At 33.6% G+C, this 144,179-nt stretch overlaps 9 protein-coding genes and 2 long non-coding RNA genes across 12 annotated transcripts; 5 read left to right on the plus strand and 6 right to left on the minus strand.

Annotated features, from left to right (window-relative positions):
- Positions 1-1,339: 1,339 nt before the first annotated feature.
- LOC144853841 (phosphomevalonate kinase-like) lies at positions 1,340-6,509 on the minus strand. The gene is made up of 5 exons (XM_078711695.1): positions 6,462-6,509; positions 4,679-4,851; positions 3,814-3,874; positions 3,220-3,505; positions 1,340-1,983 (listed from the first exon to the last, which is right to left on the minus strand). The coding sequence occupies exons 2-5, from the start codon at positions 4,768-4,770 to the stop codon at positions 1,820-1,822; spliced, it is 603 nt and encodes a 200-aa protein (XP_078567821.1). The 5' UTR covers positions 4,771-4,851; positions 6,462-6,509; the 3' UTR covers positions 1,340-1,819.
- On the plus strand, positions 6,316-40,457 carry LOC144853789 (3'-5' RNA helicase YTHDC2-like). The gene is made up of 32 exons (XM_078711620.1): positions 6,316-6,421; positions 8,965-9,094; positions 10,912-11,002; positions 11,559-11,752; positions 13,626-13,831; positions 14,583-14,749; positions 15,404-15,506; positions 16,029-16,185; positions 21,871-21,925; positions 22,650-22,702; positions 23,125-23,243; positions 23,736-23,871; positions 25,056-25,182; positions 25,666-25,731; positions 26,094-26,269; positions 26,632-26,810; positions 27,190-27,270; positions 27,805-27,887; positions 28,444-28,669; positions 29,183-29,348; positions 29,571-29,677; positions 30,325-30,419; positions 31,251-31,427; positions 31,723-31,857; positions 32,437-32,683; positions 32,984-33,079; positions 33,440-33,536; positions 33,722-33,832; positions 34,121-34,413; positions 34,762-34,892; positions 35,273-35,357; positions 36,577-40,457. The coding sequence occupies exons 2-32, from the start codon at positions 8,977-8,979 to the stop codon at positions 36,901-36,903; spliced, it is 4,404 nt and encodes a 1,467-aa protein (XP_078567746.1). The 5' UTR covers positions 6,316-6,421; positions 8,965-8,976; the 3' UTR covers positions 36,904-40,457.
- LOC144854489 (uncharacterized) lies at positions 18,440-20,368 on the minus strand. Its single transcript, XM_078712446.1, has one exon. It carries the CDS (start codon positions 20,291-20,293, stop codon positions 18,440-18,442), a length of 1,854 nt encoding a protein of 617 aa, XP_078568572.1. The 5' UTR covers positions 20,294-20,368.
- A 653-nt stretch (positions 40,458-41,110) lies between the features above and the next one.
- On the plus strand, positions 41,111-91,991 carry LOC144853802 (uncharacterized). 2 transcript variants are annotated; one of them, XM_078711638.1, is made up of 11 exons: positions 41,111-41,257; positions 41,648-42,590; positions 43,329-43,441; positions 44,416-44,560; positions 44,940-45,557; positions 45,843-45,954; positions 46,196-46,328; positions 46,627-46,738; positions 47,741-47,850; positions 48,281-48,408; positions 91,982-91,991. In XM_078711638.1, exons 2-10 carry the CDS (start codon positions 41,712-41,714, stop codon positions 48,378-48,380), a joined length of 2,322 nt encoding a protein of 773 aa, XP_078567764.1. In that variant the 5' UTR covers positions 41,111-41,257; positions 41,648-41,711; the 3' UTR covers positions 48,381-48,408; positions 91,982-91,991. The 2 variants fall into 2 exon arrangements, with proteins under 2 accessions (XP_078567764.1, XP_078567763.1); XM_078711637.1 differs by lacking the exon at positions 91,982-91,991 and having other exon boundaries at positions 48,281-49,324.
- On the plus strand, positions 60,492-64,698 carry LOC144854178 (uncharacterized). Its single transcript, XR_013614525.1, has 2 exons — positions 60,492-60,731; positions 64,458-64,698. It is a non-coding gene; the product is annotated as an uncharacterized LOC144854178 (long non-coding RNA).
- LOC144854176 (uncharacterized) lies at positions 60,754-62,765 on the plus strand. Its single transcript, XM_078712075.1, has 4 exons — positions 60,754-61,349; positions 61,687-61,785; positions 61,924-62,010; positions 62,241-62,765. The coding sequence occupies exons 1-4, from the start codon at positions 61,076-61,078 to the stop codon at positions 62,570-62,572; spliced, it is 792 nt and encodes a 263-aa protein (XP_078568201.1). The 5' UTR covers positions 60,754-61,075; the 3' UTR covers positions 62,573-62,765.
- On the plus strand, positions 69,433-71,372 carry LOC144853436 (uncharacterized). The gene is made up of 3 exons (XM_078711133.1): positions 69,433-69,638; positions 70,029-70,299; positions 70,662-71,372. The coding sequence occupies exons 1-3, from the start codon at positions 69,433-69,435 to the stop codon at positions 71,370-71,372; spliced, it is 1,188 nt and encodes a 395-aa protein (XP_078567259.1).
- A 1,146-nt stretch (positions 91,992-93,137) lies between the features above and the next one.
- On the minus strand, positions 93,138-94,265 carry LOC144853846 (G2/M phase-specific E3 ubiquitin-protein ligase-like). The gene is made up of 2 exons (XM_078711700.1): positions 93,790-94,265; positions 93,138-93,520 (listed from the first exon to the last, which is right to left on the minus strand). The coding sequence occupies exons 1-2, from the start codon at positions 93,824-93,826 to the stop codon at positions 93,327-93,329; spliced, it is 231 nt and encodes a 76-aa protein (XP_078567826.1). The 5' UTR covers positions 93,827-94,265; the 3' UTR covers positions 93,138-93,326.
- Positions 94,266-106,249: 11,984 nt separating this feature from the next.
- On the minus strand, positions 106,250-106,888 carry LOC144854693 (uncharacterized). The gene is made up of 3 exons (XM_078712636.1): positions 106,738-106,888; positions 106,404-106,583; positions 106,250-106,305 (listed from the first exon to the last, which is right to left on the minus strand). Exons 1-3 carry the CDS (start codon positions 106,780-106,782, stop codon positions 106,276-106,278), a joined length of 255 nt encoding a protein of 84 aa, XP_078568762.1. The 5' UTR covers positions 106,783-106,888; the 3' UTR covers positions 106,250-106,275.
- Positions 106,889-115,271: 8,383 nt separating this feature from the next.
- Positions 115,272-118,900, minus strand: LOC144854152 (uncharacterized). Its single transcript, XM_078712048.1, has 5 exons — positions 118,734-118,900; positions 118,119-118,457; positions 117,406-117,707; positions 116,945-117,116; positions 115,272-116,730 (listed from the first exon to the last, which is right to left on the minus strand). The coding sequence occupies exons 1-5, from the start codon at positions 118,739-118,741 to the stop codon at positions 115,764-115,766; spliced, it is 1,788 nt and encodes a 595-aa protein (XP_078568174.1). The 5' UTR covers positions 118,742-118,900; the 3' UTR covers positions 115,272-115,763.
- Positions 118,901-135,700: 16,800 nt separating this feature from the next.
- Positions 135,701-136,063, minus strand: LOC144854453 (uncharacterized). Its single transcript, XR_013614605.1, has 2 exons — positions 135,929-136,063; positions 135,701-135,832 (listed from the first exon to the last, which is right to left on the minus strand). It is a non-coding gene; the product is annotated as an uncharacterized LOC144854453 (long non-coding RNA).
- Between the last annotated feature and the right edge of the window lie 8,116 nt (positions 136,064-144,179).

Consider the following 144,179-nt stretch of genomic DNA (forward strand, 5'->3'; position numbering starts at 1 on the left):
TCGTAAAGTGGTTTCCCGATTAATCGTACGATCAAAACGGTACTGGGTATGATCAACTAGCGTTCGTGTTCCCACCTAATCATCCATTCATAGAAGTATGGATGAAGATATCAATCTGTGGCGACAATAGAATGAACCCGAGACCTGGCCCTTCGACTTTTAAATAAAAGAAAGTTTTGAAAATGTTGTTAGGCTAGAAATGTACGTTGTATGATGTGTATGTATATTGAAAAATGGTTGTAGTTTTCAAAATTACATTGTACAAGTTGTGATGAGAAAAACTGTTATTTGATCATTATTTGACGTGTACATAAAGCAAAAATAAAAAAATAAATAAAAAATAGAATTAAATTCGTTAGTAAAACTTTTAATAAGAGTAAAGATATAAAGAAGAAAAGCATAGAGATCATGGAGCGGCTGTACCAGAATATACAACATTAAGTATTGTAAAGTTAAAAACTTAAAATTTAGGCGATCTTGTCAAAGGTCAAGCGCCTTCAGCCTGCCAAGTTTCGATATTCAATATTGAACTTGACCTGACGTGGTTCCACAATATCTTATTATGAAAATGATAGAGTGTAGATAAATAATATTGATAATTATTAATTAAAAATATTTTGTTATTAAATATTATAATATGCAAAAAGTCTTGGTCTATATTAAAAAGTCTCACCTTCTTAAATATAAATTTTGCTTGAAGATAAAAATGGTATTCGTTTCAGTTTTGGATTCAGTATTGATACGTTTCTGCGTTTATGGAAAAATTTTTATATAGGTCTATGTTGAGAATATTATATATAATAATTTTATAAATTTGTTTAATTTTATATGTCATATATGTAATAATTAATTTTATAAATTCGTTTTATTCTATATGCTAAATAAATAATAATGTTTTTAATTAATATAATGTAATGTCTATATAGATTAATTAGTCTCACCTTGTTTAAAAGTTGCTAGATAATTATACCGTCTTTTCTTGTCTACATGACTGTGATAAATGTTATGTTTGAAAGTTGCAAGTTCGAAAGTTTGGTGTGTGCGCGTGTTAGAATGCAGTATCTGAAGACGCGTTTATCTAAAAACCGCAGTTTTTTGGGGACGTGTTGAAAGCTGTTTAAATATTATTTTTATTTCCAATTATTTTGAGGTTAGGTTTAACAATAGTTTTGTTTATATTATTATTATTCTTATATAAATTAATGTATATTGATTAAAAAAAAACCAATTGATGTCATTTAATAGTGTGTGTTTATAACATATTTATTTTGGTATAAAAAACATTTTATAAGTCATAAAACTCAAAAAGAGTAAATAAATATAGAGGTAAACATTATGGTACAGTATGAATAACGATTTATTTGACAATATTAAAGTATATATATGAATATATATAAAATACAACTATTTAATATTAAAGTATTAGCTTATATAAAAAAATATTAAATTATACTAAACTTTTAATTTAATATGTTTGAAATGTTGCAAGTTTGTTATGTAATTGTTTACTTGTGCAGCATATTTGTTTAATCTTTTTGTCGTTAAAAAAACGTATTGTATTTTATATTTGTTGTTGAGTAGGTGTTCGTGGTTGTTTATAATACCTTGCATAATATTTGTTTTATCTGTGGTTTTATCAAATTTTGTTTTAATAAAAATTGTTTGTTTATTAATATTTTTTGTGATCCTTTTCTTTGGGTTCTGTTTAAATTGTATCAAATGTTTTTTGATGAATTTATGACTGTAACCTATTTTCTTTAATCGTAATGAGAAAAGGGTGGTGATGTGTAGATATTCTTTTATATCCATATCCATAAATTCATATTTTTAAACATCTGATCAAGAAACCTTGTTTGTGTATATCTTCAAAGATTAATGCAAGTTGAGTCTCTAGTTTATCTTCTTCTCTGTTGTTATTTGTTATTTTAAAATTCCAATCTTCAATATCATCAAGTCCACACTCAGATTCTGCATCATCTATACCTATAGGGAATAATTAACAATACAATCTTAAAATACAAAAGTAATACATTTCAAGCCCATTGCCAGGATTTTTACACACAAAATGGGGAAGAAATTGTAAAAGGCTTTAGAGGCCTATTTACCATCACTTCCGTTAGTGGTTTTAGTTTGAAATGGGCACTTCAGGAATAAAGGAGGTTGTTCAAACCTCCACTCTGGATACAAGTTTGTTAAAATGACATCTATAAAAAAAGTCAAAAAATGTTTCAAAAGTTTCTAAGATGTCTGTCCCTAAAGCTAGTCAATTGTGTGTATGTTCCATAGATTTAGAAGAACTGAGATAGTCAGCATCTCCTACATAGTCGGGTACCACTAAGGTCGGTGTTGCAAGATGTTAAGAGTCATCATCAACAAGAACTTATTATTATACAATCTTTATGCAAAAACTTATCAAGAAATTTTTCATTTTATTGTCATACACTAATGTTAATTTATAAAAAATGTACTGTTTGATTTAATTATAGTTCTTCATAATATATTAGGTTATTATTTTTTAGACTAAATAATAATTTATCTTTAAATAGATACAGTATATGGCAGCCATTTTTGTCATTGCCGGTTCATTTTTAATAGTAGTTAATCTGTATGGATGTTGACAAACATAGACACATGATGCATTAAAAAGAAAGCCTTTTGGAAGATAATAATGGCATCAGCCAGGATTTGAACTTATAACTTTGGAATTACTAGCTTTTAATTCAAATTTTCCAGCAATAAATAGAAGATTTTTGTAAATTTCATTCAAAAATATTTATTAAAAAAAGCTATATTGCCTCCCTGAAAAAATAATTTTTTTAAATGTTTTTGTTGAATATGCCATTTTAATATCACATAATTATTCACTTTGACCAGAAATTGGATTGAAAAAACAATGCCTAAAAATAACTGTAATTTAAAGCAAAAAATAGCTGTGTATTTTGTTTTTTTATAAGTAAAAACATTATTTTTTTTATTTGTAATCAACTTTATTAAAACTTTGAAATGGCATATTCAAAGTCTTTTTTATTAATCTTCATTTTTAATGTTTTGGTGGAAACTATCTTTAAAAGTTCACTAAACTAAAAGCGGTATCAGTTCCTTTATTTTTCTTTCTATTTTGTTAGAAATGCTTTGTGTCAATTTCTCTTGTATGCTTTGAAATAAAAAATCCATAGAACTAAAATAGGAACTACCACCTAAATGTTAAATTTTACAAACCTGGCACAAAATTGAAGCCTCTGCTTTGTCTTACAGACATGTCAGCTGTGATCCTCACAGTCTTTACAATATCTAAGTATTTGGTTTGAAAGTATAGAATGTCTGTTTTTCTACGTGCGTCACTAATTATCCAAATTGGAATATCATATTTGTCTTTAGTTGCTAGTTCACAAAATACAGAAAGGTTCTGTTTTCTTTTTTCTTCTCCCCAAGTAATCATTTTGGCTCTACACATTTCTTTGTATTCTGAAGATGAAAGCAGTTCTGTGAAATTCATCTCATTTTCCTTTTTAAAAAAAGATAAACAATTGTTACTTTCTTTTTAATAAAGGCATATTGTAATGAATCAATTATTTTGATGATTATTTTTCATCAATTGAATTCAGATTGTTAAAAATCAAATACAATGAGTTATGGTTTATGATGACACAAAAGTATGTACTGTATATAGAACAACATTGTTAATGTATCGTTCCTCAGTTTGTATTTTATGTAGTTTTATTTGTAGGCCTACTTTGCTGTGATTTTGAAGTTTTACATTAAATTTTACAAACACACCTATTTATATTCAATTCACAATTTATTATTGCTTACCTTGGCAAACTGTTCTTTCAGTGGTGCGGATAATCGAATTATACAGCTGTTTGGTCGATACCTAACAAAAAAATGGTTGAAAAACAACAAACATTTTTAGGGTATGTCCGTCATATACATGTATTAGGCTGCTTTTTCGATTTAAAACCTCACAAATCGCTTACAGTGAAAGAAAATTAAACAATGGCTGAGTGAAAAATAGAATTGAGCTCTGAAATTGACAAAGTCTCCACCACCTGAGAACTGACATTAAAAAAGAGTAGGTTTTAATCCCCCGACCACACCAAACCCCATTGTACCAGTACACCAAACCAATGGCCTTACTCACCATCATATTTTTCCATCATTTTCCTAGAGGAAGGGACGGGAGGCTCGAGACAGAGGGCCGGACCTCCTCAATACAGGGTCTTTCACACCACCTGTTTTTCCGACACGGTTCCGGTCCGGCGAATCGAACATTAAAGTTTCGTTTTCACAACGCCGCGTGAAAGCGAAACATTGATGTTCGATTTGGACATTCACTGCCGGAACAGGTTTGAAAGACTCTTACGTCGTCATATGATGTGGTTCATTGGGGTATTTTGTCGGACCTGGTTCAATGGGGGTTCGGTGTGGTTCAGCATGCGTTCAGTGTGGTTCAATGGGGTTCGGTGTGCTAAATCATCAGACCCAGGGCCAAAGAGACAGCCATTACAGTGTCTGCAAACTAAAATAGTGAGAGGGGCTAGTTTAAAGGTTGTGAAATTAAAATGAATACATCGCAGTTCTGCGCATTTTATGCCAGACATTAATAACATAAATGAACAACCTATGAAATTGGAAAAAACTATTTTACATTTAAATTAAATAATTATTTGTGTTTCACCTTTCGTGTATGAGTTGGGCAATAAAATCTTTACCAGATTTTCGCTTGCCACTCAGAATCAAAATAAGGGACAACTTTTGCTTCACTTCCATGTTTTTTTGTTTACTTCTTTTTGCTTGAGTGATTTTAGAAATGTCATCACCATGACATTATTTCTTTGCTTGTTACTCCCTCTGGAAAATAATTAAAATGTATCTCTTTAATTTAATTTAATAATAATCATTTCTATAAACCTAGTTTCTAAACAATATCTTAAAAGTAAATCTTTTCTGTAAACTATTACAGTTCGCTGTTCGTGTTTTTGAAGTACAAAGTAATGTTTATTCACAATAAGTAGGGGAGCAGAATTAATAACTGTAACACCATACTATTTCAGCTTATCTACCCAATGTGGCTATCGGAAAGGGTCCTCCTAAATACCAAGACCTACCAAGAACTACCAAGACCTACCAAGAACTACCAAGACCTGTCAATTTAAAGTGTTAATTTAACGAAATATGATATATATAGACTTCTAATAGCATTTCCAACAATAAAACCTTAATTTTAGCGCGATATAGACACCAAAAATGTTAAATAATCGACAAGCTTCGTGTTCGCGAAACGAACTGAGTTGATGCATACATTGCGTCACAAATGTCCGTATTGCGTCAACTAGTATGACCTACCAAGAACTACCAAGACCTGTCAATTTAAAGTGTTATTTTAACGAAATATGATATATATAGACTTCTAATAGCATTTCCAACAATTAAACCTCAATTTCAGCGCGATATAGACACCAAAAATGTTACGAAAATGTTAAATAATCGACAAGCTTCGTGAAATGAACTGAGTTGTTGATGCATACATTGCGTCACAAATGTCCGTATTGCGTCAACTAGTATGGCTCACTGACACTCGACGCAGTTCTCCTGTCATAGGCCTACTGGGTCGTAGGCCTACATTTACCATTTTTGGTGTCTATATCGCGCTACAATTGAGGTTTTATTGTTTGAAAAGCTATTAGAAGTCTATATATATTATATTTCGTTAAAATAACACTTTAAATTGACAGGTCTTGGTAGTTCTTGGTAGGTCATACTAGTTGACGCAATACGAACATTTGTGACGCAATGTATGCATCAACTCAGTTCGTTTCGCGAACGCGAAGCTTGTCGATTATTTAACATTTTTTGTGTCTATATAGCGCTAAAATTGAGGTTTTATTGTTGGAAATGCTATTAGAAGTCTATATATATATCATATTTCGTTAAATTAACACTTTAAATTGACAGGTCTTGGTAGGTCTTGGTAGTTCTTGGTAGGTCTTGGTAGGTCTTGGTAGGTCTTGGTATTTAGTAGGAGGACCCATCGGAAAGGCAACTGTTTGTACATTTAATGTTACTTATAGGAACGGTTAACGTGCTACAAAAACATGTTCAGTCCATTGAGATACAAGTTTAAAGTGGTTTTCAAAATTTTAACTTCAAACTCATTTGAAATCATTGAAATGAAAGTATAGATGTTAATTTATTATTGCCTATGACTCTGGAGTTCTTGATACCTCCATGGTTAGTCGTACCAATAGAAAATAAAAATTAGATCAACGGCTGTATACACCATATCCGTACTATCGCGCGCCGTAACAAACGCCGCCGATATCTATCTACCAAACGGTCTCCCATGTGTAGAAGGCTAGGCTAGGCCTAAAAAGTATTGTAATTAATGAGGCCTAGCTTTTTACAATAGACTATTTGTGACGTAAGTTTTTAAATATACATATTAGTAATGCACGACTTACGATTGACAGACGATGATCGGGCCCATGATGGACGATCGGGTTTATTCCATAAGGGGGACGATGCAATCCAATGCCATGGGGTACCAACAAAACGCGTGTGGACGTTCGGGCCTAGCTAGGCCTAGGCTAGGCCTAACTGTCTGTGCATGGAGTTATAAATGGTTATCAGACGATCGGGCCCATCGGTAACGGGACGATTCGGCCCTGAGACGATTCGGCCCGGGACGATTCGGCCCTGGGACGATTCGGCCCGGGACTATTCGGCCCAGGACGAATCGGCCCTGAGACGATTCGGCACAGTTAAATTTATCGGCTTTGATATGTATTTATAAGCATAAAATAAGCTTTTTTCTTCAAACTTTATTTTCAGAGAGACTATGAGTATGGGGTAGTACTACTAGGGATAAAGATGCAATAAAGCAAACATTTTGAAAACATTGTCGAAAATGATCATTTTTTAGTCACGCGAACGATGTAAACAAGTTACGCCCTCTGTTGGTCGCTTGGCGAATGCACGAAATAAACAAGGTTTTTGAAGTAATAAATTGAATATAAAATTACGTTTTTTTAGTAATTTATTATATATATTATATCAAGATTGTCAATATCAATAAATACAGATTGTTAAACACCTTTAAAAACTGGATAAATACCAAAAAAATGAATATGAATTTGGTCTAAAGTGAGACGTTTCGGTACACAAAGTGGGACGATTCGGCCCAAAAGTAGACCGAATCGTCTCACCAAAAGTGGGCCGAATAGTCCCGGGCCGAATAGTCCCGGGCCGAATCGTCTCAGGGCCGAATTGCCCATCAAGGGTAAGAGACGATCGGGCCCAATGAATAAGACGATCGGGCCCAAAACATTCTCGGAAAATTGAAAAAAAAAAAAATATTTATTCGATTTAAAGTCAGAAAAATATGAAAATATGTATTACCGAATCATACATACAACACAATAATAACATTAACAATCAAAATCAATCACATTTATTCATATCGAGAGTATTTGGTAAGAAATTCTTAAAACCAGTAGTGTTAATTAGTTAGGGGAAAATTATGATAAAATCAGAAAAATCTTTTTAATTAAAATCTTAATTTACGCAAGAAAAGCATGTTGACACTAAGCACTAAGAATGAAATGTGGCACATTATTTTATATTTCACAAAAGACTAGCGGGCCCAACGCTAAGACGATTGGGACCAACTGGTAAGACGATCGGGCTCAACGTGGTTCTGAAAATACTGGACGATCGTCTGTTCCCCTTATAAATAACTCCATGGTCTGTGTGAACGTTCGGGTTAACGAAAATGAATGAATGATTTATAATTTTTCACCATAAAATAAATTAAGGGTGTTCCATGAGTGAGTTTGTAATACATTAATAAGAACAACATTCGGAACTATTTACGGCCATTATTTGATTTTGTTATGCCCTAGGCCTACACACGGATTACAAATATACAGATCATTTCGGTCGCGCTTCGAATCAGTGCATTATTCGCGACATGATTCAAGGAAAAAGGGGTAGGTTAAAAAACAATTTTTTTTTTTTGCAAACCATAGACTTCCATTGGTGCAACAAAGAGACGAAAATGCGATATATAGATTATTTACCCAATATATATTACTATTATTATTATTAATATTCTGGAAAAATTTGCTTATAATAATATGTATTTAATTCAACAACAAAAAATAAATTCACCGATTTCCGTTTTCGGCAGTATATGCTGTATGCCCAACACATATTCATAAAATAAAATATCGAATATAAAGTGGATGTACAATATGCACCTCGTGAAAAGTAGGTTATCAGTGTTTATTTATTGACCATACTAACGACATCAATGTCATTGTAATGATATCATTTTTAAAGTATGTGTGTATACAGACGTGGATTTGATTGAATATAGTAACAATTTCTGATGGAATAATTAAAAACATGTCTTGTTCTCAATATTTATTCTCTCAGATTATTAATCGTAACAAATAATCAAAATCAAATTCTATAGACTGTGTTTGATTACTGTAATTTCATATTTCTTAGTTCTGTAATGAGAGAAAGTCCATTAAGTTTAAGAGTGCGTATCAGAAAGTGACAACGTGCATGAGATGAGAGAGAAGGACATGCACTCTGTCAATCAGTCAGCAATTTAAAACATTTCAATGTGAATTGGTAATTTATAGAATTATGATGGAAAGTATTGGAATAATTAATAAACTATAGCTGCTTACGGACTTGAAATCAACACAAAAAAGTGCTCATGGTGGTGGTACAGTAGTTGAAATTAGATGATGCACGCGGACACTAACGAAAATATAAAATACCAAACTATATTTTGGGTGTATTTTTCTTTGTGTATTATTTGATATTTTGTTAATTATGCTCCGAATTGGTGGTTTACCTATAAATCAAATGAAAAACACGACCAAAATCAAACAAATTAACTGAAAACACATATTGTATTAATTTTTTTTATTATTTTATACATTACTGTAGGTTTCAAGAAAAATGTATAAAACTAAAAAGAAAGAAAGCTGGAGACAGAAACCAATTTGTGTTGAAGAATCTCTTAGGATTGGAGTTGGTGCTTCAGTTGAAGAATTCAGATATGACGAATCTCAAACTGGTAAACAAAATAAACATTTTACAGTAAATTCAAATGAAGCTGTACATCATTTGAAATGATAGGCATAGTGCAATGTGGAAAATTGTACCCCACTAGTTAACAATAACTGAAAATCTATTATGTTTATCTGTTTTTTTGTAGTAAGAATAATTGAGTACATAGTGGCCAATTTTGACCCCTAGGCATAATTTTTGAAAATCTTTCGGGAAAACCGATTCTGAAGGATCCCTTGATTAAAGATGTATTGTCCCTTGAAACACAAAAAAATGAAGGTCAAAATTTTCTAAATCTAAATTGGCCATATCAAAGTAATATTAAAGTTATTTACTTTAAGTCGAAAATTCGAGCCAAAAGCAACAAGTTTACGTAATTAACAGGTAAATTAGTTTGATTACATTTCGTCTGGAAAATCGTCGCGAGCAAAAGTAAACAAAGATTTCAAACCATGAGTACGCATTATGCATATGCTAATTAGGATTGTTTACAACTCGTCACGGTTGAGAAGGTATTTTCACACAGATCGTGATGAAGTTTTATGATTATGCATACAGAGTAGCCAAACAAGCGCGTTTCATTATGGGGTATGTTTTGATCGAAAACTTTGACTGGAAGTCAGAGTTATTTTTTTTAAAAACGTCTGTATTTCAGTTAAATGATTTTTTTTTTCGACAAATTTTTGGTGATAGTTAATAACTATTATGATACTTCAAAATGACCCACCTTTTTTCGAAATCTGTTATTTTTAATTTTTTTGGAATTTGTCAAAGGGACAATACATCTTTAAGCATTTCTTATAGCCTTTTTTATAAAAAGAAATAGCTCAGTAACCCGCACAGTCTTTTTCTGCCTTGGGCAAGTATAATAAAAGCGCACTGATAAAAGTACAGTACTTTGACAAATTATTACAATAATAAAATTTGGAACTACTGTATTTACGGCCATTGATTTTGTTATACACTATCCCTTCACTTTGAAATATATGTAGACTAAAAGAAAGTATGAAATGCCAAATTTTAACATAAATCGATTGAAAAATACATTGCTGCGGCAACACGAATTGTTAAATTGTTTTCATGTTCAACAATATATAATTGTTCGATAGAGGGCCAAAATCACTTATTATGGCTATGCATGATATTGCATTCATTCATTCGCAACAAGCCTCTAAATTCCCCAGATAATTGTATTTTATTGTTTATGATCAGGTGGTTTAGTATTATTTATGATTTTCAAATTTTAGATGCTTTTATCATATGAAAATGGTCGGTCAAAATCTGTGCAGTTTTCTCAAAAACACTTGGAATGTTTGTAAAACCGCTTTGAAATAAAGCTAATATATAAAGCACAATGAAAACAAAGAAAATTGTATTTTTGTTGTCAAAAGTCAATACGAATTTTTCGAGTGGCCGCTTACGGAAGATAATTTACCATACAAAAAATCTAATTTTTAGTTTAAAAAAGTTGCTGCGGCCACTTACGGGAGGTACCAAATGCACTAATTAGATAGGAAGAACAAACAGACTTTTGAAAGTGCGGCCGTTTAAGGGAAGTGGCCGCTTGCGGGTGGTGGTCGCTCACAGTGGTTCAACTGTATTTCGTTCAACTTGCCCATCATGTTCTACAACAGACAGTATAGTTATAGTATTTTTTACTACATTGACATCAACATTTAAGATGCTGCTAAAGCTGATGCAATTTAATCACCAAATAACAGGAAATATTTCTTGCGTGAGAATATGTGTATTATTACACTCATTGCAGCAGTATATTTGTAAAATATCAATATAAAAGTCATTTTGTTTTGTAACTTACTTTAGTGTTGGAATTCCCCTCTTCATTGACATCTACTGAAAGAGCATATATACACCGATTAGCTCAAGAACTTGGATTGAAATCCAAGAGTAAAGGGTAAGTTGGTAGCAAGTGAAAATTTATAATTAAAATTGTGAATTGAGACTTTACAACTTCCTAATAAGATTTAAGTTGCTGTTGTTGGTCATTAAAAAAAGCTGAACAAGAGTGGTTCGGAAGAAACTATTTCAGTTCAGTATTGGTGTGCGCCTATACTAGACCACATCAAGAAAACAGGTTGCTGGTTATTCTATCTCATTCAAGGGCTTGATTCCAATTCTCCCATCATACAATAGACTGACTGAAAGTTGCAGTTTAAAACTGATGATATGCCGAAAAATAATCGTACTTCTCTGTTCTCTGACAATGGTATGTGCTCGTAGTAATAATATTGCAATATCTGGTGGAAAAGAAATGGTGCGGCTCATGGATGATACAGTACCACTATGTTGGTAGGGCATTCAAGGCTGTTTCTGTTCTTCCCTCAAAGGCTGAAAGGCCCTGTTATGTGAGCAGCACTCATAGACTATTAACACCACTTTTGAGGCTTCATCAATGTTTGATGACTTTCACTAAACTTAAAATAACTCACAATAATTTCTTACCACTGCAGCAAAGGCACCAATCGTTTCCTATCTTTGTTCAAGAAAGATTTAACATCTACCTCTGGTAGTATATCAGTTTTCCAATTCAGCCGTGAATCACATCAAGAGTGTCACAATCTACTCCAGAGATTCCCAGTTACTGTTCGAGAAAAGCAAGACCTGTTTCCCAGAGTTGAAAGAGGCAAGCTAACTGGAGAAAATGGTAAGTGATTCAAAATAGTCTGCGTTTTCTAAAATACAAGTTTAAAATAAGTTTATTAACAGTGTAAAATTATTGGTTAAAGACCCATTCCTACAATTTGGGACGTTTTGTAAAAATAATGCATATATATTACTTTGAAACATTAAACCAGGTCATTCCAATTTAAAAACGTATTATGGTATTAATTATGATAAAAAGAGAGAAACAATGCACTACCTAAGTAGCTCGCGATGAATGTCCTCTCGTGGACGGTTATTAGGCCTAGCCTAGCTAGCTAACGTACGAACATCATACGCTAGCTGGGTGAATTACAAAAAAAATACGAAAATATCAATACGCACGCAATGCATGTTGGGATTTATAGTGGCCCGCTAAAATTATTAGAATCAACTTATTTTCACGTTTTAACCGTTTAAAGATGAAAAATGGGACTTTAATTTAGAGGTCCCAAGTTGAGAAAATTACATTTTGGCTAACTTTAGTGCAACTAATTAAACATTTTTGAACAGCCATAGTTTTGAAAAAAGGTTGATTAATTTTCAAAATATGCACACAGGTTGGATTTTGAGCCTGTAGTGTAAGCCTAAATCATCATATTGTGTTTTTTGTTCCCTGAAATTTGTGGGGTTTATTTTCCGATTCTCCCCAATTTTGATCCCGCCTCCCCGAAAATTGGTTATTTCCCCACCGAAAAGATTTAGGCCTACGCTATAGCTAGGCCTAGCCTTTTTTCATCTAAAATAACTGAAATTAAACAACATTTTCCCAAAACAAACATTTTATTTCACACTTTGCAATTTCACAATTAGCACTCCTGGCACTGTTTATAATGATGCCCAGTATTTAAACAAAAGCTTTTTTAGGCCTTTGTTTCACAAATTTCAGCCATCTATCAACTGCCAAGCCAAGCACACATGTGACATAATTGTATTGTTATATTTGGTCACATGCAACAATAGGGACTTTTAGATTGAGTGTTTTTGTTTTTTGTTTTTTTTGTGTTTTTTGTTTTTTGTTTTTTGTTTTTATTAACCATATTTTTCAATTGCTGATCATTAGGGACCCTCAGAGGTTCACAAGACAAACATACACAAGATGCTCTACATAAACAAAGTCTTATTACAAGTCTTTGGGAGTAGAGTTGTAATTTTGTCCTTAGAAAAAATCCTGACATGTGATGGGACTTGAACCCAGGACCCTTGGAGTGGTAGCCAAGCATCATAACCACCAAGCCAACTCCACTCGATGTCCACATCACAACTGCACACGATGTCCACAGCCATATGGGTCGTAGTCGACTGATATATGAACATTTAGATTAAGTGGATGTTCCAGCAGTGAACATATATAAAGACCTTGGGATCTGACCTTTTAATCTCTATAGTTAGCACTCGTCAGTGCTGCTCGACCGGAATAAAAGTCCCTATTATGTGTCAATAGAGTCGGGCAATGTCCACCCACCAGGTAAAAAAAGGACTTTACTTTAAACAGATTTTTTTACATCCAAATGTCAGTGAAACACTTCCTTGTTTAGTGGAGAAGAAGTCTAGTTTATTAACAAAATTATCGTAGGCCTAGGTGGTTAGGCTATAACACGCTGGAAAGGTGTCTGACATTACCTATTGTTTATTACTGAACATAGGCAGGTGGTAGGTAGGCCTAGGAGGCCTAGTAAATTTGGTATTGGATATCCCAGATGATGTGTGCTCGAGATTTTTTGTATAACTTAATATTAGCTTATATAGCGCCCTCAATATAATTTTAAATTATTGTAGTAGGTCCTCTATTGTTTACCCGAAATTTTGTTTTTTCAACTTGCGACCTCTGGTAATTAACAATTTACTAAATTATGCTTTGTTTTTTAATTAAACAGGACAACATTTCAGAGAGGTAAACAAAACAACTGGAAGATTAAACAACGGTATTCCACAAGTTCCAGCAAAGCGTTCTGCCTCAGATCTTGATGCGTTTAGACAAACATTGCCAGTGTTTGCAAAGAAGACTGAAATATTGGCAACAATTGAGAGTAGTCAAGTGATGCTGATTGCTGGTGATACTGGCTCAGGCAAGACAACTCAGGTTTGTTTATTTGTGTTTCAATTTCTTCATTTTTTGACAAAACTCAGAATATGGTCAACCGATCCAAAAAGTTATTACAAGTTTTTGCCCTCTATTTTATTTATATTTTGGCCTAGAGTTTGAAAAAATAAAAATATTTATGTCCTTTTTATTGGCATAATACAACAACATGTATTATTTATTCGTCATCTTAAAAATTATAAACAATTGGTAGACGTTATGAAAAGAAGATAATGATTTAAGCAAAAAGATGTAAGATTTGGAAGAAAATTTAACATGTAGAAGCGCAGTGCACGCTGTTTTTAATTACTCGAAATAAAATTATGAAAATGATGATAATTTATTCAAATAAAATAATACTTTAAGTGAACAAGGGCTTGGAAGGGTGAGAATCTTAAAGAGAAAGGTCTTTTTAAAAATTAATCTACTTAACTTTAATTTAAGCATTGTAGTAGAGCTTGGTGGTTAACATGCTTGCCTTCCAATCCCAATGTCCATGTTTCAATACTGACCTACAGTAGTGCTAGAGTTTTAACTCAAAACTCGTTCAACTCTGCTCCCCCTTAGCCTTAGTTTATATGCACGATAAATTATGAAAAACTTTGTCCATCCTGTAAATGGTGAGTTACTCGCTTTTGGATGCGTATGAAATATAAAAAAAATACAAGTAACTTGTTCCAAATATCAAATTCCTTGCTTTTAAAGTTAATGGTTATTCACATATTTATTTAACATATTATTATATTCAAAGATACCTCAGTACATTCTGGACAGTCATCACAGCACTGGTCGCAACTGTAGAATCATCTGCACACAACCAAGACGATTATCAGCTTTATCTGTTGCAGAGAGAGTTGCCATTGAGAGAGGGGAGAAGATTGGTCAGACGGTTGGCTATCAGATCCGATTAGAGAGCAGGTATTATTTTAACATGCTTCAGATCCAGCCTATGACAATATTTCAACTTGCAATAACATACAACCGTATGCATATTGTGCTGGTGGTTGTCTAGAATCCGCCAAAACTGTGTCAAGGAGTTGACCAAAGAATCGTGTCTCAATTAACTGACATAGTTAATTGACCTAACTATTTGTAGATCCTAGATTGTGAGTTGTAACTAAACTCTATCTTTGTAAACAAATTAGTACTGAAAAGGAAAGATTTAAACCCACATTCATAGGATTGGTTAACAAGCCTATTTGCTACCAAACACAGTGTGAATACTTTTGTCAGTATGACATAACAAATGAATATTGTTGCATAGGTAAAGTAGTAACAATGTTTTTGCAAAAACAACAAATAATCTAAAGCCTTTTTTTTTCAGTCATTGAGTTGAAAATCATAAATAATGATAACAATGATCGAGTCGGACCTCTAATATTTACACATTTTTTTACATCATTCATGGTTTTTTTGGTTCTAATAGAGTCTATAGTGTTTTAGATTTGCAGTGCATTGAACTGTAATGTTCCCAATTTCAAGCTTAGTATCAGTAGCTTAGTATATTATTTAATCTACCAGTAAAAAGTAGATGACCACATTTTATCCTGATAATTATTATTTTTGTTTCAGGACATCACCTCGAACACTGTTGACTTTCTGTACCAATGGGGTATTGTTACGTACACTTATGGGTGGAAATCATTCCCTCAAGTCAGTTACTCATGTCATTGTGGTAATTATTAAACATTTTCATGCATTGTTTGTTATTTTCATCTTAATGATCCAAAAATATGAAAAAAAAGAGGATTTCATGAAGTTTTAATCATGTTAATCAATTCCGCAGAAAAAAAATGCGGAAAAAACAATGTTTTCACTTATTATATGAAAAAGCAAAACAAATGGTTAAATTCAACACATAAAAAACCATTGGCTGGCAGCCAATTCAACTATTTTTTGCTTTAAATTACAGTTTTTTTAGATAAATATTTTTTTTTTTCGATCCATTTTTAGGTCAAAGTGAATAAATATTATGGAACATAAAAAATTGAAAACAATGTTTTTACAGGAGGACAATATTTTTAATTATAAATCTACATAATTAATTATAATTAGGTTAAAATATAAATATAAACCAACAGAAGATTTGTGCTTACCTTAACGTTTCTATCTAATACAGGCGTTTTTGTTTTTGCTTACTTAAAAACAACATTTTGACCTCCACTATTAAACCTGATTATTATTATTGTATTTTTAGGATGAAATTCATGAAAGAGACCGATTTAGTGATTTCTTGTTAATTAGTTTAAGAGATCTTCTTGCCAGGTATCGCAACCTAAAGCTGATACTAATGAGCGCTGCATTGGACATCAATTTATTTGTTAAGTACTTCAATGCCTGTCCTGTTATCCAAGGTAATTTATATTTACTTTATTGATTTTTAGAGTATAGAATAGTTGTGTGTCATGAAGTTTAAAATTCTAATCTAACCCTAGCATGCAGTGGTGGTCTAGAAGCATATAACTTAATGTAAAGCTAGTGATCTGGAGGTCATGGGTTTGAATACCACCCAATACAGTAGAACCTTCATTTTACGTACCCTGATTTTACGTTTCCTTGATTTTACGTACGCTTAAAATGACCGATGACGTCATCATTTTCTTACATTGAGGGCGCAATTTAACAACAACAAAGCACAAAGCCATGGCTGTGTGAGGAACTCATGTGCATTCCCTACAGCAGCGACTGTTTTTATTGATAGAAAATACAAGAACATTGATATTTTATTTATAACACTTTATTTAAACTAAATCGCACAGCCTGCATATACTGTACTTTTCTAGGCCTCACATCTTGCTAGGCCTGCTAGCCTGGCCTAGATTAGTCTAGGCCTAGGAATGGCCTAGCTAAGCTAGTGACCACCTGCATGCTGTAGGCAAACACGGCAGCCTTTTTAGCTACGATCTATGTATTTGGGGGTCAATTTAAGGTCAACCTCGATTTTACGAATCCCTTGTTTTACGTACGCCTTTCGGTCCCGTACCGTACGTAAAATGGAGGTTCTACTGTAATTACATTGAAAAAACAATTGCAATTACTTTATTGTTTCCACTATTTTCAGCATGGTAAAATTACAAAATTAAAACCCGTGAAAGACAATACCTTACAGTATGGATATTGGCCAAACTTGATTAGATAATATTAAACAATAAAATAAAAATATTTTATCTTGCGGTTACACTACAACTTATAAACAAGTTACACAGTACAGTGTGGACTATGGTTACAATTTGGTTATTTTACTATAATTCTTTATCTACTCGGTAACGAAATATGTTTTTCATGTTTTATAGGCCTATAAATAATATACCACTTGATACAGTAACACATTTGCGATTTAATACTTTGTTGAAACTTCCACTGTCATAGTTGATTGAAATAGCATAGTACATGTAACGATACACCACTATATTTCTTTTGTAATTATTAATTAATACAAACGTTGAGAATCAACTGTCAGTAATAAAGTTTATTTGTATATTGTGCGTTTATATAACAGTATGGCCTACTCGCACTCACAGTAATACGTTTATTTGTACATGTGTTTATATACCTAAACTGTACCCACACTCACAGTATATTCAAATGGCGACCAAAAATGGTTAATACGTATTTACAGTAATATCCAAGTATTGCAATACTATATCTATATAGGTTTTAGGTTAATTCCCCAAGGGCCAATACATTTACCTACAGCTGGTGGTACTTGTGTTAAACCAAAGAGTTATATTGGAATGTTCCATTCATCGGAAATCAATTCATTTGTATAAACGTATATTAAATCTATCAAAATAGTATTTTTTTTTAAAAATCGGTCTGTCTTCAACATTATGATGCTGTACTTGAGCTGTTCAACCGGTTTTCAGCTATTAAAAACAATTATCGTAGGAGGAGATAGGAAAATGCGCAACATCCTCGTATTATTGTGTGCGGGTATTTTTCAAGATAGACATCCATTAGACAGTGTATACCATGATCGGAAAACACCCCTATTTGGGGCAAATCGTTGAACCTAAATTCAATAACTAATTATCTAACTCAATTTAATTAGTAAACAGGGTTACATCAGGTGATTAAAATCAGTGCCGAAAGTACGAACCAACTTTATATACCATCGAGTAAATATTCTAGAAGTAACGCGCGATTTACCAAATTTTGCCCTTGCGTAAATTTATATATAGATTCACCAAAGCTCTACGTATCTTTGTGTGTCTGTCCGGCTTTATTCAAAGAATAGGAGTCGCACAGTCTTCAAACTTGTTGGGTGCACGGTTTAAGAAAGAACGAGTTTGCATTCAATAGGTCATCAAGGTCAAAGGTTAGGCTAAAATCTAAATAATTTCTCCGATTGAGCTTAAACTTGGGGAAAACAAGTATGAGGACAGAGTATGATCTTACATCTGATGTAAAAGGTCATGGTAAAAAAAAAAAATTGGGTAAAGTCTTCAAACTTGGTGGGCGGGTAAAGCTTGGTATAAAAAAATTAACGTTTGTTAAGTCAAAAGTCATGGGCTAGTAAAACTCACAATAAACTTATATTATTCGGTAGGCTAGTAAAACTCACAATAAACTAACTCAGTGGAATAGTGACATTGAAGAATCATGTCTTTAGTAATTGAATGTTTTAATTGTGCTGTCACCATAACTAACTACAGCAACCTTACATGGGTTATGTGAAATAATACATAACTGACGTGGATCATTAATTCCATCATCTTGTTGATCAATTCTTCTGATAAATTTTCCATCACTACGGAATAGTTGTAGTTTGTTGCAACTTGCTACGATGATGTTGTCATCGTCATCAACTACAACTCCTCTTGGCTTATTCACCAAACCATTTAGGTCTCCTTTATTGATGAGTATCTTAAATGACTTGTCCTTATTGTCATACAATAATACTTGACTTTGCTTTTGATCTGCTACAAGTATTCTCCCAGTTTTTGAAAGAGTGATATCATAGTAGCTCAGAGAGCGAACTTGTTGACCGTTAATATACTGTATACTCTTTTGCATTTGTATTTTGTTCAACTGCTTACCACTATTAATGTCAAATATAAGAACACACCCAATCATATCTGCTACGTACATAACATTAAGCGACTCATCTTTGTGAATACCACATGAAAATACACCTTTACCAATGGATCTGATCACATGACCATTGTTATCACATACTTGTATGCACCTATTACCTTCATCACTAAATACTATGTTGCCATTCTTCATTTTGTACAGTCCATCCACTTTCACACCTTCTGGTAATGTAATATTACTTATATATTTTCCTGATAGCTTGTATTTGTAAATTGTATTTGTGTAAAATGAAACTAGCAAGCAATCATCATCACACTTTGCTACTCCAAAAGGATGTCCCTTTAATTTGATAGTAAGTGGTCTTAATGTAACATTTCCAATGTTATTTCTCTGTATATAATCAATTAGATTGTTTTGAATAAAGGCAATTTGTCTACTGTCGTGATGGATTTCTTCATAATTATTAATCTCATCCTTCAGTTTATTTAATACAATCTCACTTGATTCCATAGTAGGTGCTGCCTTGCTTGTTAATAACCGATTTAAGAAACTTAAATTGATTGTTCTTAATGTTGTCATTAGTACATCATTAGCTTTCTTTTCATTTTCATAAAATGTTTCAATATTTTTTTTCAGTTCATCTCCCTTTTTCTTGATTATTTTTAGTATATCTTGAACTTGGTTATCAATATCTCTAAGACTTGTTTCTTTACTGTCTTCTAGTTCTTTAGCATTCTTTGTAACTACTTTAAGCGCATTTTCTATTTTTTCAAAGGATTCATTGGCATCTTTCTTTAATTCTACTGAAGTTTGAGTTTCGAACATTTTGAATGCTGTTGCAATGTTAATTAGTTCATGTTTACCGTCCCCTGCTGCATGTTTCATTTCAGTGCATTCTATGCATATTGGTACTTTACATTTTATGCAGTACATTTCTAATGGTTTTGTGTGAAAGAAGCACATTGGTGTGTCTAAAGTTGCAGATTTATTTTGTGTCATCAATTGCACTTCTTGTACAGCAAACAGCATGTGATTGGCTGTTATTGGCAACTTTTTATGATGATTACTGCATTCATAACACAAATAATGCCTGCACTGCTTACAGTAGTGTGTTGTTTGTTCTGCTGATTCACATATGCATTTCATCTCATCTTTCTTTTCATGTTGTTGTATAGTTTCCAAAAGGTAGTTGAGAAATAAATTTTCTGCAAGTTTTTCAAGCCCTCCTTCTGGAATGGAGTCAAGTTTGCGGCAAATAGGACATGTTAATTTCCCATTGGTTTGAACCCATTTCTCCAAACACTTCAGACAAAAGCTGTGCGAGCAGCTAAGTGATTTTGGGTCTTCTAATCTTCCATTACATACAGAACATTTTAGAACTTTTTCATCAATATCTCCAAGTAGACTTAAATCATTGCTAGCCATCCTGCAATAGTAATTTGTATTGACTTATTTTCTTTGCCTGGCAAAATATCATAAAATTATAGAAATAATATAATCCATGCTTCAGTTCTAAATTAGGCTAGATTTCAGATAACTGTCTTTTATTAGAAATGGCCCTCATCTCAAGACTTTCCTTTTCCAACAAGCTTTTCATTAATTTAACATTTCCTGCTTTTATTTTTGATGTAAAGCGCATTGAGAGCCTGCTTATATGCGCTATATAAGAACAGACTATTATTATTATTATTATTATTAAACAGGTACACCTCACAAATATATTAAGTTATATTATTTACACTTCCGCAGTGCCAAGCTAAAAAAGCCTGTGTAATGTTTGGTCAATAAACCTGTGAATGACATTGGTTGCATTCATGTACACTGCCAGAAAACAACAAGAATGCATCTTCTTGATTTTTAGGTTAAAGTACTTCCCTCTCACATAAAGAGCTTAAACCCCACTGTCAAAAACAGTCTGTTCATTATACATACCCCAATTTGTCCAGTAGGGTATTACGGCTATGATCGCTCACTGGCTAAACCCAAGGGCCCCAGAGCTCTTATGGGGACTAAAAACAGCCGAGGCCTCCAGGGTGGGGGCAGTTAACGTCCTTAAACTCTATGTTACGCCACTGAATTTGTCTTAATGCTCATGAAGATGTTTTTTAAATACATCCTTGGAAAAAAATCATTCCAATGGGAAATAGTGGATATTCCTATGTTTTTATTTGTAAAAACCTTACACAAAATAGCAGTAAGTTAAAACTGCTTTTTACAGTCCCATGTAGTAGGTAAATCGAGTACATTTTAATTCAATTTATATAACTGCAAACTTAAATCTGTTTTTCCTACCCATAAGCAAGGAGATATTGCCTGTTTATCTAATGTGGCCATGCTATAAACTATGTCTTTTAATATTTTCAGCCGAAATCAGTTTAATTAAAATAAACTAAGTAAAAGCAATCAATATACAATTAATTATGATAAATACCTTATTATTAGCAACTCAATCTTTAGTTATTAAAATCTTTTCCAGCAATTAAAGTCAGTTTACAAATGTCTGCTAGTAGTTGTGAAGATTTCAGAATTACTAATGAAACACTGACCTAAAGAAATTGTTTTTTTATCTTAACGTGCATTCAGCAGCAAGCGTACTAATGAATCATCAATTATAGGATGGGAAACAAACACATTTCTAAACTTTATAAAAACAGTGTCATGAGAAAATTCTTGGTATTGAGCCAGGATGCAAGGATTAGTAATGAAGCATGCAAACCACCAACTTACAAGTGTCTAAACCAAATAGAACACACTAGCAATCATCAAATTACCCTTTTCCTGATTTTATATTTATCAAATGTTTGTTTTTACCCTTCTTAGGTGACAATATGTTATATGAAATACATACAGTAATAAATATAACAATTCCTTTTTCCTTTTAAATATTAAGATAATTTTTTTATTCTATTTTTTAATTTACAGCATTTGTGCATAAATGTTTAATACACGCCCTGCCTTAACTGCTCGGCCACTAAATTTATTATTTCTTTATTACATTTCAGTGCCTGGTAACCTATATCCTGTAGAACAATTATTTTTAGAAGATGCATTAAAATGGTAAGAATGAATTATGTTCAGATAAAACAGTCAACTCTTCCAAAACCTTTGAGAATGAGGCCTATCGCATTCTACAACAACTTCAATTTTTTTTACAAAAACATGGCATCTGATGCGAAATTAACCAATCAACTTAAAGGACAACTTGACTGAGAACCATATTTTAACAACGTATTACTATAGGGATGTACATATGATTTCAGAACCATCGCGAGATTAAATTGCTGTGACGTCACAGGTGCATCGCAAAATATACGTCGTGAGTTTTCTGGCAAAGTCTGGCAAATCGCGAACATTTCTAGTAAACACACTTTGTAAATAAATCGTAAAAAATATAAATGTTGATTTTGTTATTGTTTCTTTTGCTTATCTGGACTCATTAAGTAGATTTTGCGATGCATTTGTGACGTCACAGCAATTTACGGCGACAGCTGTACGGCGAGCGCGTGCGGCGATATCCTTAATCCCGTGATTGTTCTGAAATCATATGTACATCCCTAATACGTTGTAAAAATATGGTCCTCGGTCAAGTTATCCTTTAAGTTGTCCTTTAAGTTATTAAAATTATCAAATTATTATGATATATTATTATGCTATAATCTATAGGTGTTGCTCCATGGTTTCTATGAACAGCAGGGTATATTGACATATTCTTTTTTTCCTGAGAAGAGCCATGTGTATAAAATTACATTTTCAATTGACTCCTTTAATTTGACTACTTTAGCTCTGGATATGTCAATGAAAGAATGAAAAAATACCAAAAAGAAGCTGCAAGATGTAAGTTTTATCACTAAATGCATTAACTCAATAAATGTAACCAATTTTGTTCACATTTCTCTGCATTGAATACATACTGTAGGATAGTTTTCACATTACTCACTATGGCCTATTTGATTACATTCATTCTTCATTGATAACTTATGCACATACTCAAATACTATCTGGAAAATATACAGTGCAAAATATCTTCTACTATGAATATGTCATAAACTGTGTATTATTTCCTAAAATTTCCTGCACAGATTGTTCACTAATTTGTAATTTTCAACTGTTGGTAATTTTTGCATGCATTGTTTCACAAATTTACATAAGTTGCAACATATCTACATTGAATATGGCCTGAAATGCGTCCAAATTAAGAGTTTATTTATAGCAATAAGGATTTTAATCCCATTATTTTTGTGAATTTTACCCCATAGTAAAGAAGCAACAAAACAAATTAGATGAATGGATGAGAAAAGAGACGGATGAACCTGATTGCACCAAAGAAAGCATCATTGGTAATTTTGATATTGTTGAAGGTGCTAGAAATGTGCTTGTAAGTTTATTAGTATTTTCCGTAATAAAAGGAATCTGGCTCTAGACAAAACTAATGGATTGTTCCTTGGGCCATGGAGCTATTTATAGCTCCATGCTTGGGCCAAGGTGTAGTAATAAAAACAATCTTGATACTGTCAAATACTGAAACAAGGCTTTTTTTATTAAAACAATATACTTGATCTTTACTTATTTATCATAAATTAAACATTATTCAATTTAATATATATAATTTTTATTTGGTCAGTTTTTTTTTATTCATCATTACAGGTTTCTATTCAGCTATTTAGTTCTTGAATTTGTTATTTTTTGTTGAACCACAACAACGAAATTTAAATGTGTAGCATGTTATATTTAGTAAAGCTGTCAAAATTATATATACCTTGTTTACTACCTATCGATCTTAGCTTTTTTTTAATTATGTGGCCTTTTTGTTTATTCTGTGTAATAAAATTAAATCGTTCTGTATTGTAAATGTTTGTACTTGATAAAGGAGTCTGTAAATCTAGATGGTTTGTCTGATTGGTTAAGACAAGATATGGATCAAGCAATCAGTGATTGTTGGTTAGTGGGCGACGAGAATGCTTTTAACCATTTGTTTCATCTACTACTTAGTGAAAACATTTCAGGTAAATTTATGTTAAAGTTATATCTGGTATACCACATAGATATAAGAGCACTTAGGCCATGTTTCTGAGGCCAAAAATTAACTGATAATTAACCGATAAACCGGCTTTGAAAATGGGGTTTAACCGTTTCCACACGAGAAAAAGCCTTGCGAATTAGCCTACCCAGATATCTTTCACTAGTCTTAATATACTCATTGAAAGAATGAGGACAATCTACTGTGCCTACTACACATAGTTACTGTAAAACCAGAAACTTCCGAGACATGAAACTTTCACAGATCGGTTATATGGGCCATTTTCGCGACATAAAACTTTCGCAAATTTGAAAGATAAATTACAAGTAAAAACAGTATACTGTACTGTAAAAAAGATCGCGTCAATTGGTTGGTCAATTTGTTTTACCACAACCTCTTATATGTTTCTCAGTACGACCGTCCATGAGAGGGTGGCTGCTTTGCTTAGGACGATAAAACAGTAATTATGATCGTCTACCTGGATCACATGGCACGAAATGTAATAATCTCTCTAAATCACGACTCACATGTTTTTACACTCCAAATTCTGGTCGAGCCTTTTTCTTTACACATGTCGTAATAATAATTTAAAAGGCCTAAGTTATATTGTTGTGGTTTCCTAGCCTAGGTGTCGTTTTTATAATTTGCTAACCCAAGGTAGGACTATTATAGTGTAGACCGCCGAAACTAGGCTAGTCTCAACTCTGCATGAACTGAGACCCACGGGCCCAATGTCGTCGCATCGGCGGATGTCCGGCCAACTTAGGATAACTAATGCGTATGGCGGCTACAAAAATTGACATCTTCTAGCTTTTTAGATAGGATTTTAATTAGCGAACAATATATTGTTTGTCAATGCTTCTAAAGGCGATGACATTGGTGTTTACTAACTCTACGAACCACCCTACGATCGTCGCGTAGATGATTATCATAACCATACATCGTAGGTACGAACAGTACTACTATCACTATCAGTATAGGCGCGCATGTACCGGAAAGTGCTTGTAGTAGGCCTATTGTATTTTGCGTACTCAATACTTCCTGAAAATTATTCGCGGCATGAAACTTTCGCGAAATTTCGAAAAAGTTTCTGGTTTTTCAGTACCCTAATGTAAGGTTGTCTATCGTACACATCTAGTTGATAATTCTATACTATTCCTGTTATTATAGTTGACTACTCCCATTCTGGAACCAGTGCTACTCCTTTGATGGTAGCAGCTGGGCGTGGTTATTGTGATGCTGTTGAACGTTTGCTCAATCTTGGAGCTAATGTTAATATCAGAGCATCAAATGACATGTAAGTTTGTGTATTTTTTCAATGTAGAAATTGTATTGACTTTAAAGTTATTTATGATTATAACACACCTGATTGTATTCATACAATTTAATTTGTCAATTAAGCATCATTTGGAATTAGTCCTATCTAACAAAAAAGTGATATTTAATGGTGAAAATTAACACACTCTAATGTATATTCAGCTTTCTGTAAATGTTTTTAGAATTTTTGCCACGCGACATTGTTGACTGATCGCATTGGGAAGTCAACATGTCCATAACTCTGTCTAAACTTGGAGCACTGCCTTTTTTAATGGCTAGCTTCTCGGCCTAGCATTCGTCAGTGATTTACGATGAATGACTTAAATAATAAGTAGATATGTTATAAAACAAAAACCGGTAATTAAAGTTTCGTATTCGTTGAGATAATATTTCATTCAGTGAAAATTGAGTGCTATTATTATTGTATACTATTTAATTGAATTTTCTTACTGATTATTTTCAGGACTGCTATGGACTGGGCAAAGAAAATGAATCAACCTGAAGCAGTTGATATTATTGAAGCACATATGTGAGTAAAATATAACAATAATAATTATATACTGTTGTTTGATAAATAAAACAAGGTATTGGAATTGTGAATTGCGTGGTAGCAATTTTTTGTAGCCAGGCATGATTTTGATTTAATTTCTCCACTCTGTAAATGAGTACCAGGTTGAAAATACTAGGGAGGATAAGGCAGCATGGAAAGGAACTGCCCACCCTACCACATATTGCCGAGGCTTAGTACAGCTAATTTAATTTAATTCCCCAATGTTCATTCTAAACATTGGACTCAACTTTACCTTTTATAAAGCTTCACTGTTTTATTTCATCTTTGTATAGTGATATAATACAAACTACCCAATATACTTTTGATTTTCTTTGTAACAGTGCTGCAATACAGAGTTCATGTAACACAGGTGTTGATCTGGTGAAGCAAAGTAACGACATAAGCCTAGAGGATAAAGAACTATTAGAGGCATATCACCATAGCTTTGATGATGATAAAGTCGATGTTGATCTCATAATCAGTCTACTACAATATATTGTTAGGAATTCCCAGGAAGGTAGGTTCCAATCATCCGGTGAAAAGTAATTGTTTTTAAAGGAAAGATTAAATTATAATGTTTAAAACCAGGCAGGACATTGTCTTTAACATAATTAGTTTTCTTTTCCCATGATAAGTTGTTGTGGACACTTAAATGTTTAGACAGAAGGATTTCAAAACTTGGTACCATGAGAATCCTACATAATTGCTTTAAGCTCTGTCTATATCAAGCTTTATGTGACAAAAAATGTGATGTTCCCATATATGGACATGATGATGTCATATCACTACTATATTTGGGCACATCACACAGTTTGAGGTGTACAGAGCTTAACATGTTAATAAATTATTAATTGTATTTTCAATATTGTTCATCTGTAGGTTCAATTCTGGTATTCTTACCGGGATACACCGACATTGTCAGTCTAAGAGACCGGCTTTTGTCTGATTCAACATTTGGTAATACAGACAGGTTCTACATTTACACTCTGCACTCTAACATGCAGAGTAATGATCAGAAGAAAGTGTTTAGAATAGCACCACATGGAATCAGGAAAATAGTAAGTTCAATATTAAACACTCCATTTGCAATCTTAACATTTGTGGGCTATGATGAAAGTCCCAAATGTATCAACTTGGAAATCATTGAACTCTTTCCAACAAGTAATTCCATAAGACATTCACATGTTTAAGCCATCCCAAATCAATTTGGACCACCTTGTAACATACCATCTGGTAAGATCAGACACAGCTTTGTGCTGAATTCTAACTGAATGAATTTGTGAATAATAAAGTGTGTCCAATATTTTAAAGTCAACTGTAGTGTAATTTCCTAGTATTAACATAAACAAATTTTAAGCAACACCAGATACAAGAGATAATAAAATATTATATGAAAAGCATAATGTAAACTAAAATATAATGGAAATTTGTATTCAGATTCTGTCCACAAACATTGCTGAAACAAGTGTGACCATCAGTGATGTTGTGTTCGTTATTGATTCAGGAAAAGTCAAAGAGGTAAAAAAAAAAAAGATAATGTTTAAATAACTCTTCTTCAGGTATCATATCACTTAGGGCCTGTTTCTGCTGCATAACGCTGGAGAATGTGCAAAACGTTCCCAGACTGGAAACCCTGGCCACCCCACTGGAACCACTCTTGTTTCTCAACATAATGTCAATAGTGATACGATTCTGATACTTTATTTCATCCCAGTACTACCAGTACAATGAATTGATGATTATTTCTGTAAATTTAGTTATACAGTACAATACAATATGATTCAATCTCCCACAACAAAAATAATACTAAATGGAATTTATATAATTTATATAACATTTGTATCCTCAACCCAACATGATTAAATAAGACGTGACAAGTGAAAACATAACATAAAGAAAAGAAGCATATAAAGTTTACACAGCCTATACTTTTTACTTTCTCTACAATATATATTATTGTGAGCTACTGTACATTGCCAACACAATATCAAAATGATCGAGTGTTTCCTCATGGAACTGTAATGTTAAGTTCTTAATATTTTCTCTGTATAGAAATGTTTTGATTCACTTACATCTGTGTCAGCTTTAAAAAGCAATTGGATTTCAAGATCAAGCGCCATTCAACGAAAGGGAAGGTAAGACTTGCACTAATAACCCTCATACATATAAAAATTGTACTGTATAAGGGTGATTTAATTATTGTGATCTGTTATCTTGGAAATATTAAAGACAAAGAAATCATGAAATGATATATTATGCTAATGATGGGTCAATAAAGATAGAATCAACCTATCAGCATTGATTTAGTATATCCTTATTGACCCAGCCATGCAACAAGATACCTCATTAACATAATTATAGATCATGATATGATTTCAGTGTAAATAGTTTCTCTTGTGCTAATGATAATTAAATTAATTGATATTTTATAAACATTGAATTAATTAAAAATGGAAAGAGTGAAAAATGTGCAAGTGTATAAAAAGTCAATAGAATGTTTAGTGTCGTGTGAACTTGAGTATTTAGTTAGCTTAAAATAAAAAGATGTAAACTTAATTAGTGTTTTAACTGTCAACTTAAGACATTACTACACATTAATAAATGTAGAAAAACTGTACAGATTTGTTGAAATGAATCCTGCCTTACAGTAACATTGCCGAATCATTACTCAATTTGATACTTTACTTACAGAGCTGGTCGTTGCAGGCCTGGTATGTGTTTTCACCTCATAAGTCGAGTACGTTTTAAGAGCTTACAAGAGTTCCAGACTCCTGAACTGCTACGTGTACCACTACACGAGCTGTGTCTACACAGTAAGATGCTGGCTCCTGTAAACACACCAATAGCAGACTTCCTTAGTAAAGCACCTGAACCACCTAACTTTCTTACAATCAAGAATTCTATTCAGCTGTTAAAGGTATAGTATATTTCAACAATATATTATTACTGACATTCATTTCTTGTAATGTTATTGCTTCTTTATAAAATATGAAATCCAGTCTATTCCTGCTTTTGTGTATTTGCGTTATCTTTTAATTTCTGTCGGTCACTACATATTTGGTAATATAACTCAATGTGCTGTTGTGGGCGCTGACAATTTCAACTTGTATACGAAAATTTATGGACGAAACAATTTTTTTAAATAATGCAGATGGACATGTTGTATGTGCTCCACTGTGGCTCCTGTGGATCCGTAGAGGACCTAATAAAAGTTTCCTTAATTTGAAAATACAGAATGTATGTCTTTTCTTAAACCAACAATGGTATGCATAATCAGTTACACTTTATGACTGATGAGAGTGAACAAAATATTCTACAAAAAAAAAACAAATAATGTGACGACAAACGATGTGACTGTGGTCTCCCAAAATAAAAATAATTTTTTTAAATAAAATTGTTTAAAGTGTCATTTTCTCTTATAATTTATTAGGATGTTGATGCAATGGACAACTGGGAAGACCTAACAGAGCTTGGACATCACCTTGCTGACCTTCCAATTGAGCCCACACTGGGCAAGATGGTACTTTATTCTATTGTCTTCAAGTGTCTGGATCCTATCCTAACAATTGTCTGTTCTTTGGCCTACAGAGATCCATGTAAGTTTGACATCTTTTTTTATTTTATTTTTATTCTCATCATACATGATTAATTATTGAAAAATAGTGTATGAGAATCTATTGTGCAATATGCTGTTGACATATCTTTTCCAAATTACATGTAATGCGTAATTAACCAATCAAATTGCAAGAATGCAATCAGGTGTGTTATAATAGTTTATAATAATTACCAACCGTTTGTTCTGGTTTTTTTCTTTTCAGTTATCTTACCTATGGATCCGTCCAACAAGCGTGCTGCCCAAAATGTGAGAAAGAAATACGCAGCAAATACATTTAGTGATCACATGAGTTATTTAAGGGTGTTCCAGGTTAGTTAACAGAATCAGTTAGTACAGTTGAACCTTTGTTTTATATGTACCCTGATTTTACGTACGCAAAATATGAGCGATGATGTCGTCATTTTTAGTAATTTAGTACATAAATAGTGTTATTTTCTTACACTGAGGGTGCAATTTAACAACAACAAACCATAAAGCTACATGGCTGTGAGAGACAAGTCACACACATGCATTCCCTCTACTGTTTTTATTGATAGAAAATACATGAACGTTAATTTGTTATTTATAACACGTTATTTAAACTTGTACTTTTCTAGGCCTAGCTAGATATGAGGACTAGCTTGGCCAAATTATAGTGGTCTAGGCCTAGCTAGTGACAGCTGCATGCTGTAAGTAAAGTAGGCAAACACGGCAACCTTTTTAGCTACGACCTACGTATTTGTGGGTCAATTTAAGGTCAACCTGGATTTTACGGATCCCATGTTTTATGTACGTCTTTCGATACCGTACGTAAAATGAAGGTTCTACTGTAATAAGTAAAATCCTAGCGCAACTGAATGGCATATAATGAGACAAGAAAAAGGACAAAAAGACCAACCTGAACCTTTTCTGCAGAATAATAAATTATTCTTAATATTCATCAACTTGTATAATAGTTTATTATTTTATGTAATTAGGCATGGCAGCGAGCCAAAAGTGATGGTTGGGATAAACAGTTTTGTGAAAGAAACTTTTTGTCACAAGCTACAATGGATATGATAGTTGGAATGAGGTAAATATAAACTGGTTGATTGGAATTGCTACAACACATTATTATTACTTTAATGAAATCCACAAGATTATGCATAAACGTTAGTGCATTAACCGTGGTAAACTTTGTGTTTACCGCGTTACACAGAGTAATATAATTTTGACGCCCTTCATTTTGCATTATATTAAATTGAACATTATTATTATGATTATGACAAATTCTTCATGTATACAAATATTTGATTATTAAGTTAAAAGGAACATGAAGGAAAGGCTTAACATGAACAATTCACCAAGGATATTAAATTACTGATACTAATACTGAAATTCTTTATTGTTCATGAAATACCAAAATTGTAATTACTATATACACAATTACTATTTAAAAGAGAATTACAAAATTACTATTAAATGTTATCAACAAAAAAAAAGCATTGCACATCGGTGCCATGTTTTCTCAACAATTTCATATCTTTTTTTATCTTTTATCTTTTTATCAAATTTTATGACGTTGGCTACAAAAGCGTAACAGGAGCCTGTATTCTATCTATCATTATATCTAGGTGAATTGGAATTTCGCCTATAAGTTTACCAGCTCTTTTTACAATTCGCACAGACACTACGCACATGAAATGGATTTTGTTTTGTTTTAGTTCATTAACAAGATTACAATAAAATTACGCCTTTTAATATCTGAATTGTCTAGTTTTACAGGGGTGTAAATAAAACATATAAATGAAAATTTTGTGAAGTGCTCTCTAAACCGTGTTTTTCGTATGATGGTTATGTCAAATGTTGCGCTTAGTGTCTCTTCGTGGTGTCACTGATGAATTATTAATAAAATTCATTTCAGAACACAACTTTTAGGTCAGTTGCGAGCATCTGGGTTCGTAAGAGCAAGAGGTCCGGGAGATATCCGAGATCTGAATTCTAACTCTGAGAACTGGGCTGTGGTGAAGTCATCAATGTGTGCTGGCATGTACCCCAACATCATTAGAATTGATAGAGAAAAGATGGTCATGACAACTCAGTGAGTTCAATTGTTTTACTTTACAAACAACATTTCAGTTTTGACCTTTGAACTGTGATATTACATTAAAATATTTGTACATAATTCAAATATTGATTTGAATCATAGAAATGTACATTCATAATGATGGAACATGTTAAAAATATAAGCATGATATGGAAGTTTTACCAGTATATTTTTTACATACATACGCATGTTACCATATTATATCAGCATTATAGCAACTCCCTGATGACTTATATGATGTTATTTTATCTAGAATGTGCTCTATCCAAATTATTTTTGAAATATTTAGGAGAGAATCAAATGTTCGATTTCATCCATCATGTACTCTTGTGGATCCTACTGGTGCCAAAAATCGTGCTGCCCAAGATAAAGATGTTGTCCGATCTTTGCCAACAGACTGGCTTATGTACGAGGAATTGACTCGGTAAGACCTATTGGGAATCTTTCTGTACAGACTTCTTAAGCTCTGTCTACACTATACTAGTTTGTGTGATATGTCCAAATTATGGTAGTGATATGACATCATTTCCATCATATGGGCAAATCACATTTTTTGTCACATAAAGTTTGATAGATCCTCTTAAATATTTAGTTGACCTGTACCCACATGAGTGTTTTGATTTGCGGCAACCTACAACCTCAAACATATTGTGTTGATGACCATCGCCTGGACCTAGAATCTGCCAAACTGATTTATGTTCACGTAGAACAAAACAAAATGAATAACAATGGTATCATGATTTACTCTCTACATTCCAAAGATGCTTTACATTTTAAGTTGTAACTAAACTAATATGAATACAAAATGTGCCTAGGATTACTATCCAAATGGCAAAAAGATGTTGCTAAATCTTCAACATGCAAAACGTAAATAATTATAGCATTAGGAATTACTAAAAAGAAAAAAAAAATTACCTAAAAGGGATTTATTCTCTAGCCAATTCTACAAAATCCCAATTGAGCTTAATCTACAAAGGTATTAACCAATATTTTTTCATTTTAGTGTTCACCACTTGACAAGTGTACGATGTCTAACACTAATAACACCCATTACAATTGCTTTATTTGCTGGGCCTGCACGTCTCCCACATGATGCATTTGTGCAAGCCGAGATGAACAGTATGCAGCCCTTTGGTAAGCAGGTAAGTGGTGGCAATCTGAGTAGCAGTGAAGGAGAAGAGGAGCCTGAAGACATCACTAAATCACATATCAAGATGGACAACTGGATTTCACTCAATGCTGATCCAGTGGTTAGTCATTTTATACAAATTTGATTTCAAAAAAACATACTTGCTTTAATCTTAACTGACTGGAGTGTAAGTGCACCCTGAGGTATAAGCACATCCATAAATATACAAAATGATTCATGAATGTGTAGACTGATCGACTACATTGCGGTCATCTGATTCCCTACATTTCACACATTGGCATCTTTAAGAGTCAGAATGTTTGTTGGTGTATGTGGTTGTACTTATATATTTTCATTGATTTATATCTATGAAGTTTGTTTTAGTTGTGTGTGAATGAAAAACATTTATTTCTCTCTATAGGCTGCTAGTCTTACATTTCGATTAAGGCAAAAGTGGCATTCTTTATTTATCCGTCGAATGAGAGCACCAGCCAAACCATGGTCACAGGCAGACGAGGTATTATATTATTTTGTTCTTGTTATTTATTGTTTTCTTTTATTTGAAACTAAATAGACTTTTTGCTGAATATAATTTTGGAGGGACTACTGATTTTCTCTATGTGTACTGCATTGTGTCGCACCTGTGTCTAAAGCTCTGTCAAACTTTATGCGACAAAAAAATGTAATGTGCCAATATATGGACACGATGATGTCATTTCATTACCATATTTGGTCACACTTTTTTTTGTCAAATTAGTTTAATAGTGTGGACTGGGTTTACTGTTTACTGTTGCAATTGTATGTTTTCACACAATGAGTAGCTATTTGCAGAATGTTTTTTTTTTGGTAGTTGTTTACTTAAATTATTTTTTCTCAGGCTGTCCTAAGATCTGTTATTCAAGTTTTAAGCAATGAAGAGCAGATGTCTGGCCTACAGCAACCAGTTGGAATAGGACAAAGACCTAAACCAATGGGTGGGTTGTGCATGCCATGATGTTATATTGTCTATTTTATTGTTATTGTTTTTTAGTGTATATTATGTTTGTATGCAAAGACCAAAAAAATCAGTTTGATTAATTGTATTTGGAAAAGTGGACAATTTTAGAAACCTTTAGAGATGTTAAGAAATACTAATTTTTACCTGTGCTATGTTATTTAGCTGCCGATACTATGAACAGTCCACCAGCAAGAAACATGAACAGCCGTTTTGGATCCCAAGACCATGGCCAGAAAAGCATGACACCACCCAGAGATCATCGACGTGACTTCAGTAAGGCATTTTAGTTTTTATATATAATTTTATTTTTTAAAATTTATCTGAAAGAGTGATTTCAAAACCTGCCAGCGAGTGACAATTAATAGATATGTCAATGGTGTTAATTACTTACTTACTTAATGGTATTATTTATATATATTTTTAATGTTGGAGATGTTTTAAAATTGTAATTTATAATTTTTCTGCAGTAAAGATACTGGCAAGTAAAATGCAGCATCAAACAGTAAACTGTAATGTTATTATTTGCATTGAGAAAAAAAAAATTTTTATATTTTTTTAAAGGACCAAAGAATGATGGTGGGCGATGGACCTCCCCTAAGTTTTCACATTCAGATTCCTCCAACTATCACAACGGTCCTCGAGGTGTGAAAGGAATGAGTTCCCCAACAGCGGGTCAAACACCTTTCACAAGACGAGAACAAGTTGCTGATTCACCAAAACAAGCAGACACTGAGGGCCCTGCCAAGTACTTTGTAATGAAAGCACCCCATGATAAATTCTTTGATGCTTCTGTTGATGATGGTGAATGGACTGTGACTGGTGCTAATGAAAGGAAATTAAGTGCAGCTTATTCTGTAAGTATTACAATTTATTTCCTTAAGTAAGTTTATTACTGATTGTGAGGTTTCGCATTGCTTGTATCCTTTGGCAAGATATTTTACTTATGTTTGCCTCTCTCCACCCAGGTGTACAAACGGTTGCACCAGGGTGGAGAGGTCAAGACACAACTTAATTACTGATTACTAGCTGCAAAAAATGACCCATACCTCTCACACGCTAGTCCAATATCATCACCATTACGCCATATTGCGCTCTCTCTCTCTGAAATGGTTTATTACATTCTTTTTTTAATCTGGTTTACTTTTCTTATCTCCCAAATTATCCATGGCTATTAAAATGATACATTACATTCTTTTTTGTAGTCATGCAACTCAGTTTACCTGGTTTTTCTGTCCCACAACTCTGGGAATTTCCAGGGCTATGCGAGGATGATTTCAGGTACGAGTACAAACCCAAGAGGTGGTAGCTCCTTAAAGGTTAAATGGATCAAAAGGTAACTAGCGATCATTCTGTAATTGTAGTGTAAAGTAAAGGGTATCATCATATTTATAGCCACTTAAAAACAAACATGACAAGCATGAAGCTAGAAGCAGGAGATCTGCCTGTGTACTATATACAGATTAAAAGTTGTTTTATCTCATATAGTTATTAGTCTAGGTAGGCTGGAGTTTACCTACTCACTATGAAAAAAACAGTGTACTTTCGAGCATCAAATTTCTCTTGACATTCTAAAACAATATATTAAATGCTTCTAAAAACGCAATACACTAGTAGGTTTAAAATATCATTGTTGTGTTATTTAACAATTGTATGTGTTTGAATTCGTTAGTTATTATTAAAAGATATCTACTAAATTAATTTCGTTTTTGTCAGATCAAATATGCCTTACAAAATAACTCAGCACTTTGTGAATCCATGGAATGAAAATAAGAAAGTACAAGTCAGTAGAGATGGCCAGGTAAGTAGACTTCTGTATCATGTGCAATGGTGTATAGAAATATTCTGCTCAGTATAATGCACTGTCATATAGTATTACTATAGTTTACTAAAAATATGCAGACATTGTGCCATTACGTCGATGTGACTTTCATGACCTACAGTATACCATATACAAATACAAACTAAATTTGAACTTGTGACTTTGACGAGTTAGTTATCCGTACAACAAAGCCACCTGCACATTATATGCACAGAAAAAAGATTATGCCATTATGACCTGAAGAAAATAAAATGTTAGTGTGCTCTCTATTATGTGTTTAAACAGTATATACTGTATACATACTACATACATTTTAGCATAGGTAAAATTACGGGACCCGTCTTTTATTCCAATTTTCAAAATGATGACGTCATCAAAATCAAACACAAAGATTAATATCTGGGAGAAATTAAGTTACGGATAAGAGAGATGCGCTCTATTAAATGTGATGAGCTATCACGAAAGAGGCAAAAATCTTATATTTTATATTCGGGTGGCCATACGATGACCTCATAACATTTGAGAGGTAACATTTTTGCATGAATTTATATCTAAAACTTATCTACTTGCATTATAAGTTAAATAAATTTGGGGTCACGTTTGATCCCGACAAGCTATAATAGATTAAAAATAGGCATGATTTTGACAATATTTTGTAAATTGTCTAATTCAACATGTCATTTCAAGTGGTCAAAATTACTAGAAAAAGCAGGAAAAATATAATTCAAGTGAAAGAACTGTACGCGTAAAAAAGTTCATGTGGGTGGGAATTTTTCACATGTGCAAAATGCCTTGATTCGCGTAGAAAGTTGATTAGAAATTAATTTTGCCCATTTTAAAATGAATGCCTGTGCCTGTGTACTTTGTGTGAAACACGCCATATTTAGTCCACAGAAAGTTGACTCTTGATATGAATTAAATTAGTGTCAATACAAAATTACTTTTGGTTTTTAATCTATGATCAATCATTTAAATTCATAAAATCGCACACAACTTCATGTAAATGTTGACAAAGTTACGAACGAAATGTTTACACGTTTTAGAGAAACGCGACGCACAAAAATAGAGTGGAAAGAAAAGAATAATACAGAAAAAAAAAAGTTGATGATGATCTCAAGGAGTTATCCGCCAAGGTGCGGATAGCTAATATATTATATTGGATTATGTTGATATACAAAATATGTTTTTTTATGTTAAGGAAATTGAGCCAAGTGTTGGAGAGAACTTACTAAAGACATGGGTTAATGTACCAACATGTCAAGGAGCAGAAGAGGAGGCATCCATACTCACTTTAAAAACATCTGTTTTCCCCGGACAAAGCATTACCAGTCCAGATAGAAGAAATTTTAGGCCACATTGGCAGCAGAACAAAGTGAGTCCAGGTAGTAAACGAGGCCAAGGGAGACAACAATATCATCAAGGTCATGGGTCACCGAATAGAGGGCGTTCTTCCCAAGGTAGAGGAGATTATAGCAGCTTGACACCATTTTATCCTTCTAGTTATGGGGCAAGTAATGACTACTAGTTGTAATTGAATGGTACTTAAGAAATATGCTACAATTCTAATATGATGGTACGTGTTTAAAAAGTTGAATACCAATGTTTGTTCATGGTGCTTATAGGCTTTCTGCCTATGTATTTAGCTTGGCTTAAACATTTTAAGTAAATAATGTACAAAGCCAGAATCTCTTGCCAAAATGTGTTTTAGATTGGCATTCTGTATGATATTTTTTTAATGATTTATACTTTGAGTTTAAACAGGATATTTTGGTTTAATCCTTCTTTGATAGAGTGCAATTATATACCCTATGAACTGTTATAAATAAAATATATTGTTCTTAATTTTAATATTATTAGTCAATATTTACGTATTTATTTTTAGAATATATAACTTTCAGGTTTGAAATATAAATTAAATATAATTCTTAATTTTTTTCATATAACATTTTTCAAAAAATGTGGTCAAAATCAAATTCAGTCACCACATTCTGCCATTGTAGGTTTATAATTGATTTGATTTCTGTTTATCATAAATTAAATTTCCTTATATTATCGAATCAAATGGAGCCAGATGCATTTGTGTCTTTAAGATAATGTAATAACATTGCCATTATATTCATCACAAACTAGAATAGTTAGTGCTTGCTTTTTTAGTGGCCACATCAATTTAAATAATGGCCAAATGTCCAAGTATTCTTTGACTTGACTTCCACAACTCCGTTATCAGTACTTTAATGTTAAAAAATGTAAAAAAAAGTATCTGTTTTTGCCAAAGAATAGTATTATAAGTACTTATAAGTTTTTCTGTGATTTTTTAATACAGTAACCCGCCATTGTTGTTAATATTAGAATTTAATAATATTATTCAAAGTGCCTTTTCTGAATGTTCAAATTCTACCTAATAATTGTTTTACTAATGTTAAATATTAATGCCATTTTATAAGCTGATTGTTCAGAGGTTTATACATATAAATGCACCAATGGGTATAATGCACTTGTTGATTGTATGGTCATTTACAAATAGTTAATGGTACGTCAATTAAATTAACAATGGTGCATCAATGTCTGTCACTTTACCACAAAAGGGCAGTCATGGTGCGTCCATGTTCTCTAAAAGGTCCGTCACTAATTTTAAAATTGGTGTCATTTTCATGTAAAGGTAAATGAATTTTGTGACATGGTATGCATAAGGTATGACGCACATCGGACAAATGACGCACCTATCCCGGGGGTCATACAATTGACAAGTTAATTTTATCTAGTGTAACCAACAAACATTGTTTTAGTATGTAAATAAATGTCATTTTAAAGAGTTTCAAAATTACACACATTAAAAAATTTTTAAAAATCAATCAACTAATAACCATTGTTTATCTATATAAATAAAATGCTTTTAGCCATAAGCCAAATACATGTTGATTTGACCCACTACTGTATCTGTTATACTGTACACTCTGTTTAGATTTTATAAGTATATAAAATGAGTAATAAAGTAACAAACTGGTTTGAATAAAACTGTATTCACAAGTTGATTATGAATCAAATTAGAGAGTTAACCTTTAACCCTTAACATTTGTGAAAATAATGCAGAAACACAGTTTGCTCTATGTAATTAGAAAGTGAATGCAAGCTGTTTTAAGGTTCCTTGTGTTCATATATTGTTACATCTTCTCTGTGATTGTTTCAGACAATACAGTAGTTATTATACTGTACATAGCATATAGTTTGTATGTTATCTATGTTACATAATGTACATTTATATGCTATTTGTTGTTTTAATCAGTGTCAGACATTGATAGTTTAATCAGTGTCAGACATTGATAGTTTAATCAGTGTCCGACATTGATAGTAAGAATGGATACAGTATATGCTTTTTATATGCATCTGTTTCATTTTGATGACTTGAATGAAAGTATTAGCATTTCTAGATATAAAGCTATTGTTTGTCAAAATTAGATATTTTATTTTGTGTACTTCTAATTGGTTTATTTCATTTCACATGTTATATATATTATTCAAATGAACATTAATTATATATATTTTTTTGTAAACTTATTTATTTATTTATTTTTTATCAATTTTTAACAGCATTCAGTTGTTTTTTGAGAAATAAAACATTTTTTTGTATTGATTTATGATTACCAGATAAATGATACATTTTTCTATTAATGGAAACACATTTGTTTAATATTATCCAATGCAACCAGTATTTATTATTGTTTATCAATAGTAATTAGTTGCATGATTTTGAAAATTGAAATCATACAGATTTGATTTTGTGAAATTAGCTAGAAAAGATGAAATTGACAAGAAATCGGGATTATGATAAAAAGATAAATATGAGATTACTTAAATTATTATATTATTTTGTGCATATTAAATAAAAAAGTGATTGCAATAATTGTATGTATTAATAAATAACAATCATACGAACAATAAGAATAATTTAATATTAAAATAAATTTATGCAAGATTAGTTTGTTTACACAACACAGAAAGACCCAAATTTATTAGAAATATTAATAAATGAATATGTATGGTGTTGCAATGATTTAAACTGTAAAAGAAAGTTTTTTAAATGTTTAAAATGTATTTATTGATTTACAGACTAATGATACTAACAATTTAATTATGAATCAATTTCATCCGGTATTTATTGAAACTTAAGTTATAAAATATGATCAGGTAATATTCAAAAACTTACATCAAATTGTCAAAAATAAAAATAAAGCAGTAATTTATACGCGTGCGTGGGAACAATTGTTGTGGTCAGATCACATGTGATGATGTCATGAAAATTCTAGGAGGTAAAAATGTCATTTATTTTGGAGAGTTATTTGAACCTCTCTTCCCTGACACCACTAGTTCCCATGCATTATAATTGATTCGAAACAAAATTGATTTTAAGTTGTATTGAAATAAAATTGAATATTCTTTATTATTTTTGTTATATATTTTGGCCCAGATGTCCTGACATTTGAGCAAATAAGTTAAGGACAATTATTTACAGAAACTGTGCTCCAAAGTGGTAATATAACTTTCTCCTAAATCACCAAAAATGGCAGCTTTTTGTCACTGATCAAATCATTTATAAAGTATTTTATCAATTAGATGATACATAAAGATTATTATAAATGGATTACAGAATATCTATACATAACTAAAGGACAATCACTGTGTAATTGATTTTAAAAAGTATGCCCTTAATTTAGAAACTGGGTCAGTTATAACTCAAGGTATAATAATATATATATATATACAGTATAGAGGGAACCCTTACAGTTGGAAAAATTAACTAAACAACAGCATGCAGATGTGATTGTGAAAGATTTGACAGGCATTCAAGTTGTTCATTCTATTAAAGTTTAAAATTGTTAAAATGTTTTTTAAATTTAATCAGTGTTATGAGCAATAAAATAATGTACTTGTTGTTATCAGATGTGAAGTTGTTGATTTTATAATTCATGTAAATTGTAATCAAAATGATGTTTATAATGACTTGTTCAGTATTACTGTGTTTATCTTTGGATACCTTGTTGACAGATATATGGATACAATAAATTAATCTTTGAAATTTTAGTAGTTTTTGTGATTTTTATATTCCACATTCAGCATGTTCATACATGTATAAATTATTGTGACTGATTATCATAAGTACATTCAAATAAGAATCATGTGTTTTTAGCTGAAAACCTGGGTCAATAAGTTGTGAGCAATACTGAAAACAAATGCTGATTGGTTGATTCTAATTTTTAATCAAATTTAAATAAGTTAATAATGTTACTTCTGAAGGCTCCATCTTTTCTGCCTTTCTTATTTCCATTCATCACACATTCATAAACATACATAAATAAGCATAGTACAAAGTTGGGGTAATTAAGCTTAAGCTGATTAATGTTATTTTAGGTTCATATAAAATGATTGATCATGATCAGTGGAAGCATCAACGGAATTTGTTCAACCGATTTCTAGACCAGGGAAAAGTGATAAAATACTCTAGCCTAGGCCTAGTTAATTATTCCTGGACACCATTGGAAATAAGTCAGCCTCTTATAATTATACTTATCTCGGTATTCTTTTTAAAACATTGTTCTACTTACAAAGGCAAGTGATATAATCTCGAGCTGAATGCGATAATTCAAATCTAAAGAATTTCAATTGTCACTTTGGGCGCTTCATATACGTTGGTATAATGTATTGCACCACTTTTGTTATCAAAGTCCATCCAGGGTAGTAGTATTTTATCTGGAGTGGTAGATTGCACAACAACAGGAAACAAAACAAGAGAGTATAAATTACCGTACTTTGTTGGTTGCAGACACACACATCGGGATAGACCATCTGGATCTCTGGTTCTTCAATACAAGTCATGTCTTTTGGTAAGTGCAGAAAGTGTCCTGTGTATATTGTGTGTAGGTAGGTACCGTAAGGTCCAAATTATCTTCTCTTGGTTGGTTGGGGATTTACCCTCTGTGGTGGATTGTGGGCTAGCTAGCGGACACAACAACCCAGGCCGCGTAGATAGGTTAGCAAGTACTAGGCCTAGGCCTAGAAGTTGTATGCCTATCTAGGGCCTAGGCTTTAGCCTTCTTACATTGGCCTATATAGACTTTGTTTTAAAGGCTTAGCATGAGTTTTCCCGAGCTGTGTGCACCCGTGCTGTTGGATGTTTTTTAAAGAAATGATGTTTCATTGTTAAAAATAATAATAATTTTGATTGTCATAAATAATAAAATATATTAATTATTATGTTTATTGATTTTCTTTAGAGTAAACACAATTTTCACTCATCAACCAAGTTTCCTAACTCTTTATCTTAACCATAATAATATTATGCTACCAGGGAACCAACAGAATAATCAAGACCAGAGAAACGAAGCAAGTAATATACCTGCCCAGTCAAAACAGCCTTCATCCACTAGGCCTACTAGCAATATTTCTCTTGAAGTTGATAACAAAATATCAAAGAAACCATGCACATTCTTTAGAAGAACAGGGAAGTGCAAGTTTGGTGAGGATTGTCGATTTGCTCACACTCAAAAGGAAGTTGAGAATGTGCCAATAGACAGCCCAAAGCTGAATATCAACAACATTCCTGAGGAAGAGCAGGATCCAAAAAATAATGAAAAACAAAAACAGAAGAAGGGGAATTGTTATGAATTCAAGAAAACTGGCCGTTGTCGGTTTGGAGTTCACTGCCGGTTTCTGCACGGAAAGTTTCATGAGAAAAAAAAGAAGCAAGGAAAGTCTGGGGCAGATTCAGAAAAGAAGAAAGTTTCTTATGAAGAGGTCAAAGGGTACCATGAACTTGAAGAGCAGAACAAGGCGGAAGAGGACAGCCATGCAGAGCCTTCTGGTAAAAAGATGAAGCAACGCAGGAAACTCTGTCATTTTTACAAAGAAGGCACTTGCAACATGGCTGACAGATGTCGATTTTTTCATCCACAAAATCCAACTGATATTGATGATAAAGACATGAAGGAACATGTTTCATCTGGTGCAGTCAAGACTGAAAAACGAGAAGTCGCCAAAAGGCCACAGTCTTCTCTTAACATCACTGAGGCAACCCCTGAAAGTTTACAGAAACTCAGAAATGTTGAAATTAATCAAATAAAAGTGATATTTCAAGAAGGTGAGAAGTTAACAATAGTTGAAGATGAAGGGAAACCAGTTACTTACAGAATCATAACATCACCTACAGATCCTGAATGGGTGAGAGGACATCTTATTTTTATTAAGTGTGTGTGTGTCGCAGATTTAAATGTTGACTAATTTTGTTATGATTTAATAATTAGACTATGGTAATTTAAATTATTTTCATGATTATTATTATTATACTATTATTATGCAGAGGTCAGTCAAAGTTAAATCTAATACCCTTTTGCATCTGCATAAATTGTTACAACTTGTAACCAGGTTTCATCGTTTTCACATACGCATACACAAACTGTGAGAAATCTATTTGAGAAAACATAGTTCAGCCCTATTTAATTACTATGATTGGTCAATTTAATACCAGGGCAATACATGCATGCGCAGTAACATCTTTATCAGTGAGATTTTCTACAAACTTGCCTAGCATAATGATAGGCATGGGTTCTAGCCTATATATACCATACTGATTGCATCGTTAGGCAAGATGCTTTACTCTCATTGTCCCGTCCTGATGGGATGTAAAGCACATCTAGTACACTATTCGAAAAGAGTAGGGGATTGTCTCCCGGTTTGCTGATATGGTAGGCACTGCATTGCTGGCTGCCGTTGGTCGGTGTAGTGTCTAATCCAAATTTCCTCAGCTAAGCTTGAGGATGAATAATTACATTTAACATTAACATTACAACTTGTTACAAGTTATTACTTTTTGCAGGTGTGGAAACGGTATAATATTTATTTTATTGTATTTAATTCATCTTTTCATAAGATTTGAATTTATTCTTGTGTTATTTTCAGCCATTTGATATCACAGATTTTATTTTTGATGTGGTCTTTCCTGAAGATTATCCAAGAGAACCATTTAGTTTACATGTATCTGAAGAACAAGTTTTGCCAGATGTAATTGTAAGGTAAGTGAAGAAGAGATTGTCTGCAAATTATTCCAGACCTGACAACAACAACCTGCCATGTGACAATAATTCAAAAATAAACCCAAGTTAGTTTATATTATAAACTATCCTGGGTGTATTTTTGAATATTGAAGTGTTCCACACCACTAAAATTCAGTAATCATTCATCTTCTAAATAATCCATTGTAAGCAACGATGTATTGACACAAGTGCCATATTTCATAATCACAAGAGGAAACTGACAATGCAACAGTGCCTTTAAATACAGTGAATACAGGAAATCAGATCGGTTTGATTTCACACAACAAATGCAAGAGCAACATAATACAGCACTGGGGTGAACTGAGTCAAGGTACAGTAAACTCTCCCTATACACGGACTCTCTGAAAGCAGGAAACTCTCTTGATGCTCAAAAGGTCCCAAATTTTCCAGAAAACCAGACATATTCAGCCAGCCCAAAGGTGTCCAGTATTGGAAGAGTTGACATAGCAACATCAAGAACATATTAACTCTCTGAATGAAGTGTCATTACAATCCATTCTAAGGTTTCAGAACATTTTGTATTCCCCCAAAAACATGACAAATTAAGAATAATAAAAAAAGACTCTGAATAGGTCGTTTCACAGTTAACCACTTCAGTAGGAAAAAAAACTATAAATATAATGTTTTCACTCATAAAAAGAAAAAAAAAATGTTTAAAAATGAAAAATACTCGCTAAATTCAACCCATTGACTTCCAGTCAATTTGACATTTTTTTGCATTAATTACAGTTTTTTCAGATAAATAATTTTTTTTTTTATCCAATTTTTAGTCAAAGTGAATAACTATTATGTGACATTAAAATGGCATATTGAACGAAAAGATTTTTATAAAATTATTTTGTTATTATCATTTTTCAGGGGTACAATAATTATATTTTAACATGAAAACAAGTCTGATTTTTTAACTAGAAGCTTTTTTTTCTATGTAATAGGCACATTAATGAAGCAGCACAAAATTGGGTGTTGGCCAAACATCAAACTAATCTAGTTGGAGGGAAGATTGAATTGATCTTCAGGCCTTTTCTAAGGTGGCTAGATAGGAGTCTTGAAAATCTTTTCACAGAGGGTGCTAGGAAGGTAATTATCTCATTATGTCCTCAAAGCTTGGATCCCACTAGGATACAACACAAGGATGTAAGCTCAATGTAATTAATCAGGACATGATAGAGCATTAACTGTCCTTTGTCATTGGACAACTCAATTGCGTTGCTCTTACGTCCTTGTGTTGCGTCTTAGTGGGAACCAAAAACTTTAGTAACTTGCGTTTAACAGACAACTCAATTCTGTCATCAAAGCACATAAAATTACATTTTTCCTTTACAGAGGTTGATGCGCTCTTAACTGCCACATTTTCTACTTTCAACTACAAGTAACAATTAATGTTTTCTAGATTGAAATATAATTTATAAACTCTATCAATCTTTTTTAACTCTGCTCATGAATTGTTTTCTTACAGTACAAACGTTGTTTAGATGCTAAAGCAGCTGGGTTTGAATTTATTCCACATAAAGAAAAAGTAGAAACTACTGAAGAATCTAGTTCAGTATTGAACGAAGTGAAAGAGGAAAAGAAAGAAGAGTCAGTGGATGAGGAAGACAAGAATAATGAAGATGATATTGAAGAAAATGATAGTGAGGAGGGAGACACTGAAGAAGAGGAAAGCGATGAAAGTGAGGAGGAAGAGGAGCGTAACACGGCAAAGTACCGCCAACGAAGTATTGAACAAGCTCAAAATATTGACCCACAACGCAAAGGTACTGAACTACGTTTCAAAGGGCTTGAAATAGGCGATGGATATGGAACACTTTCTGTTAAGACGTTGTCACTTATCATCCAATGCGAGAGATGTAAACACAGAACCGACTTAAGTACTCCAGGAGGCAGAGCTAATCAGATATTCTGTCCTCGATGTCAGCATCAGTTCTTGTTGACCTATCGACCAGCAATCATGCATCAGTTCTCCGCAATCCTTGGTTACCTTGATCTAAATGGATGTCTACCTTTTGATGTATTAATCATGGATTGTGAGTTTGAAGCAAGCTGTTTAAGTTGTAATAATCAAAAACAAATAAAGGTTAGCTTTTTCTACCGATTAAATAATATTATTAAGCAAAGTATTTCATTTCACCTCATAGTCCTTGCCAAAATAAAGACATTTCTCAACATAAGACAGACTTTTATAAACCTCTTGAACAAGTTCATTATTTTTCAAATTTCAACAGAAAAAAATACAGACCGGAATCTCCATGAAGTTCAAAATGGCTTGTTACATACATATAAGATAACATAACATAAGACATACAGAATGTAATGAAAAGAAGTCATCCATAACAAATTTGATTTTTTATTATATATTTAGGGTGTTCAATATGGGCAAACTCTAAGTAATTGGTGTCCGCAGTGTCACAACAAACAAAATCTCCGAGTGGACTCAACAAGGATGCAAAGACTCTTTGCATCAGATCCAATTGGTAAGCAACTCGGCATAAGCCGTAAATAAAATGAACTATGAACTTCAGTGCTCCAGTGCTCTTATTTGACTGGGGTTTCACAAGCAGAAAGCAGATGACTATTTTCACTGACATATTTCTATTTCAGTTTCTTATTGTATATTACAATCTATATCTAAATCAATATCTTATTTATTGTTTTATAATTGAATTTTTGTATAATTTCTGGTTCAGTGTTAATAAATGTATTAATTATTTACAGCAACTGAGAACTTACACACGGTAAAAGTACAGAGTGTGGTCAAAGCCCAAAAAAATCCAGCAATTCAAGAGGGTAAACCCCTCCCATCAAATGGTACATGCCAACATTATAAGAAAAGTTTCAGGTGGTTAAGGTAAAATACTTTGTTACCTCCACCAAGGAGGTTATGTTTATACCCATGTATGTTTGTGTGTGCGTGTGTGTGTGCGTTTGTGTGTGTGTCTGTGAACAGCCTGGAGGATGATTGCAATAAAATAAATATTGCATACTAATTATGTGTTATCCAAAAATATGGTAGTTAGCTTACGACTCAGGGTTGTCATAAGCTGAAAACATGGAGGTCCTAAGCTCATAAAGAACTATGTCTTACAATTCAGTTGGTTAAAAATCAATTACGTATTATTGTTGTAATGCTTTTGGTTTCGCTATAGGTTCCCATGTTGTGGAAAATGCTACCCGTGTGACTGTTGCCACGATGATGATTCTGACCATATATTTACATATGCAAACCGAATGCTTTGTGGATTCTGTGCCAAAGAACAGGTAATTTTTTTCAGTTTTTAAAGTGTAGTCAACATATTAAATGACCCATTCTCTACAATGTTTGACTTTGTGTAGAAATAATGCATATATATTACTTTAGAAACATTAAACCAGGTCATTCCTTGTCCGTGTACGTTTTATGGTAATTTATGATAAAAAGATGGAAATGATGCACTACCCACGTAGCTTGCGGTGTTTTGTAGGCCTAGCTGGTAAACAGCAGTAACGAACAACATTGTACGCTAGCTACAGGCCTAGCCTAATTAGTTGATGCATTAACTGTCTGGTATTTTGACTGATTGATCGAAAGTGGGTGAATCACAAAAGAAAAACAAAAAAATAACATTCCATGCACAATGCATGTTGGGATTTATAGCAGGCCACTTAAGTTATTATAATCAACTTATTTTTCACGTTTTTAACCATTTAAAGATGAAAAAAGTTATCGCAATGGGACCAAATAGTATTTATTATTACATTACGTAGGGAATGGGACTTCAGTAAGCGTAAAAGAACACAATTGTTCAGTCAGTCTGACAAATTCCTTGGTCATGATCTGATGTCTCTGTTTTTTAAGTTGGGTTTTTTTAACCAGTCTTGTCTCTGTTCATGCTGCCTGTTTTTGATTTCTTTGGATTTATTATTCTGCTGTCTCTCATTTGTTTAGGCTGGCCCAACTCAAGGTTGTTGTCTTCTCAGGCATCTGCCTACTTCCTTTAATTGATTCCTCTTCACTTTCACAGTCATTTTTTGGTTATCCAATTTCTTCCTTTATTTTTACTTATAAACATTATTTTGTAATCCAACGTTTATTTATTCATTCATATATTTAGTCACATTCAAAATAAATGAGCCTTCCAAGTTCCTTATATTCTCGGCATATTCATTACCAGAATTTAACACATTCACAAATATGCAGCGCTAATAGCGTATTAAATTAGATTAACACCAATAAAAGATCCTTTCAATGCCTTGGAATTATCAGTTTCTTCTTTCTTACAGACATTTTCACCTGATCAGCCTTGTATTGCATGCCGCATGAACCTGACTAAAGGTTGGAGTAGTCATTGGGAAGGAGGCCTAGGCTGCAGAAATAAAACAAAGATGAATAAGTAAGACAAAAGAAAAGAAAACGATAACTAATTTTTAAGGTTTTAATAAACCAACAAAAAAATATTTTATCATATTTCTTTTATAAAATCTGGAAAATGTAATTTGTTGAATAAAAATACAAACACCTAGATTCCTAGTGACATTTCATTGACATGCGGTCAACTTTCTCAAACTACTGTTTGGATTGGTCTGTAAAATCATAGAGAGGTTGTGTAGCACCAGTTGTCTTGTTGTTGATGATTGAGTGCTTCAATTTTCTTCAGTAGACTATCGTTAACATGCAAAAGATTATATCTTTCAATCTCTATTGATGCTGTTTCCTTTTACCTTATGATCATGCATATAGCTTCCTTAATCTTTCTTCTATCTGTCTGTGATTCCTTTTTAATTTCCTTTTGTATTATGATGTATATATATTGTATTTTTCAGAGGAGATAAGCAGAAATATAGCGGGAAGAATAAAACAGTATCTAAGAAAAAGAAAGAAAAGAAGGAAGGACAGCAGTTGAAGAAATCAAAGTCAAAATAACAAAAAAATCTATACAAAATTTTAACCAGTAAGAAATATTATTGAATAAATGAAAGAAGATTTAATATTAAATTTTGTTAAAGTGATCCAATATTAAAGGTAAAGTGATACAATATTACAGATATTAAACATAAAGTGATACAATATTAAATATAAAGTGATCAATTATTATAGATAAAGTGATACAATATTACAGATAAAGTGATACAATATTAAAGATAAAGTGATCCAATATTAAAGATAAAGTGATACAATATTACAGATATTAAACATAAAGTGATACAATATTACAGATAAGATGATCCAATATTAAAGATAAAGTGATCCAATATTAAAGGTAAAGTGATACAATATTACAGATATTAAACATAAAGTGATACAATATTAAATATAAAGTGATCAATTATTGTAGATAAAGTGATACAATATTACAGATAAGATGATCCAATATTAAAGATAAAGTGATCCAATATTAAAGATAAAGTGATACAATATTACAGATATTAAACATAAAGTGATACGATATTAAATATAAAGTGATCAATTATTATAGATAAAGTGATACAATATTACAGATAAAGTGATACAATATTAAAGATAAAGTGATCCAATATTAAAGATAAAGTTATACAATATCACAGATATTAAACATAAAGTGATACAATATTACAGATAAAATGATCCAATATTAAAGATAAAGTGATCCAATATTAAAGATAAGGTGATTCAATATTAAAGGTAAAGTGATACAATATTACAGATATTAAACATAAAGTGATACAATATTAAATATAAAGTGATCAATTATTATAGATAAAGTGATACAATATTACAGATAAGATGATCCAATATTAAAGATAAAGTGATCAAATATTAAAGGTAAAGTGATCTAATATTAAAGATAAGGTGATTCAATATTAAAGGTAAAGTGATACAATATTAAAGATTTGTTTTCTCTTTTGTGGCGTTTTTTTATTCACATCAATATCATCTTTCATGTCATCACTTAAAATCATATTTATCACATTTTTGTTAATTTCTAATTATCATTACAATGTGATCAACTTCATCAGTAACATTTTTAAATCTTGTAAATTTGTATTTTTCTATAATACACTTAGGCCTACAAAGGAAAGTTTAAAAAGTTAATACAAAGACGTTTGGTCTAAATAAACTTTTTGTTTCCAAACATTACTTACATGATCATTATCATCTATCTCATTTTAAAATATTTTACACAGAAAGAACAATTTTCCTTTTGTGAGTTTTTCATTTTCATTTTTTTTCATATCAGAACTTTTACCATACAATTTATGTATCTACAAGATAAAACAAATAAAATCCTAATAAATCTGTACCTATAACTCGTATCACATTAATTTCTTTTCTGATATCAGATTAGAATTATATTAGCATATAATAGCATGTCTTAAAGTTGCCCATTTTTGTATATATTTTTGTCTTTATTGTTATATGTTTCACATTCAATGTTATATACCATATTGCTGTTAAATGATCTCTATAAAGATTTACTCACTGGCTTATTTAATGCTGATAATATTTGTATTCTATAAACAGTGAAGGCTGCAAAATGTGTAAATATAATCTACTAGATTATCTCCCGTTCGTATAGTTGTAGGCCTAATTGCTTAAATGATATATTATTGTGGTTTAAACTGCGATACTGAGCATTTTCCTCCAAAAACTCTGAATAAATTTACAACTAAAAAACAAATGATTTTCATTTTCAATTTCTCCACATTTTTCACACTTTTGTGTTTCCACTGATAAAGCCGTTTGTTGGTAGGCAGTATTCTATGTAACATCTTATAATTGAATGTGCTAATTTCTTATCCTTCATTTTACATACTTTTCGTATATATCTGCATCCTTAATAATACGTTTCCACTGAATTGGTATTGTCTTAATAATACACAAATACTCATTTAACCAGTTTGTTTTAATCCTACATTGCTTGTAGAAAAGCGATTAAAAAAGGTTTAACGTAGTGGTTTCCCCACAGTTGCTCATTCATTATATCATTATACATTATTTTCTCTGTGAGACAGTGGAATATTATCTGAATTAACATCAATAATACTATAACATGACAAATTAAGTAAGACATTAACATGACATATTTTTTTAATATAATACATTGGAATACATTTCCATTTAGCATCATCATCATTCATAATTCTTTTTAACCAGCCACACATGAGTGCGCTAACATGAAGAGTAAAATCAGGCATTTTAATACCTCCCATCTCATCATCACCAATTAGCGTTTTTCTTTTTATCTTTTCCCTTTTATTATTCCAAATGAAATTATATAGGCCTATTATATTTGTAACATATTTTGGAACATCAGTAAAATTGCAGCATATGTTAATTTAGATAGTGCAAGACTTTTCAGGACTACTATTTTACCAAAAATTGAGAGATTTCTAGTATTCCATGATTTTAAAGTCCTTTCTAGTTCTATTAATTTAACATCCCATTTTTTCTGGTACATTCTTCTTTATTATAGGCCTACCATACATATATTTCTAACATTTTTATTGAGTGTTTTACCCAATTTAATTCTCTATTCTGTTCTTCCATTTACCAATCCAAAAATCATCGTTTTTTTAATTTAATGTCATTCCAGATAGTTCACAAAAAAGTTAAATTACACTGACCGCTATCTTAATCTTGTCGTTACCAACATACAAGACAGTATCATCGGCTAATTGGCTTATTCTAGCTTCTATGTTATTTTCATTATTCGGAAGTTTAATACTTATAATCATCTTTGTTTCTTATTCTACAGTGGTTGCCATTACCTTGACCACTAAAATAAATAACAGAGCAGATAGAGGACAACCTTGTCTAATACCTCTTTCCATTTTAAAATTGGTTGAAACCCAACCATTGTTAACTGGGACACATTCAACGTTTTTAGTCTCTTTCAGCTCACTATGCAGTCGGTTGATCGGTTGGTCGGTAAACACTAACTCAAATTTGAGCACGCGACTGCAGCCATGTTATATAACACTTTTACCCAGTTACATTCCAAAATTTTTCTAAAACATCGAACATAAAATCTACTACTAGAATCACAAACCTTCTTAAAATCTAAGGTAGGCCTAATTATTGCCCCTTCGATATCATTACATTCTGTTTAATAATTAACCGAATGTTTTCACCGGCGAAACGCCCTTTTTGGTCTGAACTTATAATTACTATTTTTAGTCTATTGCTTAATACATGTGCAAGAATTTTGTAATCAGTGTTTTGGAGGGTAATAGGACGCCAATTATTAAAATTTTCTCTTTCTCCATCCTTGAACAAAAGGGTGATTACACCTCATTTTGTGAAAAGGATAATTCTTGGGAATTAAAATTTTCATTTAAGGCATCGCAAATTATGTCACATAAAATTCAACACTTAGACCATCTGATCCCGGTGTTTTATTTTTTTCCATCATTAAGGGCCTTTTTACATTCATCAATAGTGACGTAACCTTCACAATTTTGTTTTTCTATTTCTGAAAGCTTGTTTATGTCAGATTTAAAAGTATGTCTTAATTTTTGTTAGAGTTTATGGTATTTTTTGCTTATAAACTTTTGAAATGTTGTACTTGTTTTTTTATATATCAATTGGGCTCGTTGCTATTAAGCTCCCATATTTAGTAATTAAACTTTTTATGTGTTTCTTTTTGCTTTTAGATTTAAAAATTGCTACAGCTCACTATGTCGGTCGGTTGGTCGGTCGGTTGGTCGGTAAACACTAACTTGAGCACGCGACTGCAGCCATGTAGCCTATATGGCCTTGTTCTAATACGAGGAAATATGTTGTATTTCGGTCGCCTTCCTCGATCTAATTTACTCTGGACCTAATTTGTTCGCCTTTTGCTTCTACTTTATAAATGTTTTCAAGCTCTATTTTTTTGCTTTCAATTTTATTTTCAATAGTTATATCACAATTTTGAGTATTCATAATTGTTTTATTTAAGCTTTTTTGTTTTGTTTTTGTAATTTTTCTTTCTTTTTATTCTGGGTTTTTTTTCCCGTATGCAATTGAACATTCTTTTATTTTGGTTTTTACAATCTCCCATAACAAACTTGCACTTACAGGTTCTTAATTATGTTTAATATTGAAACAGTGATTATTTTAATTACTAAGGTTGTATATTTGTCCTCTTTCAAGAAGAAATTGTTGAACATCCATAAACCAGAACCGCGTATTTGCAAATCTTTTTAAATTGATACAGTAAGAATAGCTGTACGAATGTCATAGGCTAAAACATCTCCATTTGAAAATAGATCTTTTTTTTCTTTTGTGGGGGCAGCCCACTTTTATTGCACATATGATAAACAATGGAAATGTAAGTGATATTACACAGTCTGAGGTTAAACGATTATAGAAAATATTTTGATCTGATCTGATATTTTGATTATAAAAGATCGTCTGATATTAACCAATAATCCAGTCTACGAAACATGTTTTTTGATCTCCAAATATCATTTAAATTTTTCGTTAGGTTTTTATTCGTAAAAAAAGATTTATCAGACCTATTTGCGCTACCTTTTTGGTCAATGTCACTATTCATGATGCAATTCACATCTCCACCTAGAATGATAGTATTACCTTTCCCTCTATCAAAGTCATTGTAACATTTGTGTAAGGACCTAAAGAACGCACTTCTATTTTTGCTTTCATTAGGAGCATAAATATTTATAATGTCCAATGCCTTTATCATTAAATTGAGAAATATATATATTCCATCTATATCAGTTACAATTTTGCATTCAAGATCTTTTCGTAATAGTATCGACACTCCTCTACTAATTACCTATACTATGGATCGTGATGTGACAATATTAAAGATAAAGTGATTAAATGTTAAATATAAAGTGATCCTATATTAAAGATAAAGCGATAAACCACGAAATAGCCTAAGAAAACAGAATAAATTGACAACAGTACATTGTTAAATAATATATAGTGTTTTTAAATATTGTAATTAATTATTTTTATATGAAACGTTTTATATATTTTAGTACTATATTGTGAAAAGCACTCAAAATATTATGTGGACGAAATAAAGTTGAATTGAACAGAACAAAAAGTCCGAAAACGGAATCTCACATCACCACACTGTTTCACTAACTTGTCAAGACAAGCTTACTGGCTGGAGGGACAATACATCTTTAAACACAAATTATTCATTAAAAAAAATAACAAGTTCGCTTAAAAAGTTAACTTTATCCAAAAAACAAAATGATGTTTTCGATTCGTTGTGTGACAATAAATGTTTCAAAGGACAATTTGTTAAAAGTGAGAGCCAATCTACCCTACTGCCCTCTATGGGCTAAACATAAAATATAAGAAGTCCAAATCCAACCACCACTACGCCGTAGAGCATAACTGTGCATACCACCACCACATGGCAAGTGTGGCATCAAAGAATGGTGTTTTTTGTGGCATTTGTACGCATTGTATCAATACCTGTCATAGTACGTGTACACTGTCATTATCTATCTTTGCTGACATGCAGGCTGATCCATCTTTGGGAAGGAGCCCGAAAAGAATGGTGCACACAATAATAGTTAAATGAGATGAGAGACACATTTCAAACGCTTCTAGTCTACTAAAAAAAATCTACACAGAGGTAAACCTGATGTGGTGTTTATTACAAATTGTCTTCTCGTCGTGTGTGACGATACCTAAGAGTTAAGATAAGGAACGCTACAATATTTAACCTTGTTTAGTAGGGGAAATTCATGACCTGTTTTTTGTTTGTTTAGATGCTAAACTTTCCGCAGTCCTCATATGCTAACATGTTTTTAATGTTAATTGTTTGGATAAATGAGATGCTGTAGGTGTAGGTGTGCTACAAATTGCACTCCTCAATACATTCAGGGGTGCTGTAGGTGTGCCGTTTGTGCTTTGGCATGTAGAAGTTTACCAAATTTAAGCATGTTGTAAATCGCAGTCTAGGACCTGGGTAAGAATAGATTTGAATGCATTTAATTTGGGAGAGAATATCTCAGCTGTTATAGGATAATTTGACCCCAAGGAACAACATGGGATATGTGCCAAATTCCCTATCCGGGGCGAACATGCCCAAAACCGGGGTCAAAGGTTAAAAATGTGTGGTTCTTATATCTCGACAACCACTTGTCGTACAGATTTGCTTTTGGTGTCCAATTGTTCAGAATATACATATTTATATTCGGTCTAACACAACTTTTAGCGAAAAAATCACCTGAAATGCTTTTACTGACCTTTGACCCAAAAATGATCAAGAAACACATTTTCGGTTAAATTATTCTTTAAAATGCCAATGGTATCAAATGAAAGCATACACAATATCCTACTCATTGATACCCAAATTGTATTGAAAATGTTTAATTATGAAGCTAATTGTATGGAAAATGTGCATATTTTGATTACTTTTATACAAAAAATGAATATTTGGTAGCGTAATTGTTATGTTTATTTATATAATATTAAATAATTTAAGTGTTTGGAAAAACTATTTGGTATCAAATGAAAGCCCATAAAATATTTTATCCATTGCTACCCAACTTGTAATAAAAATCTGTAATTATAATGCTAATTTTGTGAAAAATGTGCATATTTTATTGATTTTTGACAAAAAATAATTTAAGTGTTTGGAAACACAAAGTGATAAAACAGTAAAAATTGATTTAAAATGCTTGGTAAATTTACCAAGATCTTCCAAGCACTTGAATTATTTAATATTATAAATAAACCAAAATAAATTTACACTATTTTAATTTACTCATTTTTGTAAAAAAATAATAAAATATGGACATTTGGAACAAAATTAGCATCATAATTACAGATTTTTAATACAAGTTGGGTAGCAATGGATAAAATATTTTATGGGCTTTCATTTGATACCAAATAGTTTTTCCAAACACTTAAATTATTTAATATTATATAAATAAACATAACAATTACGCTACCAAATATTCATTTTTTGTATAAAAGTAATCAAAATATGCACATTTTCCACTTTGGCCCATGATACACTTTGGCACATTCCGGCCCAATTGTTCCTGGGTCGAAACATCCCCGATACCATTATGTGGGTGAATAACTTTTTTTATGGTTATTATTTTTGTAGGTCAGCCTATATTAGGGTAACCTGTTGATTTGTATGTCACTTGCTGATGATTTAATAGGGATACTTTATCAAGTTTGCAATCAACAACAATAGTCTAATGGTATGTAAACCCTATTGTTATGTGATTAATGATGGAGTTCAATGCAGATATCAAGTTTGCTGACAGAAGTGCTTCAACAGTGGTATGTACAGTATATTATGTAAACCGTATTGTATGTGATAATAGAGAGGTTTCGCAACGCTACGAATACGATAACGAAAACGAATACGTCACGCACATGTATTCGTTTTCGTAAGCCTGCAAAAATCGAGGGCGCCGTCGATCCAAAAAAAAAATGTGACTGCGGTAAATTCGAAGCGCAGCAGGTACGTGTTGCTTAGCTGCCTAGGCCTAGCGTAACATCAAAGCGAGTGAGCACTTTAAAAACTGCTATTTATCAAAATCGACTTGTTATTTTAGTAAATTACTTTTAGTAAATTACTTTCAATAAATCTATAATTATATTATAATCATGAATCATTTCTGATTCAAATGCAAAATGTGGAAAATAATCAAAAACTATACTCGTTTTGTAGTTACGAATATGACTGATGATATTCGTCAACACAAACACGCTTTACGAATATGAAATGGGGATCAGCTCAAAAGTTTCATAAATGTATGACGTATCCGTTTTCGTTATCGTATTCGTAGCGTTGCGAAACCTCCCTATTGGATTCATGAAAAACCCTCAATTACGAACCCAAATTTAAGGAATTCTCAATTTTACGAAAGCTATTTATAACTTCGTCATGAAATATGTACGTAAATATATTCATAATACCATAGTCAGTAGAAAGTAAATGGTCTGAAAACACTGTAAAGATCAAAGGTGGCCTGTTGAATCCTTGCGCTGTCCTGTTAAATGAGGCATGACCGTGCCCACTGCAATTTTCTTGTAATTGATGGCTTAGCCTTTTTCAAGGAGGAGTGATGAAGAAGAATCAATTTTAACCGATTCACCACGATAAGCGCTTAAAGCGCTCATGAGGTTAAAAGTCAAGGTCATTGTAAACAAATTATCAACAAAAAAAAAGTAAATTGAATTTACATGCGCAGTTTGCTGTGCATGAATCGTGACAACAAATTATACAAAATACTCACAACTTTTTTTTAAAAAATATGCTTCTAAATATATAAAAACAATTGTTGAAGTTAGTTTGAAAATAAAATTCGAAAATATAACCGTTTTTCGAAGCACGCTGTTCGAAACGCGACAGACGCGTTGAATGAATCTAGGCCTAAACATACAACGTAAAATCGTCTAAAATCCATCTTTATTTGTAATAATCACTATTTTGAAGCATGTATACAATAAATGTATAATAAATGAAGATTATGTATCAGTTACAGTGTCTAAATCGTCATATTTCCATGTAAAAATGTGATTTTTCTACCGGAGAAAAGTCGTGAACATGTCCTCACGAGGGCCGCGCCATATTGTTTACCTTTGAATGTAATATGAACCTTGACATGTCAGATGCATTATGGGCTTGAAATATTTGTTCAAACTCTGCGCAAAGGTCAGTTTATTGAAGCATAACTTTTGACAAACATTTTGATACCAAACTTGTTTTAATTTCATAAGTTTTCGACGCATTTTCGTCTAATTTTCTGCAAGCTACACATCTAAAATAGCGGACTAAGCTCCCGAGGGATGCCGGTGCGCGTGAGAATCGCGAATTCCAAGTCGCTTTCGGGATGTTATTTTTAACATTCCCGGTGAACAAACAGCGGCGACGACGCTCTCGGGGCGGCTCCTGATAGGCCTAGGCCCCATATGGTCAACCTCGGATGAGTCGGTCTACTAATTTCTTTATAATTTCGAAACCGGTCATTCATAATGGTCAAGTTTGGTCTTATTTTGAAGAGAAGAAATAGGTTCTGATGAAGAGATGAGTTTTATTATGAAATATTTAATATTTTTTGTGCATTTGGTAGTCAAAGATAAATTACAAATTTTTAATAATTTTCCTAAAATATTTCTAAAATTTGCATAATCTATACTCCGCAAAAATAAGTTGTAACACAAATTTGATAACATATTTGGAAATAAAATGTCCTTTCCATTATTTTTCTTTTTTAATTTTTTTAATGTCTGTGTTTAGAAAAAAAGTTAGGGTTAATTATGTGACATATGCTTTTTGGGTCCCCGGGGAGCAAAATAAACTTGGGGGTCAATGGGTTAAACCTTTTATAAAGCGAATTTTTAGAGGCCGAACTCTATCACATCCGATACACATTAACAAGCATGTGAACAGGTAATGTATTAATTAAATGTATATATTATATTTATTATTTTTTGTTAAAATTAGTGGCCTAGCCTAAGGTAGTAGTAGGCCTAAGGCTAGGGTAATTATAATATAGTATATTATCAATTGACGGATTGTTGAAATAACCATAATTCTAGTACTTTTAAATTTATGTCCAAAGTTGCAATTCATAAAAAAGAAAAAAGTAAACAATATTATGAAAGACCCCACTCATTCGTTACATTACTGTTATAACTTAAATAGATCAGGTATTAGGCTACGACCTCCAAGAGCAAATCTTTGTAGAACTAGAAAATCCTTCGTTGTAAATAACATTCATATTTTTAATTCTAATGTAAGACGATAATGCAATTTTTAAATAGTTTTACATTTTTTAACAGTATTTTTAACTTTTATCTTGTATTTTTAATCTGTTATAATACTGCACGTTTTAAATTGTTGCTATATTGTTGTTTTAATCTACCAAGCAAAGTGAATTTCCATTTTTATGGACAAATAAAATTTCTTGAATCTTGAATCATACTGCAATTTATTGTTAAATCTAAATGCATTTTGTATGCATTTTCAAATGTTAATGCTTTTTTCTAGCAATTGGATCATTGTTTACACTGTGCCATCTTGTTTCGTTCTTTCCTCTTTTTCTTCCTTTGGTATTTCCCTTTAATTGCAGGATAGAGCGTTGAATTCTCAGTTTATTGTCGTTATATCCAAAATCGCGAATACCTGGGTTATCACACCGCCGTCCAAGCCCTCTTTGTCATCCAAAATACTCTTCAACAGGATCTTGGCAAAATTTGTTTGACAAAACAAACTTGGCTCCATTCTCAAGAAGAAACTGCACCAAACAAATTATTAGAGAAAACTGCTTATTTTGAGCCCCACATGTGTTTGCCAAGAAATAAACAATTTAAAAATTTTCAATTTTAAAGTTTCAATGACAGCTGGGTTAAAACCAGTTTTAGGTTTAATTGCATTGCTGTAATCTGTCAATTGCCGTCGGCTTGGTAATTCAATTGTATCAGTTCCTGTAAAGGTACCTCTAAGTTCAACATATGCAGAAGAAGATTTAGATGCAATTGCAAGACACCATCTTATGATCATAGGATGGTATCGTCTTCCATTTGAGCATCTTGTTTAATATTTTTGTTGCTGCTGCCAGAATAGCCTCATAAAGGGACTCATTTCGTCATGATACTTGGAAATTATTTCTAGTACATCATGGCTCAGATCAGATGTCACTTCAATGCTGTTTTTTAATTTCAGACTGTAGCGCATTAATTTTTTATTCTAATTGTCTACATTTCAGTCGATTGGCTTGCAAAGTTAGTTTTAAACGCTTTGATGAAGTGAGACTTACTGGAGCTTTAGGTTTAGCTGGCACAAAGTCTTTTGCATTATGCCTTCTCCTTAAATTCCACACAATAGTGTTTTGAGAAATTTGAAAAAAACATAATATTTTGTTGAATTATTTATTGTTGGTATTGTTTATGTGGTAGTTCGAGATCAGTCGGACACAATCATATGAAGGCAGCATTGATTTCCATCAGTATTTCATTTATTCACATTCATATTCACAGGCATTTATCACATAAACTACAACCAATCCGCCACAATCGGATTCACATTCATATTCACTGGCATTTATCACAAACTACAATCAGCCATCTCTTGGAAAAAAAACCCCTATAAATACAACAAACAAACATACATAATAATGATAATCCACATATGAACAATTGCTAACCATTGTTATATTCATTACGTTATCTTTAGTACAATACATACACATTGCATCAGTATTACATTATTATCAATTATATATAACAAGTGATAACCACATCTATACCTGGATTAAACGATGTTAATTTTGGAGTGTTGCATACCCATCTTTACTCAGCCTTCATTTCCATTAAGCCCAATCTATTAATAAACATGTAAAACCAGGTTCTTAACATAATACTATTCACAACTACATATGACCATAACATTGGTCGCCATATTGGAATCCGAACTCGCACACTGTATCGGCGAGTCATTCTACCATCAATTATAACTACATATATGAGCATAAATAACACATTTAATACAATACTACTATTCATTATCATGACTAAATACAACAATTGATTATATTAATCTATGATAAAGTATTACAACGTACCTAGAAACGAGTAACTGATAACTTAATTAGTACAGTAACTGCCTCTACTCAGCCACGATGGATATGCGCAACCTGTACCCATGTGCGGGCTGCTATATATACTCCGGTCTAAATTATTCTACTGCGCATGTCCGTCACCCCTGAATGATTACAGTATAGATCCCCCTATCGGTACTTCCGGTTTCCCACATTTATATGACAACTTAAGTATTCATATCTAAATGTAAAATGGTATAGTACACGATTATACATGCTTCAGTTGTGCCGCGGGCACGCAATTAATACGATGGATTTGGGCCCTTCTCATAATCATATTGAAAGAAAATAGTGGTTTATTGAGTTTGTATCATATTTTCTTAGTTTTAAATTAAAATAAACAGTATGCAGTGACTATTAATGAAAATACACACACAACATATTGGTACTTCAATCTGAGTAACTGTGTTTATTTAAATTCACTGTTTATTTACACATAGGGCGCGTTTATACAACACGCATATTCTACACGCCTACGAGAAGTGTGTTGTATAACAACAAAGAGATTCCGTGTAATGAGATTTTAATTGCAAAAAAGGCTACTTGGCTGAATCCTAAAATTTTGTGGATTCCCGGTCGCCGTTACCGTGTTGGAAGTGTCCTCAGGGTATATTTTGACCTCTCGTTAAAACAGGTTGTAATATCAATCATGTCATGCGACGTTGCTAACAAGATTGGGCCCATTTATTGCTGCTTCGCTGCCTGCCCAGAGTACAAACAAAAGATCAAACAGTGCGCATTCAGATAATCGTCGTCGGAACAGATTATATGTAACCAGTGGCGGTCTCATCAGTAGAATTTCTAGTTAATATTACGTAACAGATTATCTTCTACAAGCAAGTGAGAATAAAATGTTGCCATTTCTTCGCCATCTTTCACCCTGCTGCCTGCACCTTGTAGAGCCTAAAAATAACGATGACTTGGAACGACAGTGCCACACAGGCCCTAATAAGTATTTAGGGCCAACACAAGATACAAAGCGGATTTGACGGTACCCGTCGGAATAGTTCGGTGTATTCAGAGATAACAGAAAAACTAAAAGAAATGGGTTTTAAATTTACGTCAAAGCAGGTGATTAACAAATGTAAAAACCTACGGCGGCAGTACACATCGGCTAAAGACGAAAACAATAAGTCTGGGAATCCACCTACCGACTGGGTTTTTTTCCCAGAAATGGATGAAATTTTCGGAGATAGGCCAGTCAGTAAGCCTAAAGAAATCCGCGACACAATGGATGAAATGACTTTCATCGACCTGATGGACGACGCTAATTCTGTTAACACTGACACAACAGTTGGCAGTGAAGCATCAGCAGCAGGTATGCATTACCTACGTTACGTTATATTTTATATTATATAAGCTAGGGTTTTCAAAAAGAGGTGTCCTAACCAAACATACAATATATATTAGTAATATTTATTAGTCTGCCAAAAATAGATACCTACTAAGAAGTAGTTCATAAATTAATTTTAGGGATGCCAATTTTAGCTGTCAATCTATTCATTTTAATTATACAGACCTTAGGAATGAATAACAGCAGGGAGATCATATGCAAGCTCTTGGGATATTCAGCGATCATTCAAATGATAATTGTTTTTGTATTATTAAAAAACACAAGTACAAATATATACTATCCTTTAATGCTCTAAATTTAGATTTTGAAGACGTTGAAGAAAATGACAGCCTATTAGACCTTCTACAGGATGACCAAAATAAGCAACAACTTGATGTGGCCACGGAGGAATTTTTAGAAGGTAAGAGTAAAACATTTATATATGTTATAATGTTATGAATGATTATACTATTGATAATAAGTTGCATTTCTTCAACTTAATTTCTTCAAAGCTTGTATGAAAAATTAAAGGATTGTGCAAATCAATTGTTTTTTTAAGGTACTGCTGGTGCTTCAGGTGGTAATAAAAAGAGAAAGATGCCCGACACCACAGAGGGAAAGAGGCAGTCGCAAACTGTTCTGAAAAGTATGTATTATTTTTGTTAACATATGGTTTCAAGTTTTATGTGAAGCAATAAAAAGAGTGCACGATTGGATCTGGATTGTTGAGATTAAATTAGTTCTTATTCTTTACTGACAAAAAACATAAAAACAACCACAAAGTGGCGGGAATCACAAAGAGCCACTGTAACCCTCGTACCGCGTAGCACTTCAATGTAAAATTGTCAAATATATCTAAAAATGGGTAGTTTATAGGTAGAAAGAAAGCAAAAACAGAAGAAATGGTGGCAGGGTTCTCCAATTCGTTGATGAAAAAGAATTTGGAGAGATCAATCACGCCAACCAGTTGCAACTACAACAGAACATATGAAGACAGAAAACGAAAAGAAGAGGCTGAGGAAAAGCGGCGTGATGAGGAGAGAGCCCATGAAAGGCAGATGCAAATGCTATCAATGTTTGACCAAATGTTTGCTGGAAGACAGCAGCCAGCACAGCCTCTGCATCCAGCACCACCTGCTGAAGCTGGCCATTCAGGTTTCAGCCAACAACAATCGCATCCTGCAAGGCTTGGTTACTCTGGTCGATGACGTACCCTCTCTTCACATCCATCGACAACTACACGTCCACCCTCACCTCAAGAACATCAGCAGGGCACATCCCCCAATGCCTCCATCCATAAGCCTTGGTTGTAATCATCCTACACTGCTATTTACTTTTATTATTATGCTGTGGATTGTTGTTTTGTTTTGTGCATGTATTTATGTTATATTGATTTTTTGCACATTTACTTTTAGTTTACATACAACATTATTTCTATGCAAAATTCATTCCAGAGCTTTATTTATCAGTTTTCAGCTAAATTACATTTAATTACAGTATTTTTTAATGTGTTGAATATTGGATGCATGATCAAAACTGACCAGAACCTGTTATTGTGTACTACTGTATTTATATACAAACAGAAAATCAATAAACTAGATAGATTGTTATGCAAACATAGTTTTTACTAAATCACCTGTAATTTACATATTTACAGTATTTTTTATCCTGTTGAATATTGGATGCATGTTCAAAACTGACTTGAACCTGTTATAGTGTACTACTGTATTTATATTTATATACAATAAACTAGATAGATTGTTATGCAAACATTTGTACCAATGCCGCTCTTATGTCATTTGCTGAAACACCGCCTTGTGGATTAACTTGGTTCAGGTTGTGTAAAATGCAGCAAGCCATCACCATGCATCCCACATTTTTAAGAGCACTGTCATTACGCTTCATTAATATTCTCCATCTCCCCTTCAACATGCCAAACGCCCTTTCAACGACCATCCTAGCTTTTGATAGTCTGTAATTAAAAACCGTCTGTTCCCTTGTTATATTTTCGGTCACAGGGAAACCTTTCATCAACCATTTCATCAGAGGATATGCAGGGTCACCAAGAATCATTATCGGCACATGTACTCCATTTATGACTACTGTTCTCTATAATGAAGAAAAGCATAGATTTATTTAAATCAAATGCAAATTGTCTAATCTACCTTAAATCACAAATTCAACTGCTCTACGTTATTAGTAAAAAACATATATTGTATAGTCAATCGTTCAATATTACGTTTTTAAGTACTGTACTAACCCTCGGAAACAGTTGGCCGTCTACTCCTTTTTCATACAATGCAAAATTACTGAGAATGCGAGCATCATGAACTTTACCGGGCCAACCAACATAGAGGTCTGTAAATCTGAAGAACAAAGAAAAGCTATCTAATATTAATAACAAATTGAAGTTTCATTTTTTCTTTGTTAACCTATTAATTTAGGGCAAGAATAATTTTTTTAAATATTGTTACCTCAAATTGTGATCGGCTACAGCTTGTAACACTATCGAGTGCCAACCTTTACGATTGTAGTAATCTGCAGCAAATTCATTAGGGGATATTATCGGGATATGGGAACCATCAATAGCCCCGGCACATTGCGGAAGACCATGCTTCTGTTGAAAGCTGTTGATGGTTTGATCTGTTGGCCAAACGATATACTCTGCTCGGAGAACTTGCACAATAGCCCTACAAACTTGGTGCACAACCACACATGCACTACACCTTGCTACACCAAACAAATTTGCAATTGTTCGTAAATCACAACAGGTTGCAAGTCTATATATGGTTATCGCCACACATTTTTTGTAGACATATTACGCCCAAACTTATTTGGTTTTCTACGAATTATTGGTTCTAGGCGGTCACATAGGTAATTAAAAGTTGGTTTTGTCATTCTGAAATGTTCCCTCCATTGATTATTATTATTGAAATGTTGGAGAACATCAATACGCCACCAACAATCACTTCTAAAGATGTGCCCCATTCGGCGAAATCTTGGTGCTTGGACATACTCCTCTATTATCAAACGAAATGTTATTAAAGCCATATACATCAGTTGTTGATGTGCTACCACAATGTCATCATTTAGGCCAGCAATCATCCTCCTACCACGTCTTACGCCTAGCCTAGTGGGGCCAACTCGTAGTAGTAGTAGTAGGCCTCTATCGTTTCCCACTCCAAACAGAATAAAAAATAACATCGCAAAAATGGCATCTTCTTCCATAGTGTATAGATGAAACAATGAAACCCTTAAAATAACTTTATTAATTTAAATGAACCGAGAACAAAATAAACAACAATACAAACGTGAACGAATACAATAATGAAAATGGTAAAAACTGCGCGAATACATCGGACAGCGAGGAGGCGACGATGATTGTTGACAACCCAGCCAATTCAAGCGAACGATTTGACCAAATTATCCTATTAAATTAAAGCCGTGTTCAAATTTAGGGTGTTGTATAAACACGACCTATAACTACATGCTCTAAAACAATTTTAGTTTATAAAAACAATAACATCCAACTACAATTGGCATTATTAATGCAAGTCTGCTTAGTATAAGCATGGAACTATATGTTGTAACAGTACTTATTTTACCTAATAAAAAAACAACACATACATTTATTATACCACTTCAATACATTCTATAAACCTAATTTAAAAAAACAATCATAGAAACCAAATACAGTACTTTAAAATTATGATTCATGTTTGTTTAGGATTTGATTAGCAAACATTTAATTAATTAATTATACATGGAGTAACAGTAGTAGAGTAATTTACATGACACCTAGCTGGAAAAGCCAGATTTGTTTTTAATGTAATGATTACATATACTATACATAAATTACGTTATTACTTTATTTTTTAAAATATAAAAACATTTCACATTTATTAAACCAGTTAGTAACAGAAAGGCCATTTAAAAATATCAAATAAACGATTTCATGCTTTTAGGGATTTATTTAAATGTAATCAACAGATTACAAAAACAGAATGAAAAAAAAAACACCATGGGTGCATAGTTTCTTTAATTGTATTTATGACAACCGTACACTATCTTAAAACATGATAAAAACAGAATTGAAATTACATGCAATTAAAACAATTTTTATTCATAAATTAAACAAAAATTAATGTATTTGAATACTTGACCTAAACAATGCCACAGTTAGTAGTACTGTAGTTTACAATAATGTTAAAGAAACCTGTACCTATAATTGACAAATCTTTTATATTTGATAATTTAATTTCCTTATTTACCATTATACAGTATTATAGATATAACCACACCTTGCATACAGCAGGCTTATCACTCATTTATAAATCTAATACTTTTGTATAGGCTGGTTCTTTATTTACTTTATCTCTTTCTTTTTTAATATTTTTTTCTTTCCACCTTGTTGCCCACTCAATTTTGTTTTTAAATTTTGAATTTGGCGACAATGTTTTGTATTTCTTGAAAAAATGTTTAACTAATTGACTGGTTTTGAAAAAAACCAACCAGTGGTGCTGAAATAACAAGCTCTTTTAGTCTGTCTACATCTATTTTCCATCCAGAAAAAGTTCTTGATTGCAAAAGGATGGCATTAAATTCATTTTTATAAATCTTTTTTCGGATTCTTTCTTTGCGTTGACTGGGAATATGATTTGGTAGCTTTTTACGAAGAGCTTCCGTAAGTCGAGTTCCCGATAGATTTTCTTCGAAATGAATCAGATCTTCTACAGATATTGAGGGACTAGTTAATTCTTCTAAAAGATTCCTAGTATTTTTATTTTTGTTTGTGGATGATTTAACATTTGACAAAATTGTGACAACATCATCCTTATTGATGAAGTGATTCTTTTTAGATGTTGGTTTAATTAATTTGGTGACTACATCTATTATTTCATTGTGTTTTGCTTTTTTACAAACATTTTCTAGATTTTCTTTCATAGATTTTTTTCGTTTACGAGAAGACTTTTTGTTAATTACAGGACTTTTGGCTTCCTTTTGATTTGGTTGTAACACAGAATCAGGTAAATTAATTTTGTCTAAATCTTTCTTTAGATCAGCAAAGTCATCTTTCCACCAACAACTTCCTGGACTATCTAGTATTGTTAGTAACTAATATAGAGTCTTATTTTCTTGCTTTCATTGAGAATGAAATTTTCATCAACAGACATTTCACATTTTTTTACATACCCTTCTTTTTGCAGGTGTTTTTTCAGGCCTGCAACATTTAATATGTCAAGAAATAATTTGTCTCCAACCAATTTATATGGGATTTGAACAGATTTTATCATTATATTCTCACAATGTGGTGTATTATTTAAAGAACTTTCCTGTGAATTTGTTGTTCCGCGATTGATATGACATGGTCTGTCATCTATAAAGCTATCACATGATTTTTGTGATAAATTCTTAGTATAATTCATGGAACATTTCTCTGAATTTATTGATACATTGTTTGAACTATGTGGCGTATCGTATATGGAACTTTCCTGTGAATTTCTTGTTGCACGGTTGGTACGATTTGATGTATTATCTTTAGAGCTTTCCTGTGAATCTGTCGATGTGTTAATAGTATGATGTGATGTTTCATATTTTTTTGAGTTCTCCTTCAAGTTTTTGGTTACATGAATTGAATGATGCCGTTTACGATACGTTGTTTTGTGCAGATATGTACTTGATTTGGGCGTGCTTGTCTTAGGGCCTATAGGTTTATTACAAGAAACAACTTCAGCCCAAGTTTTCTTTGTTTCTGGGATTGGACTTAAATTTATTTGTACTTGGGCATTATATAGGTTTTCACAAACAAAAACGAGAAAGCCAAGACATGTTGTATTGTAGTTGTTTGTAGCAAATCTATTTTGTGTTACAGCGCCAGTAAATGTGTTGTAGACCGTTAATGGTCTATTATGGTATGACGCAAGATCATCTAAAATTACAAACCCACCGTTGTATCTGACAATTGTAAAAAAATGTTTTGGTCGCATCATAATAGCTCTATTTAGAATGCTAATATTTTCATGTATTAGCAAAGGTGGCCTTTGTAGATTTTTACCATCTGTAAGGGGCACTTCAAGACAAAGAAAATATGGTAAATGTACTATGGGATTTGCACCTGGACTACACGAGGCAGAACATTTTTTTTTTAAATTCTGGAAAAAATTTCTATTCCATTTTCGATACCCATTCCTACATGTCCATTCGCTACCAAGTTACTTTCTTACGACGAAATTAATTGATTGGCAGATGTGAATTGTTTACAATTATTGCAGATAAGTAGTGTAGCGGTTTGTGTATTCATTGCTAATGTTACTGCATTTAAACCAGTCATTATTTGGTCCTCACCTCTACCCCTTGGGCGATAAGCATTGCCTAAAGTTTTAATAGACACTGCAATTAAATGGTCACAAGAAATTGAGAATTTAATATTTGTTGTAAACAACAAAAGTGATCCAGTTTTCATCGCATCCCATTTTTCACCCAATAAATGGTCAATATTACCAAGGTTGCCTGCCAATAAACTTGTTTGTTTAAAAAAAACTGATACCTAACAAATTTTCATCGGTATCCATACTAAATATACCTATATTGCATACCTTTTGATGTGATTTTGACTTCAATCCAGCACTTTACTTCTTTTCTTATTAAACAAGCTATCTGCTGCTTCCGTACGTACAAGCGAACATCAAAATCTGATCTGCATGCCTCAGATATACTACGAAGCCCACTTTCCTTGATTTGCCTTAAATGTTTAACTTCTGTACTTGGTAATTTGAAAGTAGTTGGTTTCAACAGATCAATCGGAGCCAATATGCGTATCTTTTTATTGAGATTTTCAGTACACACAATTCCTTCAACCTCAGGTCCATCATTAGTTAGATAAATGTTAGAAATGGCAACATTTAAGTTCATGTCAGTAACTGATGCTTGATCACCACAGGTTAAAAGTGATCCTGTTGAGCACATACCTAAGAATACTTTAGTTTTCTTTTCTAAATCTGAAAAATAAAAATTTGTTAAACTTTATTTGGGTGAAACACCAATGAAAAATTATGTAACGTTTTGTTGCATATTTATTATAGTTTTTTTTTTTTTTGTCTTGTGTGAGTTCTTCTCACGTTTATTTAAATTCTCATTGATGAATATATTATACATATAAATACATTTGTGATAATTAAAAGTAAGTGTTTAAAGTAGTTAAAATACAGGTATATTTACATAATAAGATGCCAGAATTCAGTATTAACCATATTTTTCTCATTTAAAATTTTAGATACGATGTTAATTAAAATGTAGAAAAAAAAAATGGCGGTAAAATACATGATTAAAATTTTCTTGTGGTGGTGATTATTATTCAAAGTGATGTTTTATTGGAGAGGCGTTTATTCAAATAAATATCATCCTAATAAGTATTAATACATTATTTAATTTAAACATCTTTTGAAACTAACTGCCGTGACAGAGTGGGCCATTTCGGCCCAAGAAAGAAGACATTACGGCTTGCAACATGGGCACACATCTCGGTCCTAACAGGACACAGATAGCCTACAGTTATTCCTGCCAGCTATCGGGATTTCACTCGATTAATGTCTTATCATCAAATCTCCCTATGTAATTTTATAATACTATTCCCCACAATATATTCCGATTCTTTATGGCGTATATTTAATTTGATCTTTATTAATTTGCAGTATAATATTTATTTTTTAACTACTGTACCTTTCACACACGCGGTCCGTTCCTAAAATAAACAAAAAACTAAAATGGCTATAGTTGGGTTCATATCGAACTTAGGGCGAGATAAGTACTGATCTAGTTAAATTTTACGAGAGCGGTAATTCGATTAAATTCATTAAATTGCGTTCGACGGCTCATGTTAGGGCGAGATAACTTAAGCATCACGTGCTCGCGACCCCGCCGACACAAACAGGAAGTACAGTTTTCCTTGTGTATTTCCGCACGCTACCACCGTCTTCTTCTTTCTTTTTCGAGTACTGCTTAACGATCCGTCGACACAATGCTTCCTCAATTATTATTATTATCGGGGTTTTTACCTATATTTTTACAAATGGTTAATGACGACACTGAACTAGATGAAAGTACTGCTTTGCTGCTGTTTGCGTTAGTTGAGTTCGTTTCTAGCTGCATGGAATCCCAGCGAATGATGCGACAACAACGACGGCTCAGATACCTACGATATGCCGAGGAACAGCGCGAACTTGGGGAGATCATGTTTCTTTTACATACAAGCCTAGATGTAACAACGGTTAGAAGGCAACTTTAGCGAAAGAAAAAAAGTGTGCATTGGTGGCAAACAATAGTACCTTTGTATTCTGATCAAGATTTTATCAACAATTTCAGGTAGGCCTAATAAAGCTATGACAAGTATTACTATTGATGTCTCTGTCTGCCTACAGTTACACTAACCGGATTAGGTAGGAGTACTAGGCCTACTACTACCTAGGCTAGGCCTACTCTCTCTAGGCCCTAGTTTATATTAACTAGCTAGGCCAACACTACGCCTACCTAAATAGGAGTGGGAGAGAATAATTTGAATTCAGTTAAATTAAGTAAGGGTTTAAAAGAAAGAAACGCACTGAAACATTTCATTCAACTGAATAATTATTAATAATAATTATATGAAATATAACTTTGCGTTTACAGGTTAAACAAGGAAACCTTCAAGTATGTCGTTGAGGAACTAAGGCCATATATTGAGAAATCTAGTAACAACAATGGTCCCACATTCTCTGCAGAATGGAGAGTTGCCATGACACTTTACAGATTATCATCGGGTATACCGTTCAATCAAACTGCTAACCAATTTGGATGTGCCAAATCAACCGCTTGTACAGTATATCACGAAGTATGTGAAGCAATTGAAAGTGTTTTAATGCCAAAATTTATAGTTTTTCCAACTGGACAAGAACTTCAGGTAATTTACAGAGGAAGAACATATTATTAATTAAGACTATAATTTTTTTTTAGCAAAAAGCTGTTTTTCATGGATTATTTTGTCTACAATAAATTTGTTTTTATGAACGGATTTCATTCTAATGTAAATTTAGGTACTTGATTGAGATTTATTAGAGTTCAATGTCCATTCCATTTTTTTTTTTAACCACTAATTGTAACATGCTTTGCTATTGAAAATAAACAAAATAAGTAAAGAAAATGAATTTCATTTTATTTAAGTGTTTTAGTTATTTATACCATTTTAAAACATGCAATAACATAATATGATTATTGATTGTTTTCACTGTACATATTATTGGGGTTTTTTTCTTTGCTTTTCAGAAAAACATAGAGAAATTTAAAATGAAAGGAGGTTTCCCCCAGGTTGTTGGTGCAATCGATGGGACACACATTGCTATAATTGCACCACGAGAACAGGCGCAAGATTATTACAACCGCAAAGAATACTACAGCATTGTTCTTCAGGGTGTTGTTGATGCCAATGGCCTATTTATTGACACCTTTTGCGGCATGCCCGGTAGCGTGAATGATGCAAGAGTATTCAGCATTTCAAATTTTGGCGAATCATTGAAGACCGGTAACCTCTTTCAACCAAATATTGAAGAGGATGTTAACGGTGTACAAGTTCCACCATTAATTTTAGGGGATGGGGCATACCCATTATTAAATAATTTAATGCGGCCTTTTCCGAATCGTTTAAACAAACAAAGGGAACAGTCTCGTTTTAATTATAAACTTTCTCAATGTAGGGTGGTTGTTGAACATGCATTTGGGCGTTTAAAGGGTCGATGGCGAATACTATTAAAAAGGAACGAGCATGAGACGCAAAAACTTCGTCCAGTTGTACAAGCCTGCTGTACACTTCACAATATTTGTACAAGCAATGGAGTTCCCTACCAACATGCTTGGACAGATGACGAGGTGAATGCCAGTTTGTCCTGCCAACCTGCTAGGGTCAACCAAATTGTGGAAGGTCCAAGAGCAGAGCAAATCCGAAGTGCTATCATTGCCGAATTAATGAAAGTTGATTAATATTTTGGGTATCATACACTAGCAAATAAATTTTTGTTATTTATAGAAAATCTGTTTGTTTTTTTGCGTTTTTTTTAAACATGGTATGTAGCAAACTACTATTTATACTGGAAAACAGCCGTCTTAATTCTTCTTAGACTTGCAAAACAAACACCAGTAGATGTATATATCCAACAATTTTCAATTCCAGAACTGAATTAATCACAAGTTAAATAGATATAAAACTTTATTGAATAAAAAACATGCACTAAATAAATACAGTATTAACACACAAATACAATACAAAAATATTGCTGAGCTATTATTTTTGGTTTAAGTATGAAAAAAACACAGCACAGAAGATATTGCTCTATCGGTTTGAGTTGATATATTTGTACATTTTGTATTAGTAAAAAAAAGGTTAGTTTCTATATGGTAGTATTTATTTACAACATGTAGTTAACGATCAAACACTATTTTATGTACAAAGTTAAAGTTTAGAATTGATGCCACTGTTGACTTTCCTTGTATTGTTGAAATCTAGGATCAGACTGACCAAACTTCTGTTGATTTTGCATTGGCTGATTTTGCATTGGCTGATGTTGCATTGGCTGATTTTGCATCGGCTGATTTTGCATCGGCTGATTTTGCATCGGCTGATGTTGCATCGGCTGATGTTGCACCGGCTGATGTTGCATCGGTTGATGTTGCATGGGCTGATGTTGTATTGCTTGACTAAACAATGCCAAAAATTGCTTTTGGAAATTTTCGTTTTGTTTGCGCTCTTCCTTTCGATCTTCTCTTTGTTTTTCGATAGCCGACACCACTTTGTCTATCTTCTTGTCCATATTTTCTTGCACTTGTTTCATTTCCACTTCTTGCCTTTCATCTATTGTCTTCCACCTCTTAAAGTTGTACTCTTGAAGCTCTTTCAAATTTTTTGTCACTGCATCAACAGTCCTGTCTTTTTTGCTTCTTGATTTTGATGTATCATCATCATCTACAATATAAACAATAACATTAGCTAATTATTATTATGAATAATTAATATTCAAATGGTTTTGTCATGGATTACATTTCATTTTTAAAATTTATTGAAGCACACATGGCAAGACTTACTTGAAGGTCTACGTCGTCTGGTTGTTTGAGCAGTCGGCCTTTCCCGATGTGATAAAGGGGTCTCGACAGGAAGTTGTGCGGGAGGGCTGGGACTTAAAGATGATGCAGTTGATGAAGCTGCCGACTTAGGAGTTGCTGTGTTAAAACAAAAGTTTGATTTGCCATGAAAATTATACTATGATTTATAACAGTATGTTGCATGAGCTTGCCAGAAGCAATTTCGCTAAAAATCATGAATTCAATAAATAAAATGTAACTTACAAATTGGCCGAAATTGTCGCACTGACTGCTTTGCCTCAGATGCTAAATCAGTTGAAGTGGCAGTGCTGCTTGTTGAAGCCACATCTGACAGCAGTTTTCTTGTAGCAGTCAGTTCGCAGTCGTCATATTCATCCTCCCATCCTATGGAAGATTTAATTTTATCAAATATTAAAAATTATCACTAGTAAATCATGATTATTCAGCTGAAATATCATTTAATATATGAATTCTTATTTTCACAATGTTTCATTATTATTTGCATTTCTCTTTATACAAAGAGAAAAAAGTTAAAATTTACCCCATATTTTTCTTTTCTTAGGTGGTACTTGAAATGAGTTACAAAATACATTCTCCAACTCATCGTCATCACAATCATCTTGCCACAGAGCTACTAAAATAAGAATTAAATAGATTTAATATAACACCATTTTTTTAACAACTTACAAATTGCATTTGTAATACTGTATATATCTTTTGAAAACTTACTTTCAGCTTTTTCTACACAGTTCTTGCATGTTACTGCTGAGCCGAATCCTTCCTCTGAGCCTTGTTCTCCAAGGCATGGCTCTATAACATGTGTGGGTTTGTGGCATACCTTGCAAGTATGACTCCCACACTCATTTTTGCACACCACACAAATTGGAAAACCTATTAAATTAAACAAAGAAAAATATATACTGTGTATATTATATAGGCCTACCTATTTGATATTTAGGGCTGCAAATAATAACGAGGGTTACATATATATATACAAAATCAATAATATTATCAATCAAATATACATAAAGTAAATAACAAAATTAGTTATAAAGGAAAATTGTGTTTTTTAGTATAGTATCATTGTTAATAATTATTGAAAGATAAGTACGTTAGGCCTAGAGTGTAGTAGTTAGCATAGTATAAATAGAAATTTACCTTCATCTTCATCAGGTCTGAACCTATCTGAACTACTACTTGTAGGTCTATTCCTAGAGGTGCTGCTAGTAGTAGACGCCGAGGACCGTGAACGTGGTGGTACGGAAGACTGGCCCAACATTCCAGGAGGCGGATTTACTGAATGTTTTCCTCCGAGAATTTCGTTTAGTGAGTGGTAATGAGGGCACGCAGACTTGGGATCGTCCCTTGCCACATTGCTTGCCCCCTTCCCCGTACCTCTGATAAAAATATCCCGGACAGATTTATGCTCTGACCGGAGATTCTTCAATTTTGTAATTACAATCGCCGCAGTAACATCATGGCCTAAGTCCCGCATCCGTTCGGCCATTTTCTCGTAGACGGCCGCCTTTTGTCGGAACAGCTTGTCCTCGGTTTTTTCATTGAAATCTGGCTCTCTCCAGATATCTATGAGGTCCAACTCTTGCGTGTACGTCCAGCAAAATCTCTTTTTTGTCTTCGCTTTTACTTTTTCGGACATGATGAATGCAGTACGTAATAGAAATAAGTTTAAAATAATACAGTAGTAATAATATGACAGATCGTCGCTCTCGGTTAACATGTGGTTCAGAAATAAAGCGCTAATTATTTTGTTGATGTTTATATGTCAAAGGTGAAATTTGCTTTAATCTGATTGGTGTATTGGTGACCTCCAATTCAGAATGCCCCATGCTGTGTTAATTACCTTAATCGTTTTCTAGCTTTACCAGTGGATTTACTATTCCGTCGAGGAGATGGCCTTGACTGGCCGTTGTCGAGGAAATTCCTTCATCTCGCCCTAATAATTCGTTCACATCGAAGTTATGGCGACATCATCTCGTTAATCTAGTAAATTTATCTCGCCCTAAGTTCGATATGAACGGGCCTTATGACTAATGGCCAACTTAAGCTCCAGTCCTATCTGATTTTTTTTTTTTAGTCTTTGAAAGAGACACTGTATTGATTGATGGAAAGTGCCTGTTTCCAGTCACCTTTAGGGTCAAATCTATTATTTTAACTGCTCCCTTATGTATAAAAGAGAGAAAATAGTTGAAACCAAGTTGCTGCAAGGTACTTGAACTTATCATAAACCCGGAAATAACTTGACCGCCAAGAATTGAAATTGAGTAGAAAATCTACTGTTGAAATCATAAATGTTGTTAAAAAACTCTTTATAATATCTTGCTAAGTTAGAAATATGGAAAAATAGCGTCGAACTGCACATTAATGTTATCAAATCTACGTTTCGCGGTACATCTGAGATAGATAAGGTAGGTATCCAAGGCGGAGATTTGTACCGAAGTTTTTGCATTGTGCTCGCCTATGTCAGAATTAACCATAATTTATATATAGATGTATGACAGTCAATATCTATTCTTCAAGCATCAAACTAATCAGTCAGTTACGTTTTTCAATTAATAATTAAATATTTAGTAACTTGTTTTTGAGTGGAATTATTTTGGTTTCCTTTTAAAAACTGATGTAAAATTGCTTACCTTTTTCATTAGAACAATCCACATGTACCTCTTCATTTGCAGAGTTATTAGAATGTGCTGTAAATAAAAATAAAATAAATTAAAATGAGCTCAATTGCTAAACATACTGATCCACCCACTGCAAAGCCTATACAAATACAGTATGTTTAAGAACATTAGTATAGGCTTTAATAAACATCAACTAAAAAAAAGATGGTGTACGAGGATACATCTATTGGTTACTGTAGCTACCAGGTAAAGCCAAGGAATGTACGAGAAATCAAAATGCAAGAAAAAACTAATTACAGGTTGGTAAAATTAAAAATATAATGACAAGGATCAAACTAAAAATGCAGAACAATGTAAATTTTAATTATAATTAAGGTATACAAAATAATTTTGACTTACAAGTAGCACAAAACGATCGCTTTTTCTCTGTTCTTTTTCTTTTTTTCCCATGGTCTTTCTTTCTTGATGGCTCTAAATCATTTTCTGCATGGCTTTCTATAAGTATAATAAGTATATTTGTTTAAAAAGTGTACCTTTACTTAAAAATAGAAACTATGGAGTCAAGGTAGGATGAATAATAATTAAGGTAGGTTTATTTTTATTTTTTTTATGATGAACAAGAAAAACAAAAAATTGTAACAGTTTGGAATAAGTAGCATGTTACAATAAAGTATGCAGGCTTTTATACATCACTGGTAGCAATTATTTTCACGCTTATTAGTAACATTATACAATGCTACGCGCGCTAGCCGTTCGCCGAGTCGCCGTAGGCGACTGAAGGTCTCATTTGGCGAAAAGAAATTTGGCATCATTCGCCAAAATGGCGAAAGCAAATTATCATACATTTTTAAGGCCTAGAGCTAGTTAAGTCCACCCCACAGTACACAATAAAGTACAAATATCTTGTCACCAAAAGCACCGTATATTGTAATAAAATACCCTAGCCTACTATTACTTAGGCTTACCTACCCTAACTAGTAGGTCGCTAAAAATAGTCGGAACGTGCAACGGCGAGAGAGTCGCCATATTTGTTGTTATTGTAAGACGCCCTCAATTGGTAATAATTATGGCGCTAGTTCCGTTTCGCACCTGTCGTGTATTTTGTCTTCAAATTTGTTAAATAGCTTTATCGTGAATATTACACCTTAGAATAAGGCCTCATAAGTACTTTTATGAAGGAGAATCACAAAAAAATAACAAATAAATCCTTTAAATTGATGATTTTACAGATGTTCGCACACCGTTCAAAAAATCCCCGTTGAATTGGCAGCATATTTTTGTTTCTATGGAGCGCCAAAAGAGCATTAAGAACAGAGGACTGAAGTCAGTCTTTGAAACTCGATATCACGCATTTATTTTTTAAAAAAGACATTTTTATATATTTTGTCAACGTCAATAAAATATTACTACCAATGATACTGTAGTGTTTTCGTAAGACTTACTATATACTTCATGAATACATATTTTAGTATTACAGTACAATCGAACAAACAAGTAATATGATACGATATGTGCCGATATTTCATTGATTTTATTGCCATAAAAACAAATATTGGCAAACTTCAGTTTAATATCAATTTATAAAATAATGTTAAAAAAACGATTTTCAATAATATGCGTCGTATATCAAGTGTACAAATTGCTACAATAGACACGTGAATTGATGTTGAAAAATAAAACCAAATACCATATATATCATTAACTTAATAATCAAAACACTTTTTAAATTGTCATCATAAATACTAAATAAAATAAATCAATCAATACATAATCTTTCAGTAAACATGGGATGCCCAAACGTTTACATGGCAGTGATTTAGATTCTGGAACAAAAAAATAAGCTACAGTAATTATTAAAACTATATAATACTGTTATAATTTTTAAGAAACAATGCATAATAAAAAATATTCGTACTGTACCATGCTTTAACAACAAATACAGTGAGGCTCATTTTCTATCTTACAATGGATTCAGTTCAGTAGCATGTGGCTACAAAGAATTCACCGAGATAATCACCAACCATTTCTCTATTTGTTGGTCCATGCATCGCTTTCATTTTGCTTTTCGCACGTTGCCACATCGCTTCAACCTGCGTCTGTGGGTCCACAAAGTTCAACGTGTGGTTCACCGTACCGTGACCGAAGCCTAGGTTCTGTATCTGGTTATACGCTTCCCACATATCTGACCATATTAGTGATCCTGGTCTAATCCAGTCGTGAATGATTGGCATCAACGTCACAGCGTCTCTGCGCTCAACTGGTATCAGTAACCCCTGCCTAATATCAGGTTGGTAGGCACCAAAAATCCATTGTTGTGGAATGACACGCCCTGCATGGTTTTTTCGTTTAGCGAAAAGCGATTCGTCAATCTCGACGATAACTCCTGGACCACCTAGCTGCTGTGGATTGTTGGTGAAATATGTCACAGCGACATCTCTACAGAACTGGTTCCAGTCAACAACTGTCTTCTGAGAACCGATCTCAAGTTCTCTACGCACCATTTCGTACGACGGTCCTCTGCTCCTTTGCTCCTTCCGCAATTTGCCGCCCACACATACGTTAATCCAATAAGTTGCCACAGTTCCAAATGACTTTTTTCGAAAAAACTGCCTTTTCTTATATTGATTGTTTTGCGACATCTTTGAATGGGGCATCGCCATGTTACCCCATCTATGGATCTTGCGTAAACACTCTCTCTGCACTCAATATTGCAATCGGGAAATTGCATAGTACTGGCCAACATACCATACCTCCGGCACCAATCAATAAGACCTTCTCTGTTTTTTCTATTTGTACTAAAGTTGTTGATTCAAATTCAACTCGCTCCGGCAGATGCTGAGGTAGTGCTTGAGCCATGTTGAACGATTAACGCATTTATCATTTATGTTTCTTATTTTTTGCACGATACTGGTCACCGATTATCATCAAGTGATTTAATTGGTTAGTTTCCGAAATATTTGATTTCTGCGTCTTTTCCTCAAACTATACCGCAGTTCCGTTTCCATGAAATAAAAACTCAAGAAAATGTGCCGCTATCTGGCTAAAGTGTTTTGATAAAATACTGCACTTTTTTGTACAGATATGCCGCATTTTGTAGTTGCGGATGATATTGCGCGAAAAGGTAATGCATATTGATTGGTTCAGACTCTTTTTGCACAATGCAGTGATTTGATAATAGGTTTTCTGCGTCTTTTTCTCAAACTATACCGCAGTTCCGTTCCCATGGAATAAAACTCAAAAAAATGTGCCGCTATCTGGCTAAAGTGCTTTGATGAAATACTGCACTTTTTGTGTACAGATATGCCGCATTTTTGTTGTGGATAATATTACACGCAAAGGTAATGCATGTTGATTGGTTCAAACTCTTTTTGCATAATACAGTGATTTGATAATAGGTTTTCTGCGTCTTTTTCTCAAAGTATACCGCAGTTCCGTTCCTATGAAATAAAACTCAAGAAAATGTGCCGCTATCTGGCTAAAGTGCTTTGATAAACTTACCGCACTTTTTTTGTATACAAATATGCCGCATTTGTGTAGTTGCGGATGATATTATGCGCTTTGTATTTATATAGTTGCCGATCTATATTATGCACAAAAACATTAAGTTGATTGGTTCAAACTGTTACCGATCATAGTTGTAGGCCTACCTTTGACGTTTTTAAAGTCAGGGAGGTCGCTTGACAGGGCAAATTCTCTCGATATTATTTTTTGCATGTAGGCCTACCTCTGTACCCTATAATAGGGTACAGAGGTAGGCCTACATATAGGACAACTACCCAGACGACAATTTCCTCTCAAGGATTTCAGCTTCCGGTTCGCACCCCTCTTAGGTATTGACGACTTATGTCGATTAATGATAAACAAAAACGGTACAATTCCATCGGTAGTAACATTTTTTAAATTGATGTTGACAAAATATATAAAAATGTATTTTTTTTTACGAAATAAATGCGTGAAATCAAGATTGATTCCACAGAGTTTCAAAGACTGACTTCAGTCCTCTGTTCTTAATGCTCATTTGGCTCTCCATAGAAACAAAAATGTGCTGCCAATTCAACATGGAGTTTGCGAACGGTGTGCGAGGAACACGTCTGTAAAATCATCAATTTAAAGGATTTATTTGTTAATTTTTTTGTGATTCTCCTTCATAAAGGTACTTATGAGGCCTTATTCTAAGGTGTAGTATTCTTGATAAAGCTATTTAACAAATTTGGAGACGAAATACACGACAGGTGCGAAACGGAACTAGCGCCATAATTATTGTTCCGGATTGGTCATTTTGAATCACATGACCAATTCGTGGTTTGTAAAAAAAAAATGTAATGTTTGCTAATAAAAATCCTATCTAAAGCTAGAAAAGGTCAATTTTTGAGCCGCCCTACACATCGGTTATCATACTTTGGCCGTATATCCGCCGATGAGACGAAATCGGGGCCGTGGGCCTCAGCTCAAACAGAGAGAGAGTTGATCAGAGGCTAGACTAGTTTCGGCGGCGAATCCTACCATTAGCGAAAAACACAAAAAAACCTACAAAATCCATGAAAAATAAATATATATTCCATGTTAAGATTGATTTTAGCGTTCTCCCATCGGCCGAGTTCATCAATTGCCTGTACTTTTGTTCCTACTAAGAATTCCATCTTTCTTACTCCTCGAAAAAAACAATTTAATACCTCTCCATCAAAGACCAAATGACCAAATAAATGAGATCAGTGGCCCAGTTGATTATAAACGTGATGATGCCAAGACGGCTTTTTTTAAATTGAACTTCAAAGTGTTGTTATCGACCGCGATAAACAATCCGTTCAGTACTCCAATAATTAATGTTTATTCCTTAATTTCTCTGAATAATAATAATTTATTTGAACTAGGGAATACCATGGATAAGTTATTCTCTACGGGAATATTCAATTAAGCAGCTATAGTTTGATCAGGCCGATTTTAAATAAACAATCTCTCTCGATCCAGCAGTACCATTATTATTTATGGCCCTGCTACCGCGGAAGTCGGGCGACGATCAAAGGTTCGTCAAACCATGGTCAATGAGGTTTAACGACCCGCCTAAACGTTAAACGTTTGATTTTATCTATAGTATTCATATACTCTGCCTATGCAACTCTTTGATTTTTTAAATTTTCAATATTTTAACTTACTTCCGAGCATTTTAGGGCAAACTGTTGTATTAGACTAAATAGAAATGTATATGTTCCAAACAATTTGACACCAAAAATAATGCTATACGATAAATATTTCTTGAGATACGGTAAAAGATATATGAATAGGTCAATAAGAGGTCAATAACCTCACTTCCGGTCATTTTGGGATAAAATATTTCATTACACCAAATAAAAATATGCATGTTCTGAACAATTTGGGCCTAATCTCAATTCTCTATGACAAGCCATTACCGAGATATGATAAGACCAGGTCAAAGGTCAAACTACCAGAAACTGTAGTAGCGGCCATTTTTTGACAACATTTTCTGTTAGAGCAAATAGGAATGTATATACTGTGAACTATTTGACACCAAAAGCAATACTCTATGACAAGCGGTTACAAAGATATACTGTAGACTAATTAAAATGGCAGCCATTTTGGACGCCATCTTGGATTTCTCGGAGAGCACAAGGAGGATTTTTCAGGACTTTTAGTATGATGTTCCAATCATAGTTCTGGACCTTTCCTGAAAAAATTAGCTTGTTACCAGAAATGTCCGGGTCTGCCTATACTTATGAACTAATGCTCTTGGACTATATGGTTTCTCTTCCCATTGGTCAGCGAGTTTCTGTTTACCAACTATAGCTTTCTTTTGAACAAGTACCCTGTCACCTATTTTAAGTACTGAATTGGTAGCTCGTTTATCATAATTATGTTTTTGCCTAGCCTTGGCTTCACTAGCTGAATCTTGGGATGTGACATAAGCATGGTTCAGTTGTTTAAGTAACGTAATTACATAATCGTCATATTGTTCCCCATCTGTTGGACTATTATTATTTACTATACCAAATAGTATATCAACAGGTAATCTCGCGTGTCGTCCAAACATAAGATAAAAAGGGGCATAACCAGTGGTTTTGTGTTTTGTGCAATTATACGCATGAGCCATGGGACCTACATAATTCTTCCAGTTTAGTTTCTTCTCTGCCTAACATGCTTAACAATGTACGATTCCAACGTTCTGTAGTACCATTACCCATGGAGTGATAAGGGGTTGTACGTGATTTTTCAATGCCTGTTAATTTACAAATTTAGTTTAATAATGGCACTTTCAAAATTACGGCCTTGGTCGGAATGGAGGCGTTTGGGAAACCCATAATGTAAAAAGAAATTATTAATTAAAACTTTTGCTACAGTAGTAGCTGTTTGATCCTTGGTAGGGTATGCCTGAGCATATTTAGTAAAATGGTCTGTTACAACTAGAACATTGTCAAAACCACCTGCTGAACGTTCAAGTTTAAGGAAATCAATACATACCAACTCCATTGGTTCGTAAGTAAGTAAGTAAGTAATATTTATTGCTTTCCAAATACAGTACAAGTATATAAGACAGTATAATGTAAATGAAATAAAAAGAGAAACATACAAGACTAGACAAAAAAATAAGCATGGAAAGCAGGGGATGGCCCTTTAAGCCCAGAGGCTTGTTTCCAAAGGGGTCCCCATACAGTTCGGATGTAAAAATTGGTACTAAAGGAGCTTTAGTTTTATTCTGAGGCGTCTTACGTAAACAACAGCGTTTACAACTTATACAATGTTGTTTAATATCATCAGCCATTTTAGGCCAGTAAAACCTACTACGTATCATATCTAGAGTCCTTTCATAACCTAAATGTCCAAGTTCATCATGTAATTTTGTCAAAACAGTTGATTTCTGATCAGCCGGAAGTACAAGTTAAAAACGCGGAAAATTGTCAACAAAAGTTTTTCGATAAAGTGCATTGTCCTTCCATTCTAAACGATCCCATTGGCGAAGTAAAGTAAGCACAGTTTGTGATTCCTTGATGCGTTCAGTGTGAGTCGGACGAGATCCGCGATTAAGATATACAATGACAGGACCAATAGTTGGATCACTACGTTGCATATGAACAATTTCTGTGGGGGTGTATGAGGAAACTGCATCACACCCTCCCTGCACATTAATGACATCATCGCTGTTGCGACTTGAAGAATTTTTTGCTGTAGGAAAAGAAAAAACATTAAGACATTCAATCCAGTTCACGTCGATGTGTGCCAACAGCAGAACAGGAAGGGCCATGAGCTGTCGGATTGTCTGCAAGAAATGTTGGTATTAATTATGTTACGATTCCAGATTGATAACTGCAATAAATAAGGAAGGTTAAATAAGTAAATAAATCTCACCATATTCGTCGCAGGATCAGCTCTGAATGCTCGTGCGAGTCCAAGTTCTTGTACCTTCCGATAAACTGCCTGAAAAATGTAAAAAATCATGTAATAAACAAATGTTTTAAAAAGAAATTTCAATTAGAACCAGTTAGTTTGGTAGCATACCTGTGAGTAATGAAAGAGGCATGACTTCTCGGTGACAATTTTCTCAACGTTTGTAGCTGGAAGTAAGTCGATGACTGCTTGTAAGACGGCTGCATAATACACCATCTGCTTTCCCGACATAACTGCAACCAACAGCGGCACCTGCTTCATTGATGTACCATGGGTGATGAAGCTGTGAATCGAGAAGAGTTGATAGAACGGGTCTCTAATTAACTTAAAGGGGGGTTCCGGGTTTAAAATGAATAGCAAAAAATGTAAAATATATTTGTTTTTCTCTTGAACGGTAAAAGTTTCAATTTATATAAGCGCCCAGTGAAGCAGAACGAAGGCTGTGAAATGAGGCCAGATTACAAGTGCAGCTACGGCAAAATCACACTGTGGTTACAGAATAGGAAATTCGTGAAATGGTCAATCTTCCGACGACTCGTTATCATTAACCATATCAATTACTTTTGTAAAATTATACTTATCTGATGTAATTTTAGTCGGTCTTCCCATTTATAAAGTCAATTTTTTATGAAAATCCATCAAAACAGTGAAAAATTAGATATGTTTGCACTTTACGTTTGCCGATTTTCGCACTGACTTAGGGAAAGCTTTCAAAATCAATGAAGCGTAACGTATACATTCCTGAGCGAGGAGAGCGAGACGACGATACACGTGCTCACTCTCTGCCCATGCCTGGCATCGTCACGTGATAAGCAGATACAATATACAATACCAAACTGGTCGGGTCGAGTATGCCCCGTCTATAATCACAACATGAACGATGTACAGTATTTGATTGAAGGTCGACTCGACCTACCGGAATGGTATAGATAATATAGCTCGAATGAGAGAGTTGGAATATTTGTAAACATAAGTATTGCTAATTTTAAAAAGTGTAGCCTATAGTACAAGGCCTGGAAGTATCAATTCGCATAGGGTCTACTACACTAGCTAGCTCAATTTTTAACTGGGCCGGATCGGCTAGGTCTCCTTCCTACTACCTGGTCTACTTGCTTGATGCAGTATCCGCTTTTTTGGAGAGTAAACTAGGCCTATTTTAGGCCTACTTATTAGACGATCGGGACACCATACGTGCGGAAGGCGATCGGACCTCGTTTTGCCTCAATATTTATAGCCGATTTTGTAGAACGTTTTAGGCTTAGATTGTTTAGGAGTTTGGTTGATAGGATGGGTTTGGAATCCACTGAGTTTTGTTATTTATGGGCCAATCGTTTAGTAGTAGGCTAGCTAGGCCCATGATGGCCCCGATGTTTTAACGTAGCCATCGTGGCATGGAATCCCTAGTCAGAAATGGCTCTCACCCATGAATAAAATGATTTAGGCTAGGCCTAGCCTAGTACGTGAAGCCGATATACGATCTGTACTATTCGAGGTATAAAAATAGTATAATTTATGACTCCGTAAATCTGTACTAGTAAATTTTGTATTTCATTAAATGTCAAATAAATATATGCTACTACTGTTATTATTACACTTTAGGCCTAGCTTAGAAAATCTACAAAAAATGTATTTCACAATGATCGGGTGGTCGTCGTTTGACAGGGGAGAGAGCTAGAGATGCAAGTTGACAAACACAACGTACAAGCTTGACGTCGCGAGTTTGGAATCCACTGATGACGTGATTTTGTGAATATCTCATGAATATTAATGAGCTTCCCTAAGCTGCTGAAAAACAGACTTTCCATGAATTTACCCTAAAATGTATATAAAATTTAATTTTTTAATTTCTCGTTATTACTTCTTCATTCTGACATGTCTATATTGTTATAATATTTTTTATTTAATAAATAAACGATATTTAAAAGCAATTTTAAACCCAGAATCCCCCTTTAAACGTCCCATCAACTTACCTGGAAATAAAAGGTGTTATACTGCTAAAAATCTGAAAATATATGCTAATATACTTTTTTTTTTAACTTTTAACTTTATTTCGTCCACATGGGAAAATATTTTGAGTGCTTTTCACAAAATTGTACAAAAATATATAAAAACGTTTCATATAAAAAATAATTAATTACAATAGTTAATAAAAAATAAAAAGCTGCAATACATCAAAAATTTCAAAAACATAGTTAACAAGGCCAACAGCCATAAGTCGCGTGCTAAAATGCATAGTGATACCGGACCGACAGACAGACCGACCGACCGTCAGTCATAGTGAACTATAGAGTCACATCCAAGACTAAAAAAACACAAAACATGCACAAATGATTACAAAAGTACTTACCATGTCCGTGCGTTTCGTAGCATATCCATATTTGGTGTTGAAAAAATAATATGCCGACCTCCATCGACGAGCACGTCACCTTGTAAGAAGCCGAGTGCGGTATGATTCTTATCCAGGTCGAAGTACAGTTAGGCAGCATGGCTTCATCGCTCTATACAACAAGCACAAGACGCAAAATAGAAACGGGGAATAGGTGATCGGAGCCATACGATGAGGCCAAGTTTTTAAATTCCTAGCTCATTTACGGCCGAATTTTGATGAGTAGAAGAGAATATTAGTATGTTAGGCCGAGTTTATTTAGGTTTTGGGTTAATTATTTAGTTATAATTTGTTATTTATGGCTGTGCATGATCGAATCATGTCGTTCGTTCGCTGTGTGGGGAAGTACCGTACAGCGCTGACGTATGTATTTTTAGACTTTAGTCCGCCTACAGCTTTCAATTTATATAGTTGCATGTACTGTATACTGTATATATCAAGTTTTCAGTCACTTTATCAGACAATTATTCCAATTTTCTACATTTGATGGTAAAAAATCTTACACATTGATTATTTCCATTTGCCAACTGTATAAGCCCCATTGTATCTGATAAGCGTTCAGGAAGAGTGGCTTTTTTATGTACTTTTCTATTTTATCTCCATGCAGAAAATTTCTAAATCTTAAGCTAAGATTACCATCATACTGTACATGGCTCATGGTAACTTCTAAATCTGTGTGTCTTGCCTCTGTGGTACTTGCCTTTGTGATACTGATTGCTAGTGATGGCAGTCTAAAAATTGATTGAATCCCAAGTTACTATGTAACTATTTTTAATAACTTTGTTCACTTGCCATTGCCACGTAATGATAACAATTCCGGGAAGAAAGGAATTTGCATATGGATTTTGCACATGAGGTTTCGAAAACTGAGTTGATGGGCTGAAGTAGTTGAAAATAATTGAGAGGTGACCTGTACAATTTCATTCCAGGAGATGTTTCCTCCAACTCGACAATGAAATAGCTGAAGGAAGGATTTATTTGTAGCACATTTTCTTCTTCCTTTGTCACTTGCTAAAATCCTGTGGCTGTATTCACCAATCCCACTTAGGCTAAGGGAAATACTTACCCTTAAAATGTAATAAAGGGAAACACTTAAGGGGTATTCACAAATGATTTTGTCCTGCTACCCATTGAATTCCATAACTGTATGGCTGGAATTAGGTTAAATGATTCAACATTATCACTCAACATTTTTATGGAAAGAAGATCATTTAGTTGTTTTTCGCTTAATGAGCTTCAAAGTTTAGTTTTCAAAAACTTCATTTTCGAAAATCTCCTCTTGAGTTCTGCACTTGATGCAGGCAAAGTGAGCAGCAAGTCAACAACAGAAAGTAAATTCTGGTGGCATTCCTGATACTTTCTGTTGACTGCTGCCCACGTCAATGTTGGGATATCCGCTGCTTCACTGTATGAAAAAAATAATTATTATGTCAATTACAAATAGTGTATCCTCATTAAATGTTCATCAATGACCTGGAAAAATTAATAAAACTCTACAATTAAATTAATAATACACACAATAAATCAAGATATGATCCGGGCCTGTGTGTATCTCATTTCTTGGAGTTTGTTTTATTATTTTATGTAATACTGTTCATGATAATACATGTAATATAATACCTTAGAAATATAGCTATCCTTCAGTGCATCTTTCAGTGCTAGCTCCAATTTATTAGCACAGCAATAAAGGGGCGAATTAGATGTTGGCAAGTAGCTAATGCTGCAATCATTGTACTAGTGTCGAGATCAAATCTCTCCAATGTTGCAGTGATTGTTGTGGCATATGGCAAGTGGGTTACACTATTAAAAGAAAAAGAGAAATATCATATCTAGGTAAGAGGCCTAGTTTTTGGTGGTTTAATAATAATAGATATTAAATAAACTTCAACAGTATAATAAATATAATACATATTTAATATAGGCCTAGCTAGGCTCTAGACTTAGGCCTAGTTGTGTCTATTAGGTATTACTTTACTTACCTCAATACCTTTTCACATATATCTCCATCAACATTGACAAAACACATCATAATTACTTCTTTCTCATTCGAAGCTTTATCCTAAAATAAGGCAACGATTGTTTATAAATGTACATTAAGTCATCACACATATTCGTTTATATCCATGACAAAACTTGCACAAGATTTAGCATTGAAGTATGCCTCCCCTAAATCACCACAGTGTTACTTTCCGATATATACTAGACTTCTAAATTTTGTGAACGGCAGCTCTGTATCTGTATGAGCGCTAGATGCCTTAAAGAAGCTTTGTTCTATAGATTTACTTGTTCTTCCTTCTTCAGCTTTTAAAGGTGATTGATGGCCGGCACTTTTGACAAGAAGCATTACATTGTTCTTTTTAATTGAATTGGAGCCATCTATAAAACTGCCATGATTTTTTAAGTTCCGGTGGCCCATCGCCATTTCTTTTACTTTTGGATTTTCACAGCAAATTGTACACCAATATTTGTTAACAATACCATCTCTTTCTTCAAACCCAAGGAAATCAAATCCTCAACCTTTTAAAGTTGTCATTCTTACCGTTCGAATTAAAAAAAATCTAGGCCCTAGCAACAATTAGTCAAAAAAAAGTTTTCAAGGCCTCGTTAAAAAGTTACAATAGCTAACGGCGTCGAGCAGAAGAGGATGTTGCTAAAGTTTAGGGAAGCGTCGAGCAGAAGAGGATGTTGCTAAAGTTTAGGGAGAGTTAAGCAAACATTTTTAGGGACTTCACTGTGCACAACCTTATTCATTTTTTGCTAGAATTCCAGTTTTAACTTTTATAAACATTCTCTGCTCGACTACATCTATTTTTAAAAATGAAAACATAATGTTAAAAACATAGCAAGTTTAACACTGTGCTCCACTATATCCATTTTGGCTATACTCGAGCACAATGTTAAAACATAGCAAGTTTAACACTGTGCTCCACTATATCCATTTTGGCTATACTTGAGCACAATGTTAAAAACATAGCAAGTTTACCACTGTGCTCCACTATATCCATTTTGTCTATACTTGAGCACAATGTTAAAAACATAGCAAGTTTAACACTGTGCTCCACTATATCCATTTTGGCTATACTTGAGCACAATGTTAAAAACATAGCAAGTTTAACACTGTGCTCCACTATATCCATTTTGGCTATACTTGAGAACAATGTTAAAAACATAGCAAGTTTAACTCTGTGCTCCACTATATCCATTTTGGCTATACTTGAGCACAATGTTAAAAACATAGCAAGTTTAACACTGTGCTCCACTATATCCATTTTGGCTATACTTGAGCACAATGTTAAAAACATAGCAAGTTTAACACTGTGCTCCACTATATCCATTTTGGCTATACTTGAGTACAATGTTAAAAACATAGCAAGTTTAACACTGCGCTCCACCATATCCATTTTGGCTATACTCGAGCACAATGTTAAAAACATAGCAAGTTTAACACTGTGCTCCACTATATCCATTTTGGCTATACTTGAGTACAATGTTAAAAACATAGCAAGTTTACCACTGTGCTCCACTATATCCATTTTGTCTATATTTGAGCACAATGTTAAAAACATAGCAAGTTTAACACTGTGCTCCACTATATCCATTTTGGCTATACTCGAGCACAATGTTAAAAACATAGCAAGTTTAACACTGTGCTCCACTATATCCATTTTGGCTATACTAGAGCACAATGTTAAAAACATAGCAAGTTTAACACTGTGCTCCACTATATCCATTTTGGCTATACTTGAGCACAATGTTAAAAACATAGCAAGTTTAACACTGTACTCCACTATATCCATTTTGGCTATACTTGAGCACAATGTTAAAAACATAGCAAGTTTACCATTGTACTCCACTATATCCATTTTGGCTATACTTGAGCACAATGTTAAAAACATAGCAAGTTTACCATTGTACTCCACTATATCCATTTTGGCTATACTTGAGTACAATGTTAAAAACATAGCAAGTTTACCACTGTGCTCCACTATATCCATTTTGTCTATATTTGAGCACAATGTTAAAAACATAGCAAGTTTAACACTGTGCTCCACTATATCCATTTTGTCTATATTTGAGCACAATGTTAAAAACATAGCAAGTTTAACACTGTGCTCCACTATATCCATTTTGGCTATACTTGAGCACAATGTTAAAAACATAGCAAGTTTAACACTGTGCTCCACTATATCCATTTTGGCTATACTTGAGCACAATGTTAAAAACATAGCAAGTTTAACACTGTGCTCCACTATATCCATTTTGGCTATACTTGAGCACAATGTTAAAAACATAGCAAGTTTAACACTGTGCTCCACTATATCCATTTTGGCTATACTTGAGCACAATGTAAAAACATAGCAAGTTTAACACTGTGCTCCACTATATCCATTTTGGCTATACTTGAGCACAATGTTTAAAACATAACAAGTTTAACACTGTGCTCCACTATATCCATTTTGGCTATACTTGAGCACAATGTTAAAAACATAGCAAGTTTAACACTGTGCTCCACTATATCCATTTTGGCTATACTTGAGCACAATGTTAAAAACATAGCAAGTTTAACACTGTGCTCCACTATATCCATTTTGGCTATACTTGAGCACAATGTTAAAAACATAGCAAGTTTAACACTGTACTCCACTATATCCATTTTGGCTATACTTGAGCACAATGTTAAAAACATAGCAAGTTTAACACTGTGCTCCACTATATCCATTTTGGCTATACTTGAGCACAATGTTAAAAACATAGCAAGTTTAACACTGTGCTCCACCATATCCATTTTGGCTATACTTGAGCACAATGTTAAAAACATAGCAAGTTTAACACTGTGCTCCACTATATCCATTTTGTCTATATTTGAGCACAATTTTAAAAACATAGCAAGTTTAACACTGCGCTCCACTATATCCATTTTGGCTATACTAGAGCACAATGTTAAAAACATAGCAAGTTTAACTCTGTGCTCCACCATATCCATTTTGGCTATACTTGAGCACAATGTTAAAAACATAGCAAGTTTAACTCTGTGCTCCACCATATCCATTTTGGCTATACTAGAGCACAATGTTAAAAACATAGCAAGTTTAACACTGTGCTCCACTATATCCATTTTGGCTATACTTGAGTACAATGTTAAAAACATAGCAAGTTTAACTCTGTGCTCCACCATATCCATTTTGGCTATACTTGAGCACAATGTTAAAAACATAGCAAGTTTAACACTGTGCTCCACTATATCCATTTTGGCTATACTAGAGCACAATGTTAAAAACATGGTATCAGTTTAACACTGTGCTCTACTATGGCACGCCAGGACGGACAAAACCATTTCAAATGCCAATCCCTAGCTGTTGAGTTTACAAATCCCTACTAGTCGAGATCGACTAGTCACATACCTATCGGCCGAGTTTACCACACAGCACTAGTAGTTAATGACAAACTATACACATCACTAATGATCGAGATTTACACATCGCACTACCGGTCGAGTTTTAAACACACATCGTTATGTTGAGAATTATTTTAGACATGCGCAGTAAGGGTTTGTAGAACGCCACCAAAGTTTAGAAAAGTAAAACTCAGCTCCTCTGATGATCCGCCGATCCGATCCTTTGAATGAGCTGACCATAACTACACATACTGGGCCTAGCCTGTAGGCCTAGGCCTATACAGTACTACCTGTATGTGCAGTAGGATAGCCTATGCTTTAAATTGGGGGAAGTCGCACATTCTGTCTTTGTTGTATAAGAAGATGCCGCAGCCTACTTTAAGGTAATAATACTAAATAAATATTAGGGCCTAGTTAGGCCTAGCCTAGAGCCTAGTAGGACTAGCTAGGCCTAGAGTTGTATTAATACTTGTTGTAGGCTGTAGGCGGCCTAGCCTACTGTAGGCCTAGAGTAGTAGAAAGTTAGGCTTGAGTAAATGGCATATAGGGCCATCTTGGCCCCCGCCATTTTTGGCTGCCAGTTTGACTTCAAATTAAAAATGTTTCATTTGAAATAGTGTATTATATTATTATACTGTAATACCAGTATAAAATGGTAACAAATAATAATATATTATTAAACACTATCATTTAGTCTACAAGCTTAGTCAGACACAAACTACAAATTGTTTTATACTTTATTATGTAGGCTACCACCAGCCTAGGCCTAGCCCTTGTTACCTAGAATCGACTAGGGGTAGGCTAGTAGTATAATTATTCCCTTTTATGACTAAAAATTAAACTTATTAGGCCTAGAAGTACAGTAAGTGTATTCACTAAAAAATAACCTAATATTATACAGTATACATGATCATATAGGCCCATATAATATCATCATAAAGTTACATCATGGACGTTTTTACCCGGCAGCCGAGATCGTCGCCGGCTGAAATGGATATAGGCCTACTTTACTACACTAACTACTATATACTACCTACTGGTACGGTATACTCACTCAGACTAGTTAACTTCTTTTTTTAATTCTATAATAAAAGCCCTCTTATATAATTATATGGTTTTGAATTAATAGATTATTTACTGTACCCAGAGTATGTTCGTAATTTTTTGTAAAAACTGTTCTTCTTTATGTTTGTTATAGGTATGACATAAGTCATGCACAGATCAAAAGCTTACGAGAAACTGGAATGCAGTGGAAAGACATTGCAAAATGTCTTCATGTGTCAGAAAGGACATTGAGAAGACACAGACGTAGACTAGGTGTACCGTTAGATTCTTATACTGCCATAACCGATAATGATTTGGATGAAAACATTAGAGATATTTTACGATTAACACCACAGGCTGGCGAAACATATGTTATTGGTGGGCTTAGAAGTAAGATGTTGAAATTAACCTCATAAATGTATGTCATCATGGTGTATGTCTGCATTTGAATTTGTTCAGTATAATAGGCTATTACAGTACTGTACTAGTATAAATTAGACATTACAATATGCGCTAACCTAATTTTTGGATAATTAATGGTTGCAGGTCGCAGAATAATAGTACGTAGAGTGAAAATAAGGGAACGGCTTAACATTGTTGACTCTGCGAATTGGGCTTTACGTCGGAGAAGAACAATTATTCGAAGGACCTATGATGTAACTGTACCAAATCAACTATGGCAAGTATAAAGTGCACTTTATTGATTTTATTCCTTATTTCTTTTTTATGTTTGCATTAAATGATTAGAAATGATCCTCCAATTTAACAAAAATGTCAGAAAACATCATGTTTAAGCTGTTTGATGAAAAAAAAGTAATGCTGCTATTGTTTTTCATTCGAATGTAGCCATATAGATTCCAACCACAAGCTAATTTCTTGGCGATTTATTTTGCATGGGTGCATTGATGGTGCTACACGATGTATTGTGTATTTAAAAGTAGCGACCAACAACACTGCAGGTCAAGTTCTAGATTACTTTAGAAAAGGTTGCGATGAATTTGGAATACCGTCAAGGGTACGAGGCGACCATGGAACTGAGAACGTAGATGTTGCTCGTTACAGGTTGGATGTTAGAGGCATTGAAAGAGGCAGTTTTATTGCGGGGCGCAGTGTCCACAATCAACGCATTGAACGATTGTGGGCAGAAACAAACAGAGTTGTTTCTGCTTTTTACAAAAGTTTGTTTGTGTTTATGGAGTCAAACAACTTACTGTGTCAAACAGATGAAGTTGACTTGTTTTGTCAGTGACTAGTTTTGTCCAGTCCCTGGATCAATTCATGTCAACATGGAACCATCATGGATTACGAACAATGAATAACCAATCACCACTAGCTCTATGGCACCGTGATATTTTAGAAAATATTGAGGTATTATCAAGTTTAAATAATGAAACTGTTGCAGATTATGGGATTGACTATGATGGCACCACAGCTGAATTACAGACAAACAATAACATTCATGTACCAGAAGTCTTGTTTAATCCCACAGAGCGAATAATGCATGAATTAACAGAATTGAACTTTTGAATTGATGATGGCAACTTTGGTATTAATCTCTATGTACATATACGGGACAAAGTCATTGATGTAATGGAAGGCAATAGGTAGTAAATAGTCAATATCACAATGACCAGAATTGCAAACACCACAATTTTAACCAGTCAACATTATAAAAGTAGAGTAAATAAATAAAACAGATTTGTGTTTTCTAGACATCTGTATAACTACACATATTTATTTTTTATTTATTTTGTAAAATTGTATATCACATGGACTATCTGAAGTAAAGTTGAATTGAGAAAAACAAAATGTTGTTTTAGGATCTTTAACTGCTGTCTTATTCTCCCCTCTAAAATTTCTGAAACATAGCGCTCAACCGAGCTTGCTGGAAATTATTTACACATGGGAATATTTAAAAAAATACAGGATGTTATAAGCAATTGATGGTTTATGCATGTCCAAATGACTGGCAATTTTTATTCTTTAAAATTTTCGTATTCTGTGTACATTGATGGCAGTCTTAGTTGCACAGAGCATGTGTTAGCTGTGGGGTACTTGTCATGGCTATCCAAAAAGGTGATAGAGGGTAATTCATTGAAGACCACAGGAATGTGTGTACTCCCTGACGCAAATGCCATGATGTCTTCCAATCTACATTCTGCCTCTCCATCTGAAGAAAACAAGTTGTTAGCATATTAAATAATAAACATGTAACTATCGGTTCAGCTTTCCATAACTCTAGAGCAACAATTTTAACTGTTACACGTACATACATACTAGTGCTGTCATAGTGTTGGTCACCATTATTCTACAATCACTTCTAATCAATACTCTTCAAAGAAGCCATAGATTTTACAGTATTTCTATTTGTTTGTTTTAATCTTATATAAGGTATTACAAACAACACTTCTATTATAAGATTACACAACCATTATTTACCTCCGGCATCTTTAATGTAATCTAGAAAGAATGACATCACCAACTCCTCTTTGCGTCTTTTGTTGCTGCCGGCCTCGCTATACTCCACTGTAAAAAATCTTTGCAAAACTCTTGCATTCAATTGTGGTGCTTCTCCTTCAACAAATGCATCACAACACGCTAAAGGGTTTTTTCTCACAAAATCTAAAACACCAAGTGTTTCCAACCCTGCACTGAACCTTTGTTAAAAAAAAGGAAATGTAATGTTTTTTACACACCCACTGAACATGCTTAATGTAATTTAAACTAATTTGTGGAATAATTTCTATTAACACTTTCACCGCCGAAGACGGAAATCTCCGTCTTCCGATGCCCAGCGTCAGACCGCCAAAGACGGAAATTTCCGTCTTTGGCTTTTTATTGCACAATTTGTTAGAGCAGGTATATATGGACCGCCTCTAAAAATTTCAACATCCAAATCGATCTGTACCGCAAGTATTTTGATGTGCCATTGACCCCATCGCGCGTCATCCGTAAATCAAGCCAGGATTTGCAATATGGCTCGTAATGTGCTTACTGGGGACGAAGCAATTGCTGAAATATTTGCCGACTCTGATTCTGAAAATGAGTATTTATTATCCCCAGATGATGTAAGTATATTTTTACCTAATTTTGATTTATGAAATGTAATAAAATACAGTAATTGGAGACTATTTAGCTAGGCCTAGGCTAGTTTGTAGATAGGTTGAGAATCGTGTATGTGTGCAGTCCAGGCTAATACTTTATAGGCCTAGGCTAATATATTACGTACCTTAGAGACTTGAATTCAGTATTTACATACTTGTGTGTATGAGCAGCTGTTCAATCATTATAAATTACTTGAAATCTAACACATTATTAGAAATTTTAAGTTTTTGTTTTGTTTAGTTAGTAGACCAGACTGACTGAGGCTAAAAGTGTTCACAATTACAGTATACCCCACTAAGTGTGGGCATACCTATCATTTATAGCCAGCTTTGCCATCAGCTATTGCAATAAAAACAATAACAATTTTGCTATTTATTTTCTAACAATTTCAATATGTATATAGGCCTATCCTATATGTATATATACCAAAATGTTTTTATTTATATATATATTTATTTACATTTATTCAGAATGATTCCGACAGTGATTCATCTGTTTTAGACAGCGATGCTTCGAGCCACAGATCTGTATCTCCAGTACGCAATTGTAGAGGCGGAAGAGGAGCGAGAAGAGGTGGTGGCGGCAGAGGAGCTCAAGTGAGAAGAGGTGGTCGTGGCGGCCGAGGAGCGAGAAGAGGTGGTCGTGGTGGCGTTGATAATAATGTAAATTTGGACAATTGGGAGGAGAACGATTGGGAACCAAGAAACATTCCATTTACAAGTATTCCGGGACCAACTGATGTAGTCCAAATTGATTCTGACGATCCAATAAAATTTTTTGAACTGTACTTCTCTGAGGAAATGCTCAACAAACTGGTCCATGAAACAAATTTGTATGCTGATCAGTCCATTGATATTCAACAACAGCGAAATGGTCAAAGGAGACATTCACGATCAAAAGCCTGGAAGGAAGTACACGCTACAGAATTGAAACGTTTTTTTGGTTTGATGTTCCTTACTGGAATTGTGAGAAAGCCAGAGCTGGAACAGTATTGGTTGACAGATGAACTCTTGGCAACTCCTGTATTCAGCAAGATTATGTCGCGCAATCGTTTCGAGATGATACTAGCCTACTTGCATTTCAACGACAACACACAGCGTCCTGAAAATTGTGATGATAGACTATTCAAAGTCAGACCTGTACTTGACCACCTTTTGCCAAAATTCAGAGAGCTGTACAACCCTGGAATTCACATATCACTTGACGATGGAATGCTTTCATGGCGTGGGCGACTTGGTTTCAAAGTATACAACCCTCAGAAACCAGTGAAGTATGGAATCAAATCGTACATCCTGACAGATGCTAACAACAGTTATTGCTGGTCTTTGAAGACATACTGTGGTGTTGGCGATAGGTTGGAAGTTACCGTTGAAGGGCTGTTAGGCAACCTTGCAAATAAGGGCCACAAGTTGTTTATGGACAATTTTTACAATTCTGTAAGACTTAGTAAACGTTTACTTGAAATAGGTACGCATGTATGTGGCACACTGCGTAAGAACAGAGGTGAACCACGCCTGCCAATTTGCCTGTTGGTGGCGTCATTGCACGCCACAAAGATGATGTTCTTTGCCTAGCATGGCGTGACAAGAGAGTTGTAAAAATGGTTACAACTATAGGCCAAAACACAATGACTGAAGCAACTGTTAGACAACGCGGGGTAGTTGGTGGCAGAGTAGTGAAAATGAAACCAACATGTGTAGCGTTGTATAATGAATTTATGAGTGGTGTAGATAAACTTGATCAATACATACAGTATTATCCATTTACACGTAAATCAATGAAGTGGACAAAAAAATATGTGTTTTATATGTTCCAAATTGCTATGTACAATTCATATGTAATATATAAATGTAAAGTGCAAAACAGAGAATGCAAAACCTTCATTCAGTACATAATGAGTGTTGTAAAGTCACTGATTTCTACAACAGACGATGAAGAGATGGCTTACGCCAACAATGAGAATGTTGTGCCAACACCTCGAGCCCCTGCTCATGATCCATTTACTAGATTAGATGGAAATGTCAAAAACCACACATTGCAAAATATTGTAGGGCATGCAAAACAATACCCATCAAGAAAATGTCGAGTCTGTATCAAAAGAGGAATGAGGAAAGAGACCAGATATGTGTGCAGTTCTTGCAATGTCCCACTACATAAAGGTCTATGTTTCACAAGATATCATACTGTCAAAAATTATTTTTGAGATTGTAATTTGTAAACCTATTGTATATATTTGTAAATAACAACAGTGACTTCCATACTAAGAATGTAAATCCAATACAACAAAAGCAAGTGTACAAAAAGCTTAGAAACCATTGTCTAATTTAGCATTGAAACAAAACCCTCATTATCTCAGCTTTGTTCTCTGATTCAGCCTAAAGTGCTAAAAGTGAGTCATGTTCTTTGTACAGTTATGTGGTATTACAGTTGTATTTCAATAAAGTGTTTGGTACCATTGGAAAGCTTATTTCTATCTCATTATTTTAGTGTATAGTACATGTCTTTCTGATTACAAACACCTTTGCTATGAGCTTTGAAAAATTGGTAAATTTAGCTAAAAAGGCTGGCGGTGAGGGGTACTTCCTTTATTGAATGCCTGGCGGTGAAAGTGTTAAAGAATACACAATATTTGTCAAATACAGATCCATGTCTTCATTTTTATATATTTTTTGTTTTGTTAACTCCACTAATTAATAAATAAAAAATCGATCGATTACATACCTCTCATAGGCTGAACGAGTTCTATCTAACACATAGAATCGGGCTCCCTGTGTAACTATATGATTCTTATCATCCATAGTTGAGACAATCGGATATACTCCTGCTAGGTTTAGAAAATCCTCAGCTTCATCAACAGCGGTTTGTAATTCCGTTTTGCTGTTTGCCGACTGTATCTAGAAACAACAATTTGTTGGTTGTAGAGAATGATGTTAAAGATTAGTGGAAAAGATAAAAATATAGTAAAAGCACAATAAAGTGGGAGCATTGGGAAAATTTGGTGAGTGAAAAAAGATGCACTAAACTCTTGCATTCAATTGTGGAGCTTCTCCTTTAACAAATTCATTATAACACGCTAAAGGGTTTTGAACCTGACCTGAACCTGAACATTGTTTATTTCAAATCAAATCTATTCAATGTAAATCAAATGAACTAAAAACAGGAGTTTTAACTGGACACCTTTTTAACATGCAGGCATTTGCCGTGCATTTGTAAAAAAAAAATCTTTATTTCCAGTATGTGAAAAAATTGTGATGATAATCAATCCTAAACATTGAGAGCGGTATGTACAGTAAGTTAGAACGGTTGTATACTTACAGACTCCAACTTCCTTTTGATGTCAGTGTCCCCAATATCATCTACACTTGGTGTTGTCTTCCGGACACCATACGCCAAAGATTCATACAATGTTTTTGACAAAAATCGTTGGTGGTGGTCCTCCATGGACCAATGACATTGCTAATAGTTGTCCTGAATAAAAATAACCATAGCCATAGCTGCAAAATAATATAAATAAAATAGTCATCAAACACTAAAAATTGTAACGTTCGAATTCATTTCATTTTACATTATTTGGCATTTTTACAAAAGCAAGATTAAGAAGTATACTTAATAGGGTGCATAAAATAATTCGGTATACATTTCCATTTTCCTGGATCTGGGCTAAGGAGTCGCTTGACCCAGTTAACTTCAATGCTTTGACTTTTGCATTAAAATTAATCATATTTAAACCACCTTTATCTGTTTTTCTATTGAGTGTGGTTCTTTTAATCTTTTCTCGTCTACCACTCCACATAAAACTGTATATTATCTTTTCCACCCTGGGCAAGATATATTTTGGTACGGTTATAATGCTAGCATTATATATGGCAGAGTTTTAATTATAATAATTTTTCCAAAGAACGTAAGATTTCTTCTAGATTTTGTAATAAAAATAAACGGTTCACGGTTTACTTTAGAAACTATGACTGTTTAAAAAAAGACATAATTTTGACGATTTTTTAAGCTTTTTCATAAAAAACGTGCACAAATTGTCTAATTCAACATGACATGCTCAAAATGACAAGAAACGCATAAAAAGTTGATTAGAAATTAATTTTGCGCATTTTGAAATTTTAAATGCGTGTGCGCGCGTAACTTCTTTTGAAACATGCCATTTTTAATCCGTAGAAAGTTTGCCCCTGATATGACTTAAATTTTGTCAAAGTGTCAATACTAAATGACTTTTGGTTTTTAATCTATGATCAATCATTGAAATTCATAAAATTGCGCGTAAGTCATGTTGCGCAACTATGACATCATTCAAAAATAGGAGGTGCACAACTTCACGTAAATGCCCATATGTTGTCAAAGTTATTAAATGTTATGTTTACACATTTTAGAGAAACGCGACCAACAAAAAGGAAGGATGGAAAGAAGAACTAGATTTAAACTCGTCACTTTGACGAGTTAGTTATCCGCACGACAAACGCCACGCGCACGTCATACATTGGAATTTTGCACACGGAAAAAGATTATGGCATTATGACCTGAACTGAAGAATATCATAAGCTGTTAGTGCTGAATTCTGTAAAGTTTGTGTCATATAGTATAAACAGTATATTCTGTATACATATTACATATAGTGTAGAATAGGTGAAATTACGGGTGCCCCTGTTTATTCATATTTTTAACATGTTGACGGTTTTAAAATGAAACGCGAAGGTAGCAATTTCGGAAGGAAATTATCTCAGCAACAACATATTAAGGTGTAGAAGAAATTTGAATACGTGAAATATTGATGCGCGCTCTTTTAAATGTAATAAATTATGACGCAAAAGATGAAAATACGACATTTTTTATTCAACTGGCCATATGATTTTTTTTTTTTTTTACGAATACGAATACGAATAGAACTTTATTGCAATCAAACGAAAGATTGAAGTTTAACAAAAGCGTTTCACTCAGAAAAATAAAATGCAATATACAAATATAAAAGACATTCAGAAATGTAGAACATACAATCAAAAAATTAAAACAAAATTACAATTAAAAATCACTTATTATAAAAACAATAAATATAAAATTCAAATTGTTAAAGACATAGGCCTGCAGGATAAAAATTTAAAAGTATTAAAAATGTTTACAAATTTAAAAAATGTTAAAAACTTCAAAAATTTTCAATAATATTTACACACAAAGGTACGGAAGGTCGCGGAAACATAACACAAAATGTTTACCATTTTTGGAATAATCCGTGATTAATAATAAACGTTTTTGAACGGTTAGTTTTAACTCTCGGGATACAGAACTCACGGAGTTTTCTAAGATTATAAGCAGCAGAAGGAGCCTCCGGTAACAAATGATTCAATCTGTGACTGGGGTCTTTGATTTTAACAAAAAAATCCTTGCACAGTCGAACACGGCGGTCTTCTAAGGTAGAAAAACCAAGGAAGCTGTGGGCATCGGAATAAGTAGCATGCGGAAAAATACATTTAAAGGCCCTTCTCTGAATTTGTTCAAGTTGTTGATTCTGTTGCTTCGTAATATTTGATCCCCAAACTGGGGCCGCATATTCTAATATTGGTCTAATGATACTAGTATAAAATTGGACAAGTGCGGGGGCATCCAGGCCTGCCCTCCGCACCTGTTTGAGAAAGTACATTCTAGAATTACATTTACTAATCATTTGATCAATATGAGGTTGCCATGACAAATTATGAGAAATACTTACACCAAGAAGTTTAAATTCGTCAACACGTTCCAGATTACAATCTCCAACATGGAGTGGCTCAAAAGCAGTCTTTGACCTTTTACAACTAATTCTCATCTCTTTCGTTTTCTTAATATTAAGGTACATATTGTTATCCTTAGCCCACTGGACAGTTTCGTCAAGAGTGGTTTGGAGTACAGTTGCCCCATCGTTGCCGACGCGTTCATGGATGGAGGTGTCGTCCATGTATTTCATGCACGGCACCCCATCCAGAAGATCGTCGACAAAGATGATAAACAACATGGGCCCCAACCAGGATCCTTGGGGGATACCACCCTTAACGACTGTCCAAGGGGACAATTCATCGCCTAGTTTAACACGTTGTTTTCTATCACATAGAAAAGCATAGATCCAAGAGATTAGATGGTCTTCGACCCCTAAATTATAAAACTTATCAATTAATATATTATGGTCAATTAAATCATAAGCCTTTTTGAAATCAAGCAATAATAATCTCATTTCATCTCCTTGGTCAGTAGCATTAAAGCATTCGGTTAACAAAAGTATAAGAGCGTCAGTGGTAGACACACCCTTAGAGCAACCAAATTGATTCAACTTGATTTTATCTTTAATTTGGACCCAAATCATTTCCCCTACGATCCCTTCAATAACTTTCATGGTGGTGGAAGTCAGCGAAATAGGACGCAAGTCATTCTCAAGAACCTTAGGTGGGTTAACCTTTGGAATGGGGATTATATCGGCTGACTTCCAAAGCATGGGGAGAACCCCTTCCCTTAAACTGGAGTTAACTATTGCACTTATTGGCTTGGAAAGGACATTGGCAAAATCACGTAGTACCCACGGAGGGATTCCGTCCGGGCCTGGGGCTTTATTACATTTCACAAGTTTAAGCTTAGACTCAATTGTCTCTGGCGTGATAATTAAATGGGGTGGTACTACAGTGTTACAATCATTGGTTTTTGGTTCAAGAGGTTTGAACTCAGAAGTCAGGGACTGGAAAAAACCACTAATTTTCGTGGTAAGATCGTATACGTTCCCGTTACATAATTCATTAGCCATAGTTTTAAAGTACTTAGTACCCTTTCCGAGATTAAGAAATTGTTTAATACCCCTCCACCAAGATTTAGAATCGGACGAGAATAACTGGGCAATACTATTACGATAAAAATCACCTCTCAAAGATTTAGCCATTCGGTTAGATAAGTTTCTAAGTTTCTTATATTCGGCAGACATGGGGTCAATTGCAAAAGCTGCTTGCCGTCTAGAAACGATACCTTTAAACGCATTATTTACCCATGGCTTATCTTTAAGAAGTCTTTTAATCGTTACTTGGGGGAAGTGTAAATTTAAGAGTTCAGAAATGTTCTTATGATACAGTTCAAACTGGTTACAGCATCCATCCATTTGATATAGATCTTGCCATCTAATGTTATTAATGTCGCGTTCGAAGTTTTCCTTGGCACCCGGTTTACAGCTACGTTTTGTATGGTAAGCGAAGACGTTAGGCGATTTAAATGTTCCTACGATTGGGGTGCATACGATGACGTTGTGATCAGACAGTCCTAAAGGTGATTCTTTAGTAGGTGCATTAAAAACATCGCTCATATTAGTATATATTAAATCAAGTGATGCGCGATCTCTAGTTGAAACTTTAACGATCTGTTTTAAGGGATACTTAACAATAAGGTTGTCTCTCATTCGGTTGAAGTCTCCTGTGACGATTATTCCTGATTCCGGATGTTTACTACAAATATAATCTAAACTCTGTGTAATGTGAGACGCCATTTCCCAATCATTATTTACAGAACTCTCCGGGTGATAGATAAGGCCGTAGGAGATGTTCGAATATTGTCGTGGCAAACGTTTTGGCCGGGTTGTTATCCACACACTTTCCAGTGATTCGTTATTAAGTTCAGACCAAACTCGATAAGATAGGTCTTCACGAACATACATGATGATACCTCCACCGCTGCGATTTTGCCTATCACGTCGCACCATCGAGTATCCCTCTAACTCTATCAACTTGTCAGGAAACGCGGGATTTAAGTGAGTCTCAGTAATTGCAATCACGACAGGTTTAGATTTCCTAACGCGTGTAGCCAGTTCATCCATTTTATTATTTAGAGATCGAGCATTTGTCATAAATAAAGAGGGAAGAGTCCATTTCCCATTAGAGAGTTCAACTAGATTATCTTGCTTAATCGTTCTACATTGACTTTTCGATGATCGGTGTTCCCCGTTTCTAGTTCTACGTGGTGTAATTCTAACCTTTATTTCTCTCTGTTTTCTTTTTCCGGCACGACATCCGCGGGGCTTGGTTGATGCTATTCCAAGCTCATTGATTCTCATAAAAACATCTTTGGTGGGAACTGCTAAGTTCAGTTGTCCAATTCTATAAAACTCGCTTCTAGTGAGACACATGTTGATAAACGCTATGTCGACTCAAAATTCCGTACCACAAATAATATCAATCAACGGAAAAAGACTGCAGTATAATCCAAAGAAACACACCAAGATTAATACAGTACTAATAATACAGACGATTCACCAAACACAGTCACGAAAACAATCACCAAAAAACACCGTACCGGGAACACTGACTACAATAGACTGGATACAGACAGTTCAGCACCGCATAATATAAACAGCAGATCCGCTCCGACATGCAAATTAGATGTTGCTGAATTACAATCGCTCTGGAATGTTGGTTACGTAATACCTCAGGCGAGTCGATGAGTGAACAGCTTAGGCCGAGTATGTGAATTTAGCTGGAACAATACGGTACCGAGAACTGTTCTATTGTCCCCTGCTTTGCTGTTGAGCGGAGCGAGTCAGGGCTAGGTACCGGCTCGGGATAATTACACCAAAACGCCAATAATAATTCAAAATTAACAATGGTACGCCACTATAAGTAAACAGGTAACACAGAAAAATCAACGCATATAAATTCAGAGTGGAAACACAATTCTAGAGGAAAACAATACCTTCCTCAGCTGCCCGAGTTGCCACACACTAAGCGCGTCTAATTATTTATAATGGTAAAAATGGTGATGACGTCACAACATCTGATTGGCAAAATTTTCACATGAATTCGTATCTACAATCCAATAGCTTCCAGAAAACGTTTTAATCATGATTATCACTTTTTATTCTTACGAGCTATAACAGATTAAAATTTACTGTAAAGATGAAAATAAGTGACCCACGTTATTTACATTTTTATACATGATGACGTCATAAAATTAAAATATTTTTAACTCATGCGAAAGATAGTTCATTTACCTACAAAATATCAAAATCTGGGTGAAAATGGAAAACGGATAAGTGAAGATGCGCTCAATTAAATGTGATACGCTATGACGAAAGATACAAAAATCCTATATTTTATATTCGCGTGGCCACACGATGACGTCACAATGTCCGGTTAGCCATATTAATACATGATCCAATATCTACAATTCATCAACTTCCAGAATACGTAATAAAAATAACTTTTACCGTCTAGTTTAGAAACTACGATTGTTTAAAAAAAGGTATAATTTTGACAAATTTTTGAATTTTTTCATCAAAAATGCACGTAATTTATCAAATTCAACGTGCCGTATGACGTAATTTTAAGTCAAAAATGCGTGGGAATTTTTTACATGCTTAAAATGACATAAAACGATTGATTAGAAATTGATTTTCGCATTTTTAAATTTTAAACGCGCGTGCGCGCGTAACTGTGAAACATGCCATTTTTGTTTCACAGTCAGTTAGCGCAAAATATAAATTAAACTTTTACTAAGTTTTAATTTTAAATGTTATATGGTTTTCGATTTATGTTAAATACGCGAAATTCATAAAAACGCACGTAAATTACATTGCGCAATTCTGACGTCATTCACAATAGGAGGTGCACAATTTCACGTGAATGCCCACATGTTGACAAAGTTATAAAATGTTATGTTAACACGTTTTTGAGATACGCGAGACACAAAATTGACACAAAGAAAGAATAATAAAGAAAAAAAAAAAAAGATGATTTCATACAGTTACAAGGAGTTATCCGCTGAATGCGGATAACTAAAAAACTAGACATGAAACTCGTCACTTTGGCGAGTTTGGTTATCCGCCGCGCAAGTGGTGAAACATGGACTTTAACGACGTACCTTTTAACATTAAGGGGATAGGTTGAGGCCAAAAGAAAGTGTTCACGTTGGCATTATGGCCTACAGGCCGGACAAGCGACTGACAAACAAACCAGAAAATGTAATAGAAATCACATATCTCCTAACAACGATGAACGGCTCTGATGCGAGAAAAATATTGTTTGCCTCCCTCTATCCTGTAAAAATAACGTCTTATTTGCCCTGCTACATTATAGAAATAGGTAGAAAATAAACGATTTGGGCTATTCCATTACAGTCGGTATAAAAAGTAAAATCTGTTTACATATTACATACAGTGTAGATTAGGTGAAATTACGGGAGCCACCATTTATTCCAAATTTTAACATGGCGACGGCATCTAAATGAAATACTAAGATAGCAATTTCGGAAGGATATTATCTCAGCAACAACATATTAACGTGCAGAAGAAATTTGAATACGTGAAATATTGATGCGCGCTCTTTTAAATGTAATGAACTATTACGCAAAAAATGAAAATACGACTTTGACGAATTTTTGAACTTTTTCATCAAAAACACGCGCAAATTGTCCAATTCGACGTGCTCGTATGACGTAATTTTAAGTCGAAATGGTTCCATATTTGGTAAAATTACTATAAAAGGCTGGAAAAATATGATTTACGCAAAACATTGACGTATTTCACGCTTTGTGTACACCGCGCGCGAAAAATTTGCGCATGCGTGGGAATTTTTGACATGCTTAAAATGACATGAAACGCGTAGAAAGATTGATTGATTAGAAATAAATTTTGCGCATTTTGAAATTTTAAATGCACGTGCGCGCGTAACTTCTTGTGAAACATGCCATTTTTAATCCACAAAAAGTTTGCCCTTGATATGACTTAAATTTTCACAAAGTGTCAAAAAAAATTATGCTTGGTTTTTAATCTATGATCAATCATTGAAATTCATAAAATCGCACGCAAGTCATATTGCGCAACTCTGACGTATTTAAAAAATACATGCTGCACAACTTCATATAAATGTTCATATGTTGACAAAGTTATGAAATGTTATGTTAACACATTTTAGAGATACAGGAGCCACAAAAAAGTGAAGGAAAGAAAGAAGAAAAACATAGAAATTGATCCAGGACAGTTACAAGGAGTTATCCGCTCAATGCAGATAACTAAAAAAAGTAACAGAACAGTTACAAGGAGTTATCCGCTGAATGCGGATAACTAATAATACAGAAAAAAAATATTGATCCCATACAATAACAAGGAGTTATCTGCTCTACCAAGCGGATAACTAATGAATTAAAATTTTGTTTTTGAATAATGCCAAAACAATGAACACCCAGTGAAATCTGAGGATTTGCTTCCTTGTTGATAAAAATTTGGGAGCTATACTCAACATTGACCGGAACAATGCAGACCGGTGGATAATATAAGCAGTGGATGAATAATGCTGTTTCTTATGAATTTTTTGTTCATATAAAGTTAATTGAGCCGAGAAATTCTATGCTGCCCAAGACAGAAACTTACCGGCATAGTTGCACATTAAAACAGTAGTTGTACAACTTAGGAGAAATATGGTTGAGTAGCGAATGGAATGCCTCCAATTTCGATGTTTGATAGATTTCACAGAGCATCTTTATATCGTTTGTGTGCCGCCGGTTCTCGACCACTTCAATTAAGGCATGTGCTGCCTGCAATTAAGTATGAAAACAAATTCAGTAAAAAATAGTTATTACAAGAACATCACAACAACAAATTTCTTATATATAACAGTAACTGTCATTACATTCCTTCAGCTAGCCACGCCCTTCTCATACATGGATGCAAGCATCTGGGAAATAACTCGTCATGTCTTGTGTGAATGTTGCGTATATGGCGACTTATGGATAACCACTTGGCCAATGTAATGTCTCCATTCCCAGTGTCATTTGATGTAGCACACTAGTACAAGTGCTTCACAATACTTGGAATCCAAGGTTTCAGATCTGCGCAAGATCGCTGGGCTGCAACTTTTACAAATGATTGATTATTAGTTATTTAATAATAACTCATGTTAACAAACTAGTTGAACTAATAATCAAATGTTTACTTTTGACTGATTTATTACCCTTTGCCAAATGTTAAACTTGTGTTTGGTGTCTTCCATATTTTCACGAACCCATTTCTTGATACTTGCATGTCTGTCCGTCACCAGCACATCAACTTTCATGCCATCTTCCTGTAATTTCTTGATGGACCTTATTAACCCTTCCTTTTCCATCTTTGGTGCACTGCCAACTTCGTTCGACTATAAAAAGAAAATACATTAAAATAAGAATTATTTGTTGTCACCTATCAAAGGGACCATTTTACATATGGACAATGTGTGTCTGCCGATTACAGTGTAGGACCAGATGCAATGGGGCTACATGAAAACAAAACTTAAGAATTGTTTTTTTTACCTGTACAACCTCAACATGAACAATTTTTCCACTTCGCAAATTCATTAATGTATAGCAACTGTATTTGGCAGAATGCCCAGGCGAGTCTGCTTGTCCATCACCACTAAGGATTACTTCACCTTACATTTCCGATATCCTCATTTCTCTTTCTCGGGACCAAAGCGTGTGGACGGCAGGTGAAAAAAAAATGTTCTTCTGGTAATGGCTGCACATCACAAATCAGTATTAATTCCCAATGGATACATCAATCAGCAGTCTATCAGTCCGTTGCCTGGAAACAAGTTGACCTGCTTCCCAAAATTCAGTTTGTAACAAAAAGAATCTGTGAACAACATAACTGCAGTTGACTGCCCATTATATCTTGAAGGAAATGTTTAAAAAGTGTACATTTCTGGACTCAAGTTTATCATCAATCCGTGGAATAAAGTGAGAGGAATTATTGTTTGACTGTACCTGTAATGGAGTTGTAGAATTGTACGCTTGAAAGATGTAATCGTCGCTCTTGTTTGTTGTCGTACAGATGTTTTATATTTTGATTTCTGTCTGTTTGATTGTCCAATATTCTTCTTTTGTAAAGCCTCATTGACTTTTGGCCAATCTTCATCAGCAGACGATGATGGATATTTATAAGAAAAGGAAGAAAAATAGATAAACCATACTACTACTAAAAAACATCAAAACAGGCCAATCTTCATCAGACGATGAGAGCTATGAAGAAATGATAAGAAATTAGGCAAAACAAAATTATTCATGACACGCTTTTCAAAACAAACCGGCACTTAATCATATCATTTAATATCGCAGACATAAAATTCCACTATACTATGATATTATTTTTGTAATTTCAACACTTAACTTGCGACTATTTGACAAATCGAAAAATCAGCAAATTGAACGTTTATATGGGTGTTGTTTAAATTGGGATTTTGGCGTAGTGTTAAACATGTATTGACTCGGGGTTCCCCTGTGTAGATGATCCCGGTGCACTGGACGTTGAGAAGTACATAATGCTGTAGCCTGAATTACTAACAATGTTTATCCATTGACAGAAAATACTTATATATTGATACCTACAGTGGATGGTTCAGGACTACTGGTTATGGTTATTACTTCTGGTAGCAAGAGAGCCAACAATGGCACAAAATGACTGGGAGTTCATGTTTTTTTTTGCTGTTTTGAAACCTCCCGTCCACATAATCGAGTTTCGACTCATTGGTTGATGTTTCTATTTAGAATCCTAAAACAGGCATCTGTTATACCGTTTAATGGTGGATAAATAGACCTTATTGTTCTTTGGAGTGCTGTGGCGAGTGCATGAATAGTCCATGCCGATAAAAATGCCCCATCTCTTCAACACTCCTCCATCAGGAGAAACCTTAATCAAGTCTACATTCAATGGTGACTTCATGTAGTATTGATTGTCCATGTCAAGCAATCTTCTTACTCGCAACTCTGTTGCTTTCTCCTCGTTCCCAAACACTGCCATGGATGCAGCATTGAATAAGCAATTTTCGGTCGCCACATACTCTAATTGGATGCAAGTTTGACATCGGATCGAACCTGAAATACATAGTTTATCAGTTAGAGTTCAATTTAATTGTTCAGTAAAGGCAGTTTGAAACAGGGAAATGATGGAAGGTTAACTATACTAAGGGAGACAACAAAAAAAATGATTTGAAATGTTTGCCTTGTGGTTGATACGAAAAAGTACAACAAACTCTACGGGTGAAATAAAAATTAATAAGCCAAACCAAATTAAAAGCTCTGTGTATATTAATCATGTTGTGAAGAAAGTATATATACCTCATCAGTACACTTTGTGTAGTTTTGTCGATTTTTTTGGACTGGTACCTAGTGTAATCTAACTGGTAAGACTATCGGGCCCAACACAAAAGACGATCGGGACCGCAAAATGTGGGCCCGATTGTCCGTGGTCCTGATCGTCTGTTCCCTGACTCATTTACTCAACTCACTCTTGCTTGCTCCCTCTTTTCGTATGCCCCTGATCTTCTTTTTTCAGCTGGGTTTTGCGTTAAATTTCCAGGTGTGACAGGCTTTTGAAATTTAGAGGGTATGACTCCCTTTTTTAATGTTCTGTTGTGTTTTAGGATGACTATAACGAGGCATTTAATAAAAAGGCAAATTGCCTTAAAATGTAAATTTCGAGAAACTATTCTCATCATCAGAACAGTAAACAACGCCTAGAGTGCTATTATACCAATAGGTCATATTTCATGTAAATAAGTAAGTAATTAGCATAATAATAAAACAAGGAATGAAGGCAACAACCAATCATATGGCAAGTGTGACGCCTAAGTTATTGTTGTGTTTCCCAGAAACACAAAATTCAACTGAGAGGCTAAAGCGAACCTCGAAATCCTCTTCCGAAAAATGATTGCTGCACAGGACCGAGTAGTCAAACGGGTGAAATTCAGTCTTGTGCGGGAAACAGCAGCAGTCCAAAGTTTACAAAAATTCTCATCTTTTGGAAATTTGTGTAAACTTACAGAATCGAAGTGATTATTGCTGCAGTATGCAGCAACACAACGAGGCATTGTTTTCGAACAATAGTGGCATAAACAGCTATAACAATGATAACAAATATGGGTAGCAGGCTTTGTGTAGGTAGAGTGCATGAAAAGAATGACGCTAGACAAAGACAAAGAAAGTGCGAAAGTGGGTTACTTACATGACGTCATGGATATGAAACACGAAAGCTAGGCTGCAAAAGAGCGGGGCTTAGTTGCTATATTTTAGCAATAATTATGAAGTTCCTGGAATGAAGTATATTGCAAAAAATAAAATGATTCTTACAGTTACAGAAACCTCACTGTTTGAAGAACGCTGTTTTAAAAAAAAATTGCTTTACACTTTACAGAGATTTTGACATGGATCATATAAAATAAAACGTTTTATGTTGTCACTAAGAATATCCACAGAATATTGAAATGAATTAAACTATTATGGATTTTGTTTATTTTTTTTATGAACTAATTGAATTTCATGTAGACATAATAGGAGTATTTGTGGATATATAAGCAAAACTATTACTTATCATCCATTCAATGTTTCATCCTGGATATCTTGAGTGTCAACTTTAAGCATCTGTTTCCTAAAAGCCAGTATACTGTAGTACCACAAATCACTGTACCAGGTTGAGGCTCACACAAATTGCAGCAAAATCCATTTTGATAGTTGGTGATCAACCGATTTATATAGCGGTACTATGAATTCTTCAATTTGTTATAGCTAAATTAGCTATCGAAGTATGTGTGGCCATGGTCATATTACTGCTGTTCTGCCTTCTGCTAGTCTTATGTTGTAGTTGTTTGTTGCTTTCTTTGCAGCCGAAAGTATGCTGGAATTTGGATGAAATTTATGGCAGTCTAAGTCTGTGAACATGTTAATTTTGCATGACATTAGATTAACTAGTGATTGATGAGCGAGACTAGCTCTAAAGGATGTGCGGATATGTCATTTTATGCTGAAGGCCCGCTCCACATCACAATTTGAATGCGGCAATACAATCAATAATTTCATAAGTTTGGAAAATTGACTAAACCTATTGCTATCTGTTGTAACATGCTTAACATTCAACATTTTAGACCAGAAAACATCTGGTGCCATAGAATTATAACCTGGAATTAAGATACTTAAATTAGTAGCTTGAGAATCTGAACCTCTGAATCCAAATTTACTAAATCTTCATTACTGAAAAAATGTGAAAACCTGTGAGCAATGTTGTCAGCAACAACAGAAGTAACACTGTCCTGGTTGCAATGTTCATATTACTCTTCACTCCTGCCTCTTTCTGTCTCTGCGTTTCTTCCTTTTCTTCATCTGTTTCCATTTCATCACTGCATTTAGGTGGGAGAAGATGCTCGTTTTCCAACTTTATCATATTGGCGATAAATTCAGTCCTTGCTTCTTGGACGTCTTCTCATTCATGGCCATCGATGTATGTTCCCTTCTTTTTATCGGTGTACTGAAACCCCAACTTGAGCAACCATACTCTTGCGGTCTCAAGGGAAATTGAACGTGGAAATTGTGGTGGCAAATGAGTTGTGGGTAACAGTTCAGTGTTGATCCATGTGCGGAAATTGGCTACTCTCATGTTGGGTTGCCCTTTCGCACATGCATTTTCCCATATAAAATTCCATATATCTTCATTATGAAATATGAACTGCCGTTCATGTTTTCCAGATGATGTGTCTTTAACATTTTCTATAAAATATAAAAACATAAAAATATAATTTAAAATACATTCAGATTAATATTTGATATTTAATTACTGTACCTATTTTAATTATGTTCACACTTCTTCTTAAATTACCAAACAGTATCTTGGTTGGTTGAAATGTACAGTCACAGTGACATTCTTTTAAAGGCGCAGAGAAACATCTGTAGTTATGCTGCTCCCGAAAGTTGAAATTTTGGCTGTGAAACACATGTATGCTTACGTCGATTTTAGTGTTGTTACGAAAGTTGAAACACCAATCTCTGATTGGTGTTTCTTTTTAGAGCGGGTTTTATCATTTTTCGTGCGAAATGTTGAATGTTGTTATTGTAACTGTAGCTACTCAGCAGCAGTGTCAGTGCAGCACACCAACATATTATTTTCAGTAGATAGTCTAGGCCTAGGCTGGTCATAAAAGATGATTAGTTAAGATCTAGCAAAGATGATAACCTGCTATAGGAACAAAGCAGCCGCCAAGGATTTTAAAGCCCTTCTATATTTATTGTGCAAACAAATAAAACAAAATAACACTGTACGTACCTCACGAAAGCCGTGCGCCGTGTGTTGTATATGCACTGGCATTCTTCTGCGGTCTTATTTATTGCCAGGGAGATTGCCGCCCATGCATTTTTTTTTTCTCTCTTTCCATTTCTGTAAGACTTTGTGTTTTTGTCATATATACATCTATAGCTTTGGACAGCCTCCATCAGATCCAGCTCCACCTTGGAAGGCATGTTGATGAATGAGTGGGGTAAAGCGCTGGTCAAACTCATCAAGTTACATAATAATATTAATTGCTTACAAAGGGGCTTTGTATATCTTATCTTGTTGCAAATGTTCATTTTCGAGACGTTTCTACCGACAAAGAGAACAGAAGAATGTCGGTTTCTTTGAATTGCTGATTGTTTATTGGACGTCCATAATAAGAGTATTATATTTTGATATAAGTTGTAAACTCCCTGATTAGAACATTATTATATTGAAACTACTGTGCATTTGTAAAGTATGTACAACATCGTAAAGTGGGCTAAAATTATAGTAGTTCGCCTCTTGCGAAAGTTGACTTCAAGTCAACTTTCGTAAGAGACGTAAGAAATGTGACGCAAGGGCGTTCATTCAAGCTTAGATAAAAAATCCCGGTTTCCTGTAAAATCGGAAGAAAATGTCGTAACGCAACAATTGTTAGGTCATCAGTTTCCTGTAAAATCGTCATTACAATTTTTCTTACGTTGCGTTGATTTTCGATCGTAATCGATTTCATGTAAAATCTGCATTTATTACGACAAATTGACGTTGTCGCAACAAAAGTGGTGTTCTTACGTCGACAGGAAACCAGGCTTTAGGCTTTCAATCCGTGGTTAACTTTCGTCTTGCATGTCTGGCACCAAACCATTCCGGCGGTATCGATCTTTTTAAAAATATCGCCTAGCTTGTACGTACGTAATTTCCCCTCAACATCGACAGATGCCGTCTTTTCAGTCCATTTCCAGTTAAAATTGTTCTTTACTGATATTTCGACAGAGCGAAAAAAAAACATTCGCATTATCTTCGTCGAGAAATTTCATCTTGAAAAACAGTCTCAACAACGCGACATTTCGCTCTGTTAATTAAAAAACAATGGCTGAGTGTCGTCACGCTCGATCGACCCCGGCCATTAAGCTCTCCTCCTCGATATCGCGATAAAAACGCTAGCTTTTTTTATGACGTCATCGCCACCACAAACCATTTTTTTTACGGATTCGTAGGACTTATGAGACCTTTTAAAAACAAGTAAAAAACGCGGGAAACGGTGGAAAATTCACGTCCCTGATCTTGGACCATTTCTGGGCCATCACCTGAACCATATGTTTTTTGAAAAATCTTGCAGTAGAGTCTAGAAGAAATATACATTTATATTCATTACATTTCCAGGGCTCGATTTATCTTTTTCATGTTGCTAGCCCACTGGGCTAGTTCACTGTCGATTTCACTAGCCCATACATTATTTTACTAGCCCACTCATATCGCACCGTGATAGCAGGGCCGCCATATAAATGAATACAGGCATTTTGTACAATCTAAACGATCAAGAATTGCTACACATTTACATACATACTGTAATATTGCATGAAAAATTACATAAAATTGTATTTCTTTATTGTTCACATTATAAAAATGAACTTTGCGTCGCATAGTCTATTTTCATGCTCACCATATTCACAGAATCGATTTATTGAGGTCTTTTTGTTGTTGGGCTTCAACCTAGCCGAGAAAACTAATCAGATTCTGTCTACATTAGGCCTAGCCTAGCCCTAACTAACCTGGCCCATATTAGATAGTAGGGTAGCTAGGATAGACCTACCAGATCGCCTTGGAGCACCTGACCTACTGCTACCAAAATGGTAGTACCTAGCTAGGCCTAGCTGCTGAGCAGCCATCATGATGCCAAATAAAAAATACAAACTCTTGTGGGTGTGTAGAAAGCGACGACCTCGAATTGGACGACCCCAACGACCCGGGCGACCTCGAATTGGACGACCTAGAATTGGACGACCCATAACACGAAACCGACGACCCCTATAGCCTAGCCTAGCCTAGGCCTAAGTGTGGTATAACATCCCGAAGGCGAACATAGCCAAAGATCTTTAAACCATACCTTATATAATACTCGCAAGCAATTGCAATTGATTGAAAAAAGAAAAATCAAAACAGAAATATCGCCATTTGATACTGAATGTGTCGACACGAACAAACGAACAGATATGGAACGCCAGGAGTGCATCATTAAAACTGCATTCGACTCGATTAGCACACGAAATATCATAAACATGGTAAACCTTTTTCAGCGGCGGGTAAGTTTTGACCGTATACAATGCATATGTGAAATGTATTGTAAAGCTTTCTTATGGCCCTCCCCATGCACATGTTCGCAACACGCTGCTTGGTAGGCCTATAGTGTTCGTTATAAGAAGACGAGATGTAATTATACGTCCATGGTTTAACCATGTAATGTATAATATTTATTTCTTTTTAATTTATATTTATGTCGAATGCAGTTTTAATGATGCACTCTTGGCGTTCCATATCTGTTCGTTTGTTCGTGTCGATACATTCAGTATCAAATGGCGATATTTCTGTATTTTTTCAATCAATTGCTTGCTTGCGAGTATTAATTATATAAGATGGTTTAAAGATCTTTGGCTATGTTCGGCTTCGGGATGTTATACCACACTTAGGCCTAGGCTAGGCTAGGCTATAGGGGTCGTCGGTTTCGTGTTAATGGGTCGTCCAATTCTAGGTCGTCCAATTCGAGGTCGCCCGGGTCGTTGGGGTCGTCCAATTCGAGGTCGTCGCTTTCTACACACCCAAACTCTTGTGTCTTGATAGGTACCTAACATGAAAATTCAAACTTATTGAAACAGATCGAGTCATACATCAAAAAATGAAGGAAAAAAATAGAAATTTAATAACACAAAAATAATTAAAATTCGTCAACATGGTAATTTTTTATAATTTTTTTAATATTTTTTTTTCATAAAAAATCAGTATAGGCATTTCAATGCATAAGAAAAAAAAGTGTGGCAATGAAGTGCAATATTCTTAAAAATTGTTATAAAATTATTATTTAAATTTATTATTTTTCCAAACATGAATCTTCCTCTTCTCAACAACAACCAAACCCATTTACGTTATAACAACTTTTTCCCTACCCTCTGACAACACTGTTATGTTTATCAACGATTTTCCATTGTTCTTCATTATTCTAATGTTTTGTAATGTTTGTTCTTATGTTTGCTGAGGATATTAAATTATTTAAGTCTATACAAACCTTAAATAATATGTTGTTGTTACAAGATGATGTTGACAGACTCATTCACTGGTATAATACTTAGAACATGTCAGTCAATGCATCAAATGCAAATCGATTTTCAAAGTTATACCACTCACTGTGTAAAGTTGAAGGTTCTGTTGATATTTTCCTTGATTTTTTTGCATGTTTCCGTCAAAAGGTTTTTTCTATAATGTCTAATTTTGTCTAATTTATTATCTATTATATTATATGAGGCGCTCCAGCTCAAAATCAGCATCCAGATCAATTTTTTTAATTCCTATCTTTTTATAAATTCATATTCTTTACATATTAAGCTTTACAATGATATATCATACATTAAATTTAGTTGAACCTATCCAAAGTTATTAGTCAAAAACTAAACAGCACTTTCACTAAAAGGAAATCCAGGTTTTAGAGGAAAATGAATTTGAAATCAACAGAGCGTAAACTGGTTTTGGAAAAGGACAGTCAAAACAACATAGCAACAGTAAAGTTCCCATTGTCTGATTGTAAAGAAATTTTGCACACACAATAACAATACAATAAAGAACATTAGTTGTTAAAATCATTAATTTATTTCAACATTATCATTTTCAAAAACAGTATTTTCTCAACTGAATGCCAACAAAATGAAAGTCGACAAAGCATGACACTGAGAAAATTTATATACACATTTTTTAATTACTGTATAAAATGAAAGTATAAAATGAAAGTATAAATACAAGTATATTAATAAATTGCCATTAAAGTTATTGCCCTGTTAAAAAAGTTAAACCAGTATGATCGTCAACAAATTTTATTTAATAGAAAAGTGAATAGATTGCACATTAAAATATAAATATAAAACAAATAAAAATTAAAATATTTGACCAGTTAAAATTGCCGCAACTGTCACTTAAAATCTATATTAATTTTATTGCAAATAAATAAATTGCTAAACAAGATTTTTAACTCTACAACAATATTGCGACAGGACCTCTACTCGCTTGGAGCGGGACACACAATATCCCTTGCCTCAAATTTACAAAACTCTCGTACTGAGTCATAGAGGTATGATTGCCTTTTAAATGATAAACCAGGGTATGGAATGGGTTCTGGTAAAATAAGTGGAGGTATGTTGTTTACATCCTTGAGCAACTGTAGGCTTTGTTCTGGCGTATCAATATACTCCTTGTAATACACCATTCCAGGATTTTCTGACGAGAATCGGATGTGGTGCATCTTTAGGATATTAGGCAATTTCCTAAAATAGGGTGATAGGAAAGAATTCCAGTCATATGCTTTAACAAATACCTTCCCTCCTTCATTTGCAACAAGTTGTGGAATGTTCACACCCGTCGTAGAACTTGTATGCACAACATCTTCCATGTCTGCAAGCGAACTAACGAAACATCGAAAGTAACGCTGCTTAAGAAGTCCGAATGCCCAATCCGGTGAAAACTTTGTGTGGCCGGCTATCATGAAATGCAATGCCAATGATGCATGTAGGTTGTGCATACAGCGCCAGCTTAGGTACCACAAAAGGTAGTTATTCTTGTTCTGGCCACTACAATTGTCACAGTTCAGTTGACATTCAGTTTCTCCAAGGCCATATGTAGCAAAAACATGATGTAAATAACTTATGACGCTGTTTGCGCCTTTAGATGCTTGACTTCCTTCGTCAATTAAATAGTTCACTTGTTTTCCTAGGCCTTCTGCAGCAACACCAAAAATGCCACATTTGCGCTGGGTAATGAAGTAAATTGGGCCAGGTTGATCTGGATCAGATGGATACAGAACCTGCTGCGCAAAGTCAAAGCTGTAATGACTTTTCATTTTCCTTGAAGATGGAGCATGAATACCTAAACTTTCACCTTTCAAATTTGCTTTTGCATCCAAAACATTACTTCTATAGAATTCTCTTTCTTTACTGACTTTGTCCAAATGATCAAGTTGATTGGCCAGTCTATAGAAAATGAAAACAAAGTTATAGGGGTATACAACAAATTTTTTTTTTAGGGTAGGTTCACACTAAGTGTTTCTGAAGTGAAGAAAAAAAAGTAAGCATGCAATGGGTGGAGGATACCAGCACAGCACTACATTTTCTTCCTTAGATGCATAATGTTTTGTTCTTGTATAACAAACCAAAACATAATAGTTTGCGTTAATCAAAAACTTACCGTTCACGTTTAGATTGATCACTGCTATTTGCACTGTGGAAAACAGCTGAATTGTTTTTCTGGCATACCCAACATAGGTCACTTTTCGGTTTTGTAATTTTGATGTATGGACAGTACTCCTTCCACATCTTATAAAATGAACTTTTTCTTGCAAACCGCAGAGGAATATGATCTATGAATAAGAAAGAAGCAGGTTAAGGGTATTTATAGTAAAAGAAAATTTCATATGGAGGGACTTTCAAATACTGTAGTGGATGTATCTCTTTTTTAAAATAAGTTTATGCACAGCGATTTTTAAGTGAAAATTATAATAACTAGGTGGTACAGCGTTTATACATCTGTTTCAAGTGCAGCAGATTATGATTCATGATTCATTATAATTATAAAAATCTGATTAATTTTAAGCTAAGAACTGCTAGAATTGATAGTAAATTCGTTTTTATTATTAGAATATTTATTACCTGCCATTGTCCTACGTCTGTTAACTTCAATCATTTGCTGCTCATACACTTTGAATATTGCTTTCTTTGTCTTACAAGTTGGTAACAGTCTCATCCTGGAGTCATCGCAACGCACTCCCATAGTTTTACCCGGCAAGGCATAACCATTTCTCTCTGCATATGTTTCTAGAAACGTCACTACATGCTTGACATCACTGTGCGATAAGGCTGTTTTGTTCCGACCACCAGAGTTTTTTCGTGGTGGTGTTGCTCCATTTTCCTTAAAATGCTTGCATATTGCAGTCAACTGACAATTAGAGATGCTACAAGAAAATACAAACATAATAATACAAAAGAAAATATACATTTCTTAGCCGGGAACATAAAGGAAGGCCAGGACTATTGTTTTAGACCGGGCGTATTCAGAGCAACAACAAAGTCCATTGTATGCTGGTCAGAAAAAATAAAGAACACAGATTCTAATATAACAAAGCCATTCATCTGGTCTTGTGACTCGTATAAACAAGCTAATAGTAATACAGTACCTCCCGTTTTTGGATTATAATTGTCCATAAAACATACACTAGCACAAGTTAAATTTATTGTTTAGTACCGTACATTGAAATTATTTTTTAAGATGGTCTAATTTTATTTTTCACGATATTATTATTATTCACAATTGTATGCAATGCAAAACAATTTTAAACAGTTTATTGTTTTTTAACAACACTTACCAATGCAAAAACTCAAAGGCTTGTCGACAAACTCTAAAACCATCAACTTTGTATGTACAACTTGTTCTTGTTCTTTGTTTTTGGGCCTTTCGCTTGGTACAGTTCGTGGTTTGTCCTCTGTTAATGCTTCTACTTATGTGCCCCATGATGAACATTTTTCGTTCTACATTACTGAGCTCACACATTTCAGCACGCCTCTGTAAAATAAATTCTTCCTCAAATTGTTTTAGGCAAACGTTTTTGTCGGGTCCATTACCACATCTGCAGCGTTTGAATGATCGGATTTTCTGCAGTTCTTCATCATTTTGAATGTTACACCAATCTGCAGTTTTGTCACAACTAAAGAAAAACAAATACAGACAGTTTAATTTAACAAACAAGCATGAATGTATTTGTAAAAATCAAATTTGCTTATTGACATTTTTTAATTAGCCTAGGCCTAAGTTGACTTTATTTTACCTCAACTAATTTATTGAATTAGTAGACCATAGGCCTAGCCTAGTAATATTAATAATATAAAGTTAAAGTTATATCATTTCTTCATAGTGATAATTAACATTGAATGTGACAAGACGGATTTTAGTTTACATACAAGAAAAAATAAAATGTACTTACAGAGGCATTTCATTACATCTAAGGACGTCTACCCTCTGGATAACCGGCCTAGGATGGCCATTCTCCACTTCGTCATCGTCAGCAAAAAGGCCTAGGCCTAGTTGGTCATCATGAATTGGTGGTTGAGATGAGGAATCACCGTCACTATGGTATTCGAAAACGTTATCATCTTCATCATCATCAGTGTCACTGCTGTCATCTTCATCTTTATTGACGTTGTCTCCGAAGTAATCTTCAAAGTATTGCTGAATTACTTCAGCATCCTCATTATTAAAACCAAAATCATTGGCACCATTTAACGCATCTAGAATTTCCTTAGGCGGGTCCTTCCGAGACATTACGAACGTATTGCGAAAAATCAGTAATATATAATAATAGTTATCGCTAGATGAATGAAGAAAGTATGTTTTCGTAAGAATTTCCCTGGAACATGTGTTGTTCGATCTACTTCGCGCAGGCGCGGTAGCCAGATCGAAGCGTAAACATAGCAAATGCGCATGCTCAGTAATGATGTAATGAAAATTGACCAATCAGCAACGTAGTTTTTACAGATTTGTTTGGGCAGGGTAGCAACAACAAGACGGCAATAAGACGATGTTTAATTGGTTAGAATAATATTTATCCAACGAATCAAGAGCAGGGTTAGATAGAATAAAATCTAAGCTTTCTGCCGATACCAAACATGGCGGAGTTTGCGAAGGAGAAAGCCGATGATACTTCTAGCGAAAAATGGAGTATTTTATTGTCGTTCGGGCACTGTAAATTTTTGTTTTCAGATATTTTAAAAGAAACACACATCAAAGATTACGGAATTTAACTCATTTATATTTATTGGTTCATAATAAGACTTCGTGGGTAGGTAAAACACATATCAACCATTCATATTATGTAAAAAAAATAAAATTGAACATTTTTTCAAATTCGCTGAAATTGAACTTTGTGATAGTTATTACATAGGTTGGTCTATTGCGACACAGCGCCGCTTTTGAGCTGGAGCGCCTCATATTGTCTTTCAGCCCTGTTAATGGTGACGTGTGGTCACTGTAGTATGATGATGAAATAAAGTATTTTTACAAAATAGTTTTCTTTAAATTTTTTTCTATACATTGTCAATATACATATTTACAAAGTACCTCATTACATCAATATACCTAATCCCTGCATATCCCCTCACAATTTACCAAATTTTAAAAATATATTTGGTCTGTAATGGTTTCTGTTGATGATGAGATGGTGGATCCAGTTTGACAAACTTTGAGAAATTCTTGACTTTAAAAACTTAGCTCAAATTTAGCTACTTTCTTTTTAGCAGAATTCTTTACCAAATTAAATACAGTAGATTTTGGATTTACAGCAATATTGTATAATAAAAAATATTTTAGATATCTTCTTATATGACTTTTTTTTACTTAGGTAAAATATATATGTAATGTGTCTGTTTTGTATCGAATCGAACCTGCATCGCTTGGTATCTCAAGATAGTGCGGTCTGATAAATTGCAGCAGAGTCAATCCCAGTGGTTCTTCCATACTATGGATCGTCACAGCAACTGTACATTAAAATAATATATATTTAGCATATTTAACTATATATATTTTTTTTAGTTAAAGAATGTGTTGTTATAAATAAGTGAAAGATAACGAAATACAAGCATTTCAACCAGATGAAAAAACAAAAAATTAAGGATCAAAGTTTAAATGGACAATAGACAATAAGCTTTTACAGATTCAGATGGTTTATTCTTGGTTTTATTGTCTGATGTACAGAAAAATTAATCAATTTTGTTTTTACATTTCCTGAGTATGAAAACAAGAATCAAATCTATTCTGTTTTTTAAATGCTGCCCTAACAAACTTCTTTTATGTTCAACAATGCATAATAATTATCTTGTTTAGTGTTGATATTGGAAAGCTAATTAAATGAGAAATGCAACTTTTTAAATCATGTTTTAGCTTGTTTAACTGTAGTATCATTGAAAAGCATGTAAAGATATGTAGCATTTTTAAAGTAAATATTTGTTTTATGAAATGTTTAACACAAAACAGATGCTTTTGCATGTGTCACGTTAACATTTACTGATTGATTAAAAGCATGTTCTTTCATTCTGAATGTGAAACTACAGTAATGTATTTGTACCTTTTACATTATGATTTCACTTTCCTTGTAGGGAATTTTCCTTGTAGACCTTCAGCAGTGTATATTGCAGTGAAATCCAACTACCTACTGAGAAAATTGCAAGAATGTATAACAATGTGAACTGAAGTCTCGGCTACAAATTATGTCAAGTACTCTAGAACCAACCTGCATGCATATCTAGTAATGTAAACCCAAATCATGCAGTTATGTGAAACATGCAATTTGAAATAAAATAAATTGAAAAGGGGGCGGGGTGTTGGAAGGGGAGGGTTGGGTGGCTGGAGAGAGAGAGAATTCAACATGCAAACCCGAAACTACCAGTAAAATACGATCATTTCTATTTTAAATATAATTAACCATGATTGAAATGATGACCAGAAAAAACAATGATACTTTAAACCAGAATAAACAAACAGATTTAAAGATGTTAATATATTGTTACAGGCAATGAAGAAAAGTATGGTAAACAAGCTGAACAGCTGACTGAACTTTGAACACAATTTAAAGTGAAGTTAATTTGAACTCTGAATACAACTTCAAAGTGATGATGCTCTGTCAAACCTGCAAGATAACTTTTCTTGTAAACTCTTCAACCAAGTTTTGTTATTTTCAAATTTTATCTTCTACAAGTATGTCTATATGCTTTCTGAAAAAATGCTGTACTGCCAGTCTTCTCGATTTCTTATTGTAGTATTCACATGCTGAAACTTCTTTTTTTCTTTGTTTGCAATATTTTTTTCAGATTCCTATTTTGTCTTTTTTATACTGATGGTAGTGGTGGCGGTTGTGTTTGTGGTAGAGGTTGAATTAGGAAATAAGAGGAAATGTAGGTGGTTGAGTGGTAATGAAATTAACAGGCCCTAACAATAAATTGAATAAACGTAGGTGTGGTATAAAAAAAAGAATGAATGTTTTGCATACGTTGAATGGAGTATAAATTGTTATAGCTTTGGGGAAAAAAAGCCACAAAGATGCATTGTGACATCATGTACCTATACTATATATGGGCATTTAAATAAAAGTGTGGCAAAATATTGAATTTGTGACAAACTAAATTAGTATAACAATAAATATATAAGAAATAATTCTTGTTTGGGTAGAGAGGCTATAAACTATAAATTATGTGTTCCTCCCTTTTCACCAAGAAAAATATTGTATGAAATGAATATAGTTGAATGCAAAAAGATTGAAAAAAGATATTTAGAGTGACAGCATGAAATGATCAAATAAATAAATGAGAACCGTAAGGTTAGAGTCCATACACTGGGCAAGTCCAAGCTCCTTATATCTTGGCTCTGTGTGATGCATTCCTCAAAATATTGAGCATGTGGCCCACAATCCAAGCATCTGTATTCTGCTAATTCACTACTACATAAACCACATGGGTTGTTAGTATATGCTTGCCTTGTAACCAGGCCCGACATCAGTTGAGACCTTATGTTGCCCCACTTATTTATTTCCTTTAAAGGAATAATAAGTAGTGTTTTCAAAAGCAGGTTCATCAATTACACTTGATGTACTAGGGGTAGAAGTATTTGGTGTAGAAGTACTTGGTGTAGAAGTACCTCATGTATATGTTGATATATTTGCTGTTTTTGTGTAGACACACTTTACTCTTGATCGCCCCAAAGTCCAAAATGGAGATCTGCCAGTGGTGACATGTTTCTTTTTACGTTTAGTGGGAGGTGCCATTCTGTTACACAAATACAAAAAAATATAATAAATAACATTTTTAAAATGTACATATTTAGAAAAAAATATTTTATATCTTTTCGTTTTTAATTAATTAAATTTCAGTATATAACCGGGCGGTATATTAAAAAATAATATAATTCATAAAAGTTCAACATTAATCTTTAAAATGACACATTTATGATTTTTCAATGTCAATTAAAATTTTTGTTGTAGAATTGCCCACATACAGTATACAGTAGATGCTTACAAGGCTTTTTTGAACAGTAAAAATGTTACATTAAAATAAAAGGATTTAAAACAAATTAGTGAATTTGTAGATTCCTGCAAAACCTTATCCAGCTTGCCTTTGTTGATTACTATTTGTTGCGACACCTTTTTTGGTTTATACTGTAGTAGATACCTACCTAGATGAATAATTTATTTTTCTACCAAATTTTACTTTAAAAAAATGTTTCATACCTCAGCTTCTACTTTTTGAAATAATTATTGTGGTACATCAAATCAAAATCAAGTTTATTTAAACGTAGCCAACGTAGATCTGCCTCGGCGATAGGAACGTGAAAGTAAGCACCTTTCAGGTCTATCAAGGCCGCCCATTTTAGACGCAGTAGGATGGATGAGATTGTCTCCATCCGGAACCTCTGGGGTCGAATGAACCGCTTGTTTAGACTCTTTAGATTTAGGATGGGTCGCCAATCGCCTGTTTTTTTTCTGTTTAGAAGACGGTCGACTCGTGTCCCGAGACAGTGCATTGAGCGTTGATTTGTTCCACTGCTCCTTTTTGGAGCAGGGAGGAGAGGCCGTCCAGGAGTGCACGTCTTATGTGTGGCTCTGGAGGAATCCTTGTCGTCCGAACTCATTTTGCGCGAATATAGTGGCCGCAGCAGGAACAGCCGCGGTACGACTGAATCTTTTGTAACGCCTACTCTATGCCGGTGAACAGTCCTGGTATGTGAAATATTTTTGCCTCGTACGCAGACGAGGCAACGATTTGCAACGTATCAAAACAATTATAGTCTTTAACTATAATCTAATGGTATTTTTGCCCTGTTAGATTAACAAAACAGGGCAAGGTTTTCCAACGTATCTATTCTTATACAATATAAGATCAACTTAGCCTCGGCTAGCTTCTCAAGGTCGATTTTCTTCTCTCGTTTGTGACATATAGAACGTTCTCAAAACTTGTCGTCGTGACAGTACGAAAAGAAATGATGACGGTAACACGTGGGAGTGGTCCCACAAGAGGGCGCTAGAGCGGACTGTCCCATTCTTAAGGAGGTGAACTTCGGTAAAATTATTCTTTTCGTAATTGTTTCGCACTTCGTGGAAAAGGGCTATTGTTGGGTTTATCCAGGTATAGACTACCAACACCATTTCTGGTTTGTGTAATTTTTTCCATCCTTTACATACAGAACTTATAAAATACCTAAACAAAATTCAAATATCAAATATTTCATAATATATAATAAAATACTCTCTGCATTTAATATCCCCACTTGCTTACTATATGCAAAGAAAAAAATACATTTAGTTTTATGAACTCAGCATAACTGTCAGTATTTTTCTAATTAAAATACACATTTTCATTACAAGCAAAAAAAGTGTTCAGTGTATAAAAAATACAAATTGCAATCAAAATAATACCATTTGAAAAACAATAAACTGTAAAGAAATATTTTTGCCTTGATTGTTGAGATAATGAAGGACATTTATAATAATAATATTCTGTGTTCACAGCATTGATGTAGAACTGAATAATTTATTTGGAAGCTACACTTTTGAGTCAGTGGCACATGTTATTTGTTGCATTTACAGATGAAATGAATACATGCGCTGGACCTGGCAGAATGTTCTTCAAATGGCCCAATATATGCATTTTGTCATTCTTTTTGTCTTTTTATTTAGTGAAATAATTATTTAACAAAATTTTCACTCACCTTAAATCCTTTGTGAATACCACTTAAATAAATTCTTAGGATTTATAGGAATCTCACTTAAGTATGATTGGTGAATACGGCCACTTGTCTTAAGCATGGAATACTAAGTATCTTCTGTTAAAAAAATCAAATGCAAATTATGAATGGTTTAAAAGGGAACACATCTATTCATCAGTTTGCCACAGCTCTTTATTCAACATTCCTTGGTAAAAGTTCTTGTATACAATCTTCAAGCTTTTCCACTTTCTCTTGACTTTGTAGTGGTCAAAACCAATTTGCAAATTGATCCAAGACAAAACTCATTGCTTCTAATTCAGATTCTGAATCCTCTTTCCAGTTGGCTGGATTTAACCAGTATGTATGTGGGTAAATACTATGGTTGGAAGAAGTAAATCAATCATCAATGCACTGTGTACAACCAGTGGCAGAATTTTCTTTCAATGTGTTGTTGGTGGTCTGCAATGGAGCAGCATGTCGCCTCTGTGTCAGTCTCATTCTGTCATAAGAAACTGAGACAAATTCTCGATTCACTTGACTTCTCCTGATGTGGCCGGTTTTCGGAACTTCTCGAGAGGTTGTGTTATCATTGCTGTAGGTGTGCATTTTCCTCCTCTATCAAATCTTGCAATGGTTAATTCTTCAAAAAATGTGAATGTCTCCTTTCTCATATTGCATAGATAGAGAGAAGATAATTGTTACAAACTCGTAATAAAGACAAGTTGTTTCCAGGAATTGTGCTTCAGGATACCTTGCAAATTTGCAATTATTGCACTATGTTGTTGGTTGGCAATTTAATTTTTAATTTCCAGGGCTAATGGGATCCAATTGTGTAGTAATATCCAGGTTTCCTTCAATTGATGGCTGACAAAGCGTGTTCCGTCCATCATTGCAACATAGAAACGTATGTGCACGTCAAACTTTAAAAAACATGCGCTTGAAAACAGGCAATTAATTGCAAATTTGTGTAAAAATAAGCCTATTTTAAATCGATTATAGCTCCTTAGGATCAAAGGTGACCACTATTTTTTCAAACGTATTATGAAAGCTGATGAGTTGTAGTTATAAATTTAAATGTAAAATCTTTACCTACCGGATGTTGTGATGTCATCATATGGCCACTCAAATAATACAAATGGGATTTACTCTCTCTTTTCATAGATCAAGACATTCAACAGAGCCCAAAATTCTTCAAACTTTATATTATGTTATTATTTAGATAATAATCTTTTAAAATTGTTACCTTCATGTTTGCGCGGATAACTCAAGCTTGTCAAAGTGTCGAGTTCAAATCTAGTTTTCTTTCCACCCTATTTTTGTGCGTTGCATTTCTCTAAAACGTGTAAACATAATATTTTGTAACTTTGTCAACATATGTACATTTATGTGAAGTTGTGCACTTCCTATTTTTAAAAAATCGTCTGATTTGCGCAACGTGACTTATGCACAATTTTATGAATTTCAATGATTGATCATAGATTAAAAACCAAAAGTCATTTTGTATTGACACTTATATTTAAGTACATCAATTGAGAGTTTGTTTATGGTTCTTAACATCAAAATCAGCAGAGGGATGTAGATAGATAGATAAAATTTTATTCGTCATAAAATAAATAAAATTACATTATGAAAATTGTCTTCCTTGGCAAGAATATAAATATAAAAAGACCATATATTCTTTATTCTTTATTTCAAACCAACAGTGTAAAACACCAATAACAGGTTGAAAATAAAATAACTAAACTATAAAATATGAGCCAATATAAATATATACAAAATGAAAAAAAATTATTTAAATAATTTCATTAATAATACATTTAAATTGAGAAAAATTACAGTTAAAAATATCTAAAGAATTATTTTTTAAAAGACATGAATTGTACAAAGACGAGAGTCTACAGAAAATACCATTTTTACAAACATTGACACGAGAATATTTAACATGAAGAAAGGGTTTACTACGAAGATTACGAACAGGAACATTAAAATAAAACAACGAAACAATATTACAATCAAACTTAGAAGTAAGACATTTATACAGGAAGTGCAAGTCCTGTCTTGCTCTCCTAGATGTCGGGGAAACAATAGGAGGCAGGTTGGCTGCTGGGCCGACAAAGCGCAAGAACTTGTTATGGGTCCGATCAATTCTGGAGGCTTGAGAAGCAGAGAGTGAGTTGTAAATAATTGAACAGAAATTGAAAGATGGTTGGACGAGGGAAAGATAAAGCGCACGTTTGGTGTATGGAGAAAAATGTTTGCAATTGCGCCACATCAGCCCAAGCAGCCTATTGGCCTTTCTGACAACATGATCAACGTGTGAAATAAATGTCAGTTTACGGTCGATGAAAATGCCGAGGTCCCGGTAAGAGTTTACACTTTCAAGGACTTCTTCTTGAACAGAGTAAGCGAAAATAATAGGTTTTTTCTTAAGAGAGCAAGACAGGACTTTGCATTTCCCGGACTTCGGGGACATTTTCCAATCGGAAACCCACGTACCAAGTCTTTCCAGATCTGCCTGAAGTTCAACGGAGTCCTCGGTGGTGGTAATAATTTTGTAAATCTTGAGGTCGTCAGCGAACATAAGACAGTTGGAATTTTGAAAGAGATTTGGTATTTCATTAACAAATATATTGAACAGCAGGGGGGCAAGAATGGAACCTTGAGGCACGCCTGAGATGACTGGGAGAGAATTGGATGTGGCACCATCAATTACTACTCTCTGCATCCTACCGCCAAGATAACTTTTAAACCATGAAAATAAAGTACCTTTAATGCCAAACTGATGAAGTTTTAATAATAATAGGTTGTGGGACAATTTATCAAAAGCTTTACTAAAGTCGGTGTAGATTATGTCACATTGCTTTTTAGTTTCGATGGCTTCATACACGGTAGACAGAAGAGTAGCATGGTTTGTTTCACAAGATCTACCGGGCATGAAGCCATGTTGATCTTGGGAAATAATGGGCGATACATGACATAATAGTTGAGTGTTGATAAGCCTCTCAAGAATTTTGGAGATATATTTTTATAACATTTAAAATACTTATAAAACAATTTACACAAAAATATTTATAAAATACTGCACAGGTATGAATAGTGAATCGGTATTACAAACTTCTCTTAAAACGTGAATTAAAAATATGAATAGCATTTGGAACAAAAGATAGTCTAAAACATGAATTATTTGATCGTGGTGGTCTAACTCTCCCTGATCTATTTACAATAAATTCATTGTGTAATGAGTGAGAACTGTTTCCCATAATTGTTGTGACTTTGCTCAACATTTGTTTTTCATAAACACCATCAACATCAATTGAACCAATTATTCTAGAAGCTGTTTTGCACACTCTCCTTAGTCTAGTCTTATTCTTCTCTGTTAGATTCGCAAACCATGCTATACATGTTACAACTAAAATTGATTGGATGACCGATTCATAAAACAACTTAAGTGTGACATTACTAACTTTAAAAGTATTAAGTTTTCATAACCAGTACAGCTTGATTCCCTTTTTTAACAATCTCATCAGTATTCTTATCAAATTTCAATTTATCATCTATGAACGTGCCAAGATATTTATATTCATGGACACGTTCAATAACGTTCCCGTCAAGTTTTAAGCATTCCATATCATTTTGTTTTTTCCTAAAATCCTACACTATTTCTTTAGTCTTTTTAGCATTTATCTTCAAGTAATTTTCATCGCACCATGTAGTTAGCTTATCAAATTCATTATTATACACATGTTCAGTATTATCCCTCAACAGACCAATCAATGCCATGTCATCTGCATATTTTACTATATGGCAGTTTGAATTATCAGGGAGACAATCACTTGTGTAAATAGTAAAAAGACTTGGGGAAAGGCAGCAGCCTCACATATTGAGACCTACATGTAAGAAAATCACTTATCCAGAGCGAAATATAAGCGCTGTAGATAGCTTTTCCAATAGGATATGCGGTTGCATTAGATTAAAGGCTGATGAATAAGCCTCTCGCATATGTACCCTTCTTGTCTAAATGTGAACCAACAAGATGTAGGAGGGTAAGTATGGCATCATCAACCCCTCGATCGCACTGGTAAGCAAATTGCATATTGTCAAGATAGTCATTACATTGCTTCATTAGTTGTTGTCTAACAACTTTTTTTTCATCAGAATAGCAGTCAGCGCTACAGGGCGGAAATCATTAATCACTTTAGGATTAGATGATTTAGGTACAGGTATTATTTCGGACATTTTCCATAGTTTCGGAATAGCACCAGATTTTAAGGAACATTCAAAAAGCCTACTAACAATACTTGACAACCCATTTGCACATGACCTGATTAATTTTCCAGATATACCATCTGGTCCTTTAGCCTTATCTACTGAAACACTTTCCATACATTTTGTAACATCCAAAATGGATCTATTTTTATACATTCTGAATCAGGCAGTTTCCCTTTAAAACTCTGCGTCAAGGTAATTCTTTCAGCAGAAAAATCATAACTGTCAAATCTTGCATAGAATTCGTTAAGGACATTTGGTTTAAAATCATGATTTGCTACATTTATTTTCTTTTTCATACCGGTTACATTTCTCACGCCAGCCCATGCTTGGCGTGTATCTTTAGATTAAATTTATGTTCAATCTTCTTACCATAATTTTCTTTACATGATTTAATTTTTTTATTTACAAATTTATGAAGCTCCCTTTTTTCATCATCATTCCCTTCTTTAAATTTTGACAAGTAATATTTCTTTGATAAAGCTTCTCTAAGCTCCTTGGTAAGCCAAGGTTTGTTATTTGCGAACACTTTGACCTTTTTCTTTGGGATTAACATATCTTGACAGAATTTAATATATTCTGTTACAACCTCAGTAGTCTCATCTATTGATGACGATGATCTAAAAAATAAGTCCCAGTCTGTACATTCAAAACAACTATCCAACATACCAACATTATCATCTGACCACATTAAAATTTCTTTTATAATGGGTTTTTGTTGTTTAATTTTTTTTTTGGTTATACTTTGGAATCCAATTATGATGTGAGCCCCCTAAACTTGGCATAATGTAAGCCTTAAGGCATTGCTAACATTACCATAGCATTGGTCTAATATACGGATGTGTGACATGACCTGGTGGAATCAAGTGATGCAAATAATCTTTTGGGTTTATCCCTTCTCTTCTAAAATTCCTACTGTAATGTAGAAAACGGCATCATTTAAAATCAGCATATTTGTTTATTAGAGATTAGAGATTGGGATGGTTCCGAAAGCATACCATTGTCTTCGTCCTTCATCCAGCCAAATGCAAAATAGCCTATACTATCCTTTCTGATCTTTGTAGTCCAACACTATTACCAAGTTCTATGTTGATATGAGATATCTATAGATAAAGTTGACTATTTTTAAAGACCCCTTCCCTGCAATTGTGGACGTTTTTTGGAAAATAATACATATATATCACTTTAAAAACATTAAACCATGTCATTCCTTGTCTTAAATGTACGTTTTATGGTAAATTATGATAAAAAGTGAGAAACAATGCACTACCGATCGAAAAGTGGGCGAATTACAGGTGAAAAACAAAAATATCAATCCGTGCGCAATGCATTTTGGGATTTATAGCGGGCCGCTATAATTATTAGAATAAACTTATTTTTCACATTTTTAACCGTTTAAAGACGAAAAAAGTTATCGCAATAGGACCATATAGTATTATTTTTACATTAAATATAGTTTGTGATTTTAAATTAGATCTAAAAAACGTAGGGAAGGGGGCTTTAACTGAAAGTAAGCACATTTTTGTATTACTTTGTATGTACCATTTATGCTCCAGGTGACATTATACCAGTACTAACCAACTCAAAATGGTTACACCCATAAAATATAGATCAAATTCTTTGTGGTAATCTTTCATACGACACACGACACCTCAGAATCCTGTTCATATAAGAATGTCCATCTTTATCTTATAATATTTTGTTGGATATATATTTTAATTTTTAATAATTTCAATAACTTTAGAATTAGATATTTTTTAATAGCTATATATTTTAGATATTCATGAATGTAGGCTCCAAAGAATAGATTTTCAGTTTTACGTTCAATTTTGTTCCCGCCGTGTATGATTAGATTCACTTGAGTGATTTAGTTTTTAGTTGCTACTGTCATAGTAGGCCAAGCTATAGAATTAAATCTGATGAGATTGAGCCTATTTTTGGATTATAACAAAAGTAAACATTTAATAAAAGCATTTAGATTTTCCAGTAATAACAATATAATCTGATGCTGTCAATAATTATGATGCATATTTATGAGCAAATTTTCAAAATACAGAGCCCGCTACCCTAGGCTTGTACTACTAGTTTTGTATTTATATTGTGGTTCATAATATTGTTTTATTGCTTGCAAATGCTCAACAAATTTGTTAATATTATATTGTGTATTCATTGTTCCCTTTACATTCATTTTCTGTTGTAGCCCTTCTCTAGTCCTTTTTACACTACATTTTTGTGTGTTAATTCACATTTTCAGTGTTCCACTTGTTTTGTAAATATATTTTTGTCTCAAAATAATTAAACACCAGTATTTGTTCAAATGTGACACGAAAGAACATTATTTACCGTTAGAGGATTTCATGGAAACTACATATTTTACATTCAGATACATACAGTATTATACAAAATAAGTTTTGTATGGCTAAATGGTTGTTCTGCCAGATTTTTTTAGAGGAAAACGGCTGAAGACCCAGAGTATTATAGAACTATGTTGACGACATATAACAACAGCCTTTTTACTGACCATCTCGACATCAAATTGAATTCAAATCATGATGTGTTAAGAAAGAAAACCATGCAATCAATCAATTAATCCGTCAGACTTATATAGTGCCGGTATCCATAAAAATAATGTTCAAAGGTGCTTGACAAAACAGGAAATGCTTCTGTGTACAAGTGGGTTTTCAGTCGTATTTTGAAGGTGTTGACGTTTTCTGATGTCTTTATGGCTATTGGTAGATAGAACATTGCCAGAACATTGCTGTTGAATCATCCACTACATACATTGTATGAACATTAATCCATACAAGATGGCGAAACTAAACAAATGTATTGAACATCTGTTATAGAATCATGTACAATTATCCTAAGTATGATTAATTACTAAAATTCAAGAAACCAAAACCAAAATATTTCAAGACAATTGTATCTTTAAAGTGACAAAAACAAATGAGCAATGTAAGATGATGATGGAACAGATTGAAAGCAGCAGTTTTTCAGGATTGCAGCTAAAACAGACATGTGGAGAGGTGTAGAATATGATTTTTATATCTTGGGGAAATATATAGATGAAATTTAGTAAAACACTGAAAATGGAAATTTGTAAACACAAAATTATTGTGAAATAGGTAAATAACAAGAATGAATGAGAATATCATTTAACATTACATACCACATGACAACACGAAAATGTAATCATTGTCTAGAAAAAATGATATAGCTACTGTACAACAGATTAATCAAAATCATAAACAAAAATTTAAAGGAACAATGAATAGATATGAAAAAGGGCCCTTGTTGTCGGTCATTTATTACCACTTGTTGTTAACATCTGAACTACAAATCTAAAAACTTATTTGTAAGAAATTATTTAGTGAGCATTGATAGAAACAGTATTGATTATTTACAAAACTTCAGATATTGCCAGGAGTTTTTTATTGATAGTTGGCACACATCAAATCATAAATTTACAAAAGAAATTTACTAACTGTTAAATGTATCATGTCATTGGCATATTCAGAGGCAGTTCTTGCATGGACATTATTATTATCCTTCAACTTTATTCATAGTAACTCTGTTTCATTCATTCAAAAAATATTTCCAATTTCCTAGTATTTAAAAAGAATTTGAAAAAGGAATTTGATGCTGTTCCCTTATTTTCTGCAACATGCATTTAGGTTCCCTATTTTTACACATTTGCTAAGGTTGGAGAACGTGGGAAGAAAATCAATGGTTGATCTAACAGCAAAGCTAAGTACCCCTCTTGGGAGGTCATCTATGATAGATTTCCAAGTCAAAGCACATTTATTCAAATTAATTATTTTTAATAAATAAACAGCCTTGTTGGACAAGTTTGTTGCACATATCCCAATAATCGGACCTATCGTCCATTATGTTATATTACAGTATGATAACAAAAGTAAGTTAAATCTTATATATTTATTTGCATTGTAGCTGAGGCAATAATTTTCACATTTCTGTCTCATTGTTGTTATATTGTTGTTAAGGAGACGCACTCCATCTTTACAAGTTGGCAAATCGTGTTGCAGAGATCTTTCTTTATTTGTTGAATAATGCGGGGAGTTTCATTGAATGCAGCGAGGCATTCATCCCTGTATAATTCTATATTATTACCATACTTGGGTTCTAGTTTGGCTAGCAGAAATAGACCAATCAACACACATGTCTCAGCACCGTCGTAGCTACCCATTGTAATGTCGATTGTGGTGTTTCTTTTGCGCCAAACTGACTCATCGCTGAATAACAGGGTATTCTTGGCCTTGATTATTATCTCTCTTTATTCCTCTGTTATCTCGTCAAATTTTCAGCAAAGTTAAGGCTTACTTTCCACTAGGATTAGAAAGGTTTGCCTTGCACCAGTTAATAGTTCCTCCGGAACTTGACAGTCCACAACGCATAGTTGTTGATTCTATTTTTTGTGTGTTTTGCCATTCAGTGTTGATGACACCAGCCAGTCACTTCAACTCCAGTATGGTCTCCCCATAATGATAACTCCACTTCATTGTTGTCATTGCCGGTTAGCCGGATTGTTCAGAGATGTTTGTTGTCATTTCCTATGATCCTGACTTCTTCTATCTATATAAATAATAACAAATATAGAAAACAAATATTATATATGAAAAAAAAAAAGAATTTACTACTACTATAAATATAAATAGTGTAGGAAAATTATACATACATTAACATTTATTTAGGTTAGTTATGAAAAACATAGGCCAACAGCAAGCGAAGGATATATTTCGTCAATTGGATAGTCAAATTACACTATTATTTGGGATTTTTTTGTAAGTACAGTAATAAAATAGTAGAGTAGTGAAATATGTTTTACTTTGTTTTGGTTGAAATTGTTGTATATGCTAATATTGTAACTTATAGATATACTTGTTGGAGCGTAAGTGGTTGTATCACAGAAGAGAAACAAAGTTTAATCCATATTTATAGCAGGGCGTTATGTTATTATGAACGACTTATATTTCGAATTTGTATCGGTCATAGAAGAAAAAAATTCTTGCAATTAGGCTAAATTAGTATTTAGTTTTAAATAATTCAATTAGGTCGAAAAAATGTAGGTGTAGTGAATTTATAGAGTTGGTTCCGAGCGTAATGCGTTCTCTGGCGTATTTAAATCCACGCAACGTACACTGACTGCCAAATGATTTCTCATACAAAAGTATATTCAACTAAAACTTTTATTTCTTGTAACTCAGTATTAATACAATACAACTTTCTATCAGTCTAGACCTTTCTTCTCTATACGTCTTTCTACCACGATCTTATTTTCTCTTCCCCCTAATATCTATAACATTTTACTACTTATACTGAACATGCAAATTAGGGGCTTCGGAGGAGGATAACATTTTCCCTCCAAAGTTTCCCACCAAAATTATACCATTTTGATTGGCTAATAAATTTAGCAGACCTAGTCTAAGACATTCTTTATCTAACCACAGGAACTGAGAAACGTAATGTTATGATAGTAGGGAACGTGTCTATTGAAGTACGAATGAAAGCTCATTGTGTGTAACATAGGAACCATCATTTGTGTCACATGCATGAGAAATCAGACGTAAGTTTGAATATCCAAAATTGAAATTTTCACAAATACCAAAAATACATAATTTAAGATTTAAATACTGAATAAAATATCTAGATACCATTTTTGTGCTTCCAGAGATATCACAGTATAGTTTGGGTTTTTACAATCAGTGTTTTAAGAGAAATGGCCATTAAGTAAAGGAACATATGGTACCTACCTAAACTAATTGTTGGGATGGATGTAGAGCCATTGAAAGTAACTACACATTTTGGTCCCTGGATGTAACATGATACAGCTCATATCGATGCGTAAACCGCAATAAAATGTTCAGCTTGTGATTTAGACGTGTTTATTGTCGCTACATATAATATGGTATGTTTAAAAGAAATAAATATTTAATAATGCTTTAAAATTGTGCAGTGTGGCCTGCCACTAGAAAGTATAAATAATATATTTAATATATTTTCACGTACTCTTGTAGAGTTTGTTTTTTCTACAATCTGATCACGGATCATGTCGTCATGCAACCCAGCAAACTGGTACGTACTTGCTAAGTGTTTAAGAGCTAAAACAAACGTTTGAACGTTCTCAACTGGTTCATGAGATCGGCTACGAAACTTGTACCTCTCCACTACAACGTTAATTTTAGGTTCAAAATAGTCACTAAGTAATTGTAATGCTCTTGTATATTCATCATTATCATCATCTGCTGCCTGCTGTGCACCTGGTATGGCAGCTGAAGTAGCCCTACTGTTCAAAACAGTGTCATAAATCCTTGAGCTTCAGTACCTAACGACGCTATCAGGATAGCTTTTCGGCGGCCCGCCGACGCTCCCTCCAAGTCAGCAGCCCCCTCCAAGTCAGCAGCCAAGTAATTTTGAAATATTGCAGCCGACAAGTAGTTTTGAAATATTATTTTCCATGTTTTCCACTGAACAACGGGCGTGCCTGGAGATTCCAGAAATGGGTGTGGTTTACTACTCACTATATTATAGTTCATCCTCGTCGCCAATTGTAGTATCCACACAATGCAATAAGAACAAGAAACACAGTAGTATGAATCAACACTTTATTGTCTACTTTCTCTTTCTACCTCGTGTTCCAACAACCTGCCCTCAACGCCCACTCTAGTTCCCGTTACCACACATGCGTATACCATAAACAGTCGCATCACTAAGACACATCTTCTTTTCTGCATTTGATACATTTGACAGCGTTCTTACTTCCTCTTCCCATTCATCGAAGAATGAAAGAAATTCCCCCTTTGAGCCACTAAATAAATAGAGTTTGTATAGGCAAAACAGGTTACATTATACCACATAATCATGCTGTAGGTTGATCAATTTGATTCAATATCCCTTAAAAATTGGCTTAACACTTTTGGTAGGGTTCCATGGCTAAGAAACATTCAAGCAGTCAAAAAACCGGTCAAGGAAGCATACAAATGTTTGCGTTGATTGTGTGTCAGTTCTGCCCTGTGCTTCGAAAGCATTAGCTGCCAATGTACTCAAAACCTGTTAAAATTACAATAAAATAAGGATATGTTGACATAAAGATTTCCAACCAGAACCGCATTTTTCCAGATTGACAGTTGTAGAATGTTACTGTACCTGTACTGCCATGTGCACTTTCATTCGATGAGAAGAAGACAGGTGTAGATGCTCATAAGTAATTTTGTTCAACCGCCTTAGTCCAATACTCTTCCGCTTGTCTAATCCTGTGTCCCATTCATACATTCATATTAGTAGCTGCATCCATGTAATATCCTGTTTGTTAAACTGAGAGGTAAAATTGTAATGTATTAATCAATTGTTCATTTGAGTTCTATCTATATTTTGGTTCTGTCTGGTCCTGATTGTCAAATAATAATTTAATAATAACAGGTTGTTATTAATTTTGGGAGTAAAAACACTGCCGTTTTCATCAGATGTAGTGCATCACTGATAAAAAACAGTGCTTGAATGCAAAGTGAAGAACTTTCTATTTGGAGCGGCTCCATCACATACGACATCCCAATGCTTCCAATACATTAACTGCTTCATTTATGATGGGATACAAGGACCTACTGTACTACCAATACCTTCTGTTGGGTAATAGGATATTGGTGTAAGCAATGAGCCACAAATGCTTCTCGCCATTAACACCAAAACATGTGTGGCTAGACTAGCATCATTGTTGCCATTGCAACGTGCCTCAATGTCATTTGATATGTCCCCAACATCTGTGTAGCCAACTAGCTGTCCACTTCCAACATTGAACACTAGACCGGACTTCACCTTCATCTCATCAAATAATAGTGAAACATCACGTTCATAATCAGATTTGCTCAATCCACAAGTCACTGAATACTCTATTTAAAAATTCGTCACTGATCCAAGCGATTGGTGTTGCGAAGTGGGTGTATTTTTTAAATGTTTTTAAATGTGGTAATTTAAAAAAACCACTGTCTCTTAGCAACTCATAACCAAATGTGGATTTTGAACTTAATGCAATACACCAACGCATTTGTTTTTTTAGATTTTATATTCATTATGCTACCCCAACCCTAGCCTAAAAACCTATTAAATATGCTAGGCCTATAGTCCAGTCCCTAAGGGGACAAAAATGGGTGGGATGTTACCAGACTGGATACAAATTATTCAATATAGCAGTTTGGTAGAGTACAGTGTGGAGATGCTAAAACAAAGTTACTGGAAATCTGATTTGACCTCTGTGACCTCTGACCTCAATTTTTATATTTTTCTATTATATAAATCCATCCAAATCCATTCAGTAAACCTATAAGTTGCGCCGAACCTGTTAAGTGACGTACAGTCATTGCAAGTGTTAAGTGTTTGGGCATCAATTTCCGGCCTTTTGATTGAAGGTAAACACTGTCTTGGGAAATTGCTAGAATCTTCAGATGCGTCTCTAGAGGTACAACTACTCGGTTGTCTAAGGAAAACTCTTCTGATGCACCTACTGTCCAGGCAATAAAATTGTACAAGCTAGGAGGGATTACATTTTCAGCTGCTTTGATTGTTAGGTGTTCTGAAAATGGAGGCCATGGTATGCTAGTTTTGATGTCATTGATTTTATTTCGCAAATTAAGAGCAAGTCATGTAACTGTCATTACATTCTTTCATGGTGTAAGGTGTATTATGTCTGTAATGATCTTCAACGTTGGGCACATCTGTGTCTGTTCCTATATCAGTTATATTGTACATTTCTTCATGAAGCAATTGTTTATCCTCAACTAGAACTGATTGTGATATGTCATTTACATACACCAAGTGTCCTTGACTGCGCATTTGGGGTTGCAGAATGCATAGCTGAGGAAATTTTTTGGTTAGATGCGCCTTTAAGTTTCCAGTCTTGTAGGTGCTTGCATCTATATTATAGGTAGTCTTTATCTGTTTGATAAACATCTGATTGAGTTTTGTCAGCCTGTAAATTTCCTTTTTGTCAATAATATTTGTTTTTACTGTGCTACAAAATACATCATATGCTTCAGAATATTTTGTGTCCAGAGAAGTACTTGCTTCATTGGGCTTACCCAAATACCGAGTAAAGCTTGACCGCACTTATTAACAATTGCAAAAACATGGAAATTCTCATCAACTACCAAACCCAAAATTTGCTGCATACTTCATTGGACTTCACTCCAGTTGATTTTTAACTCTGGGCTGCCATTATCTTTAAACTCGGCAAGCTGAATGTTTAATAAAACCTTTTTGTTCCGCTTGGCTTTATCCCACCACCTCCTTAAAGATCGAACACAAATCTCACATATGAATTCGGGAAAAAATTTTAAAAAAAGTCAAAAGGAAAATAAGTCAAAAAGAAAATAAACTAAATTACTGTACTGATGTATGCATATTAATATTATATAAAACTGCATGAATAAGTTACTGTATGCCTAGGCATACATTAATCATTATATTAGACCTGTGGGGATGGGTCATAGTATGGAGGACATATTCATTAAATTCATTTGAAGAATGACTGACGACAGGGAAAAAACCTATTTGGTGCCTTAACTTCATGAAAATGTATTTGGTGATGACATCGTTTTTTAATTATCGCGCAAGGATAACACATAGCATTCTTACTCTAGTAGCTAGATCAACTTTCGTATGCACTCTCTCGCTCTCTTTTTATAGATTATTAGTTGCTAAATATATGCAAAACGATGGGTCATAGCTCAAATTGACATTTCCAATTGAATTCTGACAAAATATTTTGTTAGAACAAATATAAATGTGTGTATTCTGAACAATTTGACACCAAACTTTTTAGGACAAATAGTTACCGAGATATCGACATATTCAAACATTAGAGGTCAAGGGTCAAAAAAGCTTAATTTATGGTAATTTTTTGAAAAAAGTTTCTATTAGACCAAATATTAGATTTATTTTCTTAACATTTTGAGCCCATTCTCAAATCTCTGAGATTGCGCGTTATTGAGGTATTAGGCAATCAAGGTCAAAGGTCAAACTGAAAAATAAAGCCTTTGCGGCCATTTTTGTACAATTTTTTTCATTGTAGCAAATATAAATATATATCTTCCAGGCATTTTGACAAAAAATTAATGTAAAATATCCATGCGTTTTTAGTTATATAATAGAAAAATATAAAAATTGAGGTCAGAGGTCACAGAGGTCAAATCAGATTTCCAGTAACTTTGTTTTAGCATCTCCACACTGCACTATACCAAACTGCTATATTGAATAATTTGTATCCAGTCTGGTAACATCCCACCCCTTTTTCTCCCCTTAGGGACTGGACTATATGCCTAGCATATTTAATAGGTTTTTAGGCTAGGGTCGGGGTAGCATAATGAATATAAAATCTAAGCTATAGGCCCTATAGGCCTAGAATTTATTATTATTCTCTCTATACAGGCCTAGTTTCACTACTAAAAGAGATCATATGCTCAGGCAGTTAGTAGGTACCTAACATGAAAATTCAAACTTATTGAAACAGATCGAGTCATACATCAAAAAATGAAGGAAAAAAATAGAAATTTAATAACACAAAAATAATTAAAATTTGTGGTAATTTTTTATAATTTTTTTAATGCTTTTTTTTCATAAAAAATCAGTATAGGCATTTCAATGCATAAGAAAAAAAAGTGTGGCAATGAAGTGCAATATTCTTAAAAATTGTTTTAAAATTATTATTTAAATTTATTATTTTTCCAAACATGAATCTACCTCTTCTCAACAACAAAAATTATTACAAATTGTCTTTCAGTCCAATTGATATTCACAAACTATACTTGCACACCCAAATCCAAACATATTAAGTAGATGGAAGAGAAGTTGTATCAGGTGTAGCAGGTTCTGTAGGCTGTAATTTTACGTACTTTTTAAAGTAGTCTGCACAAAAGCCTTTCAATTTGTTATAATCTTTCTTGTTCCTTATTGAATGGATCATCCTGTACTTCTTTATTAGATTCCTAACTGAAGTTTTAGGAATATCTTAATGCCATATCTGGCTTCAAAGACGTCAGATACACCATTCTGCATTTTTCTTCCAAGGTCATAGAAGGTGTATATAATGTGACCATTCTTAAGTAAACTTCACTATTTGAGATATCAATATACTCATTTCTTATAAATTGTAGTGGAGTCAACGCACCAGGTTCCTCCATCCTGGGTTCAACAAATTGAAATGTATAGCCTATATTGAAAAATAAATTAATAATACAGTATATAATTTTTTATTTCTATGTTAGTTTATATAAATTAATATTTATTTATTAATAATATATTTATGAATAAAATATTAAAATGTTATATCATAAATAAATATTTTAATGTATTGGTTGTAAAAATAAATAGTATTTATTAACCTACCAAATTTCAATTAAAATACTTTCACCAAAAATAGTATATTATACGATTAAACAAAAATACAAATGATATTCAGTACCTGAAAGAAAAAAACAAAAATAGTTGCAAATTTCATTATACAGTACAAAATCATAATCTACACGCACTCTGATTTTCATTTTTTTTTTTTTGTCTTGTGTGGGTTCGTCCCACTTTTATTATAGTTCTCTGACAGTTATAAATATAATATTATATATATATGCACATTTATATATTTCTCTTATTTATAAGGTATATTGCTAAAAAAAATACATCTCTTTTAAACAGTATATACATAGGCTAAGATTATTTTGATGTTAAAAAGAAACCACGTTTACATTGATATACATTTTTAAAAATACAATTAGTTAAAATATGTCGATGGCAATAAAATGACGATAAAAATTGATTTAAAAAAAACGTACTTATGAAAAAGTGATTATTATTGTTTTATTCTGTTCGTGTCCGTGTCTGGGTAGAGAGGCTATAAACTCAGGGGAAGAATATAAAGTATCTTCCCTTTTCACCAAGACAAAAATGGATGAGATGAAAAACGAAGAATGTAAAAGCTTGAAAAAAGGGTGTTTAGAATGGATAGGATGGAATGATATATATAATGAGAACCGTAAGGTTAGAGTCCATACAAAGTGCAAGTCCAAGGTAATATTTTGGCTCTGTGTGTATGTGAGACGCTTCATACCCGGATGACATATCTGAAACGTATTATATTTACTAGGCCTATATACAATGTATTTAAGAGATACAAATAGAATTTTTTTATTTCATTAATTTAAGGAGATTTTCCTTTATATCTCCCCATTTACATTGAGCTTTAAAGCTCAGGTACAGGCATGAATTTTAAATATAATATCTGGTTAATTGTACATAAATCAAATATTTGTAACAGAAATCAAGACGAAAAAACATGAATTTCCCTTAATATGGTCAAATACAAAATTTTGCAAAATTCTGCCATAAAAACCAGGAAGACTTTTTTCAGTAGTTAGGTAGTTTAACCTAATGTAATAACATGTCTTGTGACTCCCTAGAAGGTAAAAAAAGATGGTGGATATACGGTGGATAATTTTTGCTATAGCATGAAAATAAAAATCTGAAGTTGAATAAAAATATCAGAAATGTAAAATTCAAGTTATATTACCTATATTTAGTTATCTGATAACATTTGTTACCACACCGTTTATTTTTCATAGCTTTTTAAAATGCCTCTCTATTTACAAAATTTGTGTACAAAAGAATAGAGATTTTACTGTGTAATTTGAACTATCCCCCCACTGATAAGAAAGTGCTTATTTTCAACAAGCTCCTGTAACACAAATAAAATCCAAAAAATTATGAAACATAGGGGAAACTATAGATCGATAATTATTGGAATGTATGATAAATAGAAATTTTTTGCCCGCACCTGGCCTTTAAAGTAGTAGCACTTATACTCATTCTCAATTAAATGCTTTACTTCAGTAATAAAAAGATTCCAGATCTTTTTTTCATAGTTGTTTCCTTTTTTTTTCAGGTTTTGTTAATATATGCAACTTATATATAGAGAATACAAATAATGAAATCAATTCATTTACAATTATGTTATTTGATCCAGTAATAATTGTAGACCAAGTTATTGGGTCTTCGTTTGAAAAGCTCTTAGCTATGACATTTTTAAATTTAAGCCATATCCATTGAATTACACTGCATTTATATAACATGTGTTTTTCAGTTTCAACCTTGTTTATACATTTATCACATAAATCATTACCTGCTAAGTTCCAAATTTTCAATCGTTTTTTACATGGTAGTATTCTATGCAGAAGTTTAAAATTAAATTGAGCAACTTTGGGTATATGTTTTAGTCTATAAACTTTATAGTACCAAACATTACTCCAATCAATGTCTACTTTACCTAGTTCTATTTCCCATTTCATTTGTGAATTTGGTATATTTGAACATCTATTAATAAAATGATTATAGAAGACAGTTCCTTTATTTTTCATATAAAGTCGTAGACTAGGAATACTATACTATATATATATCTGATTTTCATTGTAAACTGACAACCTAGCGTACTAATATTCATACAGGTTATTGTTATTAATGAAAAATATTTATTTACAATCTTTTTAAATCGCTGTATTCTAACAACTTTAGTACCAAAACATAATTGAATGTTATAAATCAAACATTGTTTTATTTTATTTCCTACTTTTTAAAACATATTTAGAGTGATTAGAGTGAAATATATTATGTTATACAAAGGAGTCGACATAGACCGTCAAAGGCCTATTCTTTAACCAGGGAGATACATCCCTGCGTTAACACTACATCCTATGCTATGCTAGGTAAACATGTGGAAAAAATACAAAATTTCAACATCTAAAAATTCCATTGTAACATCTATCAATATACACAAAACTTATGTTAAAATAATCGTAATAGCATGTAGTATATGGACTGAAACATGAAAATAATGGACTAACTCACTTTTTATGAAAAAAAGACGTGTTTTGATGAGGTATATTTTCGAATCGTTGTAACTCATGAAATAAACATCAGAAAAGAAAAGAAAAAATTTCCCAGCAGTAGAACAACTTCATCATTAGCCAACCAGAAGTAATTTTAAAGATTTTTTTAAAAAAGGACCTTCAGCGCGACATCAAAAAGGGGCGTGTCACCATAAGTTGCAGGTACCTACAGTTAGGCCTACTACACAGTACACAGACTTATTTTATTATCATTAGGACCAGGCAATTAAATTTGTGATTTGTTTTAAAATTTCCAATGGCGTCATGATAAATAAAAACAATAAAATCATTGTATTGTCACGATATTATTGCTCTTACCAATCATGACGTCATTTGATTGGACGTGTGAAAATATCATTTTCATCAAAGGAAGCATAGATGGTTATTCTATAGTTCTAGAATGAAAAGTTTTTATATTTGTTTTTGTTTTAATGTATGAAAAATGCACATTTGTCTATTTATTGTCGATGATCGTTATCGTCCTAGTGTAAATGGGCCTTAAACCATGCCTTCTTAATCTATCATCACTAATGATTTTACGTCCAGGTCTACTTTTGTTATCATACACATGAATGGCATTTCACAAATGTTGCCATTAATCTCTCCAAGTACTTCCTTCTGACATGTAAGGGCAATGTCCTTGTCCGTCAGTAGAACATATCCTGACCTGCACAAACAAAAATAAATTCAAAATTAGAATTTGAGTTAATGATAACCAGGAATATATCTATTTTCTTATATTGACAGACTTAACATTTGACTTTAAAAAATACAAATAAACAATAACTATGTGTCGTATAAGAATGAAGCACTGAATATATTAATATTGTCACCAAAAAATTAAAAAATTTCATTAAAACCATACATTACTGCATACAGGAGAAATTATAAGACGAACATTGAAGTTTAAGTAATTTACGAACAGATATTGTTTTATTAAATTATTATTATTATTATATGAGAGTACTTTTGGCTTCTTAAATTAATCTAACATGGACGGACAAAGTTTATTATGAACAAATTGAAACATAAGGTGCAACTTGAACTTTGTGAATATCACAAAATTTTAATATATTGTAACATATTCGTTGTAGGTTGTTCGTCTGTTGGTGAGGCCGTCAGAGTCGCTATACGGAACGGGAAAATTAAAACTACATACACACATAAATTGGAGTCTTTCATTTATTTCTTCGAGCTTGTCAGGCAACCTTCACTATAAATCAAGTAACAAATAAGTAGAGTAAACGGTCCTACGGCGTGCCTCGCAGCCGCTTCTACCACCGGGTATCGGTAATTAATAAGGCCTGCCCCCTACTGGGCGTCTCGGAACACTGTCAAGCTCCACTATAATCCACAATTATAGAATTACTACAGGTCCTACCTTCCACCGTACCGATATCCCAACTATATTTCTACTGACTTTGAAAACATGTCTACCTTATTTGAAACCCGAGCTAAGACTAACTACATTGGGC

This window comes from Antedon bifida, chromosome 10 (assembly GCF_963402885.1).
Source record: "Antedon bifida chromosome 10, ecAntBifi1.1, whole genome shotgun sequence".
Classification (NCBI taxonomy): Eukaryota; Metazoa; Echinodermata; class Crinoidea; order Comatulida; family Antedonidae; genus Antedon; species Antedon bifida.

Coding starts and splice junctions, on each gene's coding strand:
- LOC144853789 (XM_078711620.1), top strand. CDS start 8,977: ATGTATAAAACTAAAAAGAAAGAAAGCTGGAGACAGAAACCAATTTGT. Junction 25,183..25,665: donor ATCAGAGCATCAAATGACAT/GTAAGTTTGTGT, acceptor GATTATTTTCAG/GACTGCTATGGACTGGGCAA. Junction 26,270..26,631: donor TGTTAGGAATTCCCAGGAAG/GTAGGTTCCAAT, acceptor GTTCATCTGTAG/GTTCAATTCTGGTATTCTTA.
- LOC144853436 (XM_078711133.1), top strand. CDS start 69,433: ATGGTTAATGACGACACTGAACTAGATGAAAGTACTGCTTTGCTGCTG. Junction 69,639..70,028: donor GATGTAACAACGGTTAGAAG/GCAACTTTAGCG, acceptor TTGCGTTTACAG/GTTAAACAAGGAAACCTTCA. Junction 70,300..70,661: donor CAACTGGACAAGAACTTCAG/GTAATTTACAGA, acceptor TTTGCTTTTCAG/AAAAACATAGAGAAATTTAA.
- LOC144854176 (XM_078712075.1), top strand. CDS start 61,076: ATGGGTTTTAAATTTACGTCAAAGCAGGTGATTAACAAATGTAAAAAC. Junction 61,350..61,686: donor CAGTGAAGCATCAGCAGCAG/GTATGCATTACC, acceptor CTCTAAATTTAG/ATTTTGAAGACGTTGAAGAA. Junction 62,011..62,240: donor GTCGCAAACTGTTCTGAAAA/GTATGTATTATT, acceptor GGTAGTTTATAG/GTAGAAAGAAAGCAAAAACA.
- LOC144854152 (XM_078712048.1), bottom strand. Junction 117,708..118,118: donor GCCTTTGAGTTTTTGCATTG/GTAAGTGTTGTT, acceptor ATTTTCTTGTAG/CATCTCTAATTGTCAGTTGA. Junction 116,731..116,944: donor GATCAATCTAAACGTGAACG/GTAAGTTTTTGA, acceptor CATTTTCTATAG/ACTGGCCAATCAACTTGATC.
- LOC144853841 (XM_078711695.1), bottom strand. CDS start 4,770: ATGGAAGTGAAGCAAAAGTTGTCCCTTATTTTGATTCTGAGTGGCAAG. Junction 3,875..4,678: donor GCCCAACTCATACACGAAAG/GTGAAACACAAA, acceptor TTTTTTTGTTAG/GTATCGACCAAACAGCTGTA. Junction 1,984..3,219: donor AGGCTTCAATTTTGTGCCAG/GTTTGTAAAATT, acceptor TATTCCCTATAG/GTATAGATGATGCAGAATCT.
- LOC144853846 (XM_078711700.1), bottom strand. CDS start 93,826: ATGTCATTCTTTCTAGATTACATTAAAGATGCCGGAG. Junction 93,521..93,789: donor TTACATTAAAGATGCCGGAG/GTAAATAATGGT, acceptor TGTTTTCTTCAG/ATGGAGAGGCAGAATGTAGA.
- LOC144854489 (XM_078712446.1), bottom strand. CDS start 20,293: ATGGCTAGCAATGATTTAAGTCTACTTGGAGATATTGATGAAAAAGTT.
- LOC144854693 (XM_078712636.1), bottom strand. CDS start 106,782: ATGAATTTGCGAAGTGGAAAAATTGTTCATGTTGAGGTTGTACAG. Junction 106,584..106,737: donor TTCATGTTGAGGTTGTACAG/GTAAAAAAAACA, acceptor TTCTTTTTATAG/TCGAACGAAGTTGGCAGTGC. Junction 106,306..106,403: donor AGTTTAACATTTGGCAAAGG/GTAATAAATCAG, acceptor CATTTGTAAAAG/TTGCAGCCCAGCGATCTTGC.
- LOC144853802 (XM_078711638.1), top strand. CDS start 41,712: ATGCTACCAGGGAACCAACAGAATAATCAAGACCAGAGAAACGAAGCA. Junction 44,561..44,939: donor TCACAGAGGGTGCTAGGAAG/GTAATTATCTCA, acceptor GTTTTCTTACAG/TACAAACGTTGTTTAGATGC. Junction 47,851..48,280: donor AATAAAACAAAGATGAATAA/GTAAGACAAAAG, acceptor TGTATTTTTCAG/AGGAGATAAGCAGAAATATA.